Consider the following 122,092-nt stretch of genomic DNA (forward strand, 5'->3'; position numbering starts at 1 on the left):
TTGCCGGCTCGGCTCGGCTCCACGTGCGGTGGCCTGCTTCTCCCGCTCACCCTCTGGCCACCATTCCCGGCTCCCCTCCTCCCAGTTGGACTGCGAGTCGTCAAGTCTGCTGCTGCATCCCGATGCGCTGCGCTCCTCCGCCCGACTCGCCCAACACATCCTCCGGTCGCCGCGGCCTCCACCTCACCGTCGCCAGCTCCACGGTCCGACGGCCCAGGCCTGCTTCTCCCGCTTCCGGTCCAGCCTCTGGCCGCCATGCTCAGCTCCCCTCCTCCCGGTCGGAATCCCTTCCCACTGAGGAGCGGCCGGCCGACGTGCCCTAGCGGGTCGACGTGGCTGCTGCTGCTTGCCACGCTGTGCTGCCTCCACCCGACTCGCCGAACAGCTCGCTCCGGTTGTGGGAGCGAGCGGCGAGAGCGGGCCGCCCAAAGCTGGGAGAGCGCGCTAGCACTGGACCGTCTCGGGCGCCATCTTGACTGAGACAGTGGCCAATGAGGGTGTTGGAATTGGTGGCCAGTGTATGGAGTTTGTGGCAGGAGCTGAAGACGATGGCTTCAGCCTTTCCAATATTTAACTGAAGAAGATTACTGCTCATCAAAGACTAGGGGGGAAAAATTCGGTATCGCCCCGTTTGGGGCGCAATTATTGGCTGGGCGCAAAGTTTAGCGCCTGCCGCTAATTATCGCCTCCGACTGCAAACTTGGCTTCTATCGCCCCTGGAGGTGATTGGAGCGCTAAATCAGGCGCTACACACCTCTCTTAAGGCGCTAACGCCGAGGAGCGAGGCGCTACCTCAGAGCGCTGGCGAAGCTCATGTGATGTCAGTCAGCAATGGAACACAGACACACTGGTGCCAGCCAGTTCTTAAAGGGGAGGGTCGATCCTGCTCTCCATCCACATCCTGCTCATTGCAGCCTTGAATCTCAGCTTGGAGAGACCTGTACATCAAATCTGCTGGAAAGAACAATGGAGAGACCCAGGGAAAGAGCTCAGAGTGCAGCCCCCACAGTCTCTTCTAAATCGATGCAATGAAGGTCAAATCAAAATGAACCTGCAAAGTGCTGCTCAGTACCCAAAACTCCTTCACACAGCGTTGAATCTCTCCAGAAGTCTCTCTCTCTCTCTCAGAATGCGTGGTGCAAAAATGTCGCTGACAAAAAAAGGCAGGAAGCAGTCACCTTTAAATAGCGCCCCCCCAGTCCCTTCCCGACTGCAAAACGCTCCCCTCAACCTGTCGTTGCTAGCGGCAGGCGGTAAGGCAGGGGGCGCCATGCAATATCCGGTCCGGGGCGCTACCGGGGCGTTGCACTCTCGACTGACGTCACAATCTGCGGGCGCAGGAGATCGTGGTGGTAGTGTTTAGCGCTGCCGCAAAATGTCTGGTCAATTTCGCAAGCAGCGCAAACATCGCCGCACCCGGGCGTTAGTTGCTTTGCACCCCATTAGCGCCCTCTTAGGGCGCTAACAGGAGGCGCAACGCAACCAAATTTTTCCCCCTAGATATCAGACAGGGGCCTAGAAATTGGGTATAGCCCCGCCAGCTCGTTTGCGCCGAAAATTTTGCGCTGGCCGCGGAGCCAGTTGCGCCCGTCCCATATTCACTTTTAGCGCCCCAAGGCGGAACCGGGCGCTGTTCCAGGGTGTGCCCGCCCCCGCTTGGGGCGCTGAAAGTGAATTTCAGCGCTCCCGGTGCCGCTGCGCCACCCGATGCGGTGCGGCAGGCTGCTGTACTGCAGGCCTCCTCCTTCTCTTAAGGAGGAGGTGCCTGCAACGGCTGGAGCCCCGATCGCGAGTGCCGGCAAAAGAGCCCGGCACAACGGAGAAGTGCCGGGCTCCACGGAAACCAGCCGGCAATGCCGCGGGAGGGGGGGGGTGGAGGAGGCCGGGAAAGGAGGTGCGGGCAGGCGGCCGCCGAAAAAGCGGCCAGCCGCACCTCCACCTTAAAGCGTCCCGCTAAGGCTGCAGTTAGGACCCGGTCTCCCGATGTTGTTAGCGGCCGCCACGGAAGAGGCGGCCGCTACTGAAGATGGGGGTTGGGGCGGTAGCGGGGCGGAACCGGGGCACTGCGCACACAGATGACGTCATCGGTGCCGGCACAGCGCTACCGGCTACTGCCGCCATTACCGCGGCCCTCAAAATCAGCGCTACCACCCCTACTGGCGCAGAAGCCCTCTTTGGGCTGTAACTGGGCGCAAAGCCCACCGAATTTCTAGGCCAGGCAGCCTTATAGCACAGAGGCACAGGAGGGGTTGAGATAGGTGGTGCAGAGGTACAGCTGGACCCCATGTCTTTAGATGATATTGCCAAGGGCCAGCATATAGATGAAGAAAAGGAGATCGATGCTTGGGGGGCTCCAGAGGCAACAGTGCAGGGTGGGAAGAGAAGCTATTGCTTGTGATGCTCTGGCTACAATTGGATAGGTAAGAGTGGAATCAAGTGAAGGCAGTCCCACTGAGCTGAACAATGGAGGAGAGGCATGGAGGAAATTGATATGGTTGACCGTGTCAAAGGTTGAAGAGCGGCCACGGAGGACGGGGATAGAAAAAGCACCACAGACAGTCATAGAGGATGTCATTTTTAACTTTGATTAGGGCTATTTCAGTGCTGTGGCAGGGTCAGAAACCTAATTGGAGAGATTTAAACACGGAGCTGTGGGAAAGCTGGGCACGGACTTGGGAAGCGACAACGTGCCCAAGGACTTTGGACAGGAAAGGGAGGTTGGAGATGGGCTGGTAGCTTGCAAGGACACAGCTGTTGTTGGTGGGGGGGTTTTTGAAGCAGGGTGATGACAACAGTTTTCAAAGAGAGGGAGACAGTACCTGAGGAGAGGAAACCATTTACAAGATCAGCTGTCATGGAGGCCAGGAAGGGTAGTTGGGTGGAAATGGGGTCAAGGGAGCAGGGAGTGTGTCTCATGGGCAAAATGATCTCGGAGAGGGTGTGAGGGAAGAAAACAGAGAAACTAGAGAAAGACACAGAAACAGGGATAGGGCAGAAGGGAACCTGAGGGGAGATTTGACTTGGTGGGCAAGGGGAAGGGGTGGAAGTAGCAGAGGCCACTGAACAGATGATCTCAATCTTAGTGATAAAGTCCATGATCTCCTCGCACTTGCTGTTGGTGGAGAGGCCAGCGAAGAGGGGTTTAAGGAGACAGTTGATAGTTGAGCTGGGTGTTATCTTTGCCCTCCAGGATGAGCACACGTAACACACTGCACAACAGCCGCATGGCACACAATATACTGGCATGTCACCTCTGAAAGAATTCTTTACGGTGACTTGTTTTGCAAGGAATTTTACCAGATGAGACTTTCCCTTTAAAATCATTTTCCTTGTCTTTCTTCCTATGCCATATAATTTATTCATTAAATCAGTCTATGAATGGGATCTTTGTGGATGCAAATCAACAGTTTCATTCTGAAAGCATTTGTATTGCTGTTAAATTGTGTTTTTTCCATTCTGATTGTTGCAATTATGATGCATATTCTGTAGCAATCAAAGTTGCAGATCTGGGAATTGTAGCAGCAATCTAACATTTCCTATCAAATTTACAGGCTCCCTTGATGGCTCTGTGGGTAAATGTGCTTGATGTGCAATACTACAGACCAGAACAATATCAGATTGAATTCCAGCTTTGTGGTGAAAGAGCTAATCGCAGCCAGAATAGTACAATCATTGTCAGTGCCCTTGGGATAGGAAGCAGGAAGAAATCAGACAGGACACCTCAAATTTCTGATTGCTATCCAGTGATTCCATCTGATAAGTTCTTATCTGTGGACATTCGATGAGTACAAGATTTCTGATGCACTCACAAACGAACTGCCTGCTGACACTATAGGGCCAATACCATTCATTGTGCTTCCAGCAAAGAGCTGCACTCTCAGGGAGCACACTGGTGGTGCACAGCCCATGATTTTCCATCCATTCATTTTAATTGGCTGCATGTCCATGGTTTCCTATGATGCACTCCCTTCAAGAATGGATCCCGCTGACAGTGTGGGATTGCAGAAATAGCCCTTATGTCGAGGCTCACGCTTGAAACCTGGCCACCGAGTGAAGGTACCTAAAGAAGGCTGCCACCTGTGGAACTGGATTACAATATGTCACTACTTTCAGCTAAGGAGCAGAAAGGGGAGAAAGCTGGAACAAAATTAATTGAGCCTATTTGTTTCATTTTAATTTTACCTTTTTTTTACATATAATTGTTTAATGAATCTCACCACTGGGAACAATTTTTTATCCTCCAGCAAATAGAAGCTGTTCTTTGGAGAGCTCCATCGCCCCATTATCTTCCCGGAGGTTATAAAGCTTTTAAAATTTAATTTTTCTGAATAGGATAATGACAACTGAGGAATTGCAGAGATCATTGGCAGTTATGAATATACCTTGAAAAGATTAAGATGCATATTCCTTGGTAACTCTGGGACTGATCTTCATGCCCTCTCCACCCCTCTGCCCATCCCCTTCTCTTCCCTTTCAGACGATCGAAAGAAAGTGTCTAAATGAGATAGGCTCATAAACTGGCTTCATTTCTTAGGTTTAAATCTGCTTTGCATTTTCATCCAGTCTGAGGTTGCAGGAAACTTTTTTTTATCCGGCACGGACGGGACCGACGTGGTGCCGGTTCATCAAAAATTCCGGATAACCGAGAGCTATAGTAAAAGATACGGAGAGCTGACAGCTCCGTATAAAGCAACAAACCCTGTTGCTTAGCAACAAGTTCAGGACAGTGGCCACAAGTTGCAAGCATCTCTGTAGCTTAGCTACAGCTGCAGCCACACCCTTGCACAGCAACAGATGGAGGAACGCAAGTCAATATGAAGTAAAACCTACTCCTGAATTTTGCCGGTTAACCGAGATTTCCGGTTATTTAGGTGCCGGTAAATCGAAAGTTTCCTGTATTTCATTTTTGTCCATGGAAATGTTTTGAAGAGAATTTCCTTCAAATTCAAGCAAAATGCCAACCTGTCCAATGAATATGACTTACACAAGTTTTCCCATCATCTAGAAATGGAGCTAAAATGAAGCATTAAATTTCATTTTCCAAAATGGGCACTCCCTGATGGCTTAGTTGATGCATGCACTGCTTAGTATAGAACATAGTCAATCAAGTCTGGAAGGTCTCGGATTGATGTCTTCAGTCTGTGCTGAGTTAGCTGATCTCAGCCAGGACAGCTACAATTGGCCTCAGCACCTTTGAGCTTGGAAAAAATCAGCCCGGCCACCTGCTTTTGATTACCATCAAGTGGCCCTACTGAAAAGTGCCCGTGTGTGGGTCAGCATTGCACTTGGCCGTGATCGCCCCTCCACATTCAAAATAGCCGACTGACATTCACTGTCTTAAGCTTGCACATTGAGTTTGGCCACTTGGGTGAGATACTGTTAGTCGGCTGGCTCCTATGGGATTGCCTCAGCCAGAGGCAGCACCTTCCTGAGAAGAGTAGAGAAACCCAGGGGGGAGAAGCACAAAAGTTACAACTTTGTTTTTTCCTTTCTACTTCCAAAGTGGCATTGGGAAATGCGCCAAGGTGTGCTGATTGTGGTTTGAATAGACAAATAGGTTTTAGAATGTTTTATTAGACTGACATAAAATTTATAATAAACAACCTTTAGCGCCACAGAGATACCTTCACTAAGGGAATAGTGACAAGATAGAAAATTGTTATAATGTAAATCTCCCAGCTCAGCCCTTCTGAAGAGTTGTGTGCATTGTAAATCTTAATTTAATCCAATCAATCCGTCCTGATTCATAGGAAGCCAATACTTTTGTGAGCTAATTCCTAAAATAACTCATTATTAAACATCTCGATAGGAAATCTGGTTGTAAAATAGTGTGTTTCAATTTACCACTGTTAATGCTAACTTCCCAGAGGAGCTCATTTCTGCATTAATGTATGTCATTAAAAAGGGTTTGTTTTTGTGGTTATGCTAATGCCCTAAAATATCATTAATGCATAATGAACTGCAAATTCAGGGAACTGAACACGCTTATTGTACTAATCCCCTTTCTTTTAAAAACAGCTGACAGTGCTCTACACTTAATTTGAGGGCTCTAATATAGAGGTTATATTATAACCTTAATTTAGATTATAACCTTAATTTTTTCTTTGCTGAAGTATCCTCCACACCAAGTGCCATTCCTTATGTGAGTGGGTGGTCAGCCAATTCGTCGATGCCATTTTCTAATGAGCCAATATATGATGTATGAGGCTGGCCAGTGGTCTTTGTTCTGCCCCTTCACTGACCAGAGACTTGCTGTGTAGGGAATCCTCATCTGTATTTCAGCATTCCGCACCGTAATGCTTTGGAGCTGCTGTAGCATGCCTATGGTGCCTTCACAGTCAGCAGCCTTAATTAATGTATGGTATATCAGAGGTCAAGTTCTATCAGAATGGCATATTGATGTATTTCTTTTTTTTTTATCACAAAATAAATTTGAATGAAGGCAACCATTTGATCTCATTCTTCCAGACCACCTATTGCCTTTTTATTTGTTTTTAACATCCACCTGAACAGATGGGGACCTTGGTTTCACATATCATTGATCGAGCAGCCCCACCTATGGTACAGCACTCGTTCAGTACTGCACTGCAATGTCACACGGGATCATTTCTTCAAGTCCTGGTGTGGGGCTTAAATGAGAGGCGAGAGTACAACCGACTGAGCCAAACTGATGCGTGCTTAAATCAAGTTAAGCTCGCTGTGCTTAAATAGTTTGGTTACACTGTGATAATTCAGTCTTAACTTAGGAGCTTCAGTCAGGGTTCCAAGTCCATGGAAGCTTCATCGCAGTCATACTTCCATGAGCCCAAAGTAATTTTTTTACTGATGATTCAATGATGTTAAGCTTAGGTTTTAAGTACAATTGGTTTCTGACAGAGGTAGAAAGAAGGGCATCTGAGGAAGGATGTTCTTGCCATGGAGGGAGTTCAGCGAAGATTCACCAGGCTGATACCTGGGATGGCAGGTATGACGTATGAGGAGAGATTGGGTCGATTGGGCTTGTACTCGCTGGAGTTTAGAAGAATGAGAGGGGATCTCATTGAAACTTATAAAATTCTGACAGGACTGGACAGACTAGATGCAGGAAGGATGTTCTCGATGGTCGGGGAGTCCAGAACCAGGGGTCACAGTCTAAGGATAAAGGGTATGCCATTTAGGACAGAGATGAGGAGGAATTTCTTCACCCAGAGTGTGGTGAACCTGTGGAATTCTCTACTACAGAAGGCAGTAGAGGCCAATTCATTAAATATATTCAAGAAGGAGTTGGGTATATTTCTTAAGGCTAAAGTGATCAAGGGGTATGGGGAGAAAGCAGGGACCGGGTACTGAATTTGGATGATCAGCCATGATCTCCTTGAATGGCGGAGCAGGCTCGAGGGGCCGAATGGCCTACTCCTGCTCCTATCTTCTGTTTCTAAGGGTAGAAGACTAAGGGAGATAAGAGCCACAATGTTGAGGCTCTAGGAAAGAATGAATTAGAGTAGGAGGCGATGCACTGAGTCTTGGTTTTAACACAGTAAGGGAGGAGGAACAGCACAAAGGATGGCATATTTGATGATGAGGATAATTTTAGGAGACATGAAATACGACAGTGATAATTTTAGCATTTTTATTGGGCACATGAAAAGCTCACTTGTACTCAGCAAACACTTATTTTTGGAACTAGTGTGACAGACAAAAGCAGTTGGTTTCCCAAGCCTCTTCTCATTTAAATTCTGTCAGTCAGCTTCGGTACAAGTGGAAAGATTTCACAGCTCAGCATCAACCGTTGACAGCAGCAATTCTAAACTTCGTCGCGGGTTAGTCGTAAACAGAAGATATTATCAAGGGCCACAGCCTACATTTTTGTTGCTTGTGCCTAGAAAGAACATAGAGCCACTAGTCACGATCTACAGGCTCTGCACAGAGATATAATACTGTGAGCTTCTCGGTGCTAATGAACTGCTAGTCATGGTGGTTGCATTACATTCAAAACCAAATATTACAACATTTGTGGGAAAAGTCACCTCTTACATAAAAGGCCTGTAGGTAACAAGCATGCAGTCTATAGCAGGGTCTTTCAACTTCGAGTCTTACACTATTGCATTATGAACTTGATGCTAAGCTTATCCCAGTAATTAAACCACACTTGGTGAGATCCATCTAAATGTATAGTCTAGCAGTGTAGGAGGTCTATAAGATTTGACCAATATACTTATAGTACAAGTTCCCCTCCTCCATCATCTCAGGCTGGTAGATTCATGCCAATAAGTAGATATGTATGTGTGTGACTAACTGAGACAAAGCACATGATTTTCTAGTTTCTGCTGAAACTCAGAGCACCACCACAAATCCACAGCCTCATATATGTGATGACATCAAAGGCACAGGACCTGTACATACCCCGTGGCAATCTGAATTCCAAAAGAAATATCACCAGACAAGTATAACCCTGCCCGCATGAGTAAGATGGTAGTGGCCAATGCACCTCACTCACTACATATGTAAATCCATATTATCTAAAAAAAAGTCACAACTGAATACCCCAATGGACTTTAGATTTAAAAATATTCAAATGAGGGTCTCTGCTGCCATGAGTATATGTGAAATACAGCATCACTTAAGGACATGATTTCTTAGTTGAAACCTCTGGTCCATAAGGAAAAGAAAGAAAGAAAGAACAATCTCCGGATATCCCAAATTGCTTTACAGCCAATGAATTACTTTTGAAGTGTGGTCACTGTTATTTTGTAGGCTAACATGGTAGGCAATTTGTGTACAACAATGAGATAAATGAGCAGATAATGTTGTGGTAGTGCTGGTTGAGGAATAAATGTTGGGCAGAACGCGCCCTGGGATTTTTATGTCCGTCTGAGAAGGCCGTGGTTTAAGATCTCATCCAAAAGCCAGCACCTCTGACAATGCAGCCAATGAGAGTGCATCCATTTCATTTTACTGTGTTGTAATGTCTGTTCTCGAGATAAGTAGGGCTTGGTTGAATGTGAAACGAGAACTCTTGGATCCAAACTTCAGATGGTCAGTTTTTCCTCCGTTTTATCATTTTCAAGTACAGCTAACGGGTTTAGTTTGTGTCCCTTTACCTGTGTTCAAGACCTGAAGCTGCACTTATATGAATCAGCTGGTGCACGTTGTCCAAAACAATCCAAATTAGACAAATCACGACAAATTGGAATTTGCAGATCACTTCATCTCAATATTCCATGTAGGATATTTTCCCTATAAGTTTGTGGGGTAGGAATTCCACTGGAATTGTGGCAGGGCAGAATTTCACAGCCTTGTTTCTCGTATCTCTAGCCTCATCCGAAATTCTGGAGACGGGTCATTTAAATAATGGAAATGCCACCTGTGCCTGTAGCAGCACAGCAAGGGTACCCGTCCCACGGGGAGCAGACTCACAGTAGCACCCTGATATTTTTCTTTCAGCAATCTTTTACCCCTGTAGCAATAGCAATCGCTCCTTCTGGGATTGAATACAGTTCAACTTTTCAACATCAGGCCACACTTAACACCCACAATGGAACCTACACCTGCTCTCAGCAGACATAGGTACCATGGGATTACCTGGGGCACCTCTATTGAATACTGTCAGGATACTGCCAATGACATAACAGTGGTGGGCAGAAAAGCATCCATCCCCCCCTGGAGCACAATTTGTTGGGCACCTTGAGAAGTGTAGCAACCTGACACACTTGGGTTCTTCCTCAAAATCCCAACCTCGCCACACTGGGATTCTGTTCAAACTGCATGATTTGCATCACGCAGTTGTGCTTTACCCCTATAGCATGTCATATGTGGTACTGTGGAGACTTTAAAACATTAAAGCCAATAGTTAATTTTTCCCACCAGTAGCTAGGCAGGCCACTTAATTAAATTTGGTAACCAGCCAAAACTTTCTGCAGCTCCCAGTCAAGTCATTTAAGTCATGCAATTCAATCTTTTTCTTCCAGTGACATAACTAAAGTCACCAATGAGATTAAAAATAATATAGTTCAGTCACCATTAAATCACGTGGAGATCAAAATCTATTTACTGCAGCAGTAATGCTTCATATAAGGAAACTGGAATCCAGTACAGCATAACTGTAGCCTGTAGGTGCTGGGCAGATATTTGCTGTCTCAAGGGCACACTCGTCCACAGTCACCTAATTAGCCCCCACCGCCCCTGCATTCACAGCCCGTGCCCCAATTGGGCAGCCTTTTGGATTACTGTGGATTTTCCACTCTTAAAATTTGTTTCCTTTCATCACCAGAATTAAAATTAGATAAAACAATATGAGAAAGGATTTCTAATAAATTCAGAAAAACCCTGAAACCTTGGAAAACTGTGCAAGAATATCATGCATTAAAATTTTCTGTCAGATCTCAAGCATTTGTCTGGTTTAAATTGGCAGGTTTTAGAAATGGAATTTGGCACTAAAGGGCAGAAATTGCAAGCACAGGTTGGAGATCGGATGTGTGACTAGTGAGGATCTGATTGGCAGAAGACCCTCACAATACCTGCCTTGAATTTGCACTGACATCAGTAAGGAATGTGTTAACACATTTGTATGAAATTCCTTTGTCTGCCATTTCAACCGAGTGTTAACCTGTTTATTTTAAATGGGTTAATATCCTTGTTAAAATAGCAGAGTAACGACAGACATGACATTAATGCATTCATGCTAATCTTGCACCGTGAAATTTCAATACACAAAGGATGAAATTTCAATGCACAAAGGGTGAAATACCTTTGGTTGACGATTTTAGTGGAAAATCAGTGCAGATATAAAATGAGAATCTTGTACAAGTGACCTTTACACTAATGGTATATCTACACACAAAAAAACCCCACTTTGCACTGATGCTGCAGTTATAGTGTAAATACTGCCAGAATCTAGAGTGACGGCCTGACTGACATCACATGAAACTCCCTGAAAGAGGGATCTCACACTGCTTCACTTCAGAGAGTCAGTTCAGGCCTTCACACCTGAGTTACCCTCCAAGTTTAGCAGCGGTGCAAAGTGTTTTCAGCTTCACACCAAGGCTAAACCTGTGGAATGCCAATGTACCGTACAATATACCCCTGTCAACTCAGCCATTTTTGGCACTGGAAAAAAAATTGAAATATGCGATAATTAAATTAAGTAATGTAAATAACGCAGAAAAGTGAGGATATAGTACTCGTAAAAAAATTGAATTATCATCATTTGTAATAAGTGACTGCGTTATAAGGAATAGACTTCACAAATATGAACAAGGGGAATTTAACCCTCCCCGAAGATCAGACTTTGTTGAAAGATTAATGATAACATCGATTGGCTACTGTAAGTGAGGAGTGAAGAAATGGAATTTTGCCTTTGACTGGCCCATTATTAAATCAAGCCTGTGCACACCAACAGAAAGGACATGGCTCTCAAATTGAGCCACTTCCATTTGAGACCCATTTCATCTGATTTGGATTGGCAGTACCTGCAGACTAAGTTAAAGGGAAAGCTTTCAATGTGGACAAAACCTTTTAAGAGGACAGAAGTTCAGGCACTGTGTAGTTCTGCACAATTCTAACAATACTGGAGGAAAAATACTAGAGCTTTGAAAAGCATCTTGCTGGAGACCAAGAGAGTAATATGGTCTGACTCACGAGCAGCATCTGAGGCCAAGGTAACCTACATCACAAACAGGACAAGATGTGACTTTTGTGAGATTACTGTGATTTCAGGAAACTGATTTTTAAAAAACCCTCAAATTTAATAAAGGTATTTGTCATATTGGCCAGCTGCTGTTCATGAGGGTTTAGTTTCTGTAACCTATTTGCGGGTAGATTTCCACTGTCCGCTAGGTGTAGCGGAAACATAAGCTTGTTCTTTACGAATGGGTTGATGATTTTGCTACAGCTATCACACCGATCAGGGTTTTGCCCCATTGTGGCAAAACTCCACCATATTGGCCACCTGGGGGAGGGTCCATCCTGAGCAGCCATTCCACTCCAGTTTAAAATGGTCTTTGTTTGGCACAGGTTGCATAGGCAGGCATTATGCACAGGTATCCTCGTCTGCAAACTGTACTTACTGAAAGGGCTTGCAGTCGTGTTAGTTTATCTTCATTTACAATGCACTCCAATTTAACAGGGCAATTCTTTGGGAAAGTAGAACATGCCTACTTGTACAGTGCAAGTGCCAACAGGTGACTATTCCATAAGCTCATAATGAGCGATTACAATGGAATGCATGTGTTGCCATGCACCATGGGTAATCAGCATTGTGCTAAAGGGGATATTCAAGCACAGAAAGAATAATAAATACCTGGGAGTGGCTTTTGAATGTCATGAGAATCAAAGCTAGATTTACTGCATAAGCTAGGGAGGGGGTGGGGGGTGGAGGGGGAAGCCAGTCATGGTTCCCCCTCTTATTTTCTGTGCAGTGGCTACTGTTGGAAAGTGCAACTGTGTTGATGTTGGATGAAAACAGGGAACGGGTCCAACCGTGATGCCCCTCACATCCAGCTAGCCCGCCAACAATCACAGCCGAGGCTCACACGCGAAGAATGGGAATTTTGGATAAAGTGCTCAAGGGCTGGTGGTGCCCGTGGCACCATATCCCAGCCTAAGCCAGTACCATCAGAGACAAGAGGAGAAAAATGCCAAATCTAATAAGAAAAATGGTTTATAACTCACTTCCAGCTATTTGTTATAAAAACAGAAAATGCTGGAAATATTTGTTATTTTATTGAAGGTGTTTTCTGCAGTAAACAGTGAATCAACAGTTGTGAGGCTGAAAGTTTATTTCTGGCTCTAGGATATGACTGGACCTGAAGACACCTTCACATGACAGGATCGATTATAGTATTATGGGAATCCTTCATTTATTGTCTCTCTAGTTTAAAACCCAGATCATACGTGGTTTATAGAATAATGAGTTATTTATTGTAAAATGGAAAATATTGAACCAGTCCAAGATGGACTGAAACCATGCAGGCTGTTTCAGTCCAATACCAGACCACTTTCAGCACTGAAGGCTGCAGTCAGCTCTGCCTCACCACACGCCCTTGAGGACAATGACAAGGTGGTTCGATACTCAGCTCAAGTACATCATAAAATGATCGCACAATTTCATCCCAGTGGAACAAACCCAGAGACCACTGTCACAGGAAGCTTAGGTTACATGTAAGCTCACCTTTGATTTTCCCTTCATTTACAGTTGAACTACAGAAGTGCCCATAGGCGAATTATAAGAATGCAGCCGTTTTAACTAGGAATTGCCCATAGGCTACCGTTGACAAATGGTGCATTGGTCACTTGGAGGTTTGTCTACAAAAGGGCCATTCATAAATGGATAAATTCATGCTGATACAAATCCAACCTTACGCCCCAGAAGAGTGGAGAGTCTCTCTAAGTGGTGTACAAAGGGGGCAAAGTCATCAATCCACAGTGCTAAACTCAGTTAGTAGTGCAATGTATTCTGAGGTACTTCACTTGTCTGAATTGTGGTACTGAGCATGTACATATTATATTGAAAAAGAACAAGGTGCACACCAGAGATTATCTGTTCAGCTGATGTCAGCTTCCAGTCACCTTTATAATGGAAAGTTCAAACACTAACGTTTTTAGGGGGAGACACAGCTACAGAAAATCTCTCCTGCTCGCTGTACATTTGGAAGGAGAGCTAATTTTTTTTTTTAAAGCCTTTAGTACTTCAATTTTGTAAATGAGTACTTCTCAGTCTCACATCAGAAAACACAAGGAACTGGTCCCCAGCACATATTGTAATTTTTCTGTTGCTCAGTGTAGGCCGGTAACAGGATCAGCAACAAATCCTCGAATACTGCGTGATGAAGGCACAGTTTCACTAGAGGGAATTTTTAGATTTTTTTGTAACTTCTTTATAATGTTGAGGAATGCAAAGTCTCCTAATGGATTAGAATAGTAAATGTGCACAAAATTCCCTTTTGGAGTCTATGAAAGTTCAGTGCAAATAGTAGTGTAATGTTAAAATCCTGAAGATAATTAAAGAATAGGGATATTATATTTGGTGTGTATTTGTTAAGAGTCCTATAGAGTTTGTTTTAAAAGGCAATACCCAAAGTGACTGTCATACATTTTTACTTCACAACACAAAAACTATCACTGCCATCAATCGTTCCCACAGTCCCTGTAGAAATCCAGTTCTCAATACAAACAAACAGCCCACATCTCCCTTAGCAACACAGTTTCACAAACATTCAAACACTTGGTTAATCTTCCTCTTCATTAGTTCCTTTCCACAAGAAGCCAACACAGCAACAGTCAATCTGCAAGCCTCATAAATAAGCAACAGCTCTCTGGATTCAGAAATAGCCAGTTTTGAGGCCTAGGCTAAAGGAAAAGCCTTGGATACCGACCTTGGACTAGGCAACAATCCTGTTGCTTCTGTGCCAGTTACTGTACAAAATGCACAATAAATACAAATAATTATAAGTCTGTTCTTCACATTATTGAGCAACTTTTAGCACGGTCCTTTCTGATCTCCGAGTCATCCAGTAAGTCAGTCCTTCCAGGCATTTGCGATACCCTCTTTAATCCTCGCTTGGAATTGCTGCGTTTCAGATTTTTTTGCATCTTATTTACAGAAGCCAGGGTCGTAACGTGAAATACATCACGGACACTGTTCTCAGAAGCTTTAGATGAACATTCCACATAGGCCGTTGCTCCTATCTGCCGAGCCACTGTACTGCCCTGCAAAAAAACAAGGTGGGGGGGGGGAGGGGGGGAAAAAGCCATAATGTCAACCTTCACTGCATAAAGAAAGGCATGAAATGTGTGCTTCACATTTAATTAACCTTCATCCATTATGTTGTCCAATACAAGTAATTTGAGCACAGCATGAAATGGCATCCAAGCAGTGTTAATTCGAGAGCATGTCAAAATAGCTGAAGTAAAGCTTAGGTTCGCTGTGTTTTAAATGCTGCTTTTGGAACTGGATGACCTTTGCGTGTTTCTTTAAGAGAACAGAAGCTTACTTGTGAGAAACGTATTACTCTGAAGATCCAGATTACATCAAACTTGGTCTTTCCCTCCCATAGTCCTCTCGCTCTTGCATCTCCTTCCTCTCCCAGAAGCAACCCCCACACCCCCCAACCCACAAACAACATTGAGGAACCATTTGACTTTCATGCGCAAGTGTAATTCCATGCTCTGGGGAAGGGGGGGGCGGATGTGGGGGGAGGCCTTTCTGAGGGTAAACACCTAATTAAAGGCTCTAAATAGAATCATTGCCGTTTCCACACGATTGAGTAAACTTTTTAACGACTGCGTTTCAAACAGGATTCTCACAGAACAAATGAAAGGAATTAACATTTATACACGGGAATGACTTTAGTTTGTCAATAGATTGCCTTGATGTTTTATTTATTCGACAAATCTTACATAAATCGAAATTACTGCTCGAATCCTTTGAATAAAGTTCATGGCTGTTATGGGAACAGCTATTTCATTTCATACTAACGTAAAAAGACGGAATATACTTTAATCCAAGCAATGGGTTTGTGAAAGGCGAACTAGCGAGTAAATAAGGCCAAGCCCTTGTGCAAAGAGGTCTGGTGCAGTGTAACAATATTAGTATAATTAGTGACAAGCAACAGCCACCTGCGGACTATCGTGTACTGTTGCAGCTGCTGGAGTTAAGTAGCTGGAATGTAAAATAGCCGCATGTTTTGTTAATTGCATGATGCGACAGAACCAGTTCTTCAGTCACAGTATTTTTTTAAGGTTGTGTTGTTTTGTGAAGCTTCACAGAGAAACAAAGAGATGCGAAGCAGTAAAACAAACATACCAAATGAATTGTGAATAGAGACATCATTGCACAGTGTTTGAGGCTTTAAAAATGAGTTATTGATATGGAGTATATGCCTAAGGTGTTATTTTCCAGGAATCAGCTGCTGTTTAACACTCAGTAAACCTGCAGAATTGTTCATCTTTTATTGTCAGTGCTGATGCCCAAAATGACACTTTCCACTGGGACACAAAAAAGTATACTAAATATATCTAACTCCAAGGCCTGTACGGTACAGGGGAGTGGGACGAATTGGATAGCTTTTTCAAAGAGCTGGCACAAGCACGATGGGCTGAATGGTCTCCTTCTGTGCTGTAAGAGAGTCTATGATTTTGTTAAAACAAACTGACAGAAGTGATTACAAGTGCGTAATCTATTTTTGTGGTTGAGATGATAAAATCCATAGACATTTTACCCACAAGTTTAATGTGAAGAGGGTTGAAAGGAGGTAAGGGACTGAATTTTAGCTAAAGACAGGGAATGTCGCTCACAGCTGCGAGTGGTTCATTCTAAAAATCTGCTTGCTGGGCGGGTTGTGGGGGGGGGTGGCGGGTGGTGGGCGGGCATGGTTAAGGGCTTTTGTTCTCCAGCATGCAGGTCCATTGCATGGGGCTGGATCTACAGGGATTGTGAAGATGGTCATGGGATTGTGGTGTCTTGGATCATTGAATGCAGGGACATAGCCAGAATACATGTAGCAGTTCATTCTTCTGGCAGCATTTCAGCTCCAGAAACACATACACCGTTCCGTCAAAAAAAAAAGACTTCCATGACCAGGGAAATATAAGTACATTGTAAAAAAAATGTATACAATCACCAGCTGTGAAATGTCACCACATTATGGATTAGCCCTCTGAGTACTCAAGGTCCTTCACAGCTTTCTAAAGACACACGCATTTTCTGTCATCCGACAGCTGCAATGGGTGATTTACAATGCATTTCTAACAGTGGTGATGGGTACAGAACCAACAGGGGCTTCACTGGACTCAAGCGGCCAGTCAACATTCCCATTCACTTGCACAAATCGCCCATTACTCAGTGGTACATCTTACTGAAACGGGTCCCTGCATTTCTAACAAGATGCAGCCCATGCACACCCTCCATCTGGCGATTGCTGTTGTCTCTCCGGTTGCATTATTTAATGCGCTGGATTTTCTGAATAAAACTCATACTTAAGGTCAGGGGGAACAAATATTGCTGTACTCTTCGAAGTTCAGCCACTTCAAGTATAGTAAGAGAAATACTCTAGTACCTGTTCATGTGTAACTGGAATAAGCCTCTGCTTGGAAAGTTCCCTCAGTACATTCAGATCTGTCCGCATATCGATCTTACACCCAACCACCAGCACTTTAGCGTTGGGGCAGAACTCCTGGGTCTCACTTTGCCACTGGAAAGAAAAAAGCCACAAAATTTACACTGTACCATTTAATACTGTAATGAAATAAGCTAATCTTCAAATCATCTGCAAACACCTAGGCCTAGAAATTCATCTCAGGAGGCAGTGCAAAAACAGGCGGTATTGGATCGACCGCCTGTTATACGCCGCGCCTGATAGTACATAGAAACATAGAAGATAGGAGCAGGACTAGGCCATTCAGCCCCTCGAGCCTGCTCCGCCATTCAATGAGATCATGGCTGATCATCCAAATTCAGTACCCTGTCCTGGCTTTCTCCCCATATCCCTTGATCCCTTTAGCCTTAAGAAATATATCTAACTCCTTCTTGAATATATTTAATGAATTGGCCTCCACTGCCTTTTGTGGTAGAGAATTCCACAGGTTCACCGCTCTCTGGGTGAAGAATGTACGAAAGGCTGATATTTAAAGATATTTAGTAGATGAGAATCATATATGTATAACTTCAAGTGTAGCCACTGGCCAAATAATATTACCCATAATTACTCCTGGGTAACTAGAAAACTTGTTCAAAATGTAGCCGCACAGTCAAAAGCAGTTTTGACTAAGTTTTGATAACAGCCACAGTCTGCGAGTGAAGGTTAAATCATTAAGTAACATATTATAATGCTGTATGGAACTTAGAATTCGCTTAACAAAACTATAAACAAGGTTAACACTGAACATGGCAAAGTTGGTGGAAAAATACTGGGAAGGCGGGATGCTACCTTAGTCTGAGTGATAATGGTATTTTGACCATTAGAACCAATTAAAAAAGGTGATTTTGTTAAAGACCATATATGGACACTGGCCAAACCAACTTTTGATAAGAAAAGGGTTAAAACCTCGATACTCAAAGAACAACTTTACACAGACGTACTGCGAGGACAAAGGAACAGACTTACGACGACACCATCTGTGTCCGAGAGGTTCCAGAGACCATGGGCTGCGAGCTACTCGTTAAAACTATCGCCTAATATTAAGTATATTACGCTGTATGCTTAATAAATCTTGATCTATTGCTCAAACATACTGGCTGCTGCCTATTGGTGTCTTGTCCAAGAACTCAGATCATTAAGATCTTACAAGAAATTCCTCCTCATCTCAGTCCTAAATGGCTTACCCCTTATCCTTAGGCTGTGAATATTCAGATCCTTGGACTGCAGTGGAACTGAATGTCGGGCGCTGCGTATAACGGACCGCCGATCCGATACCGCCCGTTCTGCGCCACCACCCGAGATGAATTTCTAGCCGCAAAAATATTACAATAGTTATTTGGTGTTTTTTTAACCTTTTTGAAAATGACTGATCTTCGGAAAGGCAACAGAGGATCCATCTGGTGCATGTACAAGATGGATTGGAGTTTACTCTGTCGAAGGAATATTCGGGAACGCACCTTTCAAGTTTTAAAAACATTTGAGTAGCAGCCACATGTTTATGGTCAGCTCCTAAAGATCGGTCCCAACACAGCCAAATCCTCCCGACCATACCGGAAGGCACAGGTCAAGGTCACGGTGGAGACGGGAAAGAACCATCAGCTCATTACAATATCGGCCTGCGAATGGTGCTGGATCAACATATCTGACAAGGAGCTATCTCTGGACAGAACTACAACAATTGGTGAGAATGTGGAGTGCGCTACCACAAGAAGCAGTCGAGGCGAATAGCATAGATGCATATAAGGGCAAGCTAGATGGGAACAGAAGAAAGGAATAGAAGAATATGCTGCTAGGGTGAGATGAAGAGCGGTGGGAGGAGGCTCGCGTGAAGCACAAACACCAGTGTAGATGAAGCTAATTGGAGGTATAGATATTGAAGTATAATCAGCAACTTTAATTGCTGCTGGTATTTGTATGGCACCTCAAGACTAGATGGGAGTGAATTCATCTGAAGGCATTCCACTGTCTGGTCCAATTAAGATCTGCTGCACTTCTGCTTTCTTAAGGTGGACTTGTACACATTACCGCTGGTCAGACCTTTCTGGGCTAAACACGCCAGGCCAATTAACCCTTTAACTTTTCTAGTAATGCAGATATAAAAAAAATACACATGTTCTAAAGTGACCTTTTGTTAAACAATTACATGGTAATAAAGGAGTTGTGAAGAACTATGCTGCTGCAGCTAAAGGCAATTTATTATGTATAATATGCTAATGACCTCGTGTTGTTACATACCATAAAAAGTACAAACACAAGTGAAAGAGCAGAAGAACAGACACTTTAACGCCCGTTTTAACTCTAGGCCGGGAGTCATGCAGACGGGGACTGAGGCAAATGGCAAACGGTCTGACCCGCCGCAGTGTGAGGTGTGGGAGATTTGAACTCCTGGGGGCTCATTTGCTTGGATCAGTCAGTCTTCCGGCAGGAAGCAGCAGCTGCTCGGTGGGTGGGAGCAGGATTGTGTGAGGCAGGAGGCCGACGGTGGGGACTCGAAGGAACACTCTCTGACGCTCAGTGGAAGAAAGTTTATCTGTTTATACACTGTATGGATAGATCTGTATTTATGTGTTCAACCATGAATGTTTTTCGATGCTTTGGCAACATAAGATGTACCTTGTCATGCCAATAAAGCGATTTGAATTGAATTGAATTGAATTGAGTGGGGAGCCCGGGACATGGGAGCGCCAAGTTTACCTTGTGAGGGTTGCAATAGCTTCCCAGTGCAGGCCAACCATTAAACATTTCAGTTGGGCTTTGATGACAGAATTGGAGCCCAATTTGCATATTTATAGAGGCAGCCACTCAATGGACAATCACTCTGAGCCACTTTCTGGCAGGTATCCCTCATGCCTACTCAGAAGAGCAGGCCAATATCAGAACCCGCAGGAAGGCAGCGGGATCAGTGTGGGCAAGTCACACCAGTCATTTTAACAGTCCACCTGCATCCCTCCCCACCGCCCCCTCCCCTGGCTGCGAGCAGGGTTAAAATCAGCCCTTTTAACTCGAGGGACTTTGGACCTTTAGGTTTCTACAAACGATCATCACTGGATTAAAAAAAAAGTAGAACAATAGATTTGTACAAAACTGCACAGCAATCCTTGTGAAAAAGCCCTGCCGTCACCCTGACGAAGTTAATAAGTGACAAAGTAATTGCCTCTGCATCAGTTATCACGTCACGTTATTTCGCATGAATTGCTTTTGTTTTACATTATAAAGGTTCCAAATAAAGTGACTCCCCTCACTAGTTATGAAACTGCCTCTACATTCTTTTCTATAGCACTGCTTTCTCATAACACTAATTTTATGATTGTAAATTGCATTACACGCCCCCATAGGAGGCCCTGCACAATGAACCATGACCTGTATAATGACCCAAGGCCTCAATTTTCCTGCCGTTGGTTCCCATAAGTGTTGACAGTTCAGGAAGTTGGAAAAGGATTAGAGTTACTGTGACCCCCTAGCGAGGGGCATTCGAGTCAGGAATTTGGCAACGATGGGTCATGGATCACTTATAGAGGGTTGATTTGTGACTGGTGGGTGCCTGACCTCTTCTCCACACTCCTCATCATTTTCTTTTAGTCCCAAATACCTTGGGCTTCAAACAGTGACTGTCACTTCATTGACCCATTGTTGGATTAGCAGTTCACTGGACATTGTGCGGGAAAATGCATCAAGGCATGTCATAGCAAGCAGTCATGTGTAATGCCAAATAAAGAGACAGTTGAGGACAGCTGTGCCGGCGTCTTGCACCAACCAAGAGTCCAGTTTACACAGCTTCAGTCAGTTCCTGCTTACAGGAACATAACTGCTGACCTGTGTTCAAATGCCACTAAGCAAACAGTGGCAATCTAAATATTTTCCTGGTAATTGCAACAGAGGCACATCCAGAATAGCCAAATGGTAATTCAACCATTCAGCATTTGACTCAAATTTACTGAGTTTGATTCAAACGGCTACCTGTCAATCAAATACTCTTGTCATGGTTGGCTAACAGTTCCCAGCCAGGTTGCCAAGAAATAGAGTGGGGGGCGGGTTGGGGAGAGAGGAGAGGGGGGCAAGAGAAAAAAGGGCCGAGACCGATATCACCCAACTCATCTGGGTCATATATTAATTCTTGCCGGTCAATTATAAAGTGATACTGCCATTGCTTACAGTCATGGTGTGGTCTCCAGGCCAACCAGGTGCAGACGGCCATCATGGGATGCACTTTTAATGAAGCAGTAGAAAGACAATCAATTAAATCAACTGTAGCAAGCAGTCTCCCTTCAGCTCGGAGGGCAGCAAAAGAGTGTATTTATGGACCACTTAATTCATTCTGCAGTGGGGTGAGCGAACACTTTTTACATTCAAACCTCGAAATTCAGAATGATTGAATTCAAAGGGCAAAATATTAATCCCAAGGCGAAATTTATCCCAGTGTTTATTCTTATCACAATGCAGTCCGCCAGATCTGCCCGTCCCTGCAACTGCTGCTCCGCTGTAATCTAGGCCACTAACTATCCCGGAATCCCATGAGATAAAAACAGAATTTGATTTATTCCGTCACCATAAGTCATTAGCCCTGCCTAGAACCACTGATGGTAAGCAAATCATGTAAGGCTTGGAAACACTTGCCAGAGAAGGCCGGTGACAGCTCTTAATTCAGATGTTCACAAAGGATCTCCAACTGTCCCAGGAAAGTAGATAATGCAATGTTTTAATTATGGAAGCCCAATTTCCTTGCCAATTTTCTTCTCTGCTCACCTCTTCTGCAAGCATAAACTCCTTGTTGGGTGGGGGGGGGGGGGGGGCGTGGCGGACGTACAGTTTCATGGCACTGGTCACCTTCTTGTACTTCACACGTGGCCATTATTTGTATATGTATCTACAGTGAGCATCATCGGGCTATTTGACTGTAGGGGGCATCAGACCCAGCCTGATCCTGTGCTCATTTGACATCCATGCACTTCCAGCGGGGGTGGTGGTCAGGAGGAGGAATCCTGGCCAATTTCTCTCTTCCTAAGAAAGGGGATTGAGGGCAACTTGTGGCGCCCTCATCCTGGTCTTGGCCAAGATCAGTCAATTTAGCATAGACTGGGGATTACAACTTAGCACCTTCCTCACCTGCATGGATCAGCCACTCACTGGACAATCACACTGAGCCACCGGAGGACTGTTCACTCTTTTATATTGAGCAACCTAGGTCAAGGGTCAAAGGCCCATGGTGCAAGACACCTTTAAGGTTCAAAACTGTACAAGAGAAGACAAGGTAAATCAGGAAGCAGTTTTTAGGTGACACACAGCTTTAATTTTAAAAGTCTGAAATTGTAGGAGGAAAGAAAAACGGAAAAAGGGAAGAAATTCCACAGTCCTGAGGGCCTAGGAAAGAATGAGTTGGAACAGTGCCACGTCTTGACTACAACAAAGTGAGGGGGTAGGGAAGAGAAACAGCCTGTAGCACATTTGCAATTTAAGAAAGAAAGAAAGACTCGCATTTATATAGCGCCTTTCATGACCACCGGCCATCTCAAAGCGCTTTACAGCCAACGAAGTACTTCTGAAGCATAGTCGCTGTTGTAATGTGGGAAACGCGGCAGCCAATTTGCGCAAGAGGATCAAGAGAAGAGGTTAAGAGGATTGACCATAGCTGCATTGCCAAACTAGAACAAATGCTGCTGCCTTAATCTACAGAATCCTATAGATGCTAGCTGCTGTCAGATGGGACAAGGCCCATTTGCTTGCTACCAGAAGATTGAACTAAGGTGAGCTGTGGAACAGAAAAGAAGGATGTGGGAGAACAGATCCAGCCATTGTCCATTTCTGGTCTGCTTTATCACAGAGGAAAGCTGAGCAGCAGCCTCGTCGCAGAAAAACAGAGCTCGTGCAAAACCCAGAAAGTAACACCAGCTGTTAAAAGAGATTAACACAGAGGGACAGGTTATTGACAATTACTAACAGAGGCTAGGGGAAGTAAATGCACACCATCTCTTTCTCCACAGGGACTCTCTGCTCATTTTTCACCTGTTCCCCATGCCGAGGCCCATCATGTCTAAGCTTCTAATCTAACCAGGTCTCGGGAGACCTGAACAAACTAGCTCAGCCATGGGAAAAAAAACATCCACTGGCCACACACTGGATTGAACCACTGATGGGAACGAGCACTCACAGTTGCCAAAGCAACAATTTAAGCTTATGTTTATGTATTTCCTGTCGTGAGCCTTATTGGGGATATGCTAAGGCTTGGTAAGAGATACAGGAGATTTGAAATGAAGAATATTACTTTAAGTAAGCCGGCATTATGCTTCGAGTGTTAGGTTTTGGCAGCGCAGAGGTTCCAATTAAGAGAGATATAAAGGATACTTGGTGGAGATTTCTGGAATATTTCGATGAACTGAAGCCACTGAATAACCCGTAAGTGACAATGAAGTAGAGAAGTCTAGTCAACTTCACAAGTGAAAATCAAAAACAAAGTAGCTCAACGATCTGCAGGAAGTGTTCATTTTGTGACAGTTGGGCTGTGCATTTCCTTTAAAAAAGGAGAAAAGTTAATTTTATAAGGGGTGGGAATTAGTGAGTAAACCAAATTCTGATCTCACTGCTTCACTGTGAGACTGGAGGCTCCTAATGGAGTGCAATGGCTTTTTAGGTGCTCGGGCCCGTAATGCACTGAGTGCGGGACAATGCAGGCAGGAAGCATCTAGAGCACTAAGAACCTGGGCATTAACTTTGCACAAGGAGCATTAAGGCCCCATTTTCAAAGCAACTGAGTCCTGTCCCTCATGCGCTACTTACTCCGTGCCTATTGCAAACTGCTGCTGCAAGGGAGGGTTGCAGCAAAACTCTTAAGTATTTTCCCCAGTGTGGCCTGGCCTTCCATAAGAACCACACAACTTACCTGCAAGCTAGACTGTAGGGCTTCACGAGGCCAAGTAGCTCAGGGGAAATCATACGAACAATGACAGACAGGAAAACACCCTCTGGTCCATCCAGCCTGTCCCATACAACTGCGATGCCTTGCGCATCACAATATATACACTTCCCACTCCACCCGAAACCCAGTAATCTCCTGGCAGAAACCCATGGCCAATTAGGGGGGAAAAAATCGTGGAAAATTTCTCTCCGACTCCCTTAGACGATCAAAACTAGTGCAGGAGACCGCTCTGGCCCTGATTAATGTTATACAGGACCTACCTTTTCTAGTTTTAAAATCTGAACATTTTAATTAAATTAAATTTGAATCCAATGACTCACACGGGGGTTAACTGCAAATAAATACATTACAACAGTGAAAACACTTTAAAAAAAAGTACTTCATTGTCTGTAAAGCGCTTTGGGACATCCTGAGGTCGTGAAAGGTGCTATATAAATGCAAGTCTTGAAGTGCCGTAACCTACAAGGATACAGACCAAGTGTTGGAAAGTGGGATTAGGCTGGATAGCTCTTTGTCGGCCAGCACGGACAAGATGGGCAGAATGGCCTCCTTCTGTGCTGTAAATTTCTATGATTCTTTCTTTAAGTGTCGGCCGGTGCGATGGTGAGAAGGTTCGTCACATTTCACTCCTCTCTTCTACCTCTAACCTCCTCCCACTTTATCATGCAACAGAATTTCTTTAGGTTACAGTATGTTTTTATTTTCTAATCCATTGCAATACTGGTTATCATTTGGTTTCACTTTTGTCTGCCAGTTAGAGTTTCTCCCCTCCTTAAGAGAGGAACTCCTTGCGGCAGTACGGTTTCACAGGCCCGTTTGCCCTCCGATAGCTCGCCCAGAGGCTATCATTTAAGGTTCAAGCCATGTCGGCAAGCACCAGCAGGACGTTCGATCCTGGGGGGGGGGGGGGGGGGGGGGGGGGGAGCCTGATCCTATCCTCATCTGATGCGAACACAGGAACATTTGTATCTGGGATTCATGGATAACTGGCAGGAGCAGGAAGCCTGGCCGATTTCCCCCATCCCTAACCCAGATGGGTGATAAACACAAGAACAGCAGTGTGATATGATAAATATATCTCCTTTGGTGAGCCTAACTAGATAGTTGTAGTCAGCTCAAAGGCCAGAGTTGATGTGTGCACTGTATTATGCCACTGAACAGAATATATTCTATTTATGGCATTTGCAGTAAATTTTCAATTGAAAGAAATGAAATAGTTGTATAGTTTTGTAGCCAGAGGGAGAAACAGTGTAAGCAGCTTTATTAATGATATATTTGTACCAGTTATGCAAATAATATAATATATCAGTACAGTGCTGAAATTTTTAAATCAATAGACTTACTGCAGCACGAAATGGTGGCGTTCATCTTTAGTATGCTAGTGGTATCATCACAGTGATACATGCAAAAACTGCCAAGACTTCTTTTCTCAACCATTTCAATAGAAGCTGAAGTCCTTTCAGATTAAGGCCATCCTGACCATTATTGCAGCTGGCATTTACAATGGAAATTCTTACGAAACAGTGGCACCATTTTTAAGGGGGAGCTGGAGGCAGTGGGTTGGTTTAGTTGCTGCATAGACTACAGATTCCTTTGGTTTTCCACATGTCAAACCACCCCCGCCCATGCCACCCTCCCCCCCCCCACCCCAAAGAAAGTACAAGACTTCCAAACGTCTCAATAATATAACTCATCATTAGTGAAAACTGACAGCCACCGGAACTACAGTAACATCATGTCACCAGCATATTTTTAAAGATATGGTCATCTGCACATTGGCCGATTTGCACAGCGCACAGGAATTTCTAGGCTACAGGGATCGACAATCTGCAAGGTTTCTTTTTTAAAGTAACTCTTTCACTGAAAGAGGGTCCTATGGTATAGGCACATTTCATATTCATCTGTTAGATGTGACTGAATTGCAATATTTTTTCAAATGATTTGTTTGGAAGAGCTTCATGCCCAAAGTTTAGGAATTCTTGGCAGGAAACTTTCATTCTTTTCCAGTCTGCGCAAACCCTACTGCAAAATGCAGGTGGGAGAGGAAACAGAGCTTACTGGTCAAGTATCTGAATTACTTTGACATCAGTGGTTCTGAAGCCCTTGTTTGGAACTAAACAAATGTTCTTCTATTAACTGCAAGATGTTGCAATCTTACTGTTCTAAAAACTGCGATTAAAAAGTTCGTTTTAAAATATGATTTTTAAACACATTTTGAAATCCATTTTTCAGAATATTCACATATGCTCTCAGTGCTGTGTCAGTTACTGTATTCTCACATTAGATTTGTGCAGGTTGTAAGCGCATCAAACTCTAACATAACACATGATTTTACTGTGCTATCAAAATCTGATAACATTTTACTAAAGAGCAAGAAAATCTTCAGGGAAAAGTGGATCTCGTGAAAAGCAGAAAGATACGTTACAATGAGAAGATCTCCTAAGAAAAGTGTACTCAGATGTTCTTGCAAGTTGTCTGTGTCAGGGAGTCTAACACAGCTCAAACTATTAATCCTAAAATGCCTGTCAGGAGGGTGTTATAGACACTCATGTTTGAAACACTGTGGCATTGATCTGAACACCCTTTGTCCACTGTTCAGCTCTCTCAGCATCGCCCATTTCTTTGTAAAGCTCAGTACAGCGGGAATGATTGGGCAAGAAGGATTTTCTACAGACTTAGCAGTTGGCAGGACTTACTGGGTCAATAGGCCAGAGATTCTGCTGGCTGCATTACTGAAACGCACAGAGTTTGGTTTGCTTTGGCTCCCAGTATTTGCCATTTAAGGCAAGGTATTTCTTCATTTACAAGCAGATGCTTTTCAAAATGCTCTAAAATATAAAACTATAACAAGTTAAGGACTGTAAAGCTTTCTATCACAAAACGACACAGTATTTGGTTTAAGCCAAGCAACTGCAATCTTTTCCCTATTTAAAATTTGTTCTGTTACCCCTTCCCATACCACACACCATTCCCTGATCAAAAGGTCAAGTGACCTGCTCCAAGACAACCCAACTCTAAAATAGGGTCAAAGTGCCATAAATTTTTCTGACCATTAGATATTGCCCTCTTTTTTTTAAATTTTTTTTAATGGGATGTGGGCGTCGCTTTCAAGGCCAGCATTTATTGCCCATCCCTAATTGCCCTTGAGAAGGTGGTGGTGAGCCGCCTTCTTGAACCGCTGCAGTCCGTGTGGTGAAGGTACTCCCACAGTGCTGTTAGGTAGGGAGTTCCAGGATTTTGACCCAGCGACGATGAAGGATCGGCGATATATTTCTAAGTCAGGATGGTGTGTGACTTGGAGGGGAACTTGGAGCTGGTGGTGTTCCCATGCGCCTGCTGCCCTTGTCCTTCTAGGTGGAAGAGGTCGCGGGTTTGGGAGGTGCTGCCGAAGAAGCCTTGGCGAGTTCCTTCTCTATGGGGATGTGGCCATACTAGGCACTACACATTGATCAGCCTAGTTGAGTTCAGGAATTTGTGGTGCAAAGGAATCTAGAAGGGAAACTTACACCTTACCTGTCCAGTGTGCTGGTACACAGACACACTGTGCCAACAAATTGCCGAGTTCTAAGCATCTGAACATTATTTGTACTCTGTAGCCACTTGGAAGACACAGGATACTCACCCTCACAAAGTGGCTACCAATTCCCAGAGTAATGGAATCTCAAAATTTGAGTGAGAAAGGGTTAAACATTGGATTTCAAAAGCTAAGACATTGATGTAATATCTGGGAAGCAGGAGACCTGAGCCATTGACTTTTTTGCATGACTTCAGCACCAATTGCATTCTTTGAAAGAAGGGAAGACTTACAGGAAACTTTGGTTTATCCGGAGGTTATATGTCCGGAATACTCGATCTAATGGCAAAAATCAGGAGCCGTTTTCTATATGTTTTTTTAGTTCTCGTTGCTTTTTTTTTCCCCAGTCAAGCACTGCAAGGTCTGTAGCTATAGCAACAGCTTCAGCTACAGACGCTTGCAGCTGCAGCCGACTGTTTTGAAGCTGTTGCTAAGCAACAGGGTTTGTTGATTCACACGGAGCTTCTCAGTTCCCTGTGTTTAAACATTAACTCTGGTATGTCCGGCACTTTTGATGTTACAGCACCAGCTCGGTCCCGTCAGTGCTGGATATCAGAAAGTATCCTGTATATTTATTTAGCACCTTTCATGACCTCAGGACATCCAAAAGTGCTTTACAACCAATGAAGTACTTTTGAAGTGTAGTCACTGTTGTAATATAGGAAAATGTGACAGCCAATTTGCGCACAGCAAGCTCCCACAAACAGCAATGCTGACCAGATAATCTGTTTTAGGTGTTGGTTGAGGGATAAATATTGGTCAAGACACCGGGGAGAACTCACCTGCTCTTCTTCTAAATAGTGTCATGGGATCTTTTACAGCCACCTGAGGGGGCAGACAGGGCCTCATTTTAACATCTCATCCGAAAGACGGCACCTCCAACAGTGCAGCACTGCCTCAGTACCGACCTGAAGTGTCAGCCTAGATAAAGTGCTTCATTCTCTTGGAGCGGGACTTAAACCTACAACTTTCTGACTCAGACACAAGAGTAATACCACTGAGCCAAGGCTCATTCTCTTACCCCAGTCTCTTTATACCCCAAAATTACCTATTTGATTACTGCAGGATAGGGAAAAAGACACTGAGCAGCCTGGGGGACCAATGCTCCCGTTAAGCTGCGTGGCCGTGCAGCGGTCTGGAGATCCTGCACAGGCCGTTCACTGGGAAAAACCACGCATACGTGAAAATTTGAACGGGCCGCGCAGCCAGTTAAAGGGCCCGCGCACTGAAAAAAAATAAGGGGGAACATTGCTGGGGACCCCTAGCACAACTGTGACAAAGACAGAAAGTACAAGAAACACACAGAGAAGGTCGCATCTGTAAAAAGAGAAATGAATATTTCAGATCTGACCTTTCGTCAGAACTCCAACATATTCTGTTTTCCAGCACTTGCAGTTTTCACCCCCCATTACAACTGTGACTGACGCGTCTGAATGCCAGGAAACTATGGACTCGAATCAGTGAGCATTAAGAAAAATTTGGAACATGACACTATAAAAACATGCCACTGAGAAGTTATAGCTTCTAAATTTGCTTTCTAAAGATACTACACGGGAATATCGTGAGATCTAACCCTTTAACCATAAGAATGGGTCCCTTTCTCAGGTTATCCAAAAGGATGTTCTATTATTAACTGTCTTCTCTTGCGAATTACATTTCAAATGTTAATTTTAGAAAGCAGAAGAGAAAGGCACAGGACTTTATTTACAGCACTTTCTAAAATTAAAATGTGAACATCTGATTAAAGATATTAAAAATTAAACTGTGGGCCTCCATTACTTTTGAACTTTATTCTTGACAGGCTCTGGAACTATTTTTTAAATTTACTTTAAAAGTTTACACACACACACACACACACACACTCAGAAAAGAAAAGTGACTTTTAATTTTAGAAATGCTGTTTAAAAAACAAATTCAGTAAATTTTAACTGTAGAACTCTAGGGGGAAAAATTTGGTTGGTTAGCGCCTCCCGTTAACGCCTCCGAGGGGCGCTAAGGGGCGCTAGGAATTTAGCGTCCGAGCGTGGCGATTTTAGTGCCACTCGCAAAATTGACCCGTCGTTTTGCGATGGCGCTAAACACTACCGCCACGATCTCCTGTGCCCACAGATCGTGACGTCAGTCAAGCGAGCAATGCCCCGGTAATGCCCCGAACCGGATATTGAGTCGCGCCCCCTGCCTTAGCGCTTGCAACTAGGAACAACAGGTAGAGGGGAACGTTTTCAATTCGGGAAGGGGCTGCGGGAGCGCTATTTAAAGGCGGGCACTTCCTGCCTTTTCTTGTCGGCAAAATGTTTGGTTTTAACGCTGTCCTAAGGAGTTTTGGCCCTCAGCACCACGTTTGAGGTACCTAAGTGCCGAGCTCTTTCCCTGGGCCTATCCATTAGTGCTTCCAACATAATTGCTTTTGAGGTCTCTCCAGGCCGAGATTCAAGGCTGCAATGAACAGGGTGTGGCTGGCCAGCAAGATGGCCCCTCCCCTTTAAGAACTGGATGGCGCCAGTCTGTCTGGCTTCCATGGTAATTGGCATTGCCTGAGCTTCGGTAGCGCTCTGAGGTAGCGCCTCGCTCCCCGACGTTAGCGCCTTAAGAGAGGTGTGTTGCACCTGATTTAGTGCTCAAATCACCTCCAGGGGCGATAGAGGCGAATTTTGCAGTCGGAGGCGATAATAAGCATTGGGCGCTAAACTTTGCGCCCGGCCAATATTAGCGCCCCAAAATGGGCGCTACCAAATTTTTCTCCCTCAGAGTTTACAGCACAGAAGGAGGCCATTTGGCCCATTGTGTCTGTGTTGGCTCTTTGCTGGAGTAATCCAAAATTAATTCCACTGCCCTGCTCTCGCCCCATAGCCCTGTATCTACATCTGCTTCAAACTTCTTGAAAGGCGGCTCAAAAGTAATATATTAAAGATCACTACATAGAAGTTTTCTTCCAGTTCTGATGAAGAGTCTTCGACCTGAAACGTTAACTCTGTTTCTCTCTCCACGGATGTTGCCTGGCCTGCTGAGTTTTTCCAGCGTTTTCTGTTGTTATTTCGGATTTCTAGCATCCGCAGTATTTTGCTATCGTACTACATAGAAGTTAATTGGTTACTGCATTTGGATGAGGTTTCTGGGTTCACTATTTTAACAGAGTTGTGAACCCATTTATTACTCAGATTATCTGGCTAAAAATAGCACAGACAGAAATTTTGTCCCAATGTGCTAATCAATTTAGCTAAAGTCAAGGTCATTTCTGCCCTCCAGCTGTGTTAATTCTTTTCCTTTAACCTCCTTTAAAATACGCACACAACCCGACTTGTCTACTTCCTTAAGATGATCAGAGACAGACACCAACCTTCTTTAAAACACTGTCTAGCGTCTCCGGACGACTGATGTCAAAACAGATTAGCACAGCATCCGAGTCAGGGTAGGCCAGCGGGCGAACGTTGTCATAATATGCTGATCCTGGAGGGAGAAAAAGAAAGATGTCAAAATGGGATGTAAAAGGGGAGTTATTTTATGCACCTTGTGAGAACGCCTGCCATGACTAAGCAATCTGCGGTTTCTTTATAAAAAACAATTACACTAAATACAATTTTTGTACACTGGAATGTAGACATCATCAGAACAGAATAACATTGAACATATCTTTTGTCAAAATGCTTTATACTTGGATGAGTGCACTTGTAAAATAGAAAGTGAATGGCACATTGGAATATACATTTATGTGATCAACAATAGACTATTTAATAGATAATACTGCTTATAGTGGGGAAGGGAGTTTAATTTAGATACAGCATTATAAAAATGTGAAACAAAATCCACATTATATGATCATTTAAAAAACATTTTTTTTTTTTTTTTAAAAGGATAGTGGTCATCATCCTTTAATATAACAAAATTAAACACAGCCAAAGATCCAGTGCCCAACAAGACATTTTAAGAATTGTAGTTGCTCAATAATAACTTTTTGGGGCATTATAAAGGGGGGAAAATTCAGATGCTTTGTGCCTCCCGTTAGCGCCAACACCTCCCACGAAATTCAGCGGGAAGTTAGCAGCAGCGGTAACCGTTAGCGCCCCGCTGCGCCACCGGCGATGACGTCATCACCGTGCTTAGCGCTCCGCTCGCGCCCTGGCCACGATCTTCGGTAGCGCCCCCTGACTTACTGCCGGACGCTATGTCTGACGGGGTCAGGGGGGCCTATCTGTGGCCGGGGCGGCGCTAATTAAAGGCGAGGTGCCGGGCAGCCATTTTTGTTGCTGGCCGCCTGCCAGCACCTGCCCCTGTTGCCGTCCCTGGCCTCCTGACCCGCCACCCCACGGAGTGCCGACTGCGCTCTGTGAGCCCGGCACTTCTCTTGCGTGCCGGGCTCTTTTGCCGGCATTCCGATCCCTAGTGGCCCAGCTGGGCCCCGGGTCGCGCTGCGCTAGGTCCCTCCCCTTTAAGAAGGGGAGGAAGGCCTGCAGTACCGTGGCATGTAGCACCGTGATATTCCCTCGCAGCGCCCCAAGAGGGAGGCGGGGCGCTTCCAGTAGCGCCCCGCTTCCCTCTTTGGGCGCAACCGATGAATTTTGACTGCAGGGGTGCTAATTTTTTCGCTACAAGTAGCGCCCCGGCGAAGTTATCGTCCCAAAGGGGGCGCGACTCAATTTTTCCCCGGTATTTTCAGCTGCCTATAATTTGCTGTTCATCTGAATGGTGCAAAACACTTCTTAAATGTCAGAGGTGGTTAAAAGTCTGTCACAGGCAATCTCCAGCCAAGATAGATGAAGGGCAATGCTTTTCTAGATTTCCACCCATGTTACCAGGGATTAAGAACAAAATAAGGGAGACCTGTGCTGACTTCCCCACCAATTTGTACTCTATTGGGAAAACCAATGTTCAACTCCCACACTGATCCCGCTGAGATGGAACCTCGGCATCTGGAAAATCATAACCATGAACCCTTTGTGCTAACACTCAGTAATGAGTATGTTGGTAAATTAAACAGACATAAATTGTGCCATCCAGATTTCATACTGATAAATCAGTAGTTAGCTACAGATACTAAGGTATCTGCAAGGCTACTTATTTCTGACTGGGATTGTGTCTGTTTCTTTAAGTACCACAGCAAACAAATGATAGAGACGGCAATGACTTAGACAGCAGACTTCACCGCAGCAATCTGCCTCCACTACTGCCCTAGGCATGAACACAAACTTATCCGGTCTACATGAACCAGTTTCAATAAACGTTTAGACCACTCATTACAATGGTGAGGTGCTGGATTCAAAACCATAAGCAGTGTTTACATTAGGCATTTCCAACTAAGTCTACCTCTGTCAAGTGTACAAATGTTTTAGCGTGGAAGCTATGAATTAAACCTTATTGCTCCAATCTTACTGAAAGACTTTGTGAATTTCTGTCAAAACTTGTTGGCATCAGTTCACAGCTACAATGGTCATTTTCATTTAAATATATAGTTTTACAGTCCGCAATACACAATTAAGTACACAATGGTACAAAGTGCATTAACCTATCATTATCTTTTCAGATGCTGATGGACAGCCTTGTATTAACAACATTTTCAGCTTTTATTTCAATAGCCTTCATTTTCACTTTTACAAACGATTCACTACTAGATTCTGGCTAAAGTAAGTGATTACTGAAGGTTGTCAAACTGTAATCGAAACGTAGCATCAATCCATTCACATGAAGGTTTTCAGAGCGCCTGTCACACTCCAGATGTCACACTTTGTGTAAAACAGGAAATCACAGCAAACAACCTTAGAAAATGTACAAGAAACAAAAGAAAGCCAGTCATTTCCTGCAGGTTTTTTTCTGACCTTGAGATATCTCGTCTCTCCTCCAGGAGGGGAGCCAAAGCCATTGCTAATCTACAGAAACTTCTAACAATAATTAAGTTTTACTTGAGCTCAGGATCTGTTTAGACCACTTGCCCACTGGAATACCCGAGCAATGGCCTTCAAGGGATAAGCCAAGTTACCACCCAAACACCACAGCCAAACCATCCTTGAGCAATACCACATCAACGGGTATTCAGTTAGTCTGAAATAACAGAAAATGCTGGAAATACTCAGCAGGTCAGGCAGCATCTGTGGAGAGAGAAACAGAGTTAACGTTTCAGGTCGATGACCTTTTGTCATCGAGATTTTGCTTTTGTATTCAGTTAGTCTATTGTTCCTACAATGGACGGGTTATGTTTTGAAATGGACAACTGAATAAAACAATGTAGCCAGATTATCGCTCAAGGGGTGCAACGTCTAGTCACAGAACACTGACCCAGATAGAATTATGTTATTTTCTAATGCAGGTGAGAAGAACACTCATTTCTCCCCAATCAAAACAAAAACAGTAAAAAGAAGACAAGCCAGTTAGATTAGATGACATTTTCTACTCCACCCCTCGTCATGCTGAGTCCACTTCTGTGGTCCTCAACCCTCATCATTTCTGGGTCCCCTCCTGTTCACACCATTCATAAAGGAAGAGAATACTTCCATTAATACTAAAGAAGAAATGATGGCACCAAACGAGATGGACAGATAATGATTGTGAGAGATTAATAGCATTCAGTGGCATTGGAACCGATTAAGCAAATGGGCTAAGGAATGACAGATGGATTTAAATGTAAAGTTATACACATCGGAATAGGAAGTATATTGAAGAAAAGAACTTGCATTTATATAGTGCCTTTCATGACCTCAGGACATCCCAAAGCCATTCACATCAAATGAAGTACTTTTGAAGTGTATTCACCTTCTGGCTTAGAGGTAAGAGTGCTACCACTGAGCCAAGGCTGACATCAAAATACGCAAGGAAGAGGTATCTGAAGCCAATATTATCAAGGCTATCATGATGCCTTTCTTAATTCAGCATTGCATTCCCACTCTCCTATTAATACTCACCAATCCATCTGAAATAATATCGCCTCATCTAAAAATTGATACCAAAAATTCTAGATTCCTAACAAACAATTACATCAAATATTTGTCACGAGCTTTAAGTTTCCTTCCACTTACACCATTACTGCAAATCAGAAGGGAGAAATGTCTTTACCATGTATTATCTTAGACAAAGAATAAAATTCTACTTCAAACCATTAAAACTACTAGAATACATTTTCACTTGGAAATGAAGAACAAAGCTGTATTATTCTTTCAGGTTATTTCTGACAATCTCCAGGGAAGTCTGCAGCAGAAAGGCCAGTTCCAAATAACTTGCCATTTACCCAGAATTATTGGATATTGGAAGTCCTCTTCATGTTACAAATCTTATTCTGGAAAGAATCTATTACAGATTCAACTCTGACACACATCTTGCTGTGTAAACTAACACATGGGTCATCCTGGTACAAAGGTATATCCTATTTTCTGAGGTTCAAGTATGATGCTGGTGTTGAACAACTAAATAAACAGCACTGGAGAGAGACAAAGTCCATATTTGATGTGTGCTGCCTATCATTAGGCAACTTGAGATATCAATGTGGTGACATGTCATCAGCGCATTGCACGTCTGCCTGTGTTGCCTACCTACCCAGCTGGACTATAAAGTCCAAGGGCATTTTAGATCTAGCCATATGGCCAAGAGTTGAATGGATGGTGGGTTGCCCAATTAGGGAAAGGGTCCAAATAGCTCCAACAAATGGAGTAACTGGTCAACACAGAATGGGTGGAGAAGGTTGATATTGTATAGATGCTCTGCCTTTTGTATATTTAGTAAATCAGATAGCGTCATAAAGCATGCACAAGACAGTTAAGGCAGTATTGATTCATTAACTTTTTATGTACTTTGACTCCTGGGGTAGATTTTCGTCTTTATCACCCGAGTGTTAAGCATTGCTTGGGCGGAGCACAGAAAGAAAAATCTGGCAGCACGGATCACACACCATTGAAATTAACGGAAGGAAAATCCTACGGCTTCTGTAAGGAGCATGCAACCCTTCCCGTCAGACGTTCCTTTCTACACTGTCCCCAGGGTAGAGACAGAAATCTAGCCCCTCGAGTCCAAAATCGGACCGCTGGAAACTGTAGGGACTCTTTGGTACAGAATCCTAAATCCAGCATGTAAACATTGCAATCTTGAACTTTAACAGCGGCATCTAGAGCTAACCATGTTAAAGTTAAAGTTTAGAAGAATGAGAGGTGATCTCATTGAAACATACAAAATTCTTACAGGGCTTGACAGGGTAGATGCAGGGAGGATGTTTTCCCTTTCTAGAGCCAGGGGTCACAGTCTCAGAATAAGGGGTCAGCCATTTAGGACTGAGATGAGGAGAAATTTCTTCACTCAGAGGGTGGTGAATCTTTGGAATTCTCTACCCCAGAGGGCTGTGGAGGCTCAGTTGTTGAGTATATTTAAGACAGAGATCGATAGATTTTTGGATATTAAGGGAATCAAGGGATATGGGGATAGTGCAGGAAAGTGGAGATGAGATAGAAGATCAGCCATGATCTTATTGAATGGCGGAGCAGGCTCGACGGGCCGGATGGCCTGCTCCTGCTCCTATTTCTTATGTTCTTATCTATTAATTCAAATTCACTATAACTAAATACAGGAAACTTTTTTTTATCCGGCACGGACAGGACCAACGTGGTGCCGGTTCATCAAAAATTCCGGATAACCGAACGCTATAGTAAAAGATATGGAGCTGAGAGCTCCGTATAAAGCAACAAACCCTGTTGCTTAGCAACAGCTTCAGAACAATGGGCACAAGTTGCAAACGTATCTGTAGCTTAGCAACAGCTGCAGCCACACCCTTGCACAGCAACAAATGGAGTAAAAAAAGTAATAAAGTTACCTGAACCTACTCCTGAATTTTGCCGGTTAACCGAGATTTCCGGTTATTTAGGTGCTGGTAAATCGAAAGTTTCCTGTAAGACTACTCACTGGGATAGCAGGGCACTGGGATGCAGTCAAGTTCAGGTATGGGGAAGGACAAAGACTAATTTCATAGCAGCTGCTAAAATATTCAGACTGGATGCGGTAAATGCTATGGTTTCAAATTTGTTCTCTAGTAGAACTGGTTCCTGTAAAAAAACAAAAAATTGCTTTTTAAAGCAGAGATATTTTATGATTGCATCAAAGATCAATGTTGTATTTTATTTTTTAAAATTAAGTTTCATACAGGATATTTGGGTTTCACCACCACATATGATGTACTGTATTGGCTATTTGTAGAGATTTGAGTAGAATAAGAGCCTGGAAGCATGCTGCAAACTTAAAAACTAATGAGTTCTTAGATACATATGCATGGGAGCCATGCATAAATAAAGGAAATCATATTTGAGAGGCTGTGAACATTATGATAAATGTATGTATGGGACAATTAATTAGCTTCACCACCCACATGGTGGAAGGAATAACAATTTTGCAGGAAAATGTATTTCCATTTGTAATTTACAAAATAAAAGCCTTTAGCAAAATATTTAATTGGAATTAACCCTTTGATGAGTACTCTGGTATTTCTACACCAGTAAGAACATAACAAGAGCTAGAAAGATTTAATTAGCCTGACTGAACTAATTCAAAATGGCTGGATTTGCATGCCCAATAATATACTTACTGAAAAAAGATTGGAGATTCCTAAAACTGCTTGAGAGCAAAAAGATTAAGAAATGCTGTCCAGTTTTATGCATTTTTAAGTTTTATAAGCAACATCAGAATTTACAGAAGATAACATAGATCGGAGAAATGAAGAGCATGTTTAAAAACTTTTTTAAAATTAATCAAAAGTTTAAAAAGTTCCTAACAAAGCCATCCTAACAAAAGGTCAAGTTCAGAAATGTCTGATGGTTGAAATGACTGTTATCTACCAGTCTTAAATGTGCTCACATCAAATTCCTCTCTCCATTAGAAGTGTTAACGGATTTAAAATAAATAGGTTATTGCCTCCGTTAAAAGAGTGGAGAAAGGAAGGGATATGAACATGCCAAGCATTCATAGAGTAGCATTGCTGACAGTCATTCATATCCTATACAGTTTATGATTACACAAATACACAATGATGCCCAATAATATACTTACTGTAAATATAAAATGTAAGATTTCATTCGGTTATAAATTAATGTAGTCAAGATATGCTAATCAAGAAAGATGCCAGATTGCATTATGTGCCTCGGGGCTTTAACTCTATTGTTAATATTCTTACTAAAAGAATCACTGGTGAATTCCATTCATTCATAGTCAATGGACAGAAAGTGGATGATATAGCTTTAAAAAAAAATCAAATTACTCTTGTGGTCAGAATACAACCCTGATACACTCACTGCGGTTTAGTCAATAAGTAGGGCATAAACTCATTAAATCAGAGCAGATTACAAGACCCTTGCTAATGGGGTTAGACAGTGCTGTGTTCTGCCCCATTGTACTGTCTCCTCTTGGATCTGTGTTGGGACCTAGCCCTGATGGCCAGCAATCGAAATGTCCAGACATTCCAACTTTCAGAACCCCCGTTTAAGCCGCATTTCATCCATCATGTCAACACGATACGAAACACTCTCTTGTTCAAATCCTGTTTTCTCCATTGTTTTCAAGGAGGCCGCACTTGTATTAGGAACAAATCATTGTGGCTTTAAGGGGCAAACTGGACTTGTGCAGGATGAAGGACATTTAGGTGCATTCAGGAATAACGGGAACTTCTGCATTTTCTGAATAAAGGAGAGAAGGAATTGCAAAATAAACACCCCACAATATTTTTTTTATTGTTGGAAGATGTAGAAAGGTGGACAAGAGAGGAGAAAGGGGAGTATCAGACAAGTGAGCTGATCTACTGGGTCTAGAACATTTCACCATCATAGTAGGAGCCAATGCCCTAAAACTTGTCACCACTTCCAATCCAATTAATTCATTTACGTAAATGTTTTGAGAAAAGTATAATAAAGGCATATTTTTTTTCTGGCCTGGATTCAAAAAATTGCAAGCATCTAGTAATCTGCAAACTTGCTTCACCAAACAGCAATTAAACTCTGGTTAACCTCAGGATCTATTTATACAATTCAGCACAAGGGGTAGTGTCAGCTGTGGCTCAGTGGGTAGTACTCTTGCCTCTGAGTCAGAAGCTTGTGGATTCAAGGTCCACTCCAGAGACTTGAGCACATAAAGCTAGGCTGACACTCCAGTGCAGTGCTGAGGGAGTGCTGCACTGTCGGAGGTGTCGTCTTGCGGATGAGACGTTAAACCGAGGCCCCGTCTGCTCTCTCAGGTGGATGTAAAAGATCCCACGGCACTATTTCGAAGAAGAGCAGGCGGAGTTATTCCCGGTGTCCTGGCCAATATTTATCCCTCAACCAACATAACAAAAAGCAGATTATCTGGTCATTATCACATTGCTGTTTGTGGGACCTTGCTGTGCGCAAATTGACTGCCGTGTTTCCCACATTACAACAGTGACTCCGCTTCAAAAGTTCTTCATTGGCTGTAAAGCGCTTTGAGACGTCCGGTGATCGTGAAAGGCGCTATATAAATGCAAGTCTTTCTTTCTTTTACCTGTGAAGTGGTCTTAAAGGAACAGACCAGGTTTTCAGATAAACATCACCAAGCCCCACACTACCTGAAAGTAATGCCACAGGAGGTCAGATAGTGTTTCCTGAAAAGCTCATACACAAAAGTTCTGGCTTACTGGGGAGTTGTGCTTGAATTTGCTCTATCTGCAGTGTCAACTGCCCTGTACAGCAAAGCTGGCGGTCTTGGAAAGGTTTGATTGGAATGTTAATAGTCTTTTCATCCTTCAGTGGTCAATGCATTAAAGAGGGCCATTTCTCACTCATTGTATTATGAATTTACAATTTGTACCCTGGTAGGGAGAAAGACTGGCTACAGAAAAAGTCAGTCAGCACTCGGTAGGCCTTTCCTTGTGGTGTTTATTCTTGTGCGCAAAACAAAATAAATGTTGGTGGCTTTACCTCAATTACTGGAAAGCTGAAGGATGGGAAGAAATACTGCAGACGCCAGCAAAACACTCGTGGGTTGGCAGGTATATGACTGATGTATTGTTTATTTTTCATTTTCTAATGGTTTTGTTGAATGGCTCCTATTGTATGTGTTTTTCCTTCACAGATGAGAAGTTTTTATTGATAGTACACGCCTAAATATACATGATCTGCTTCTTCCTGCAGCCAGTCGTTGTAGGCCGAGTTGAGGTGTGAGAAAGGATAAACTAAAGTTCATGCCAAAGAGCTGACAATACAAAATATATGTAAAATAAAATTTAAAAGCTCCAATTACATAGACAATTAATCCATTTGGTACTTAATTTTCAAACATGGAAAATACCATTGCTTAGTCCACAAAACATGGGCAAAAATATGGTAGATGGAGTTTAATATGGGAAGTGTGTTGCCATCCACTTTGGATCAGAGAAAGACAAATCGGAATATTTTCTTAATTATGGGAGACTAGGAGCTGTAGAGGAGCAAAGCGAGTTAGGTATCCATGGAAACAAATCACTAAAAGATTGTGCACAAGTACAAAAAGTAATCAAAAAGGCTAATGGAATGTTGGTCTTTACCTCAAGGGGGTTGGAATATAAAAGTGATGAAGTGATACTTCAGCTGTATAGAACCATGATCAGACTCCTCTGGAGTACTGCGATGAGTTTTTGGGCACTGCTCCTCAGGAAAGATACACTGGCCTTGGAGGGGGTACAGCACAGATTCATCAGAATGATACTGAGGCATAAAGGATTAAATTAGGAGGACAGGTTACATAAACTTGGTTTGTATTCCCTTGAGGTTAGAGGATTGAGGGATGAGCTAATTGAAGTGTTTAAAATGATAAAGGGATTGAACAGGGCAGATAGAGAGCAACCATTTCCTCTGATGGGGGAATCCAGAACAAAAGGGTAAAATCTTAAAATAAGAGAGGCCATTTAGGAGTGAAATCAGGAAGCACAAAGGGTAGTGGAAATTGTCGTGTATTGATTGCGAGTTTGACACCAGTCAATACGGTAATGTAATGTGCGAGTTTGACACCAGTAAATACGGTAACGTAATGTGCATTGCATTATGGGAATTACCCAGGAAAGCAGCAGTCAGCCATTTTAGAGAATAAAGAGAACATCGTAGTTAGAAGCCCTGATTCTATGCTTTAAAGCGTTCATACAACATTGGCGACGAGGATAACGAACAAGAATTATTTTAAATAGGTAGTTGCCCAAGTTTTAGTTAGCTAGGATGGAGAAGACTGGCATTCAAAATTTTGCATGCTTCGCCGAGCCAGCCACGTTGGGTCCAAGATGGATGAGGTGGTTAACGTCTTTTGAGCTTTATGCCGATGGCACCTCTACAGCTGCCACAAAGGAGAGAAGAGCTCTACTTCTACACCTAGCAGGACCAGATGTCCAGGATATCTTTTCGACTCTACCGGACACAGGAGAGCCAGCAGACTACACGGCGGCGGTTAGTGCTTTGAATCACTACTTCGTGCCCCAGGTCAACGCAGCATTTGCTAGACAGACTTTTCGTAAGTTGTCCCAGAAGACAGGTGAGACTGTGCAACAATTTGCTACTCGCTTGCGGCAGGCTGCTAAAGACTGTGCTTTTGGGGGGGATGCGGATAATCAAATAAGAGACGCTATCCTGAGTAGGTGCACGTCAGCCTATGTGCGGAGGAAATTGCTAGAGGAAGGGCATGGTCTAACGCTCGCCCGCACATTACAATTGGCCTCACAATGTGAAAACGTCGAGGAGCAGATGTCAGCCATGTCATGTACAGAGAAGGCGGAGACAGAGCTGTTCGTCGTGTTACACAGAAAAGAGGGTATTATGCAAAAAGCTCGATAGGGAAACCAAAGGGAAATGGCGATAGGAACGAAAGGAAATGTTACAGATGTGGACACATAGACCACATGGGCAGAGATCCAAAATGCCCAGCACATGGACAAACGTGTCATAAGTGCAAGGGAAAGGATCATTTCTCCAAAGTATGCCGCACAAAGGGTACAAAGAAACACAGTGTGAACAATGTAGAGGAACAAAATAACTGTGCATTTGCTGTTACTGGAAATAACGTGACAGAGAGACTTACCTTTTGTGTGGGGGGAGTAAACCTGAGAATGTTAATTGATTCGGGTGCAACTAGTAATGTGATAGATGAGAATACATGGGAAGGATTAAAGTCAGAACACATTAAGTGTCAGTCACATGTCCCTAAGACAGAGAGAAAATTATTCTCTTATGCTTCTAGCCGACCACTGTCAGTTAAAGGTGTATTCACATGTGGGATTACAATAGGTAAGAGAACTGAGCAGGCGGAGTTCATTGTGGTTAAAGGCCATGGAGAGCCGTTGCTAGGGAGACAGCCATGAAACTGGGAGTTTTAAAAATGGGCGCAGATGTCTCAGCTGTGGTAGATGTAAGACAGCTACTAGAACAGCGGTATCCAAAGGTGTTCCAGGGAGTAGGAAGGCTGAACACAAAACAGATCAGTTTGTATATCGACCCACAAGTGAAGCCTGTGGCCCAGCCACTCAGGCGTATACCATTCAACTTAAGGGGGGCAGTAGAGGCCAAAATAAAACAATTGAGGGACGTGGACATTATCGAACCTGTAACTGGTCCCACCCCATGGGTAAATCCTGTGGTTATTGTACCAAAAGCGGATAAGGATGTAAGGTCTTCTTCTTATCGTGTCCCTTTGGGGAACAGTATGAAGTAGTGGAAGGATTTCTGACTGCGTTAAACGCTCCTTCCGTGACCGTAACCATCTTCATACCAGCCATTAGGGTGGTTAGTCCTATGGCAGGAGGGTTTTACGGGCTCCCACAACCCATACGAGGGGGGGGGGCCACCCACACCCACGGACGCAAGTATCCCGCTGGATGTCAACCCAGAATTTAGAGCTGGAGCTCCGACTTTACTTGCCGGGACTGTCTGGAGCGGGGTTTGAAACCCTACACCTTCTGGCCCAGCGGCGGGGATGCTTACCGCTACGCCAAAGGCCCACTCCTAAGGATGTAAGGTTATGCCTAGACATGAGACGAGCAAACCAGGCAATAGTGAGGGAACGATATCCAATCCCCACCGTTGATGAGATACTCCAAGGTATGAACGGCTCGACGGTGTTTAGTAAGCTAGACCTGAAATGGGGTTATCACCAGCTAGAATTGACCCGAGTCACGAGAAATCACAACGTTTGCAGTACATAACGGAGTATACAGGTACAAGAGGCTGATATTCGGTGTATCTTCAGCTAGTGAGCAATATCAGCACGAGATAGCTAATGCCTTAGCTGGAATAGAGGGTGTTGAAAACATCTCAGACGACATTATTGTGCATGCACACGACCAGGAAACGCACGACAGACGCCTGCACGCTGTCATGACCAGACTAATGGAAAGTGGACTGACACTAAACTCAGAGAAGTGCCAATTCAACATGGACCGAGTGAGTTTCATGGGAATCCTGTTGTCTGAAAAGGGCATTGGACCAACAGCAGAGAGAGTGCGAGCGGTGGCAGAAGCTCGGGAACCAGAGAATGCTACAGAGGTGAGGAGTTTCTTGGGACTCGTTGGGTATAGTAGCAGATTCATCCCGCAGTTTGCAACGCTATCAGAGCCACTGCGACGCCTGACGAGAAAAGACACACCATTTAAATTTGGATCACAACAGAGACAGTCATTCAGTGCACTCAAGGAAGAGTTGGCCAGAGCCGGCACTTTAGCATATTTTGATAAGGACGCACCAACCAAGGTGATAGCAGATGCCAGTCCTGTAGGTTTAGGCGCAGTACTAGTTCAGGACCAACAGGGACAAGAGGTGCCAATATGCTATGTAAGTCGTAGTTTAACAGACTGTGAGAGGAAATACTCTCAAACAGAGAGAGAGGCCTCAGCTCTTGTATGGGCTTGTGAGAGGCTGCATCCATATGTGTATGGCCGAAAATATAACTTGGTAACTGACCATAAGCCATTACAAGTGATATACGGCCCACACTCTAAACCCTGTGCCCGTATAGAGAGATGGGTACTTAGATTACAGCCGTATGATTTTAAGGTGATACACATTCCAGGCAAGCAAAACATTGCAGACCCACTATCACGATTGCTGGGGGAGATAGCAAAACAGGAGAGACATTCTCATGGCTCAGATGAATACGTGAGATTTGTAGCTGTGAGTGCGACACCAAAAGCACTCGCTACTAGAGAGGTGGAGGAAGCCTCTGCTACCGACCCAGAGCTGATTGAGGTACGGAAGGCAATCACAAACGGACATTTTGAGAAATGTAAAGCTTATGCAGCAATTGCAAATGAGCTGTGCGTAGTGGGGTACCTAGTTCTTCGGGGAACACGCATCGTGCTACCCACAGTGTTACACGCACGAGCCCTGGTGTTAGCACATGAAGGACACTTGGGAATAGTTGGAACAAAGCAACATCTCTCAGAACCAAGGTTTGGTGGCCTGGCATGGACAAGGCAGCTGAAAAACACTGTAAAGCGTGCCATGGCTGTCAGATAGTAGCCAGACCCGACCCACCTGAACCGTTGAGACCAACACCATTACCAGAGGGCCCCTGGCAGGATCCAACCACTCCATTCTTGTGGTAGTTGATTATTATAGTCGCTACTATGAATACGACATCATGACCTCCACAACAACAGAGAAGGTTATTGATAGTTTAGAGTCAATCTTCAGCCGTCATGGTTTGTCAATCACCTGCAAATCTGATAATGGTCCCCAATTCAGATCTGAATTATTCAAAGAATACTGTGAAAACAACGGGATCAAACACCTGAAGCCTGTCTGCCTGATTCTATGCTTGAATGCGCTCATACAACAGAAATTTGGAAATCTTTCTCCCAAAAGGCTGTGGGTGCTGGGTCAATTGAAATTTTCAAGACCGGAATCTATAGATTTTTGTTAGGTAAGGGCATCAAGGGGTATGGAGCAAAGACGGGTAAATGAAGTTGAGCTTTCGATCAGCCATGATCTAACTAAATGGCGGAACGGGTTCGAGGAGCTGAATGGCCTCCTCCTGTTCCTATTGCAGTTCTTAATGTATTCATTTCATAAAGAATATAAATGACCTTTTTTAAATTTTCCCCCTCGACCATTCTGTATTGAAGATGCTGGTTTGCGCTAGTTTTACAGGGACTGCCAGACCCTCAGTACCTCTCCAAATGGCCATTCTTCAGGTGTGAACCGAGACTGTCAATGTCAGCAGGCTACTCAACCATGGAGGGATCATCATAACGGGGTCCAATTCTCTCCTTAAACAACATGTACTTTCCTAAAGGGGGGGTCTATAAATAACAATCAGGAACAGGGATCCTGATGCAGTGTAACAGTGTACAGTGCAGCACCGTGCAGTACAGCACCATGCAGTGCAACACCATGCAGCATTGCAGCAAGCAGCATTGCACCATGCGGTATAACACCATGCAGCATTGCACATGCGGTATAACACCATACAGCATTGTACCATGCGGTATAACACCATGCAGCATTGCACCATGTGGTATAACGCCATGCAGCATTGCACCATGCAGTATAACACCATGCAGCATTGCACCATGCGGTATAACACCATGCAGCATTGCACCATGCAGTATAACACCATGCAGCATTGCACCATGCGGTATAACACCATGCAGCATTGCACCATGCAGTATAACACCATGCAGCATTGCACCATGCAGTATAACACCATGCAGCATTGCACCATGCGGTGAATTGACCGGCTGAGTCATCAATCATCAAATGTTTAAATCACTGAACAAATATTTCCAATGCTTTTTTTTTACGAAATCTGATGCAAAACTACTGTCCTCAAAGATGTTACAGGCCGATACCATGCTGGACAACCCTTGTAAAATTGTTTGACCCTCATGGGAAGTCTAAACCTTGTTTTAAATGTTTCCATTTACTGAGCATTATCTCACTGAAATTTATCTTCATCATAAAGAAACTGTTTTCTTTTCCCTCGGAGCTAGAGGAATGGCAATTGTTTCATGGTCACGCATGAGAAATTCCTGCAAGTATTACAACTGTCAGTATTATTTGGGAATGTGTAACACTTTGCAAAGAAAGTGGAGCCCTGCCAGTGACGCAGTGCAGGACCGGTCTCACAAAACAGTGATTGAGCGAGATCATTTTAATCTGCTGTACAGTTATAACTAAATGATTCATTAAGTGCTTAAGCAGAAGCGGCTTCAACGGCCTTAACGTGGAACAAAAGGTCAACACCCCAGCCGCAGTCCAAGGACACAAACCAATACGTTTTTTCCCCCCAGCAATTCCTTGCCAATCTTAAAGCTGAACTGTCCACAGGAACCACAGTAAATGAAGAGAGAGAAAAAAAATTTGGGGGGGGGGTGGAATTAATTTCTTCAACTAACAAATTATTTAACGTCTCTGCAAATTCATTAGTTTTCTAACCTCCAGTAATCGAATTAAGCGCATGTGACCCATCTTATTGTTAAGAGAGAGTTGAACTGCTTTGAGTTGCTGGATTTCTTCCAAAGCGTAGCATAGCAACACTCTTTCTCCCGGATAATAATGTATAAAATTGTTCCTTTGTGGGATGGTGGACATGAATAGTGCAAGAGAATCGGCAGACTGGAAAGTAAACCCACAATCGGTAAAGGCTCTCTGCAGAATAATCACAAAGCCTGTCACTTGGTGCATCACAGGTTCACTGCTCTGGATATGTCCCTGCAAGAAGTGTCTGCAGTTTCTCTGGAGAGTTTTGAAAAGCAGTGAAAACAATAATGGCGTAATTTACCTTATAGTCCGTTTGAGACTATTTTCCGAAACAACTGCAATTTCTTTTGGAGAAGAATATTGCAGGATACTGTCAATGATTATTGTATTAGATTACTATAGAAACAGCTCTTTAACTGTATGACGTCAATATGGTACTTTAATTCCCTATTTATTGCTTTGTGAATTTACTCCTGGTGTGGCAATGCTTCGATTTTAAAATTCTTATCCTTGTTTTCAAATCCCCCCTCCCTTTCTCTGCAACCTCCTCCAGCCCTACAACCCTCCGAGAACTCTGCGTTCCTCCAATTCAGGCCCCTTGCGCGTCCCTAATTTTCTTGGCGGCCGTGCCTTCAACTGCCTAAGCCCCAAGCTCTGGAATTGCCTCCCCAAACCTCTCTGCTCTCTACCTCTCTCACCTCCTTAAAGACGTTCCTTAAAACCTACCTCTTTGACCAAGCTTTTGGTCACCAGTCCTAATATCTCCTTATGTGGCTCAGTGTTCAAATTTTGCTTGATAATACTCCTGTGAAGCGCCTTGTATAAAATTGTTCCTTTGTGGGATGGTGGACATGAATAGTGCTAGGGAGCTAAATTCGGTGCTTTGCGCCTCCCGGGGCGTAAATCAACTAGCGCCTGGGCGCGGCTCAGAAAACGCCTCCCACGAAATTCAGCGGGAGGTTAGCAGTGGCGCTAACCGTTAGCACTGCGCACAGCGCCCCACTCACGCCCCCGCTGTAATATTGGGTAGCGCCCCCCGAATTACCGCCAGACGCTATATACGCCGGGGTCAGGGGGGCCTACCTGCGGCCAAGGCGGCGCTAGTTAAAGGGGAGGTGGCGGGCGGCCATTTTTGTTGCTGGCCGTCTGCCAGCACCTGCCCCCGTTGCTGTCCCCGGCCCCCGTGAGGCCCGCCCGCGGGGTGCCGGCTACTCTCCATGAGCCCGGCACTCCTCTTGATCCCTGGTGGCCCAGCTGGGCGCCGGGACGCGCTGCGCCAGGCCCATCCCCTTTAATAAGGGGAGGAAGGCCTGCACTATCGCGGCGATATTGGCTCGCAGCGCCCCAAGAGGGATGCAGGGCGCTTCCAGTAGCATCCCTCCTCCCTCTTGGGGCACTACCTGGGAAAATCAGCCGCGGGGGCACTAACTTTTTCGGGGGCGCTACTCAATTTTTACCCCCAAAGGAGGAAAACTTCAGTTGGATTGCGCCTCCCGTTAGCGCCCTAAGAGGGCGCAAAGCAACTAGCGCCCGTGCGCGGCGATGTTTGCGCCGCTCACAAAATTAACTAGACTTTTTGCAGCGGCACTAAACACTACCGCCACAATCTCCTGCACCGGCAGATCGTGACGTCAGTCGAGTGCGCAACGCCCCAGTAGCGCCCCGGACCGGATATTGAGTGGCGCCCCCTGCCTTACCGCCTGCCGCTAGCAGCGGCAGGTTGAGGGGAGCGTTTTGCAGTCAGGAAGGGACTGGGGGAGCGCTATTTACAGGCGACCGCTTCCTGCCTTTTTTTGTTGGTGACATTTTTGCACCACGCATTCTGAGAGAGAGAGAGAGAGAGAGAGAGACTTCTGGAGAGATTCAACGCTGTGTGAAGGAGTTTTGGGTACTGAGCAGCACTTTGCAGGTTCATTTTGATTTGCCCTTCCTTGTATCGATTTAGAAGAGACTGTGGGGGCTGCACTCTGAGCTCTTTCCCTGGGCCTCTCCATTGTTCTTTCCAGCAGATTTGATGGACAGGTCTCTCCAGGCCGAGATTCAAGGCTGCAATGAGCAGGATGTGGATGGAGAGCAAGATCGACCCTCCCCTTTAAGAACTGGCCGGCGCCAGTGTGTCTGTGTTCCATTGCTGACTGACATCACATGAGCTTCGCCAGTGCTCTGAGGTAGCACCTCGCTCCTCGGCCTTTGCGCCTTAAGAGAGGTGTGTAGCGCCTGAGTTAGCGCTCCAATCAACTCCAGGAGCGATAAAAGCCAAGTTTGCAGTTGGAGGCGATAATTAGCGCCAGGCGCTAAACTTTGCACACGGCCGATAATCGCGCCCCAAACGGGGCAATGCTGAATTTTTCCCCCCCAAGAGTTTTACTATGTTAAAGTCGCTATGTAAATGCAAGTTGTCATTGTGACCAAGCGCAGTTCCACTGTCAGTGACAAAATTAACAACTGGTGCCAGTTAGTACACATCACCAAGAGTAGTACCTCCAATGGCAATATAAACACTTGAAGGGCTGGATTTTCCTCCACTATACAGCCCAAAATTAGGCAGTTCGGTGTTGGAAAATGAATAGAAATGGAGTGGGGAGGCCGCATCTCCTCCTCAGCCAACGCTACAGGGAATTTTCCTCTCTAATCCCCAGCAGGAAACTTGGCCTCCTGCCTGTTGGCTGCCCTGCCACATTTAAATGACAGTGACGGGAGCAGGGCCTGGGAAAACAGGCAAATTTCCTTGTCTCGTGGCTCATCTGCCACCGGTCCCCAGGGACCGCCAGGAGATGGGTGGTCGTACAATCGGTAGCAGGAATCCTGCTATTGCCATTGTCGGAGGGACAGAAACCTAGCAATGGGCACCTCTATTTCTCTTCAGGCCCCTTACCTGGAGCTGGAAGGTCTGTGGCTCGGACAGCCTCTCCATTGGGGACACTTCTGTCTCTTTTAAATGTGACTCCTCCACCTGGAGGTGCTGCGGCACCACTGAATTTTGCTGGCCAGCAGCAGTAGGGTCCCGCTGTGTGGCGGGAGGCAAATCCAGGCCGTGCTGCCAGAGGTGAAGGGTTGTTTTTGAGTGGCGACAGGCTGAGCTTTGAACCACTCACACCTGCCCCCTATAGGCAGTTTACACACCTGCCTTTGTTTCGATGTTAGTCTCAACACTATAGAAACCATCCTGCATTATAAAGGGCTCCGCTTCTTACAGCACAGGGAGCTTCAGCCAACATTGCAGAACTGCTTCCTGGACCAGTCCTGTAGTTTAAATGCACCATAAAAGGTTTTCACGGCAAACACCTTTGACCACAAGGCCGTCAAGCAGTGGTCAGCACGTAACGTCCTCGAGACCCTACGGGAAAAGGAGATGGTGGATCCTCTCGGATGGTTCCCCGAGCAGACTGTCGAAGTCATTTGGCAGAATGCCTCATCACCAGAACTCACAAACAAGCACCAAGACGTAGCTTGGCTGGTGGTGAGAAGGGCCCTCCCCGTCAGATCCTTCATGCACTCCCGACGTCTCTGCTCCACCGCACGCTGTCCGCGAGGAGGCTGCGCTTGGGACGAGATCGTCATCCATCTCCTTCTGGAATGTGCCTTTGCAAAGAAGGTCTAGAAAGAGATGCAGTGGTCTTTGTCGAGGTTCATCCCGAGCAGCTCGGTAACACAGGACTCTGTGCTCGACGGACTGTTCCCAGGGACGCACACCGAGACAAACATCAACTGCTGCTGGAAGATCATCAACTCGGTGAAAGACACCCTTTGGTCTGCCCGAAACTTGCTGGTCCTCCAGAGCAAGGAGTTGTCCACGGCCGAGTGTTGCAGACTGGCACATTCCAAGGTCCAGGAGTACGTGCTGAGAGACGCACTAAAGGTTGGTGCCGCCGCCGCAAAGGCACGATGGGGAAGGGCCACAGTTTAAGGCCCTCCCGCCAGTGTACACCGAGGGGCTGAAACCAGTAGAGAACCCCCCTCGGGCCGTATGATGTACAAGTGTGTAAACTGTAAATGCACTTGTAATCTGTTGATATAAAGACAGTACCATGTACTGCATTCATGTGTATTATGCCATATGTAATACGATTGGTGGATTGTAATGTAATGTATTTCGACAAGTGTTGGAATGTATCTTGGCCCCCTCGGGCTATATAACTTATAAAATATGTAATGAAAATGTACCTGTTTGTGTAATGAGAGGACCATGTACTGCTTTCATCTGCAATATGATTTGTGGCGTGCACTGTAATGTATTGCAACAAGCCTTGATATATGTAATGATAAATGTAATGTAATTTGTAAATTGAGTGCCATGTACTGAAGTTAATTTGTATTGTACCAGATGTGGACTGTATTGTCATGTACGTGAACAAAGATTTTTATGAATAAAGTATATATTTTTGAAAAAAAATAAATAAAGTGCATGGTCAGGAGGATCCAAGACGATTGGAGACCAGGCTCTGCTACAATGGCCTAGCACACACACACAAACATAATGCTACTGTCCTCCTCCCTCCTTCTCGCAGGTCCTCTCTGCCTGGGTTTCGTAGGTTGCATTGTGGTCCTCCCGACCTCGCTGTTGGCCCATGCTGCACCTTCCCTGTCTCCTCTCTTCTGCGGTTTAAGTTCCCCTGGCTCTAATAGTGGGTGCATTTTATCCCTAACTGCAAGTTCAAACTGCAAGGTTAAAGTTACCTGAGCCCACTCCCAAAACAAGCGCTCTACTCGGAGCTCCGACACGGCAAGAGAGCACCAGGTGGGCAGAGGAAACGCTTCAAGGACACCCTCAAAGCCTCCTTGAAAAAGTGTAACATCCCCATCGAAACCTGGGAATCCCTGGCCCAAGACCGCACAAAGTGGAGGAGAAGCATCCGGGAAGGCGCCGAACACCTCGAGTCTCTTCGGCGGGAGCAAGCGGAAGCAGCGCACGTCAACCCAAGCACCCCACCCACCCGCCCCTTCAACCACCGTCTGCCCCACCTGTGACAGAGACTGTAGGTCCCACATTGGACTCATCAGTCACCTGAGAGCTCATTTTTAGTGTGGAAGCAAGTCATCCTCAGCTCTGAGGGACTGCCTAAGAGAGGTCAGGAGGGAAAAAAAACTTAAATTGTAAGCAAGTAACAGAAAGTTCCTAATCCCATTGTTCTATACCTGTGCACCTCCCCACCTTTTAGATACCCATGAAATGTAGCATTCCCAGTCAATGAGTGGATCATCAGCCCTTACTTCTCGCCCTGATTTTCCTTCCCGCCCTGATTTTCCTTCCCTTCAATAGGGAGGTTACCTCCTTTGCTTGAACTGCCAGTCAGCGACGGGCACTCTCTGCCTGGAGAATTCGAGGCACCACTGACACTCAGCCACTTTGTGGTGCCCGACTTTCATACATTGGACTTTACCAGTCCTACATTTGAAGGGTTTAAACTATGTGTGACTGAACAGATCACAGAAGCCTGCGAGTACTGCTGCGATCAGGTTGGAGGTTTAAATGGCTGCGGATTCCCTTGCACTGAATCTGCCAAGCGCTTACTTATTTATCAAACGTCTTTACCCACAGAGCGGTTAGAATGTGGAAATCGCTACCACAGGGCGTAGTTGAGGCGATTAGCATAGATGCCTTTAAGGGTAAGCTCGATAAGTACATGAGGGAGAAAGGACTAGAGGGACATGCTGATAGGGTTAGATGAAGTAGAGTGGGAGGAGGCTCGTGTGGACACCAGCATGGACCAGTTGGGCGGAATGTCCTGTTTCTCTGCTGTAAATTCCATGTAATTCTACGTAAAGCCCAAAGTACAGCATTTCTCCTTTCCCGAATGAATGAATCCCTTCCTGTGGAGCAGTTCCATGATTGTTGGACACTCGTCACTACCTCCAGTAAATGACCATTATCCATAGGTGGAGACTGACAGTGAGTATTGACAGGCTATTCGTCCACATGGGGCAGCGCAGCTGAGAACGATCCTGTCCTCACTCAATACCCACCCTCATACACTGTCCAGCAGCAATCACGGATGCCGATCAGTAGGAGTCGCTGAACTCCAATATTCCTTCCCTAATCTAGATGGGAAACTAGATAATGTTGAAACCAATTGCAGTGCCTCTTACTGCCACCCTGACTAAGACCAACTACCTCAGCACCAGCCAGCTGATTGACCCTGGCACCTGCATAGTCAACATGGCTCAGTTAATCCTAAAACACCTCCTTAAAATCACTCATTAAAACAAAGAGCTTGTTCCAGTGTGGCAATTTTCTTCAAATGAGGAAGTCACAGCTGAGAGAAAGACCTGATTTTATGTGCCATCAACAAAAGCATTGCTTGAAAGAAATACATATTACAAAAAAAAGGATTTCAGGGCTGGGAAATAAATTAACTGCAAACTACAGAAGTCACTTCCTGTTTTTTCAATGATTTCACACCTGATGGAAAGTAAATCCCTACAGAATCTTTACTGTTAAAGCCAAACTCTCTCTCCGACCAAGCAAATGCAAAAGAAATAAAGAGTATTTTATGCTGAACAAATTCGACGGTCACGTGACTTGGCAAGGAAGACCGAGTCGAGAGTTACAGAGTGCACCGACTGACAGGCCAGTCAACAGCTGAGACCAGCTGGCATGCTACCAGATAGATGCCAAATCAAAGTCTGAAGAAATCTATGTTTGGTCACTAGATGATTGAATAGGGCCAAACCAGAGCTAGTCTTGGTACAGGTTGTGTGTGTGTGTGTGTGTGTGTGTAAGAAAAATATAAAATAATCTCAACCCACCCAGCAAACCTTTTAATTGCACATTTGGCCGTTGTTCAAGAACCAGGATTTAATTTGGCTCTCATTACCAGTGCCTAATGGGACTGGAGGCTGCCGGGTGTGTGAGACGGTTACAAATACCACCTGAACATTATGAGAAAGCACAGTCTTAATGAAGAATATGACACTAAAGAGCTAGTGGAGATGAAAGACCCTTAATTGACAAAGCCATTCCAAACAGCAGGATATTATCCTTATTGGTAGCACCTTTGAAGTTTGTTTTTTTAACCAATTCAGCCTAGTTGGTAAAAGGAAATATTAAATGTAGAATGAGGCATCTTGTAGTGGATTACTTTTGAGCATAAGCATTCGATAAATTGCAAACTGCAGTGTCTCCCGAGTGCATTAGCTAACAGCAGTTGATTGTGTTAATTCTGTAACACTGGGAAGTTTTCCAAAGCGCAAGATCTGTTTTAAGAAATTCAGGCAGTAAAACCTCCCATGCATTATTGATTGGTTTCTAGGTTCAATACTTGGAGGAAAAGGTGCAGAAACAAAAAGAGGTGGTTGGGGATTTGAGTTACATTCAATAACAACTAAAACTTGCTGGAAAAAAAACAATACTCTGACTCCAATCTTGGGGCATTTTCCAAATCGTTATTAGTTATTACATAGATACAAAAGATTTTTTTATGAAATACACATCTGAGGCAGGAACTGATGTGGCTGCTTTTGCAATGCAGTGGTGTACACTGATGTGGTCTCACCTCATGCAATTGTACGACTGATTCAGTCTTTTTGATTGACTGAAGTTTACCACAGAAGACAGGTGCCAGTTTAATCTTGGTTCTGTTACAAAGCTTTGGTCTTTAGAGTGGGGAAAGTTGCTCTCGAAAGCAGCTGGCAGTCAAATCTCATTAAAGCTGATTTTCATAACTCAAATGCATATCTGTCTGAGAAGTAGTTATTTTTTTCTTCCATTCAATGTACTTCTAAAGAACAGCTGTCACCATTCATGCTAACCTCTCATTAAGAGTCAGATTTACAGATGATACCCTAATTATTACATTGCGTGCTGGCCAAAGTATATTTGCTACCTCAAATCCCTCAAAACTAACACAACTGCACATATGTAACCATTCCTCTCTCTACCCCACAATTAGTGGCAGAGTCTTCAGTCGCCTTGGTCCAATTCTCTGAAACTCCTTCCTAAACCCTTCCACCTCTCCGAACCTCTCTCTTCAACAAAGCTTTCCGCCTAATCTCTCGCTTCATAGCCTCCCATCTATTTCTTTCCACCCGTCCATTAGGACGTTTCTTTAAATGAAAGGTGTTATATCAATGGAAGTTGTTGTTGATGCAACATGTACTTGCATGATGGTGCGCTGCCACGTCAGCCATGGCTCAGTGGGCAGCACTCTCGCCTCAGAGTCAGAAGGTTGTGGGTTCAAGTCCCACTCCAGAAACTTGAGCACCAAAATCCAGGCAGACACTCCAGTGCAGTACTGAGGGAGTGCTGCACTGTCGGAGGTGCCGTCTTTCAAATGAGATGTTCACCCGAGAGGGCAGACAGGGCCTCAGTTTGACGTAAAAGATCCTGTGGCACTATTTCGAAGAAGAGCAGAGGAGTTATCCCCAGTGTCCTGGCCAATATTTATCCCTCAATCAACAACACTAAAGCAGATTACCTGGTCATTATCATATTGCTGTTTGTGGGAGCTTGCTGTGTACAAATTGGCTGCCGCGTTTCCTACATTACAACAGTGACTACACTTCAAAAAAAGTACTTCATTGGCTGTAAACTGCTTTGGAGTGTCCTGAGGTTGTGAAAGGCACTATATAAATGCAAGTCTTTCTTTCTTTCTCTGAGTATCAGAGAAGACTAGAACATTAATACGATAGCAAAATACTGCGGATGCTGGAAATCTGAAATAACAACAGAAGACGCTGGAAAAACTCAGCAGGCCAGGCAACATCCGTGGAGAGAGAACATTATTGTATATGGCCAATATAAGATGGCTGCCAACACAATTGAGACACATTGAATAATATTGCTGGATGGAGTTGGGTTTTGTAAGTGTACATTGGTTCTTACTTTGTTCCTGTGTTTTAATTTTTTATTTAAAGTCAAGAGCTGGCGCAGACTCGATGGGCCAAAAGGTCTCCTTCTGTGCTGTACTATTCTATGATTCTATGACTAAAGTTTCTAACACCAATGGTGGGACAAAGGGGGAAGCTACAGTGGTGTTGTGAGTTTCGAGGAGCTTGGAGCAGCCAGTATATTTTGGCTGGCACACATTCTAATAACTAGGGCATTCTCTGCAAGTCTGGGGAATCTGACTCACAATGGAAGGTTAGTATAAATGCGCCATTGATTAGTGTCCTACCATGCAATGGAGATTTTATGTAGACTTGCCTTCTCAGTGACATCATGCATTCAGAATGCAAAACATAGTCTATTGTCCCCACTGTGTTTCCTGGATGATCGGAAAAAGCAACCTACAGAAAGCCTTTTTTGCTCCCTTTTATCTCCTCCTTTTCTGAAGGCACTGATTGTTCTGGTGGTGCATTCTGGCAGTGCATTCCCGGAGCACTGGCATTCCCCCAGCAGCTCGTCTAAGTGGCCAATGAGCTTCAGCAGGCTGTTTGACTGTGGGAAGCATCACAGTTTAGCCCAATCCCGCCTCGTGTAATGCCCACACATATGCACTTTCCATCGGGGGGGGCATTCATTGGCTGGAAACTCTGCTCGATTTCTCCGCTCAGCAGCCCAGGACCTTGTGCGAGATTGTAGCAAACCAACTATTGTCCTAGTAACCTGGGTAACCAGCAGGAACACGGGAGTGACTGAGAGACACCAGTACATTTACAGATATCACCCTCTATAATATTTATGATTAAGTGGCAATTCACACAATTACCACTAGCATCCTGCTATTAAAAGATTAAAATTTGATATAATGCCAAGAATATATCTCAACACGAATTGAGGACCCACCTTGTATTCAGTTACTGTAATTGCAGGTGGTGCTTTGCTCAGCATACTCTTGTTGGGCTGGGTCTTTGTGGTGTGCGGATATTGAAACTGTGGAATAACACGGCCTACAGCTTAGGGCGGTAGTTTAGGTGTTTCAACTGTGTCAGTGCCAGTCACATCTAGCATCACCCAAGTGCTTGGTGTAATCAGGAATTCAATACTGGGAATTACAAGAAGTGATTTGAGTATGGCAGAGGAAAGTATCATTTCTCACATTGGAGTCTTTTTTCTATAAAATGTCCCCATATTTGTCTTTCAGTAACATATTGGGATTGTTGTGATTACCTTAATTGGTGTCTCTTTTTTCCCTTAAACTGAAATTTGCCTCTGGAGAACAGTGATTTGCAGCATTGTGAAACCTGATCGCAAAGCAGAGTTCGCAACGTGAAAGAAAATCTTACTGCTCGCGAGGCTACGGCCATTATACAAATCATTCTTTTGATGGCACTGCCGAAGTTATAGCGGGACATTCCTGCTGCCCTCTTCCTTGATTCTCAAGCTCATCGCTGGGAATTTCCTCGACGGTTCACCTGACCGGCTGCATTCACTTTGATGGAACGATCTCACTCTCGCCTCTCAATCCAAAAGGTTCTGGGTTCAAACCCCACTCCATGGGACTTGAGATCTTCATCCCGGCTGGCACTTCAGTGCAGTGCTGTGTTAAGGGGCCGCTGCGCGGTCGGAGGTGACATGTTTTGGATGAGACGTTAAGCCGAGAACCTGTCTGCCTTCCTATGTAGCCGTAAAAGTTCCCACAGCCCTATTTTGAAGAAGCGCAGGAAAGTTGCCTCCGGTGCCCTGGCCAACATTTATTCCTCAACCAACACCTAAAACAAACTATCTGGTCATTTATCTCATTGCTGTTTGTGGGACCTTGCTGTGCACAAATTGGCTGCCACGTTTCCTGCATTACAACAACAACAACTTGCATTTACATAGCACCTTTAACATAGTAAAACGTCCCAAGACGCTTCACAGGAGCAATTATCAAACTAAATTTGACACCAAGCCACATAAGGAGATATTGGGGCAGACAACCAAAATTTTGGTCAAAAAGATAGGTTTTAAGGAGTAGCTTAAAAGGAGGAAAGAGAGGCAGAGAGGCGGAGAGGTTTAGAGAGAGAATTCCAGAGCTTCGGGCCGAGGCTGTTGAAGGCACGGGTGCCAATAGTGGAGCGATTAAAATTACTACAGTGACTACACTTCAAAAGTACTTCATTGGCTACAAACACTTTGGGACATCCTGAGGTCATGAAGGGCGCTAAATAAAGGCAAGTTCTTCCTTTCTTTCCTTCCTTCTGTGTCGGTGGAAACACGTAAATTCTGCCGATCTTCCATCAAAACTCGAGGAACAGCACCTCATCTTCCGATTAGGCACTTTACAGCCTTCCGGACTCAATATCGAGTTCAACAACTTCAGATCATAACCTCGGCCCCTATTACATTTTTTATCCACACTTTTGGTTTGTGCCTTTTCCCTTTTTTCTCTCTCCCACATGGCAGCTGTCTCTCACTCTGCTGGCGCATTTCACACTTCATCTAGAGCCACTGTCTGTTTCTTTACCTGTCCTATGACTATCTCTCGTCTCACTCTGAATATCTCTTAATGTCTCTACTTTCATCCCCTCCCCCATTTCCCAGCCCCCAAACTGCCTTTTGTTTCATTTCCTGCCTTTTCTCTCAGTTCTGTGGAAGGGTTTCGACCCGAAACGTTGACTCTGTGTTGCCTGGCCTGCTGAGTTTTTCCAGCATTTTCTGTTGTTATTCCATCAAAGTTACCGCGACTGATCAGGAAATCCCCCCAAGGAAATTATTCAGCGATGTACTTTGTGCCACGTGTTCTGTAAAGCTCTGGAAGGACTCGTGCTTCAGACTCACCTGGAACATCTACCTGGTCATGACCAGACCGTAGGCCAATAGATTTTCACCCTTTACTGCTGCCAGTGCGGAACTTCACATCATGGGGGCACAAATCAGGATCTCGGGCAGGGAGAGCAGTGCAGCCCACCTCACACGATTGTCCATCCTAATAAACGGAAAGTCGTGTGAGGCACCTTGACCTCTGCACATGAATTCCTAGCGCGTGCTCCTGTTACCTGAAGCTCTGTGATGGGACTGCTATTCATAAAATCTACCCTGTGGTGTCAGCTCATTGGAAATATTCAATTCAATTCAATTCAAATGCTTTATTGGCATGAAAGTTTACAGGGAACCATATTGCCAAAGCTTACATAACAAAAAGTACAGTTTTCCAACATTCTGTAGGTGTCAAACAATGAACTACTCCTAGGTAACTCCCAATGTTTTCCTTTCCTTGTACAATCTACAGGCTTTTTAAAACCACACTTGATGTCACCTGAACCGCCACTTCCTTTTCTACTCTCACCATGGGCCTTAGTCCTTCACTCGAGTTTCTCAAATCGAAAAAAACCCCCATAAAAGTAACAAGCTTAAAATATACATTAGTGCAGACGAATGTGACATTTCTACACAGCAGAGAGAACAGGAGGGGCTGACTATTCTTTATAAAGCATCTCTTGGTGAACCTGGCCATTTCGCTCTCTCCGATTCCAGTTATTGCTTTTTCACCACAAAAGCGGTGTTTTTTTTAACAAAGGTGTGCACATGAATAACACCTAATGCGGCCGTATCATCTGAATCTCAGAAAAGAGAGGGCTGCTGTTCACTCTTGGGTCACAGACAGATGGATTAAAATACCTGGCAGCCGTCCCAACATCCCCACTAACAATAACAGCCATCCGCTGTTCCTCTTCAGTGTCAGGATAAATACTCCAGTTGAATCGGAGCCCCGAGTTGAGTTTTAACTCAGATTTCCTTTCACAATCATCTCCATCTTTCTGGCTGCCAACGTCAACACAGATCTTATTACTTTAGATCCGTGCGTGTAGCTTTAGATCTGACAACTGAAAGCAGCACTTAGCTCCTGAGAAAAACATGTCCTGGGCTACCAGGCAGTTTCTTAGAAAGACGTGGTCAAAGATTATGCAGGACAGGAAGAACAAAAGGCAGAGAACAAGGCTGTGGATGCACAAGAACAAGATTTCAAAATCAGGTAATGAGAGGAAAGAGAAGAGATTTGAGTTATCAATCTTGGCAAAAATATGTAATGCTAGCTGGTGTACTGTTTTGACACCCCATCGACACCTGGGAATCCCTGGCCCAAGACCGCACAAAGTGGAGGAGAAGCATCCAGGAAGGCGCCGAACACCTCGAGCCTCTTCACCGGGAGCAAGCGGAAACCAAGCGCAGGCAGTGCAAGGAGCGCACATCAGCCCAAGCACCCCACCCGCCCCTTCAACCACCGTCTGCCCCACCTGTGACCGAGACTGTAGGTCCCGCATTGGACTCATCAGTCACCTGTGAACTCATTTTTAATGTGGAAGCAAGTCATCCTCGGCTCCGAGGGATGCCTAAGAAGAAGAAGAACTGTTTTGGTGGAGTGAGGGCTGTCTCGATGACTTGGTGCAGCTTCCACTGATGCACTGCAGCATTTTTCTTTAAAGAATCACAAAGACCGGTCAATTTTTTGGCGAGTAAGATTCAGAAGCCTATGCATACAAGCACAGGTTTGCAATTATTGCTTGAAAACCGAGACTTGACAGATAAACAGATAAGAGTTTTCCGAACCATAAAGTGAATCGATGATGCAGCCTCCATGTACTGCACTACCCTCAGAGCAGCAGAATAATGCCGTAGTCAGGGACTCTCAGTAATACAGGAGGCCTGTCAGGGACTCTCAGTAATACAGGAGGCCTGTCAGGGACTCTCAGTAATACAGGAGGCCTGTCAGGGACACTCAGTAATACAGGAGGCCTGTCAGGGACTCTCAGTAATACAGGAGGCCTGTCAGGGACTCTCAGTAATACAGGAGGCCTGTCAGGGACTCTCAGTAATACAGGAGGCCTGTCAGGGACTCTCAGTAATACAGGAGGCCTGTCAGGAATACTGTTGAGTTTTCTTGAACTAGGATTTTGTGAATATTTTTCTCCTCCACTTTTTCCACTCACCCAGAGGTAACATACACCTTCTGGTTCCCTGTTTGTGATCCAGAGTTCTGGAACTAGGGTCTACATTTTCCTCTGTCTGTTCAATAATTTTAGTGATAAAGTAGATGGAGTAAAAAGTGGTGTTATGTCAGTAGAAAGCACTAGTGGACCATTCGACACGTTTAACACTTCTCCTCCCCTTCAAGGATAGATTCAAGATCAACAGCAAAAAGAGAGGAAGGAAATGTGATTTTTGCTCCACAATATCATTAATGTTAGAAACATAGAATTATACAGCACAGAAGGAGGCCATTCGGCCCATCGTGCCTGTGTCGACTCTTTGAAAGAACTATCAATTAATTCCCCATGGTATCCAATCAATTCCCCATAGCCCTGCAATTTTTTCACATTCAAGTATTTATCCAATTCCCTTTTGAAAGTTACTATTTAGTCTGCTTAACTTTAACGAAGCAAAGGATTTCAAAGTATTATCCCAATAGTTTAAAAAACAAAGAACACAGAGGATTTTTCTTCCCAAATGCATGGGTGTAGTGGCCATTGAGGGGTATATCTCAGTAGTGGAAGAACAGAAGGAAAAACCCAGACCTTGAGTGTACCGTGACAGAGCTACTACCTGGGTACGGCCAAGGAACAGTATATAAGGCAGCTCAGGCTCACAAGGAAGGTTATAACTGAGGTGTGCCACCTGCTGCATAAACACCTGCATTCACAATGAATCATCTGCAATGCAGTTTTATGCCACCGGGACATTGGAGAGGCTTTTGGATTGAATTCAAAGTTTCATAAAGGTGAATTAATTTGATTAAGTTTTATAAAGCCGTGGTGAACCTGTTTAATATGATTTGCTTATTCCTTGGGTAATAGTTGTGGGCCATTATATTCACCTTGCTAATGGGACAATATCCATTTGGGTATTTTATTGTCATTACAGGTACTATTATGCACTTGTACATAGTATCTGCGGACATGTTGATGTAGCATATTGTGCAATTCACAGAATATACAATTAACACAGTAGATATCGCAGTTCTATGTGCCCATCCAATCTCTGCGGTCCCAATCTTTTTGGACTCTCCCATACCAAATAACGCCTCACAGCGCCAGGGACCCGGGTTCGAATCCGGCCTCGGGCGACTGTCTGTGTGGAGTTTGCACATTCTCCCCGTGTTTGCGTGGGTTTCCTCCGGGTGCTCCGGTTTCCTCCCACAGTCCAAAGATGTGCGGGTTAGGTTGATTGGCTATGATAAATTGACCCTTAGTGTTGGGGGGATTAAAATGTGTGGGGTTACGGGGATAGGGTGGGATATGTGTTGGTGTAGGGGTTACGGGGATCGGGTGGGATATGTGTCGGTGCAGGCTCGATGGGCCGAAATGGCCTCTATCTGCACTGTGGGGTTTCTGTGATTCTGTGAACTCCCAGATATTATTTGCTCCTATGGAGTGAGCTGTTCTAGCTGGATAGTCACCACCCTGTACGACATTATTCTGTGGCAGTACTTTCTTTAAATATAAATGTGGTAGGTATGGAGGCCTGGTAACTTCCTGCAGTACATTCTTGTCCCATCATGGTATGTGCAACTTCATTTGCATAATACTTTCAGTCACACTATTATATTTGCTACCATTTCCCAGCATCAGTACAGCAATTTTTCCATATACCTTTAAAAACAAGTACTTCCCTTCATAACCAGATATGTCCTGTACTGCTATTTAATAACAGTAATATTTAACAGTAATATTCATATATTCATATCTTACCTTTGTGCTATTCGTTACATCATCCAACATCTCCTGGAAATGTTGCCAGGTCTTCTGAATAGACCTTTCCCACCCTAGGCAAGGCCCAGGAATCCCAGGGCAATGTAAAAGGAGCGGATATCCCATAACTGACTTCCTGCCTTGTTTTCCTGACACTTGTGCTTGGACATTCCCCGGGGCAAAGGTCAGAAAAATCATCCCTGTCTAGTGGCAGATTAGCAGCACTGCATGATCTTTCTGTAGACTTCAGATAAAATGTCTATTAGGCATTAGGGCCTGAAGTTTCCTCTAGGTTGAGCTGTTTTTGCCTGAAATTGGCCAAACCAGCGCAAAGGATCGAGGAATTTCAAGTGCAAATATCGTCCGGCGCAAATGGAGTTTCCGCAATCTTTTGCACTAGTTTAAAAAACATTGCGTTAGAAGCCAGCTCCACTTACATTGAAACTTATAAAATTCTAACAGGACCAGACAGACTAGATGCAGGAAGGATGTTCCCGATGGCGGGGGAGTCCAGAACCAGGGGTCACAGTCTAAGGATAAGGGGTAAGCCATTTAGGACAGAGATGAGGAGGAATTTCTTCACCCAGAGAGTGGTGAACCTGTGGAATTCTCTGCCACACAGGGCAGTTGAGGCCAATTCATTAAATATATTTAAGAAGGAGTTGGATATATTTCTTGAGGCTAAAGGGATCAAGAGATATGGGGAGAAAGCAGGGACAGGGTACTGAATTTGGATGCTCAGCCATGATCTCATTAAATGGCGGCGCGGGCTCGAGGGGCCGAATGGCCTACTCCTGCTCCTATCTTCTCTGTTTCTATGTTTACCAAACTGGCCACGCCCCAAGATCAAATTAATCACCATGGCGAGTTTCCGCTAATTGCGCCCGTTTGCGGGCCTTTGAGGAGGCTCTTAAATTTAAGCCTTTTTTTTAGGATCCAGGACACTAATAGGCACATTTTAAAAGCTTTCCAAGGTATATATTTTTTTAATTTACTAAGAAACTGACTATTGTACATCAATATAACTAATAAATCATTCTGTATAGTTTTTTTAAAGTTATTTTCAGTTATTTAAAATCGGATTACTCACAGGTGGTGAACTCGACACTCTGATTAAAAATGCTTAGTTTTGGGGATAAACCCATTTTCAGCTCTGTTAATAAAGCTGCACCAGGTTACCACACTTAGATATAGCAAGGAATATTTTTTAAAGCAAAATTTTTTTAAATTATGTTCTAAAACGCTGCCCGATTTCGCTGGTTCATGGCAGATTTTATGTTCAGCGATATGCAAATATGTTTCAGCAGAAACTTGAAAAAAAAACTCCTTAAAACTAGTGCAATTTTTGGCACAAATTGCACCCAGATCACTGACTGTGTCCAAAGTGCAAACTCTTGGCGCTAGATATTCAAACACATGGCTTTTTGTAACACTTCTCTGACCTGTAGATTTGAACATTATTGTCAACAACAACAACAACAACTTGTATTTATATAGCGCCTTTAATGTAGTAAAACGTCCCACATAAGGAGAAATTAGGGCAGGTGACCAAAAGCTTGGTCAAAGAGGTAGGTTTTAAGGAGCATCTTAAAGAAGGAAAGAGAGGTAGCGAGGTGGAGAGGTTTAGGCAGGGAATTCCAGAGCTTAGGGCCTAGGCAACAGAAGGCACGGCCACCAATGGTTGAGTGATTATAATCAGGGATGCTCAAGAGGGCAGAATTAGAGGAGCGCAGATATCTCAGGGGGTTGTGGGGCTGAAGGAGGTTACAGAGATAGGAAGGGGCGAGGCCATGGAGGGATTTGAAAACAAGGATGAGAATTTTGAAATCGAGGCGTTGCTTAACCGGGAGCCAATGTAGATCAGCGAGCACAGGGGAGATGGGTGAACGGGACTTGGTGCGAGTTACTGTAACAGAACTATGCACCTTAAATATCAAAGATCTTTCATGTGACTTAGACCAGTGATTTTAGGGAAAAAAAAGGGTAGATGGAATTTAACTTCAAATGGGATGGTCATCATAGCAGAACAGGTTATTAAACAAATTCTGTCCACTTTCCCCCATCCAATATATACACACACAATTAGATTCTCTCCCCTTGACTAAAAGCATAATTCCTGAGTTGAAAAATTGGGCAAGCATTAAAGGCTACACTGCATCCATTTATTGTAAAGATATTTTTTTAAATGGCAGGTGTGAACATTTACATTCTGACTGGACACTTGAGTAAAGATTTTTTTTAAATCATAGCCACCATTTTAATAAATTCTGAATGATCTGTTCCCTTTAAAGCCAAGTACAGACCTACGCCCCTTCAGAAAGTTAATATTTAATAAATCACCTTGTCAGCATAAAGAAAACCACAGACTACCATTTATCATCGCCCTTCCTGGGAACGGTTCTCCGACATTAGCTAACCGTGAAACCATTGCCAAGTGGCAGTGGGACAGAAATACTCGCCCAGCATTTGCCAAGATAAACAGAAAGAGAAGCAAAAACGTACCAATCTGATTCATACCATATTGTTATCATCTGTATCTTTTTGCAAAGGAAAAATGAGTTCAGTTAGCCATTGCCTAATGATGATGAACATTTATTCGCCCACTAATGTTTTGTTTAGTATTGAGAATTGGTGCTATAATCCAGGCTCAGCATTTGAACCTGCGAGTGTGCAGAATGAGAAAAGCTCCTTTGCATTGCTTGCTCTCAGGAGCGGAGTGAATAGGGACATTGTTTATTTTGCACCTACAGGTTTGCAAAATATCTGTCCTTCAGATGTTACATGGTCAAATATAAAACTCGTTCAAAGCAAGCAGCAGACAGAATAGGCCAGGTGGGAGCCGCAGGCACAATGGTTGAGGGAGAGTGAAGGGAAGAAGGGAAGGGAGGTTAATACTGGCATGTGTCCAAATCAGCACCAGCATAACATGTACTCCTTCAAGTAAAGGCTTGGTTAAATTGGTATCACGTCACGTTAGCCACCCAATTCTGCAACGGGAGGTTGGATTTCAGGTGGGACATCGTTTCTGAATGTCTATTTTTTATTGAATGTATTCACATTAAACCAATAACCAAATATGTTACAACATAGAAATGTCCTAGTTGTCTTGTTTTCTTACTTGGAAACAATTTGAGGTGATGACCTTGCTGCCACTGAGTGCAAGAGACGGCCAGTCATATCGTACGTGTAGTAAGTAAGTCATAGAGCAGGCCAAAATAATAAGTCTCTCTGGATATTATGCATGCTAGTCTAATATCTGGAACAGAGGTGCATAATGACATTCTGGTGAGGTCGACAGGCTGAGAGAGTCAAAGTTTCACTCCACTGCACATTACAATATCATTGTAGCATCTGTTAATGAGTTCATTAAATACAATGTTCAGTCCAGCAATTTAAATATTTTTTTGGAACAATTGGCACAGAGGTAATTTCTGTTACAGCTAATGCACGTGCTAAGTGTTAGGCCTGCTGGGTTCTTCCACCCATCTGTGCTCTGTGCCTTCTGTACAGATAAAAATGCACTGAACAAGCAAATATTTTCCACTATGCAAGTTAGACAGCAGAATCGTTATATGGACTACTAGCTGGGGGGCCCGGCGTTGCCAAGGCTTTTTTGTAAAACGGCAGTTTGAAGGATTAGGCCCCGCCCACCCCGTAGGATTGGTCAACCATCAAGTCAATCAACGCTAATGAGCGGATTCCCCCGTAGAATTGGTCAACGTTTTTTGTATACTGTCGGAACAATTTTTGTCTGACCAAAAAGTAAATACACCTATGACACTCCCCTAATCATAAGCTTTCTTTTGATAGTATATAACATATGTGTAGGTATGCTCTATGGCCTAGAAATTGGGTATAGCCCCGCTTGAGGCGTTAGAACTGGCGCTGTGCAAAGTTTATAGCCAGACGAAACTTATCACCGCCTGGCGCGATATTGGGTTGCATCGCCCCTAAAGGGGATTGAGGCGCGAATTCAGGCATTGCACGGGACTCCTAAGGCGCTAAATTTCCGGCGCAACCCAATATCGAAGCGGACGGGTGCAGCGCAGGTGCTCTCAATTACTGATGACCACGAGACTTCCAGGCACCGGCCAGCTCTTAAAGGGGTGGGTCAGTCAGCTTCAGCATCCACACTCTTCGCCTTGCAGGCCTCAGAATTGGCGCAGGCCCTTCTCTGGCGCTAAAAACTTGGACCAGATGGAGAAGGTGAGACAGAGAGCAGAGCGCTTCACCAATGAGGCTCTGGAGCAATCGGTGGCCGCAGTGGAGTGCCGGCGAGATGTTCTCTACCCAAACAATGGCACAAGGCCGAATCATAAGGACTACCGACGAGCTTGGAGGGATGTATGCCAGAGGGTCAACTCCAGCAGCATGGTGACCAGGAGCCCTGTCCAACGCAGAAAGAAATTCAACGACCTCACTCGGGTCGTGAGGGTGAGTGTTGTTTCTGCAAATTCCTGCATCCCTTCATTTGCACCTGACTTTATGGCTACAGGGTGAGCTGTGCCCCATTGGCCATCTGCCAGCAAGCACCCATGGCCCTTTCTGGGCACACACATGCACATTTGACTCAAGGCATCATGTAAGGGCTCTTGCACCATGGGGGGCATGAGATGATCACTCAGGGCATCATGTAACATAACTTCCCCTCCTTTCCCCTGCAGTCCAAGCTGGCGAGGATTGGCAAAGACCAGCTTCGCACCGGTGGAGGACCTCCACAAGTGGTCACTCTCACGGATCTCGAGGAGAGAGTCCACCAGATTCTTGGAGGACGTCTGAGTGGTCCTGTAACCACTGCAGCTGCCGACCCCATTGTCGACAGCGATGGTAAGGTTCTCACCTTTTACAACTGTCTCCTTCCACTTGTTTCCCCCGCCAGCATGCTTTCTCACTGTGGACCCATGTCATAGCCTTGCCACAATCTGGCATCCCTTGCTGCCAAGCTGTCCTTTTGCTAAAGCCACTCTTCCACCTCCCTGCTTTCAGATGCTGCATCACCAGCTCGGGAGCCGGGCCCTCCAGCTGCCAGTGCCAGTGCCTCCGAAGGCTCAATGAGAAAATTACTGTCCAACAGAAGGTCAGCAACTCTCTCCAGCAACGATCAGAATGGCCAGCCCAAATGGCTGCAGCTTTTATACTAGTGCTGTCCCCTTTAAATAGCGCCCCCCGAGTCTGAGAAGGGCCTGGGAACGCTCCATCCAACTGTCACTAATAGTGCCAGGCGAAAAGGTTGCGGGCGCCGCCGAATATCCGGTCCGGGGCGCCAAAAAGGCGTTGCACACTGAAATGACGTCATGATCTGCCTGCGCTCGCGGGCGAGCAAAAAGAGTTAGCGCCGGCGCTAAAAGGATACTCAATATGGGAGGTGGCGCTATATTCACTGCGCCCGCCCGAAAATTGGGTAACGCCCCAATTCTCAGGCTCTTTAGGCGCTAATCGCTGGCGCTACCAACCGAATTTCTAGGCCTATAACTTTTGAGTGTATAGCGGACATACACACAGACAGACAGACACGCAGACAGACAGATGGACAGATCCTTTAGATGTTCAGACCATACCTTGAATACTGTGGACAATTCTGGTTGCTGAGTAACAAGGGAGACATGCAAAGAAGAGATACAAGGCTGATCCCTAGTATCAAGAATTGGAGTGATGAGGAAAGACTGGAAAAACTTGGGCTTTTTAGCCTGGAAACGAGATGTCGGCGAGGCGATCTTAGAGGTACATAAAATAGTCAACAGAACGGAAGAGCTAAATCTGGAATATTACTTTAAGTTAAACTTAGCTTCAAACTAGAAAAAGATCAATTTAGGACCGCTGTTAGAGCTCGAACAGGCCAGCAACAGGCCAAGTTTTTGGAGGAGCACTCCTATTTCTCCTGGCCTCGGCAAAACAAAAAATTAAAAGTCTGCTGGCCCATTTTATGACCAGCCTCCAGCAGGCCGCACAATGCCTGATAAAAAAGGGCACAGCCAGCAATGTGTACACTCTGTCTATTTGTACCTTAAAATTGCAATCTGGGTCCCACAACCGGCATAAGACCCCAATTTGCACACTTAAGCAGACTCCCGCCTTGCCCAGTTAAAGGCCCGCTCAAAAATTGCATCAGGTGAGCCATGGACATTAATGGGGTGGCCGAGGAGACCACTTGATTTTCAATTGGTGGTTGCTCGTTTTCCAGTTGAAACCTGCCCCCAAAGGGTAATCAACGTAAGGAATAAACTTCCAAGAATAGTAGTGGAGCTGAAAATCCTCGAATCATTTAGAAAACAACTGGATGCTGAAATGAGCGAACTTTAGGATCTTTCCAGATGGATGAATCAAATGACCTTCCTCTTTCCATAACTATTTTGTTATCTTGAGGTAAGTTACACACAAAGCCCATAGAAAGTTAATGAGAACATTTGAGAATTGGCTGAATACATGTAATTGTCAGCTGTACGTGAAAATAAAATAGGCTTCAATTGTTCTCAGCTCTGACATTCTAGGCTCTCCGTTTTTTGATGCTGTGCCATATTCATTACTTCCCTTTGTGCTGCATTTGCAGAAGGTGACTGATCAATTTGAGTTAAGTATACTAACGTATTCAAGCAACCACGTCTGTTATCTGCAATTATCTTTGATTGTAAATCACAGTAACTACTTAACATATGGGAATCTTCATAAATGGCAGGCTACTTTCATTCATGCTCATTCCTATTTCTCATTTATCTTCAAGCCTGGCACCTTTTTCCAGATAGCCCTCCAAACTCTCCTGGTGCGTGCCCATGTGCTGCCGTCCTCTGGTGATGGCCTCCCACTAACTGGGCATTGGTGAATTGTCCCTCCGCTCTGCAGACTGCGCTGCGCCCTCATGCCCTCTATCGCAATTTGCAGAGGCCGGTCCATAAATCTTGCTTCACGCCCTCTGCACGCTTCCCCCGCAGAAATTGCCTACTCCACGGTGCAGTATTTATACCATTTAATTAGCTAGTTAGACCGCATTCTAGTAGATGCTTTCTGAATAGGCCAATCAGTTGTCCTACACTTCTAGCTCACCCTAACACGCCTGAGCTTCAGAAGATGCACAAGAGTAAAAGTTTGCATTCCTGTAAGTGCATATGAAGGGACCACAATTTCCATTTTATTCAATGCCTGCGAGCCAAGAGTCATTGCACCTACACAATTTCTTAGCACTCTTTAAACAAACGCAAGTGGGAAATTAAGCACATCAAAGAATACAGCAATCCTTACTGAAACCAACAGGGGTTCGGCCTGAGAAAAAGACTCGCGCTCCAGAATTAGGCCCACATTTGAGCCCTTCCGATTTAGAGGAACTGTGAGCATACAGTGCACAAATCATAAAGTCACTGAACGTGTTACCATCATCTTCACATTTATACATAATTAAAAAATAACAAACGAGATCTCCAGAAAAAACGCATCTGGCTGTGCTTCATTACGATTTCTTTATTGATTTTTAATGTCTGTGAGCTTGGGAAATGGGGAGTCAATCATTTGGTGAACAGATTGCTTTCAACGTGAGGAAGCACAGTTTTTAATGCAAGTCCCGTGACTGCATGAATTCACTAATGTTCTAAACGCCCTAAATACAACCTGAAGGGTGGCACAAAGATTTTAAGGGTTAAATCGTCTTCCAGCTTGTATCAGAAACACTGTGCAGCCAGTGGATACATTTTCTAATGTTAGTCCAGTGAAGGAAAGCGAAAGACCACGTCAGCATTATTAAATCGTGGATGACTTCAGTAAAGTACCGTACTGAGCTTCCCACTTTTCCCAGCCGACATATATATATATAGCGAACTGTTTGCAGCACTGCCGATTTCATTCTCATGGTATTCTGGAACACGCAAGCATTCTAAACTTCCAGTGTAGCATTTTTTTAACGAGTATGTACGGCTGACAGTGATTGATCAGGAAAACAAACCATTGAACAATGCTAAGCTATATAACTTAAGAGCACCACTGGCACAAGGAGGTTAAGTTGCTTCCACTAAGAGGGGTTTATTTTTCTTTCTCCGTTGTTGCTCAGTTGCATATTTCATAGCTACGATGCAGCTCTTTACTTTTTGTACAAGTTGTTCTAAAACCCAATAGTCCTGGCTGTGGCGTGTGTGCCCATAAACACAAAGATAGTCCCTCTCAAGTTCACAATCAAAAAAAACAATTTTGCCCTGAAAAGGGAGTGAGCAGATTGTCGAGGTCGGTTATGCCGTGCAACCTTGGGCTAGTAATCCCGGTCCCAACGCGTGAGTACGGACGGGGTACTCACTCGTGGGCCCGTTGGAAGTGCCGGATTTCAGCATGCACGGGAAACCGGCATTTCCTCCAAGGGGTTCAGAGGTCCAACGCGTGCGCGCAGGACTCTGCGCGCACGCGTTGAACTTCCTTCTTTTTGACAGGTTTGCCCGTGTGCAAGGGCCTGAACTTTTTACACATATAAAAAGGAGGCGTAAGGAGTGGATTCTTGAAGGTAAGTGGTCTATTATTTAAAATTATTACATTTTTTCCACAGCTTCATTGTTTTTAAGGACTTTACAGTAAGGTAAGTTTATTTTTAGACCCGATTTCTTAAAAAATTATTTTTTCAAAAATTTTATTAATTGTTTAAAATAGTTTTTTAATGTTATTTATAGTTTATTTAATTATTGGGATTTTTTTTTAATTTTATTTAAAGTTAAACTAGTCTTTGGGCGCCCGTACTTTTCATGAGTTTGACAGTTCTTACTATCAAACTCATGAATGAAGTTTCCCCTCCCCTGATTGGCTGCAGAGTGCTCACCTGATCCCAGCTGGCACATCGCACTAACTACGCCGCTGGATCAGGCAAGCACATCGCGCCGACATCTGAACCGGATCCAGTGACAGGAATTCCAAGCAGGCCCAGGCTTCAGATGTCGGCGCGCCGGGTGAGTGCACATCGGGGGCTTGCACGCGCGGCAAGCCCCCGATCCTAATTTCTGGCCCCTTGTTAGTTTAACTTTTTGCCCCCGCCAAAATCTCAGTGGAAACTATTATAATTAATACAGGATCGCAAAGCTCAATAAGATCTCACTAGTTTGTTGTTTTAGTAATGAGATTTTACCCCTCAAGAGGTCTTCATGCCAATGGTTGCAGATTCAAGAGTCAATGATGGGCATTGTAGCAATATATGCAATTAGCTGTATATGGTTTCTAAAGCCTCTGAGTTAAATAAAATCATATCATATCACTATGTGAATTCCACTTCCCTTATAGAGCTTCAAATGGCCTGTCCGTTTTCATGTAGTACACTCGAGAATCTGCCTGGCATCAAAGCACTTGGAGCAGAGGAGAGGCAGTACTTTAGCCAGATACATTTTACAAAAGCTCATCAAGTATATTTATAATTTTAATTCTTTTTTTTTTAATTCCTTCTCAGGATGTGGGTGTTGCTGGAAGTTATTGCCCATCTCCAATTGACCTTCTCCTTGACTTGCAGTCGTGGTTTGATACAACTAGGTCACCACAGGGGGGCAGTTAAGAGTCAAGCACATTGGTGTGAGACTGAAGTCACATAAAGGCCAAATAACAACAGAAAATGCTGGAAATACTCAGCAGGCCAGGCAGCATCCGTGGAGAGAGAAACAGAGTTAACGTTTCAGGTCTGGGACCCTTCATCAGAACTGGAACGTTAACTCTGTTTCCCTCTCCACGGATGCTGCCTGGCCTGCTGAGTATTTCCAGCATTTTCTGTTGTTATTTCAGATTTCCAGCATCCGCAGTATTTTGCTATCACATAAAGGCCAGACTGGGAAAGGACAGCAGGTTTCATTCCCTAAACAAGTTGGCTTTTTACAACAATCTGACAGCTACATCACTTTTACTGGAACCAGCGTTTTAATTCCCGAGTTTTTAAACTGAATTCAGATTCTCAAACTGGCGGAATTCTCTGGATTATTAGTCCAGGCCTCCAGATTACTAGTCCAGTAACATAACCACTACATTACTGGGCCCAATGATATTTGTCATAATATTTGACACCGTCTTCTCCTCAGAGTCAGTTCTCCTGCTGGAAGGTACTAAGTTGGCAGCGGCACTTGGCGTTTTACTTTGAACTGAGAATTACAGATTCACCTTGACCCATTGATACCAGCCTGAAGCAAGCAGCAGCCACAAATTGGAATAGTCACTCCACATTTACAAACTCTACACTACTTGAATGAGGACTCTTGCTGCACATTTTCAGTTAATGCTAATTAGGATCCAACAGTGTAAACAGACAGACAGCCTGTTTACAGAAGGTTGTTGTTGCCAGAATTAATTCAATATTAGATTCACTCAGAAGTAAGATTGAAAGACAGAAAGGCTTGCATTTATATAGCGCCTTTCACGACCACCGGACGTCTCAAAGCGCTTTACAGCCAATTAAGTACTTTTTGAAGTGGAGTCACTGTCGTAATGTGGGAAACGCGGAATTTGCGCACAGCAAGGTCCCACAAACAGCAATGTGATAATGACCAGATAATCTGTTTTTGTTATGTTGGTTGAGGGATAAATATTGGCCAGGACACCGGAGAGTTGGGTGGGGATGGGGTTGAGAATAAGGAGAAGGGGGTTGTGACAACAATATGATTGACATTCTGCCCAGTTCACCAATAGCAATGTATCTTCTGGCGACCATGGAGGATCATAAATATCAGACATTATGGTGATGTGCACAGTTTCTTCTACTGTTTGGAAGATGACAGTGAGAAGACAAAGAGGGAGGGATCTAACTGATGCAAAAGGCAAATGAAGTACTCCAGAAATATTTCAGTGTGTCAGCTGTGGCTCAGTTGGTAGCACACTTGCCTCTGAGTCAGAAGGTTGTGGGTTCAAGTCCCACTCCAGAAACATAAAGTTAGGCTGACACTCCAGTGCAGGTGCTGAAGGAGTGCTGCACTGTCGGAGGTGCTGTCTTTTGGATGAGACGTTAAACCGAGGCCCCGTCTGCTCTCTCAAGTGGATGTAAAAGATCCCATGACACTATTTAGAAGAGGAGCAGGGGGGAGTTATCCCCGGTGTCCTGGCCAATATTTATCCCTCAACATAACAAAAAAAATGATTATCTGGTCATTATCACATTGCTGTTTGTGGGACCTTGCTGTGCGTAAATTGGCTGCCGCGTTTCCCACATTACAACAGTGACTCCACTTCAAAAAGTACTTCATTGGCTGTAAAGCGCTTTGAGATGTCCGGTGGTTGTGAAAGGTGCTATAGAAATGCAAGTCTTTCTTTCAGTCACTTCAGTGATGATTCATTAAAAGATGTCCCAGCTGTTGTTCTTTCAGGAACTCTACCTAATTTTACGGTAGATCTCCCTGTTCTTCTAATAAATAAACCGATTTTGCTCGGCACTTTCAAAATAACAGCAGAAAATTTTATTTGTGGCCTTGAATGGGATTATGGATCAATGATAAAATGGTTCAGAGAAACGATATATGCACTGTGAACGTTACAATTTATCCCATCACTTTCAGTCTCCCTGCATCGCACATTGTCAATGATGAAAAGCTCCTGATTTTAAACGGAGGACAATATTTTAAAACAAAACGCAATTGAAATACTCTGGGGTTTTTTTGCAGTGTGAGAGGGGGCGGGCAATTTTCTAATTTTTGCTCGTTTTACTTAAGGGAACTTTAGGCCTTAATTTGACTTGGTTCGTGATAGAATCCTTTTAAATTAACTTGCAGTGGAGTCGCGCTTGATGATCCACTAGGGCTGGCACATTAAATGGAGCCAAGCTGAGCACACTTCACTGCAGCTGTGCCTTCCAGCCCACCTGCGGTTCACACCCCAGATCCCAGGCAGCACATTACAGAGCGACAGACGCAATAGGCTTCTTAGTGCATCTATCACTCCAGCTGATCCAGACACAGGGTGGAGAGAATTGGAGCTGCCTGGATTAGGGGAATGAATTCCCTCGTTATGTTTAAATTTTTAATTAATTTTTTTGTTTTAAAAACAGTCTAATACTCCCAGGAATGAAGGTACGTTCAAAAGCCCAAAGCAAAACATGCAATTTGTTTGAATCATTTGCATTTAGTTTTAATGCTCAAGTGCCTTTTGATTGTAAGTCGTATCCACAGCAAGCTTCCTTTAAATAAATAAACTGGTATATTCAACATCACACCGGGGATAGCTTTGCTCCCCTTTTGCACAAGCAGCCAGTATAGCAAAACAATGAAATGTGGCGAGGAACAGTGAGAAAATGGCAACGTTTAGAACTGAGTGCATTTAAATTCAATTAAAACACAAAGGAGGAAAAATTGAGTCGCGCTCCCTTTGGGGCACGAACTTCACCAGGGCATTACTTTTAGCGCCCCGAAAAAATTAGCACCCCCACAGCTGGAATTCACTGGTAGCGCCCCAAGAGGGAAGCGGGGTGCTACTGGAAGCGCCCTGCCTCCCTCTTGGGGCGTTGCGGGGGAATATTGCGGCGCTACGTGTCTGCAGCACATTGCGCCGCGGTACTGCAGGCCTTCCTCCCCTTCTTAAAGGAGAGGGGCCTAGCGCAGCATGTCCCGAGGCCCAGCTGGGCCACCAGGGATCAGAGTGCCGGCAAAAGAGCCCAGCACTCAAGTGAAGTACCGTGTTCACGGAGCGCAGCCGGCACTCCACAGGGGGGCTGCAGAGGAGGCCGGGGATGGCAGAGGCGGCAGGTTATGGCAGGCGGCCAGCAACCAAAATGGCCACCCGGCACCTCCCCTTTAATTAGCGCTGCCCCGGTCGCAGGTAGGCCCCCCTGACCCCGGTGGAAATAGCGTCCGGCGGTAAGTCAGGGGGTGCTACTGAAGATCGCCGCCGGGGCGCAAGCGGGGCACTGCGCACAGTGATGACGTCATCGCCGGCGGCACAGCGTCGTGGGGTGCTAACGGTTACCGTCGCTGCTAACCTCCCGCCGAATTTCGCGGGAGGCGTTGGCGGCGCCGCGCCTGGGCGCTAGTTGCTTTGCGCCCATTAGCGCCCTCTTAGAGCGCTAACGGGAGGCGCAAGATAACCGAATTTTTAGGCCAAAGTGCTATAAATGCACAGCGGGTCAGTCAGCAAGCAGCATCTGAAAGACAAAGCAGATCCCATTCCAAACGTTAACCTACAATTTCCTCTTCACTTTCAGATGCTGACTAACCTGTGATGCATTTACAGCATTTTCTCTTTTTATTACTGATTTCTAGCATTTGGTGTTTCCTTTTTACCTCTGACTTTTATGTTAATTGGTTTTTTTTCAGATTACAGTGTAAAAGAAAGGTAAAACTTTGCAAGTCCCCTCATCACCAGTCAATAGCTATGATTATAATGCACAGAAAATTGCAGTAGCACGTCCGCAATTTTCTGACATGCGCGTCCTCACTCGATTTAGCCTTGTATATTGGGATAGTAATCCCCTGATTGCTGTGTATAGCAACTCTAAATATATTTGTGAAGGTTTCCTCTGCTTGGCATTTTTAGCAAAATAATTTACATCTCCACAAATGCCTTTACGATTTTGCTACACATGAGGTTGGAAATGATTGTTGGCCACACTAGCAGGGCAGACACTTAATATGTTCATGTTCATCAATCTGTTTATTTTATATGAGTTAATACTTCACTAAAATACGGTACAGAGGAATGGTATACAAATATGTTAAGCACCCATCCGCTAATATTGCCAACAGTCATTTCTAGACTACAGTTAACCACAGGAATTCTTGGCCCAATGTTTTCTATCTGACAGGGCAAGCTTTAACACTATAGAACTTGTGAGCTACACTGAATGCCTAGAGGAATTCCAACTCCGTTTGAAAATAATGAGGCCTGTGGAAACCTCATTGGTCCGACCAAAACTATAATAGAGGTTGTATTGTCCTAATGACATTTCCTGTTTGGGTCAGGGTTTGGAGAGGAGCATTGCTGTTAAATTGACATTAGTGTCATTATGCTCTGCCATAGGCCAATGATTTATTAAAACACAATACAATCCTTGTGCAGTAAATGAAGTATTGATTGTGTGTGGGGTAAAATGGCTTACACTTCTTCCTGTGCAGTAATAATCCAGCTATTGTTCTCAGATTTGGTACCTCTTTATTAATCTGCATTCCTATCCATTGATCAATTAATAGGCTTTGCTAATCAAGAGGGCAAAGTCGTGGTCTGTCATCTGACCTCAGAAAGAGGCAGGCCACATGGAGGGATCAAGGGGTCACGACCTTTGTACGTTCTCAAGCTGACAAGACATATAAGCAGCTTGTGCCCCAAATCCAGAATAAATCTGTTCTGAGAACGAGCTGTTCACACTCAGTTTTGGGGCCCTGGCTGTCTGTAAGTGACAATTCCAATCAAATGTATGAAATACTTGTTCAAATAATTGGCAACAAGGTTATAATAGGTAATGGAATTCAATCTTTACAGGCCTGCAATGTTCTGCTTAGACAGCCAGCTCGGAACGGAACTGTGCTGGAATCATGTGGGAGTTAGTTTCGTTTATTAAGGGATGTCCTGGTAGGATTGGGTCGTGGAGCAGAACCTCAGCATAAATTGAATAACTGCCTGTGCTCCAGAGATAACAGAGAAGCTCATTTACACAAATGCATCAATGGGGCACTGCAGCACCTTCACATCAGGACAAAGTCTTGTCCTTGCCCTCACAAGGGTGTTTATTTAGTGCAGGGGATCCCTATCTGGTCTTACTAGTGTAAGTACCTGAATGCTGCCCAACTGACCCCCCAGTGTAATTCATAACAGAACCAAGGTCAGGCTTGTCACTAAAGGTTTAAAAAGGCAGTAAAAAAAATTGTAAATGCGTTTATGTCCCTGCATAAATATCAGCATTTCCTTGTATTTTAAGAAATTGTTCGGATACATTAGCAGCCTGTGATAATCACCGTGATATATTTGCACAGAGTGAAGGGATTCAGAAACAATTTCCCCCTCTCCAGCGAGTTCCCAATCTCAGCTATGGGGAGACCCAGGCACGGCCCCACAGGGGAGAATGGGGGGAAGGAATGGAAGAGTAACAGTATTTCCATGGTGTGTCCCTTAATAGCTAGCTGATAAGCAATATTGGCAGAAACATGGAAGCTTGTCACCTATCCATTCTCTGGGCCGTATTGCCTGGTGAGTCCCACATAGGATGAAAAGGAAAAAACAAAAAGCTTGGTGACTGAAGCATTCGAATGACAACACGATTATTTACCACAAGCTCTTTAATTAGTTTGTGTAAAATGTTGTCGCTCTGAAGAGAGGTTGTGTTAAGTGTCAATCCAATAATTATTTTAAAATACAGCAGGGTGTATAATTGTAAAAAGAAAAGAAAGACTTGCATTTATATAGCACCTTTCATGATCACCGGACGTCTCAAAGCGCTTTACAGCCAATTAAGTACTTTTTGAAGTGGAGTCACTGTTGTAATGTGGGAAATGCGGCAGACAATTTGCGCACAGCAAGGTCCCAAAAACAGCAATGTGATAATGACCAGATAATGGTTTTTTTGTTATGTTGGTTGAGGGATAAATATTGGCCAGGACACCGGCGATAACTCCCCTGCTCTTCTTCAAAATAATGCCATGGGATCTTTTACGTCCACCTGAGATCCGAAAGACGGCACCTCCGACAGTGCAGCACTCCCTCAGCACTGCACTGGGAGTGTCAGCCTAGCTTTATGTGTTCAAGTCCCTGGAGTGGGACACACAACCTTCTGACTCCGAGGCAAGTGTCTTACGACTGAGCCACAGTTGACAAGCAGGAGGGAGCGAGTCATTTCTTCCGACTAATTCATTTTTGCTAAATTGCTGTGTACAGCACTCCATCCAGCATACAGCAATCTTTATGGTGAAATTTCATTGTCAGATAATTGTAAAAGAAATCAGTGACACGTTCAGAAAAGCACAGGTATACACTTTGAGTGGGATTTTTGTCCAACCAAGAAAAGGAACCTCCCATCCATGCGTCATTCAATTGTAGCTGTCGGATTACCCGAGTTCTGATTGGTTTTGGATCAGCCAGTCACTCGCTAGCGGTCAGTATGTTTACAGATTTTGCGTGAAAAATATAAGCTCGCTGGATCCCCAGTCTCTGCTTTGTTAGCTAATCTCAACCGGACGACAGTCAGGGCCACTATAATTGTAGGGCTATGGGGAAAGAGCAGGGGAGCGGAACTAATTGAATAGCTTTTTCAGAGAACCGACAAAGGCACAGTGTGCCCAATGGCCTCTTTCTGCGCTGTATAATTCTAAATTGGCCTCACTAACCCCAGGCTGAAGGGTTATATTTGTTTTAAATCAGCCATGGTTGCCACTCCTGATCAGTATCCAGTGATTCCTTCTGGAAATGTGTGTCTGTGTGTGTGCGCGCGCGTCAGGTGATGACAGGATTCGCCTCAGGATAATGTCCCCCTTCCCCATCATCAAATAGCCAGCTGGCAATCACTATCTATGCTAGCACATGAAGAATGGTCAGTTTGAGTGAGGTACTGCAGGCTAACGAAACCCCAAGGAGATGTTCCCCGGCATGAGCAAATGCCCTCAGGGAGAGGAAGGAGAAAATTAGAGAGAGAAAAAAATAAGACTTTGCACATTAAGCAGAGAGGAATGAATGACATCAAATCATCCTCCATGCTATTTCCTAATTTTTTTAAAATTAGTTCATGGGATGTGGGCGTCGCTGGCAAGACCAGCATTTATTGCCCGTCCCTAATTGCCCTTGAGAAGGTGGTGGTGAGCCGCCTTCTTGAACCGCTGCAGTCCGTGTGGTGAAGATACTCCCACAGTGCTGGTAGGGAGGGAGTTCCAGGATTTTGACCCAGCGATGATGAAAGAACGGGGGTCCGGAGTCAATGTTGAGGACTCCCAGGGCCACTCCTTCCCGACTGTATACCACTGTGTCGCCACCCCTGGTGGGTCTGTCCTGCCGGTGGGACAGGACATACCTAGGGATGGTGATGAAGGAGTCTGGGACATTGGCTGAAAGGTATGATTCTGTGAGAATGACTATGTCAGGCTGTTGCTTGACTAGTCTGTGGGACAGCTCTCCCAAATGTTTCCTACATTACAACAGTGACTACACTTCAAAAAGTACTTCATTGGCTGTAAGCGCTTTGAGAGGTCCTGTGGTCGTGAAAGGCGTTATATAAATGAATGTCTTTCTTATTTCTTTCTTTCTATTTACAAATAAGAGCTTTTTCAAAGAAGCAGTCTATACATTACATCTTGAGCCATATTGTTTTTCTCCAGAGCAAATCAACAACCAATGCTGGAGTCCATCATTAAGGATGAAATAGCGGAGCACTTAGCAAATGGGGACAGGATAGGACAGAGTCAACATGGATTTACAAAGGGTAAATCGTGCTTGACTAATCTATTGGAATTTTTTGAGGGAGTAACTGGTAGAATAGATGGGGGAGAGCCAGTAGATGTGGTGTACCTGGACTTCCAAAAGGCCTTCGATAAGGTCCCACATAAAAGATTAGCATGGAAAATTGAGGCTCATGGGATAAAGGGGAAAGTTTTGGCGTGGATAGGGAACTGGCTGTCAGATAGAAAACAGAGAGTTGGAATAAACGGCTCATTTTCTGAATGGCAGGCAGTAACAAGTGGGGTACCACAGGGATCTGTCCTGGGCCCCCAGCTGTTCACAATTTACATTAATGACCTGGATCAGGGAGTCGGATGCAGCATTTCCAAATTTGCAGACGACACTAAACTAGGAGGGGGGGGTGGGCTCAGAGGAAGAGACCAGGAAGCTCCAGAGCGATTTGGACAGACTGGGCGATTGGGCGGATAAATGGCAGATGCACTATAATGTGGACAAGTGCGAAGTTATCCACCTTGGGTGCAGGAACGGGAGGGCAAATTATTATTTAAATGGCAATAGATTGGGAGAGGGGGAAGTACAGAGAGACCTGGGTGTTCTTGTACACCAGTCACTGAAGGCGAGCATGCAGGTGCAACAGGCGGTCAAGAAGGCAAACGGTATGCTGGCCTTCATAGCAAAAGGGTTAGAATACAGGAACAGGGATACCTTGCTGCAGCTGTACAGGGCACTGGTGAGACCACACCTCGAGTACTGTGTACAGTTTTGGTCGCCTCATCTGAGGAAGGATGTTCTTGCCATGGAGGGGGTGCAGCGGCGATTCACCAGGCTGATACCAGGAATGGCGGGAATGACCTATGAGGAGAGACTATGTAGTTTAGGGATGTACACACTGGAGTTTAGAAGATTGAGAGGGGACCTCATAGAAGTGTATAAAATTCTGACAGGTCTAGACAGACTGGATGCAGAAGGAATGTTTCCCTTGGCGGGTGAGAACAGAACTAGAGGACATAATTTAAGGATAAGGGCTAAACCATTTAGGACAGAGATGAGGGGGAATTTCTTCACTCAGAGAGTGGTGAACCTGTGGAACTCATTGCCACAGAGGGCAGTGTACGCCAGCTCATTAAATATATTTAAGAGGGAATTAGATATATTTCTACGGGCAAAAGGGGTTAAGGGTTACGGAGAGAAGGCGGGGACGGGATACTGAATTAAAGGATCAGCCATGATCTCATCGAATGGCGGAGCAGGCACGAAGGGCCGAATGGCCTACTCCTGCTCCTATCTTCTATGTATCTATGTATGTAATCCCTGGAGCACCTCAGACTAGCACTGGAGTGATGATATCTGCCTAGTCTTCTCGCCCCCACCAGCTCAGTTTAGAGTGGGTTGCTCAAATAATGCACTGAACTAGAACCATGAGGTCAGTAAGGCACACTTTGAGTGGGAGAGGAAACAGGGATAGAGGGGATAGGGGCGAGGGAAGGAGGGAGAAGTGGTTTAAAGAAGTCGGGGGGGAAAGCAGCAAGGTTAGAAATGAACTATTCTAAAAAGTCTGAATACTGAAGTCATTTTGTTTGATATTTTGGGGCAGCATTTGCTTCCTCCTTTTTCTCCTCTTCTGTAAGCGATGCGTTATGCTGCGATGTAGATCCATAGGAACTAATAGCTCGCCAGGACTTTGTTCAAGTACAATAGCAAAATACTGCGGATGCTGGAAATCCGAAATAACAACAGAAAACGGTGGAAAAACTCAGCAGGCCAGGCAACATCCGTGGAGAGAGAAACAGAGTTAACGTTTCATGCTGACGAAAGGTCATCGACCTGAAACGTTAACTCTGTTTCTCTCTCCACAGATGCTGCCCTGGCCTGCTGGGTTTTTCCAGCGTTTTCTGTTCTTTGTTCAAGTATATTCTTCATGCGTAAGCCTTCAGTGTAAGCATTTGCAGGCGATTCAACTCTATGACATCACAGCAAAGTCCGATCTTGTCCTCACCTATCATCCATACATTCCCCGGTGGGATTACTGCATCGTGATTAGGAGAAAGAGCCCTGAATCCCCTCTAACTCAGGGATGCTAAGGCCAACTGTACAGCTCCTAGTGTGATTCTGGCTAACACCAGCTAACTGCACAGACCGGGAATCAAACACACGGCTGTCTGGTCTTGTTTACTTCTCTTAAACACAAACAGATTGAACCATAGAATCATAGAAATTTACGGCACAGAAGGAGGCCATTCAGCCAATCGTGGCTGTGCCGGCTGAAAACATAGAAACATAGAAACATAGAAGATAGGAGCAGGAGTAGGCCATTCGGCCCTTCGAGCCTGCTCCGCCATTCAATGAGATCATGGCTGATCATCCAAATTCAGTACCCTGTCCCTGCCTTCTCCCCATATCCCTTGATCCCTTTAGCCTCAAGAAATATATCCAACTCTTTCTTGAATATATTTAATGAACTGGCCTCCACCGCCCTATGTGGCAGAGAATTCCACAGGTTCACCACTCTCTGGGTGAAGAAATTCCTCCTCATTTCAGTCCTAAATGGCCTACCCCTTATCCTTAGACTATGACCCCTGGTTCTGGACTCCCCGGCCATCAGAAACATCCTTTCTGCATCTAGTCTGTCCAGACCTGACAGAATTTTATAGGTTTCGATGAGATCTCCTCTCAATCTTCTAAACTCCAGTGAGTATAAGCCCAATTGACACAATCTCTCCTCGTACGTCATTCCTGCCATCCCAGGTATCAGCCTGGTGAATCTTCGCTGCTATCCAGCCTAATCCCACTTTCCAGCTCTTGGTTCGTAGCTCTGTAGGTTACGGCACTTCAAGTGCATATCCAAGTACTTTTTAAATGCGATGAGAGTTTCTGCCTCCACCACCCTTTCAGGTAGTGAGTTCCAGACCCCTGCCACCCTCTGGGTGAAAAAGGTTCTCCTCAACTCCCCTCTAATCCTTCTACCAATTACTATAAACCTATGCCCCCTGGTTATTGACCTCTCTGCGAGGGGAAATAGGTCCTTCCTATCCACTCTATCTAGGCCCTGCATAATTTTATGCACCTCAATTAAGTCTCCCCTCAGCCAAAGAAAACAAGCTCATCCTATGTTTGATCAACATAGCTCTTTGACAAACCAAGACCACATTTCAGCATTATACTAAAAAAACCACAGGGTTGCAGTTTATTTAAAGTTTGCTGCATTTTGAATTCTAACTTAACATTAGAAACTTAACAAAAAATTGCATTGGTTTTATGACGAGAAACAGGAATTAGTAAAATTGATAAAGCTGGTCCAATGCCCAGCTAAGTCACTGCAGCTCAAAAGGCATTGTCCTCTTGCAAAACTGTGTCAAGTTTAACACTAACAATTTCAAATTAGTTACAATTATGATTTGGGATTTTTTAAAAACATTTGTTTTAAATTAAATGTTAGGAGAAATGCAACTAAAATGGAAGTTGTGTTGGCATCCTCGGTCAATGCATTTTCTATCAACACTGGGTGCCTATGGCTCTGGGAACCAGCAAGAGGTCAGAATTAAGCCCTAGTCTATTCATGTACCAAATCTCATCAACATTCCTCAAGAACTCCTGCTGAAGCGGGGAGGAAATTTGTTATCAGAAACCACAGGTTCCCACACTATAGACTTCTGTGAGGGGCAAGGGCCTATCCTGAAATAATCTGCTCATTTACAGAAACATGAAATTATTTGCCCATTTTATTTTTTTAAATGGGCACTTTCAACCAAATTCCCTTGTGAAACTTTCAACTTACGGTACCACATTTTTTAGTTGAACTTGTTTTGCTCGGCTTTTTAAAAAAGTTATTACTGAATTGTAAAGATGGGTTTAATTCACCGCGATGTATAGAGAATCAAAAAGTCATCTTGTAAGATTACGTTACACAAAAAGCCATTGAACAGAACAGGCACACTACTTATAACAATAAATGTATTTAAATAATTTTGAATGGTATGTGGTGAAGCGCATAATAGCTAATTCGCACAGAATTCGTTGTATTTAATATGATTAATATGAAGCCACTGTCTTAGGTTTTAAAAAGGGTTTAGTTGAAATCTACCGCAAAGTCAAAGTGCAATAAAATAGAGAATTCACAGCAGCTCCATCAGCTTCTGAAATGAGAAAAGACAGCTCAGGATATAAGGTACAGATCCTCGGCCAGAACTGACCCTCCTTTCCGACGTCCACCGACCAGCTGTGTATTTCCAGCATTTTCGGCTTTTAGTTCAGATTTATTTTTAAACTCTAGGAAATAAAACTATATTCTACCCTAAAAAGTGAACAGCTAGAATGACTTGATTCTGATTATTTCCCTTTAAAAAGTTAATCGCATTATTATTTCAGTGGTTTAACTTTTTAAATGGGAAGCTCTGAAACTGAATGATACGACTGGTAAGTGGTACCAAAAACTGACTGTGGCGGGAACAGGTACAACGCCTAGTTGTAATTGGTTTAACTGAAGGCTCCTATTGAAAAAAAAAAGGATGTGGAGTCCTTTAATAAATCTATTAAATTTAATTAGAACCTTGTTTTATAAATCAATTACAACTGCCCTAACTCACCCTATTAAACATGCCTGGGTAACATAGTATTTCCCCTCTTACGGTCTAACAGATTTTATGGTCATTGAATCCGAGTAAATCAATACAAATCCTTGTAGTTCATATTTCCTGAAAAAAAAAATCCCCAGAGACAGAGAAGCAAAAACATGGAAAGTGCAGCCTTCGCTTTCAGGGCAACACTTTAAATGTGAAAGATGATCCTCAAGGGCGAAAGCAGTGGTTTCAAGCTCTCTTCAGGCTATTGATGCAGGAATTTGGCTTTGGAAAGGCTCATTGTAGCTTCAGACAATACTCCTCCTGGGAAAGAGGACTGAAAGGGACAGCAGGGAGCTGCTAGACTGGAAGAGACCTCCGCTGGGTCCTCATTCCTGTTGCACCACACGGATTGCAGGTTCTTTTATAAAGAGATGCTCTAAAAAGCAGCCACTAGAGGTGAGAAGCACTTATTAGATCACGCTGAATAAAAATAGCTATTACCCTTAATGTAAACATAGAATACAATTATCATTTAAAAAAAGAATCTACCGTAATCTGTAAGAAATGAGGTTTTCACTGTAGGAACCTGCCAATATACTGATTCTACCACCAACATACAAAATTCAATGCTTCTTTCTCCCCTAAACTTCACCTGACGAAGGAGCAGCGCTCCGAAAGCTTGTGATTTCAAATAAAGCTGTTGGACTATAACCTGGTGTTGTGTGACTTCTTATATTTAGAAAGACTTGCCTTTTTAAATCATTTGTTGAGAATCCAAGGTGAAGGACCAGTGCCCACAATGCAAGGCATCCTCAGGGTTGAAAACATTAGGAGAAAAGACGAGTTAAATGAATAAATAATAGTGTTTGGGTGGAGCCAAGCTTCAGAATTCACAGAGGGAGGATTTTGTTTCCCAGATGGGAATGGAGGCACTCCAGCTATTCTGCCAGTGCCACCTTTTTCATCCCACTCTAGTGTGGGAATCTGCAGCTGTAGGTTCTCACCCCACTGCAGCCTGCTCCTATTTCCATAACACTGTGCAATCCAGTGACTGACAAGATTTGGCTCACTAATGTATTGGTCACTGAGACAAGCACCAAGAGGACCAAGTGAATAGCAGCAGCATAATAATAAATATGCACCTTTTATCTCTTGCATTTTACCATCATACTTAAAAAAAAAACACCTGTGAAGTTAAATATAAACAGTGTGGCCTGTTTAATAATAGCTGTGAATATATGACCAATGTATCAGATTGCCTCCGCTTATTCAATTTAAGATAAGGTGATCTGGTTGGACATTTGAATCAACATCCAGATGGACACTAATCAAATCAAACTCATGGTCCACCTCAGCATGGGGTAGAGGGAAATAGAGTTAGTGTAAGAAAAACGTCCAGATTGGGCCTTGAAATAGCTGCAGAACAACAGGGCAAGCTGGGCAACCTGAATGGTCTTTCCTGAGGCCCGAGTTATTATCAGAGCACAAATACATTCAAACAAATTCTTTCTGTGATTTAAAAGATAAATACTACCAACAAAGCTCCTGCACAGCACTGATTTATGGGGTGTAAGAAAAAACAGTCTCCCACCTCCGTAACATCTCCCGACTCTGCCCCTGCCTCAGCTCATCTGCTGCTGAAACCCTCATCCATGTCTTTGTTACCTCTAGACTTGACTATTCTAACGCACTCCTGGCCGGCCTCCCATCTTCCACCCTCCATAAACTTGATTTCATCTAAAACTGCTGCCCATCTCTCAGCTCGCACCAAGTCCCGTTCACCCATTTCCCCTGTGCTCGCTGACCTACATTGGCTCCCGGTCCGGCAGCGCCTCAATTTCAAAATTCTCATCCTTGTTTTCAAATCCCTCCATGGCCTCGCCCCTCCCTATCTCTGTAATCTCCTTCAACCCCACAATCCTCCGAGATCTCTGCGCTTCTGGCCTCTTGCGAATCCCCGATTTCAGTCGCTCCACCACTGGCGGCCGTGCCTTCAGCTGCCAAGGCCCTAAGCTCTGGAATTCCCTCCCTAAACCTCTCCGACTCTCTACCTCTCTCTCCTCCTTTAAGATGCTCCTTAAAACCTACCTCTTTGACTAAGCTTTTGGTCATCTGTTCTAATATCTCCTTCTGTGGCTTGGCGTCAAATTTTGTTTGATAGGTTCCTGTGATGTGCCTTGGGACGTTTTACTATGTTAAAGGCGCTATATAAATGCAAGTTATTGTTGTTGTAGAATATAACTGAAGTAACAATAGGAAGCGATATAATAGTTTGGCAATAAAATGGTTCCACTATCCAAATCATGCTGGCCAATCAGATTTATTCAAAGTTCTATTAAATGCCCACCACCACTTTCTCAGGACTACTAGCCTTGCTAGTGTGGTCCACAAACCCAGAAGATATTTTTTTTTAATCCCACAGGTACTGGTCTGAAATGGCTCCACAAAGTTGCGGGCAAAATTAACTTTCAAAGGGAAAGCACGGAGTGTACTCGCCAGAGACAGTGCTGATCCCCTGCTGCCATGGGGAGGAGGCAGAGAACAAGTGAGTTCCTCACAGTCACTCGCACGCCTCATCGTGGCCAGTTTGAGAGCTGCATTAGAAAAGGCTTGGGGAGGTCGCCCGATAGTTAAAATATACAACGGAAACCTTCATAGTGCCCCGGGAGCTTAATGTTTTGTCGCTAGAAAAAAAGTATTTTAATTTTTCTGTAAATTTTTCACGAAAAGGGTTTGGCAAGCCTTTTGTTTGGGGAGGCAAAAGAGACTTTGTGACAATGACAGCACATAATGAACTTGTTACTGTATCACCCAAGAAAGGTTTGCTGAATAGGTTTTTACAAAGGTTGCCTGCTCCCCTCTTTAAATAAGTTTCTTGAAGGATGTGTCAAAAGGTCTTTACCTCCTACCACCTCCACCCACCCCCCCCCCATCCCCCATGCGGCTGAATAAAAATGACGAGTCCATTTGAGTGCCAGTGTGTTTCTTCCAAGTCCCATTCTGGCAAAGACCAGCGGCTGATGGCACTGAACACACCTAAAGAGCCACAAACACTGCACGGGTCTGTGCAACTGCAGCAACCTGTAGGTCACAAGGACCGCTTTCCTTGTGGTTTGGTGTTACTTTCCACTTGGTCGCCTCTTTCCAAAATCCCAACTCCAAAGTTTCTTTTTGTTGTCTAAATTAATTAAATAATGTTCAATCTGGCTGTCATTGACACTTTAATCTCAACCTGCCTAACAGTCGGAAGCAGCTCAGTGTAAATCACAATAAAGCGTCGGGACAAATTCCCCTCCAAAGAGCGCCCAGGTTGCACGCTTCTTCGGTGGCTGCGACAGGAGGATTAACTCCTCCTTATTTATCATCAGAAACAAAGAATGCACGGATTTGGTTTGCAAATGATGCTGCATTTTACTGAGCCGAACCAGTTAGGGTGGTCGAAGAGTGTGCAGATTTGCGGCGGCAGGTACCGTGCTAACAAACGGGATGGCATCCAGGACTTGGCACTGATATTGCGCAGTGGCGCACAGATCGGCGCTTGTGTCCCAGTTCAGTGAACGCAGTGGGGTGTTTTTTTCGGACAGCACAGGGACACCAGTCACTCAGAAGCCGGGTATCAGCAGCACTGGGGCTCCGGCGACACGGCTCGTTTTAACCAAAGGGTCATTGAAAGAAAACAGCTCCTTTCACTGACCTGAAGTGTCCCACATGTTCAGTTCGATTCTCTGCTTGTCGATTTCGAAACTCGCTGTGTAGTTCTCAAACACAGTGGGGACATAATTCTAGAATTAAAGACACATATTAAAGATCGGGATTAAAGAATATAAAAAAAGAGGTAACATTTAATAATTAGACGGCAGTGGCAAATTAATTTAATCTGAAACTATGACATTTAATTCGACAACTTGCTCGTGTAGTTTAAAAACTTGCTCCTAAACAACTGGAAACACACACACGGAAATATTTCAATCTAAAAACAATGTAAACTTCCATATTTTTTATACTTTCGCAACCCAAACAGTATTGGTTTTCTAAGTTATTAACTTAGCGATTTAAAATAGAAAAAAATCTTTTATTTAGAATTAAATGTTGCAGTATATGACATTTCGTATTAATTTAGTTAAGTAACTAATGATTTGGGACAAAACTTCGTACAAGAGTTCCTATTTTCTTTTATAATGTGAACACGAGTTCTTAGTAAAATTGCGCTACTCAATAAACCAGTTTGTGTTCAAATTTTAGATTACTCTGCGTGAAGAATTATACAAATATTTACCTCTGGATAGCAATCCTTCGCAAAAACGTGTAATAAAGTAGTTTTTCCACACTGTGCATCCCCTACTACAACAATCTTACAACGGGCGATTTGACTGTCCATGGCTTGATTCTTCTGGTCCTGATGGCTATTCCCTTCTTTCATTTACCATTACCTTTCAACCAGTAATCCAGACTGCGGCACAACAGCTCGTTCCCTTTTGCTGTACGTTCCTCCTTTAATCCGACTGCCTGGCTTTCTCAGGGCTGTGAGACTCCGCCTCCTTGAGGCTAGAGTCACCAATCAGTGCAACGCTCCCAGAGATATGCAAATATGGGGCGGGACAGGGCGTGGCCATCAGTGGGGGGAAAAAATAATTAAATTAAAATGAGTGGATTAAGTCAAATTGGATCAAGTTTCCAACTTTGCACAGAAGTGTGAACGACACTCTGTAAAGTAGTCATTTTGATGAGAGTTGCTTTAGAGACCGTGATTATAAAGAAAACGTGGGTTGGAATGTATACGAATGGAATGGAACAGATTGGCCGTCATTTTTTCTGTGAGATTTAAACGATCAGTTTTTTGAAGAAAACGCACATATAAAGCACGTAGCATATGCGAAATAAAAATAGATGACATCATTTGACCCCCCCCCCCCCCCCCTACTGTGTATACACATGCAAAGGATGTGTCAGGATACAAGTGGTTCAGCACCAACATGTAGCGCCACAGACTGGCGGAATGTGGGTTTGCGGCTCCGGTTCCCCCTCAGCACTGATCGCCCAAACCCGGTGCCAGCATTGTGAGAACATGGTTGAGTTGAGACCAGGCGGTTTTTGCTCAGAAAGAGGAAATTGAAGGTGGGGCTGTAATTCATCTCATTCAAACACAATGAAAATCTAGTCTGACACTCCAGTGCCGCACCGAGGGAGTGCTGCACGGTCGGAGGTGCCACCTTTCGGATGAGACGTTAAACCGAGGCCCCGTCTGCCCTCTCAGGTGGATGTAAAAGATCCCACTGCACTATTTCGAAGAGGAGCAGGGGAGTTATCCCCGGTGTCCTGGCCAATATTTATCTCTCAATCAATATCACGAAAACAGATTATCTGGTCATTTATCACATTGCTTTTTGTGGGAGCTTGCTGTGCGCAAATTGTCTGCCGCGTTTCCTACATTACAACAGTGACTACACTTCAAAAAGTACTTTGTAAAGAGCTTTGGGACGTCCGGTGGTCAAGAAAGGCGCTATATAAATGCAAGTCTTTCTTTTACCCCTACTCTAGCCAAGATTGTACATCAGAGGAAACCTTGGGACGATGTGATGTACCTATGATGACTGTTGAGTATTGAGATAACACCTGTAATCATATTAATGAGCGTCAACAAATGTCTTGGAGTGTGCTTTTGAGAAAAGGGGAAAATATAGCATCAACATCAGCTTCATAAAATGCTGCCATAACTATTTGCATTTATATAGCACTTTTAATTAGGAAGAAAGAAAAGGAAGAAAGAGGCACTTGATACTCTGTCACTAGGCAGAGTGCTAACAATCTTATACAGAGTTTGGAGCCAGTCCTTGTGTACTTTACATTATTTATCAGAATAAAACTGTTCTTATTTGTATCCCTTCTTGCCTGCATGATTTAATTAGATCAAGAACAGGGTGGAAGGGAACAATGTTTCATAGCACCATTAATGTAATAAAATAATAAAACTTATAAAATTCTGACAGGACTGGACAGACTAGATGCAGGAAGGATGTTCCCGATGGTCGGGGAGTCCAGAACCAGGGGTCACAGTCTAAGGATAAGGGGTAAGCCATTTAGGACAGAAATGAGGAGGAATTTCTTCACCCAGAGAGTGGTGAACCTGTGGAATTCTCTACCACAGAAGGCAGTAGAGGCCAATTCATTGAATATATTCAAGAAGGAGTTGGATATATTTCTTAAGGCTAAAGGGATCAAGGGATATGGGGAGAAAGCAGGGACCGGGTACTGAATTTGGATGATCAGCCATGATCGCATTGAATGGCGGAGCAGGCTCGAGGGGCTGAATGGCCGACTCCTGCTCCTATCTTCTATGTTTCTATGTAAAATGTTCCAAAGCACTTCACAGAGGTGACAACAACTGGGCACTGAGCAATGGTGGGAGAAGGGTTAGGGGCTGTGACCAAAGGCAAGATCAAAGAGGCAGGGTTTGAAGGAGGAGAGAGAGGTAGCCATGAAGAGAGGTTTAGGGAGAGAGTTCCAAAGTGTAGGGCCAAGACAGCTGAAGGCTCTGTGGCTGAAGGTAGAGTCGAGGGAGGGGAGGATGCGAAGGAGGTCAGAGTCAGAAGAGTGACGGGTGATGGCAAGGAGGACACTGAACTAATCGAGCCTGGAGGTGACAAAGGCGTGAATAAGGTTTTCATCAGCAGTTGGATGAGGTAAAGGGGGAGGGCAGTAATGTTGCGGAGGTGGTAATAGGTGGTCTTGGTGATGGCTAGTAGGTGGGATTTGATGCTGAGCTCAGCTTCAAGCAGGACAACGAGACTGTGCACCATTGGGATCAGTCTGAGCGAGCAGCCAGGGAGAGGAATGGAGTCAGGGGCTAAGGTGCAGAGTGTTTGGGAAGGCAGAAATGAAGAGAAAGATAAGCGAAATGACCTAAAGGGGACAATAGACAGTCGAGAATTCAAGGGGATTGTAAAGTGAGATAAGAAAGGGAAAGAAGACTAACAAGAACAGAAACTAGCAGAAAAAGGATGCTGAATCCTAGAGCAGAAGCAACGTAAGAAAAAAACCAAGAAGGCAGGACATCCCTCGGGTAGGCATTGTTAATCAGGAACTGGAAAACAAGAAGAATGAGAGAGGGCTGCTGTTTCTTCTATGTTGCATCAGCAGTGGTGAAGATAAACAGGATGGTGTAAAAAAAGTTACGATAATGCTGACAAAAGAACTATAAATGAAACTGAAAACTGTAAATGGAAATGCCAAAAAATGAAATGCTGCAAAAGATGGTGTTTGCAATGAAGATCATTTCAAATGCAAAGTTGTAAATTAAATCAGTGAACTGAATGTAATATCTGTCATATCTCTGGTATGAAAAACCAAAAATGGAAATAAAAGATGTGAAAAAAAAGTTTGAGTCCAGGTGGTGTAACATCCATATGTCAGTTTTGTAAAGTGTAGTACATTATACACTATGGGGTAAAAATTCAGTTGCTTTGCGCCTCCCATTAGTGCCCAGAGGGCACTAATGGGGTGTAAAGCAACTAGCGCCCGGGCATGGCGCCACCAACGCCTCCTGCGAAATTCAGCGGGAGGTTAATGGCGGCGCTGTGCCGCCGGTGATGACGTGCCGCCGGCGATGACGCGCCACCGGTGATGACGTCATCGCCGTGCGCAGCGCCCCGACCGCAATCTTCGGGAGCGCCCCCTGACTTACCGCCGGACGCTATGTCCAACGGGGTCAGGGGGGTCTACCTGTGGCCGGGGAGGCGCTATTTAAAGGCGAGGTGCGGGGCGGTCATTTTTGTTGCTGGCCGCCTGCCAGCGCTCCCGTCCCTGGCCTCCTGAACCGCCCCCCCTCCCCCCGGAGTGCTGGCTGTGCTCCAAGAGCCCGGTACTTCTCTTGAGTGCCGGGCTCTTTTGCCGGCACTCACGATCCCCGGGGGCCCAGCTGGGCCCCGGATTGTGCTGTACAAGGCCCCTTCCCTTTAAGAAGGGGAGGAAGGCCTGCAATACTACGGCACATAGCACCGCGATATTCCCTCGCAGCGCCTCACGAGGGATGCGGGGCGCTTCCAGTAGCACCCCGCTTCCCTCTTGGGGCGCTACCACTCAATTTCCGTCACTACTCAATTTTTAGCCCTATATACTTTAGTTCTACAAGAACCTCCAGAGTTCAGCTCTGATTAATAATTTATTTTGTTCTTGAAAGCCACTTTATTTTACAGTTTTCTCCCCACCTCTCCTGAAGGAAGTGGTTTCCTGCTTTAAGACGCTCCTTAAAACCTACCTCTTTGACTAAGCATTTGGTCATCTGCCCTCATTTCTCCTTAAATGCTGATGAAAGGTCAGTGAGCTGAAACGTTAACTCTGTTTCTCTCTCCACAGATGCTGCCTGACCTGCTGAGCATTTCCAGCATTTTCTGTTTTTATTTCAGATTTCCAGCATCCGCAGTGTTTTGCTTTTGTACTAATGGCCCAGAAATTCGGGTCGGAGGCTTCCCGCGGGTGCAAGCCTCCGACCTGCACTTACCTAGCGTGCCAGCCATTGAGCTGTGGGCCCGCGTGGGATTGCGATCCTGGGCCTCCTCCAGCTGCCGGCACGCAGTGCTTGCATACCCCAGGGGCGCAGTTAGTTCGATGTGTCCCCTGGGATCACGTGGGCCATGGAGAGCCAATGGTAGCAGGGAATGCTTCATTCATAAGTTTGATAGGAAGAGCTGTCAAACCTATAAATACTATAAGCCCCAAAACATCACTAAAACCTCAAATAATTTTTTTTTAAAACATCACATTTTTAAAATAAACTATAAATTACATGAAATAACTATTTTAAACAATAATTTAAATTTTTGAAAAAATTAATTACATTTTCTAACGGGGCTAAAAATAAACTTACCTTTCTTTAAAGTATTTAAAAATAATAAACCTGTGCAAAAAATGTTTTAATTTTAATTAAAACACCACTTACCTTGTTAAAAGCAGGCCTTGCGCCTGTTATTTAAAAGTGTAACTGCTGGAGACTTACCCTCCCAGAGAAACCTGCAAAAAAAACTTAAGTTCAATGCGCACACGCTGCCTCTCCGGCGCACGCGTTCGACCACTGAACCCCTTCTTTCAGGGGAACGGAAGTGCCGGTTTCCCGCGCATGCGCAGTGCATGCACGAAACCGGCACTTTTCGCTGGGCCTACGCATGAGTACCCCGTGCGTACTCACGCGTTGGGACTCGAATTTCTGGGCCATTATCTACTGATGCGGCTCAGTGTCAAATCGTGTTTGATAACGCTCCTGTGAAGCTTGTAGAAATGCAAGTTGCTGTTGAATCACGCTGGGATGTTCTTCCAGTGGTGGCAGATGCCTTCTGGTACCTTATCCAAATGGTCACCGTTCATGTGTGAGTCTCGGCAGTGAGTGTTGGCAGCCTAAGAATTTTCACTTTAGGTCTATGACCTTTCATCAGAACTGACTGTTCATCATTGCACCACTACCCTGATTGCGATCAGCTACATCAGTACGCACTAGGATTTGTGCTGTTCAGTAATATATGGTACATTTACCCAGTGAGCCATCAGAAGAACTAGTAAGCTGATTTCTTGAGCTCTCTACTTGATCTGAATATAGTTTGTTTGTAACGTTTGTAGTTAGATGATGTCCTTTACAGGTCCACTTGGGATGCGTAGCAGGCAACTCACAATCTGTTCTTTAATTCTATGTGCAAAAGTTGGAGACATGTAATGTATTTCTCTGGCATAACAATTCAGTAAAGAATATTTTCTTGAAATCAGTTCCTAGCTGAAAATAAATAACAAAAGAAAGAAAAGTGTTGTATTTGTAAAGCAATTATCACATCCTTAAGATGCCCCAAAGCACTTTGCAGCCAATTATTTAATTTTGAAGTGCAGTCAATGTGATTGTGTACAACAGGTTTTCACAAAAACGGGCTGAGTTAAGTACAAAAGCAAAATACTGCGGATGCTGGAAATCTGAAATAAAAACAGAAAATGCTGGAAACACTCAGCAGGCCAGGCAGCATCTGTGGAAAGAGAAACAGAGTTAATGTTTCAGGTCGATGACCCTTCGTCAGAACTGGACATGTTCCATCTCCAGCTTTTTCCAGTTCTGACGAAGGGTCATCGACCTGAAACACTGGGCTGGATTTTCCAAGCCCCGAGGAGGCGGGCATGGAGGCGGGACTGCCGGTAAATTAACAGAAAGCGGGGGCGGATGGCAAAGCCGCCCCCATCCCTCCGTGCCCCTTTGCCAGGAGGCGGGAAGAAGCGTTGCTTCGGGTCCTGTCTCCTGGAGGCAGGAAAGGCATTAAATACTTTTAACTGCCTGTTAACAGGTAGTTAACAGGCAGAAAAAAGGATTAGTGCTATTTTACCTTCACAGGTGAAGGCTTCCTGACCTCGGAGAACCCCGCCGGGTTGGAGGAGGCGTGAAGGAGGTCTGCAGTGGTCGGAGACACCTGGAAGTAAGATGTAGAGGTAAGTGGTGGGTGCAAATGTGGAGTGGTAAGTATGTAAGGTGAGTGATAAGTGTAAAAAAATGTTCACTTACCTTGTTTTCTTTCTACAGCCTTCATCTTCTCTGGATCGGGAGACCCGACATCCTCGTTGTCAATTTCACAGACTGGCTGTTGGATCCTCCGATCCAACAGCCATCTGAAATTTACAAAGTTGAAAGGTTTGATGAGTCCTGAACACAAGGACTCATCAAGCTAAAGAGAATGTCAGTGTTTGACAGCTTCACAGAGCTGTCAAACGCTGACATTTCTTCTTTCAAGAAGTCTTGACATTGACTTCTTCCCTAATCGGCCTGTTAAGCCCGCAAGGTGGGCTTAACAAGGTCAATCGGGGGAAAATCCCTTTGGTTGGTCAGACGAGGATGGAGTCGGGACACTGGCACGACAAGCAGCAGTCCCGCCTCCAACTCGCCTCCATTCAGAAAATCCAGCCCAATAACACGGTTCCTCTCTCCACAGATGCTGCCTGACCTGCTGAGAATTTCCAGCATTTTCTGTTTTTATTGCTGAGATAAGTAACTAGGTAACAGGGCTGATCTTCCTTGGTCTCCTCTGCCCAGATGCTAAATAGGAGCAGTGCACCTGGAGTGAGCTGCACCTATCTAGCCCTGGGAACATCTGGATTCCCTGTTTGGGGCCATTTAAGTAGCCTGCCCTCTGGCGGGGCTTAGCACGGGTGGTAGAGGCTGGAAATTCAAGAGCAGTTTCAGGCCCCTCGGACCTACAGGTCCCTCGCTGGCCTTGGTGATCGGGACCTTCTGGCTGCCAATTGCAGATCAGTAGCCAGAGGGTCGAGATTGAAGTCCAAACCTCTGGTGGAGGCATAAGACAATTAGAGAGGCCCCATCTGTAGTACTTCACCCTGCCCCAGGACCCCCGTGGACCTTCCAGTCAGTGGCGTTCAGGGTAGGCCACTGCACCAGATCTTTTTGGCCATTGCTATGCTTGGGCACCCAGAAAGCTTTAGTGGACGGAAATAAAAGCAGCAGACCAGGAACGCTCCCTCCTGCCTCATTTACATGGCCTCCATCTCCACAGGAAAGCCTTAGAAACCCTGAAGCATTAGTAAATGAATTCAGACGCTACAATCATGATCTCTCCCTTTTTCCTGCCCCTTACACCTGCAGAACACTCAATTCCCAAGTGCATGGACCAGGAAAATTGGCCTAATCTGTTTTTGGTGATGTTAGTTGAGGAATGAATGTTGGCCGAGACACAATGAGAACTTTCTGTCCTTCTTCAAGTAGTGCCGTGGCTTCCTTTACATTGATTTAACGTCTCACCAGAAAGACGACACCTCGGACATTGCAGCACTCCCTCAGTACTGCACTGAAGTGTTAGCCTAGAGTTATGTGCTCAAGTCCTGGGGCAGAGCTAGAACCAACAATCTTCTGACTCAGAACTGAGAGTAATATCACTGAGACAAGCCGACACTAATAAATATTCCTTCCTGAGTTATAATTTTTTGGGGAGGGACTTAATTTGAGAATACTAGGGTAGAAATTGGTATGCATCGCACTTGTTTTTCGCTTGTAAAATGGGCGCAAAGCATACCAATTTAGCAGTGGCACCATCTGCACGCACTTAGGTAAACTGTTATGTTGTTGTCAACACAAATTAAAAATTTGAGAAGAAGCCCAAATCAGAACGTTGTTAACTTATTTATTTTAAACTCATTAGTTATTAGGGTAAAGCTAGTTATCAATTCTTGGCTTTAATTCATGCAAAGATATGAAATGTATTCAAATAGAAAAAGTACATTTCAGTCCTTCCATCAAAAATTATGTTTTCACTGTAACACTCTTCCTGTGATCAGTGCAGTTCCCAGAAAAATTACTCATCCAAAATGCAGTGAAACAGTACTTGAAATTTTCAATGTACAATCTCTTGGTGCTTTTAATTATAATGGAAGATTTTCTACAGTGTAAACAGTTCATCGAATGATACAGAAATTCCCTATTGGTTTCCTTTTACTCTGTGTATTTGGTGTAATTTGACAACTTGTTGAATTAATTTGAATTGCACAGCACATGAACCAGAAGTTCACTTGTGTAGTTTGATCTGTAACATGGTCAACTGCGAACTCTGGCCTACAACAAAGTACTCAATTAACAAGTGATAATGGATAAAATGGTTAATACAATGGGTGGAGATAAAATTATTTCAGATTGTTAATGTCAATTTACTTAATACAATTCTTCACTTATTTACATAATAAAGGCAGCTGAATTCTATAATCGAAGGTTAATCTAGTCTAGGTATTGACTGAATGAAGGAAAACAGAGTCTTCTTACAAAATTATAGATTGCTAATATAATTGATTGAAAGGAGGCTATAATATGGGCCATTTTCACAAAAATACAATTCACATAATTTAAATTACAAATTGCAACCTTAATTATTTGTCAGATAAATACGTGCACTAGAGCTATAGTCTTCATTTCCTAAAGGTGATATTGGAAAGCTATTGTCTATTATGTAGCAATAACTGTGGTACAGAAGACAAATGGAAGGTTCTTAGAAACATACTTTTGGGCAAAGAATCCATGTGTGTCCCTCAGAGTAAAAGGATGGTGATGGTAAAATTAAATCAAAATGGTTTAATGGTGATATTCGGAGACAAATTAAACTACAACAAATATTTTATCAGATTCAAGGAAAATATTTATCAAACTAATAGGGTTAGATATAAAGGTTAGTTGAGAGTAACAAAACCTACTCTTGTAGAAATCGACAGATCCCTAACTGAAGCACTGAGGTCGAGTCTGTCTGATAATAAAACGAAGTTTAATAGAAACTAGAGAACAAACAATTGCATGCAGGAGAAATAATCAACAGGTCTTTTCTGGTGCTGGTTTCACGAGGTCTGAGTTGGGAACCTCCCACTCTCTGACGTCATGACGTCATCACGTTTCCCGCCGTTCGGGGCATCACATGACCAACGTGATGACGTCATCACGCTGATTCTGGGGCTTATCCAGAATGACTATTTACATACAGTAAACAAACATAGGTGCTGTAGCACTCTGTTAAAGGCAGTTATACATTTATACAAGAGTCCGTTGGTGGCTTTGCCACACTCTCAGGTTGGCTAAAAGAGTGATGGGAAAAGGGATTGTGCATTGGTATGGCAGTAAATGTATGGCCTTTTTTAGTTATGTCAGGATTCAGAAAGAAATCAAAGACCACAGAGGGGCTTTGAGACACACTACAGGAAATACTTGGAAGGAGTCCCAACATCTGGTAGAGCTGCAGAGTGGTTATTTTACATTTGTCTTCACTACTGAGTTGCTGGAGCTGATAGATATATGTGATTTCAAAATGGGGTCTGTTGAAGTTGACACAAAATTACTCCTTGCTAAAACTGGGCCTCTTAAGGCAGACTGAGTTGTTGTCCCAGGTAGTAGTCATCCTCGAGTCCTTAAGGGAATGGGGTCTGTATTATGACAGCCACTGTCTCACATATTTACCAGTTCTCTGTGGTCCGGGAATGTTCCATAGGTTGAAGGGAGACCCATGTAACGCATATAAAACGATGCCCCCAACCCACCCTGGCTCCCCCCGCCCACCGCCGCCCCCCCCACCCCCCCCGCCCCCGGCTCCCTCCCCACCTCCCCATAAATATTGGGGCCAATGGGCCTGGGGGTGGCAGATGTCGTTCAATGTCAATAAATGTAGCAATGATACATTTGGGTCACAGTAGTTCCAGGCTTGTGTGTACCATGCAGAGTTACTTACTAAAGATGTAAATACAAGTTGTTGTTGTTGTTGTGGTGGAGCAGGAGAGAGACCTGGGGACTGTTGTTCATGAAATGTTGAAATTTCATAACCAATGTCATGAGGCTATAGAGTAAGGTTAGGGTGATTGAGGTGTTAGGATGCATACCTAGGACAATGAAATACAAAAGCAAAAATGCAATACTTACACTTTATGATACACTAGTATGCCCCCATCTTAACTATTGTGCCTGTAATGTCCGTGTGTAATTGAGACACGGACTGCAGAAGTTGGTTATAACAGGTGTTTACTGAATGGAGACAAAACTGGAACTACTATACAAAGTTACTACACAGGCTTATATACAGGGGTGGTCACTACTGGTACTGCAGTATACAGGGGCTGCAGAATATAGTTCCTTCTTCAAAGTACATACACTACAATTCCTCCCCTTTTAGCTAAACAGTACATAACATTCGATTAATAACTAAATAACATATTTACAATTACAGTTGCTATATACATTAGCTGAAGTTAATCAATTATAAATTCAGTCTTTGAGGAGGCTTCCTGATTCTGTCCGGATAACGCCTCTTTGGGGTATCAGGTTCTTCTGGCAAAGTTGATTCGGGATCAACGTTGTTGTTTGGTTCGTCTGTTTCCAATATCACCGATTCTGAGGTAGGTGCAATTGGTACTTCGGTTTCATCACCAGGTGTATAGGATCGTGGTGTAGATTTGACGTTTTCCAGTGACTCTAGAATCTGGTCAGCATGGCGTCTTACAATGCTCTCTCCAACGTCCACGGTATACATTAGAGGTCCTTGCCGTGTGCAGATCGTTCCTGGCTGCCATTTCTCTGTGCGGTAGTCCCGGGCCAAAACTGGTTGACCTATCTTAAAACTCCTGGTCGGCCTTTCATTCATATTCTGAAACGGCCTGTTCTCCACATCTCTTCTGATGTTTGGCTTAACCAAATCCAAGCGGCATCTTAGTCTTCGATTGAAGAACATCATGGCTGGAGTTTGGTTGGTAACCGCATGTGTCGCATTCCGGTAGGCAAACAAGAAGTTATCCACCTTGTGTTGTAGGGGTATGTCTTCATTACACATTGCCTTGATAGCCTTCTTGAATGTTTGAACGAACCTCTCAGCCAATCCATTGGTGGCTGGATGATATGGGGCGGATGTGTAATGCTTAACACCATTGTTCTTTAAGAACCTCCGGAACTCTTCAGACACAAACTGTGGTCCATTGTCGGAGCAAATCTGTTCAGGCAGCCCATTTCTGGCGTATATGGTTCGTAAGACTGTGATAGTTTTTTCTGTGGTGGTTGAGGACATTTTTATTACCTCTGGCCACTTTGAATGTGCATCCACCGCAATTAAAAACATCGAGTCCATAAATGGACCAGCAAAATCAATGTGTACCCTTTGCCATGGAGATGAGGGCCACTCCCATGGATGTAGAGGGGCTTGTGGTGGAGCGTTTTGGACCTTCTGGCATCCTGTACAGCTCTTGGTCATCTCTTCGATTTCTCTATCGATTCCCGGCCACCACACAAACGCTCTGGCTAAGTTCTTCATTTTTACCCCTCCCAGATAACCCTCATGAAGCTCATTGAGCACTCTATCCTTCAATTTGGGTGGAATTACTACTCTGGATCCACACATCAAGGTTCCTCGGCACACTGACAGCTGTTCTCTTCTCGGCGAGAATGCTGGCAACAGTGATTCGCCATGTGCTGGCCATCCCTTCACCGTTAAATCATAGACCCTGGAGAGTGTCGGGTCATTTCGTGTTTCCTTTTCTATGTTTGCATTCGTCACAGGTAGACATTCGACTATGGTCGAGTGGAATATCTCCACAGGATCCACTGCAGGTGCTTCTTCCACCGTCGGCAACGGTAGGCGCGACAATCCATCAGCATTCCCATGCTGTTTAGTTCCTTTGTACTCTATGTCATATTGGTGTGCCCCTAGGAAAAGGGACCACCTCTGTAGCCGTTGTGCTGTCATTATCGGGACGCCCTTCTTAGGGTTGAAAATGGAGACAAGAGGTTGATGATCAGTTAGTAAATTTCTGTCCGTGCAGGTAGTGATTGAACTTCTTCACCCCCCACACCAGGCTGAGGGCCTCTCTGTCAATCTGGGCGTAGTTACGCTCGGCTGAAGTTAACGAGCGTGACGCAAAAGCTATCGGCCTCTCTGAACCATCAAGGAATTTATGTGACAGTACCGCTCCAACGCCGTAGGGAGACGCATCACACGCCAGTCTTATCGGTAGTGATGGGTTGTAGTGAGCCAATACTTCTCTTGAAGTGATCAGGCCTTTACACTTCTGAAAGGCCCGCTTACATTCATCGCTCCATTTCCATGCTACTCCAGTTTGTAGCAGGGCATTCAGTGGGTGCAGAATTGTGGACAAATTCAGCAAAAACTTATGGTAGTAATTCACCAATCCGAGGAATGACCTCAGTTGTGACACATTTTCAGGCGCTGGAGCCTTAACTACCGCTTCAATTTTGTCAGGGGACTTATGTAACCCCTCTTCATCAATCACGTGGCCACAATACGATATTTGTTTCTTAAAAAACTCGCACTTGGGGCGATTGGCTCGTAGCCCATGTTTTCTTAGTCTGGTGAGCACCTGCTCTAGGTTGGCAAGGTGTTCACTGTCATTTTCACCTGTCACTAGGATGTCGTCCAAGTAACACTGAGTCCCCGGAATCCCTTGCAGGACTTGTTCCATCGCTCTTTGCCATATAGCCGGAGCTGATGCTATTCCGAATACCAGTCGATTATACTGGTAAAGACCTTTGTGAGTGTTTATCGTGAGATATTTCCTAGAGGATTCTTCAACATCCATCTGCAAATATGCTTGTGCTAGGTCAATTTTTGTAAAACGTTTCCCTCCAGATAGTGAGGCGAAAATATCTTCTATCCTCGGAAGAGGATACTGTACTGTGTGAAGGACTGGGTTCACAGTCACCTTGAAGTCCCCACAGATGCGAACCTTCCTTGGCACCTCAGACTTATTGTTTAACGTTTTCTTCATGATAGAAACGATGGGTGTCGCCCACCCACTCCAGTCTACCTTAGATAACACGCCTGCATTCTCCAGATTCTCCAGCTCTGCCTCGACGGCTGGGCAAATTGCATACGGTACCAGTCTTGCTTTGAAAAACTTGGGAATTGCATTCTCTTCTATTTTTATCGAGGCGGTTACGCCTTTAAGAGTTCCCAGTCCTTGTTGAAATACCTCTTTAGCGTTAGCTAAGATTTTTGACAATCGTCCAGGTGTGACGTCGTCATCCTTTTTACCAGCCACAGTCAGTGCCTGAATGGAGTGCCAGTCTAAACTTATCTTTCTGATCCATTCACGTCCCAATAACGGTGGTCCACCATCTTGCAGTATGTACAGATACAATTTCTGTATTTCCTTGCCGTTGTATTCGACAGGCACCCTTATTTTCCCTCTGGGGTATACTTTCTGCCCCGTATATGTCTTCAAGACAATGGATGTGTCTTTCAAGGGTATGTGTGAGAATAGCCGCTCGTAGTCTCGTCGATTCATGACGGTCAGGGCTGATCCTGTATCCAATTCCATTTTGACTTGGGACCCTGCTATCGTGAGGGTGACCCAAATGGTTTGGTGATCCTCTTTTGTGATTACGTTGTGTAGTTTGAGACAGCTTAGTCTCTTGTTCCCGGATTCACTATCGCTCTTCTGGTCTTCGGAACTACTGTCCGTCATCTTTTGTACTTTCCTGTACTTTTCCTTAGTAGTCTTTTTGTTGCCGTTAGTCTTCTTCCCGGACCTGCAAACTCGTGCAATGTGTCCCATCTTTCCGCATTGCCTGCATGTTTTGTCCTTGAACCAGCAGTCCTTCTGGTCATGGGTTGTTCTGCCGCAGCGATAACATTTTTCAAATCCCCATGTCATTTCATGGGTGCCGTATTCCTGTGGCTTTTGCTGTATTTCCGCGGCTCCCCTTGCTGCTGCTTCGTACGATACTGTCACGCTGAAAGCCTTATCTAGCATCAGCTCTTTCTCTGAGAGTAACCTCTTCTGGGTTCCTTCACTCAGGAGTCCACAGACAAATTTGTCCCGTAGGGTATCTGCCAGTCCTGCTCCGAACTGGCGGTGCTTTGATAGCTTGCGTAGTTCCGTAAGGTAATCAGCATTGCTCTCATCTTTATGCTGATTTCTCTTGTGGAATTTAAATCTTTCTGCTATCAGCAGCGGTGTAGGATTTAGGTGTTCCTGTAGGATATCAACAATTTCGTTAAAACTCTTCTCCATCGGTTTGACTGGAGTGATCAGGTTCCGCAATAGGCCGTACGTTCTTGCGCCCATTAAGTTTAGTAGTACCGATGCCTTTTTCTCATCGGCTACTTCATTTGTCTTGCAATATACTTCGACTCTTTCCACATACGTGGTCCAGTCTTCTATTTCATTATCGAAGGCAGTGATATTGCCAGTCTTCGGCATCTTGGAGATCTAAGATGGCGCCTCCCGAGCTTTGCCTTCTTCCCCGATTGAACAAAATGGCGCCTCCCGCGCTTTGCCTTCTTCCCCGATTGAACAAAACGGCGCCTCCCGCGCTTTTCCTTCTTCCCCGCTGGATTAAGATGGCGCCTCCCGCGCTTTCTGTCTTTTCCGCTGCTACCAACGCTGTTGCTGGCGTTTTTATGCCTTGATGGCGATGCCCTATGGTCTTCGCGCGCTTCCCCCCGCGCTGCTGCCAACGCCGCTCTCCGCGGTCCCCGTGGCAAACTGCAGCTCCTCGCGGCTTTCTGCGCTTCTAATTTCTTTTTCTTTTATTTTAATTACTGTTCCCGTCGTCAGAGCAGACCCTATGGGACACTTTCCTCCCTTTTCTCGGGTCTGTACGCTGCCCGGCTTTGTAGCACCGGCCGCGCCCTGTGTGCTCCACCCTCTCTCTCTCTCTCCTCTTCCCGACAACGCTGCTCGGCCCCGTCGAAAAGCCACCCGATCGAGCTCTAGCCCGCCGCAGCCCAGGAAGGATCAGTGTACTACCTGCCACCAGCCCGATTAGCTGGAACACCATAGACTGGAGAACCAAGCCCAGCTCTCGACAGCCTCTCCTGCAAATCTTCGAATTCGATGAATCAGAGGGCGGTTGCCCACGGTCGATGCCCGTTTCTTCTGTTTGTTTTTTTTTCTCTTTTTGGATTTCTTCCTTCTGGCTTCGACCTCTAATAACTTCGCTTCAGGGATGAATCCCCGTGAGGTGGTGCAGAACTGTAGGTAAGTTCGGATCTGTTCGTCACTAATATAATGTCCGTGTATAATTGAGACACGGACTGCAGAAGTTGGTTATAAGGTGTTTACTGAATGGAGACAAAACTGGAACTACTATACAAAGTTACTACACAGGCTTATATACAGGGGTGGTCACTACTGGTACTGCAGTATACGGGGGCTGCAGAATATAGTTCCTTCTTCAAAGTACATACACTACAGTGCCCAGGTTTGGTCACTTCAAATTGTGAAGGATATCAAGGCCCTGGAGAAGGTCAAGAGGAGGACCATCAGATTTATAGGACGGTAAGCCAACTGACCCCATTTTGAGGTCGTTGCTGCCCTCTTAACACTAATTTGGCCTGGTGAAAATTGGCCCCACTGAGGTAGGTTTAACATCAGAAAGTGCTTCTTTCACAGAGTGTCGCTGAGATTTGGAACAGGTAGAGTCATAGAATCATAGAAATTTACGACACAGAAGGAGACCATTCGGCTCATCGTGTCTGCTCCAGCCGAGAAAGAGCTACCCAGCCTAATCCCACTTTCCAGATCTTGGTCCGAGGCCTTGTAGGTTACCGCACTTCAAGTGCATATCCAAGTACTTTTTAAATGCGATGAGGGTCTCTGCCTCTACCAGCCTTTCAGGCAGTGAGTTCCAGACCCCCACCACCCTCTGGGTGAAAACTCCCCTCGCAGATTGTCAAACTGTGTAGTGAGTATGGATTCAGTACAGTCCTGAAGGGAGGCAGACAAGTTCCTGAAAGTGGAAGGCATCTTGAGTTATAGAAGGTAAGTGGGGCCAGCTGCGATTAGTATATCAACTAATGCAGCCTCCAGGAGCTCGCTTGATTACCTTCAGGGGTCGGAGAGGAATTTCCCAGTGTTTTTTTCTAAATTGGCCTATGTTTTTCCCCTTGTTTTTGCCTCTCCCAGGAGATTTGCGTGACTGGAGGGACGGAACACAGACTGGTTGGGCCAAATTACCCATTTCTGTATTGTAACTTCTATGTATTAAAGTAATGGAAAGAAAGAATTTGCATTTGTATACACCTTTTGCAAATTAGGACATCCCAAATGTGTTACTTTTGAAGTGCAGGCAGTGTTGTTTTGTAGGTAAACATGGCAACCAATTTGCAACACAGCAAAATCCCACATACAACAAATGAGATAAATGACCAGATAGTCTGATTTTTGGAGGTGTTGGTTGAGGGAGGAGTGTTGGCCCACAGTTACTGGTAGAATCCTTGTTCTCCCTCAAATCGTGCGATGGGATCCTTTATATCCACCTGAACAGACATACAAGCCCTTGTTTTAACACCTCTTCCAAAATATGGCACCTCTGACAATGCAGCACTCCCTTAACACTGCACTGAAATGTCAGTCTAAATGATGTGCTCAAGTCCTGGAGTGAGGTTTAAACTTGCAATCTTTTGACTCAGAAACAAGGGCAGCCACGGAGTGAAAGCTAAAAGCAACAAGTTACTCTGCCATAACAACAGAAAATGCTGGGAAAACTCCGCAGGTCAGGCAGCATTCGTGGAGAGAAACAGAGTTAACGTTTCAGGTCGAAGACCTTTCGTCAGAACTGGACGAAGTTCTGACGAAAGGTCTTCGACCTGAAACGTAAACTCTGTTTCTCTCTCCACGGATGCTGCCTGGCCTGCTGAGTTTTTCCAGCATTTTCTGTTGTTATTTCGGATTTCCAGCATCCGCAATATTTTGCTATTATATTAAGTTACTCTGCCAGTTCTGCCCCATTCTGTACTCAACCGAGGCAGATTGCCATACACCTCTGTTGTGATGCCAGTGAATTTTTGAATGCCTTGTTGGCTCTTTACTAACATTAAAAATAGAAAGTGAATTTCTTGGATTTTTTTTCAACTTTAAAAATAAAGATTTAAAAGATTTCACGCTTGGTGCAACTATGCTTCAGCCAGTATGAAGCTTGAGTGGGAGGGGAAACCTTCAGCTTCTTGAGGTCATCTCACACTTGCCAACATTCAAATTGGCCTGATATTTTGAGCCACAGTTATACTGTATTTTTTGCATTGAAAATTGTTGTAACTTTGCAAAAACTGCAACAGAATTGACTTCTTCAATGAAATCTCCCATTAGCGAGCCAAACAACTTTAATTAAAGTTCTTTACATTACAGAAGTCTGTGTCTAACATAGGAATTAAGCAATATGTGAGTGTCAGCCTTTCACATTTAGGATTTTAATTTTAATCTATCCTAATTAAACAGGATAATCTTCCCTAATAATTGTTAATGACTCAAATACTAGTCTTAGTAATTTTAACATTTTCTTATCAATGCAATTCCACACTGCTCATAGTTTGACACAACTTGGGCAGGAACGACTGGTTTCAGCAATGTCACACTTGTGCAGCAGAGGGTGCTATTCTGGTGCTGGCGCAATGCATCTCGGACTCAACAGGGAGTGAACATTATGGGGAAGGGTTTCCACTGGTTCCCTCTAGTAATATCTGTCAAAATCTGGGCGGAATCGGCCGAACCAGCGCAGAACATCAGGGAATTTTACACTTGAGCGAGTTACGCCCCAAACTACTTACGTTCGTGTTTTGGGTGATCTTTTACGCTGGTTCAAGGGTCTATTCACCCAGTTCAGGCCGCGCCCACAAAACTGACCACATCCCCCCGCCCCAGGTCGAAATTGTGAATTCCGACGATTGCGCTGGTTTGGGAAGGCTCTTCAAATTGCGCTCATTTTCTTAGGTGCACAGGCACTAGTCGGCACGTTTTAAAAGGTTTTTCATATTAAAAAATATTTAATTTCCTAAGAAACCAACGAGTGTAAACCAATGAAACTATTAAATGGTTCAGTACAATTTTTTTAAATTCATTTAATCCAGTGATTTTAAATATCGCTACTCACAGGTGTAGGACAGGACCCTCTTATTAAAAATGCTTATTTTCATTGATAAACCCACTTTCAGCTGTCTTAATAAAACTGCATCAGTTTACCACTCGTTAATGGAAAGCGAAAAAGACAAATTACGTTCTATTACACTGCCCAATTGTGCTGGTTCATGGAAGATTTAACGCTTGTGATTATGCAAATGAATTTTAGCAGAAACTTGAACTGAAAGAAGGCGTTTATACAATCCGTAAGGGTGACCCCGAGCTTCCGGTCGCCTGTCATTTTAATTCACCGCCCCATTCCCACTCAGACCTCACCGTCCTTGGGCTCTTGCATTGTTCCACGGAAGCTCAACGTAAGCTCGAGGAACAGCACCTCATCTTCCAATTAGGCACTTTACAGCCTTCCGGACTCAATATCGAGTTCAACAATTTCAGATCATAACCTCGGCCCCTATTACATTTTTACTTATATTTTTTATCCACACATTTGTTTTGGCCCCCCCCCTTTCCTTTTTTTCTCTCTCCCCCACATGGCAGCTGTCTCCCATTCTGCCAGCGCATTTCACACCTAATCTAGAGCCGTCTTTTGTCTCCACTAGTCCTATCACCATCTCGCCTCGTTTTGAATACCTCTTAATGTCTCTTCACTTCTCTTTTGTTCTCTCCCAGCCTGGCCTCTTAATCCATTTCATTCCCTGCGCCTCTTTAGTCTTGATAAAGGGTTTTGACCTGAAACGTTGATTCTAATTTCTCTCCACGGATGTTGCCTGGCCTGCTGAGTTTTTCCAGCATTTTCTGTTGTTATTTCGGATTTCCAGCATCTGCAGTATTTTGCTATCGTACTAGCGTTTATACAGTGCCTGTCACAACCTCAGGACATCTGAAAGTGCTTTACAGCCAATTAAATACTTTAGAAGTGGAGTCACTGTTATAATGCAGGAAACACGGCAGCCAATTTGCGCACAGCACAGAAGGAGGAGGTAGAGGAGATAATGGATGGGATAAAAATTGATAAGGAGGAGGTAATAGAAAGGCTAGCTGTATTTAAAGTAATAAGTCACCAGGACCAGGTGGGATGCATCCTAGGATGCTGAGGGAAGTGAAGGAGGAAATCGCGGCTGTACTGGCCATAATCTTCCAATCCTCCTTAGAAACAGGGGTAGTGTCAAAGGACTGGAGAATTGAAAATGTTACACCCTTGTTCAAAAATGGGTGTAAAGATAATCCCAGCAACTACAGGCCAGTCGGTTTAACCTCGGTAGTGGGGAAGCTTTTAGAAACAATAATCAGGGACAAAAGTAACAGTCACTTGGACAAGTGTGGATTGATTAAGGAAAGCCAGCACGGATTCGTTAAAGGCAAAAAGAAAATTTCTATTATATTTCTTAAGGCTAAAGGGATCAAGGGATATAGGGCGAAGGCAGGGACAGGGTACTGAGTTTGGATGATCAGCCATGATCTCATTGAATGGCGGAGTAGGCTCGAGGGGCCGAATGGCCTACTCCTGCTCCGATCTTCTATGTTTCTAAAATACTGCAGATGCTGGAAATCTGAAACGTTAACTCGGTTTCTCACTTCACAGATGCTGCCTCACCTGCGGAGTGCCTTAAGCATTTTCTGTTTTTGTTGAAGGCAAATTGTGTTTAACCAAAAGCAAAATACTGCGGATGCTGGAAATCTGAAGCAACAACAGAAAATGCTGGAAACACTCAGCAGGTCAGGCAGCATCGTGGAGAGAGAAACAGAATTAACGTTTCAGGTCGATGTCCTGAATAATAAGCTTGCCAGCATAGTTGAACCCAATGGAATAAAAGGGAGAGTGGCAGCATGGATACAAAATTGGCTAAGTGACAGGAAACAGAGAGTAGTGGTGAACTGTTGTTTTTCAGACTGGAGGAAGGTATACTGTGGTGTTCCCCAGGGGTCGGTACTAGGACCACTGCTTTTCTTGATATATATTAATGACTTGGATGTGGGTGTACAGGGCACAATTTCAAAATTTGCAGATGACACAAAACTTGGAAGTATAGTGAACAGTGAGGAGGATAGTGATAGACTTCAAGAAGACATAGACAGGCTGGTGAAGTGGGCGGACACATGGCAGATGAAATTTAATGCAGAAAAGGGCGAAGTGATACATTTTGGTAGGAAGAACGAGGAGAGGAAATATAAACTAAAGGGTATAATCCTAAAGGGGGTGCATGAACAGAGAGACCTGGGGGTATATGTGCACAAATCGTTGAAGGTAGCAGGGCAGGTTGAGAAAGCAGTTAAAAAAGCTTACGGGATCCTGGGCTTCATAAATAGAGGTATAGAGTACAAAAGCGTGGAAATTATGACGAACCTGTAAAAAATACTGGTTCGGCCTCAACTGGAGTATTGTGTCCAATTCTAGGAAGCATGTGAAGGCCTTAGAGAGGGTGCAGGAAAGATTTATGAGAATGATTCCAGGGATGAAGGACTTCAGTTTCATGGATAGACTGGACAAGCTAGGGTTGTTCTCCTTAGAGCAGGGAAGATTGATAGGAGATTTGATAGCGGTGTTCAAAATCATGAGGGGTCTAGACAGAGTAGATAGAGAGAAACTGTTCCCATTGGTGGAAGGGCCGAGAACCAGAGGACACAGATTTTAGGTGATTGGCAGAAGAACCAAAGGCGACATGAGGAAAAACTTTTTTACTCAACGAGTGGTTAGGATCTGGAATACACTGCCTGAAAGGGTGGTGGAGGCAGATTCAATCATGGCTTTCAAAAGGGAGTTGGATAAGTACCTGAAGGAAAGAAATTTGCAGGGCTACGGGGAAAGGGCGGGGGAGTGGGACGAGCTGAAGTGCTCTTGCAGAGAGCCGGCACGGGCTCGACGGGCCGAATGGCCTCCTTCTGTGCTGTAACCATTCTATGATTCTATGATCCCCACAAACAGCAATGTGATAATGACCAAATAATCTGTTTTAGTGATGTTAATTGAGGGATAAATATTGGCCAGGACACCGGGGATAACACCTCTGCTCTTCTGCGAAATAGTGACGTCTTTTACATCCACCTGCGAGAGCCTCAGTTCAACATCTCATCCGAAAGACGGCGGCTCCGACAGCGCAGCACTCCCTCAGCACTGCACTGGAGTGTCAGCCTAGATTTTTGTGCTCAAATCTCTGGAGTGGAACTTGAACCCACAACCTTCTGACTCAGAAGTGAGAGTGCTACCAACTGAACCACAGCTGACAATTAAACCTAACCAAAAGCAATTTTGAGTGGTAACTCTACTATGTTTATACCAGGCGCATAAAAATGCAAATATCCTATTCCCCACTGACATCGCTCAACATAATAATTAGCACAAAGTTCACAGTTTTTCTTTCATTTTGTTGTTTTAAACATTAATAGGCTTGAACACTCTATATTCATTTGATCAAAAACATCATAAAAAAACAAATCAATTAGACGAATCATATTTGCATAAAATAAAGCTGCCCTCTGTGTTGGTCTTCAAAGCTCAGATTCAAGACTCCTGAAAATCTATGGGTAGCGGACATATACCTAATGTTAGCTATTGTACGTATCGAGGGCATACAGTCAAGAGCAGCAGGAGTGCATTGGTCCATTTACACAATAGGCCAGCTTAAAGAATCCAACACTTCATTTATTATTCCAAAAAGACAGTCAGATTCATATGCTAATTTGCTGAATCAAACATCCTTTTGAATGCTAAACAATCTGATCTTAACCACCGTGCCCCAGCTCAATCATTGTTCTCCGTTCCATTTATGTTGTGGTTAGGTCACTCAAATGGAGATCCTGACCTATGACTGTCGTTCTCCTGTTTTTGTTCACATTGTGTAGCCATTCCCATTGCAGGGCCAGTACGCACGATGGCCTGATGGCAGATCCCAGCACCCATGAAAATTCATGTCCTGGACTGTCTCACAGGCCTCGAGTTCACTTGTCTGATGCCAGCTGCAGTGGGAGTACCATGTGAGTGCTGATAACGGCAAATAAGGTCAATATTAAATAAATTGATACCAAAATCATCAGAGTCACCTGGAGTTTGGGAGTTCATTGCCTGCTTAAAAGGGGCCGAGACTGCACTGCCAAATCCCATGCCCCTGGAGACATGGCTGCTGCCGTCTTAACTCATTCATTTGTTCTTGCAGCTGCTTCATAACCTTACATTGCCTTTTTATTCTTTTCCTTCACTTAGTTCTGCAGGGACCAGAGCAAGAACACTATGGTTAAACTAAAAAGGTATCATGTACGGTCCCATTGTGCATAAACACACAACACACAAGCACACCCACATACGAGACACACAGAGACAAATACACACACAAAGATACACTGGCACGTGCACACACCTACGCTCACATATACAAAGGCACACACAGACAAACCCACACAAAGACACACACTTTGGAAGCCACTCTCACCACAATACTAGTCATTATCAGAACACTGAGTGATTGGATCTCTAATCTCCACTTTGCCTGCCAGCTATTGCATCAGCATGGGCGCCGTTTATGCTGTCTCGCCTTGTACAGGTATCTCAGAATCGGATCAAGATAAGCCCCAGCACCAACAACACCAGCAGCAACCACAACAGCAGCCTTCTTCTCAATGACCTGATGCTCCACAGGAGAGAGGGTGTCAGCATAGGGCTGCACCGCGCCAGAGGCAATACCCCCAACACAGGGTATACAGGCAGAGGATGAGCTTCCTGGACATGACTGAGCAGCAGTGCTTTAGGAGGCTCAGGCTATCGCACCAGGTCATCGCAGACATTTGTAGCTTGCTGGAACAAGACCTGCTGCCAACCTGGTGGACATGCCTTACCAGTGGCTGGCAAAGTTACCACAGCCCTCAACTTCTTCACCTCAGGCTCCTTCCAGGGATCTACAGCAGACATTTGTAGGACCTCGCAGTCGGCTGCCCACAGATGCATTACCCGGGTGACCAATGCCATGTTTGACAAGTCAGCCAATTATGTCAACTTTGCCACTGATGAAGCCAGTGTTACTGAGTGGGCGCTCGGCCTTGCAGCTCTGGCTGGCTTCCCAAGGGTGGAGGGCATCATCGACTGTACACATGTGGCCATCAGGGCACTCCATCATAACCCAGGAGTGCTTGTGAACCACAAGGGCTTCCACTCCCTCAATGTGCAGCTCGTCTCCGACCATAAAAAGATCATCATGCATGTGTGCGCCAGATTCCCTGGCAGCTGTCATGACTCTTCCGTGCTGCGCCAGTCCACCTCAGTCTACCTCAGCTTTTCGCACCTCCAAACAGACTTACCGGCTGGCTGCTTGGAGACAAGGGCTATCCACTGAAAACATGGCTCATGACATCCTTGAGAAGGCCAAGTACTGAGGCCGAGGAATGTTATAATGAGAGCCACATGTCCACCAGATGTGTCATGGAGCAAGCAATAGGCATGCTGAAGATGCGCTTCAGATGCCTTGACAGATCTGGAGGAGTCCTTCAGTATGCACAAGCCAGGGTCTCCAGGGTTATCGTCATTTGCTGCGCGCTGCACAACGTAGTACAGCAGCGAGGATTGGAGCTGCAGGAGGAGCAAGGCACACAGTGCACAGCCTCTTCAGAGGAGGGAGAGGAGCAGGTGGAAGACGAGGAGGAGGAGGAGGAACCTGAGGTGGAGATGGCACCAGCAGCAGCACACATTGCTGCCTGGAAGGCCAGGCCATGCTGTATTAAGTTCCCCCTCCCCACCCCGACCTCAAACAACACCATAAAGCATCCCTACACTGACCAAGCCATTCTTGTCACCCAAACCCCCATTGCTCGAGGTTAAGTAATGTCTCACCATTCACTCCAAGTGACAAAGCCACTTCCAAGGAAGCAGGCAAAAATGGACAAGACCGGGAGTGTTGCAAAGAAATACATTTATCTGTGTCATAAAAGTAACGGAAACTTCCAACAACATTTGTCATTCACCCATGTGCATTCCCTTGTGCATTTAGGTTTGTGTCTTTTTTCTTTTCTGAGTGCTTCTACGAGGTGCAATCCCTGTGGCTTCAGCAGAGGTAGAGGCAGGCTGCTCACTTCTCTGCTGAGACTGGTTAGACACTTTTGGCAGCCGTCCTCTGGGTTTTGGAGCCTGTGAAGGTCCCGTCTAAGACTGATCCTCCTGCAACTGTGCAGGGGCAGACTCGGCCATTGGGATCCGAGGAAGCACGTGGGGCTCTGACTGAGGGGGAGGCAATGGGGGAGAAGTGTGAGCGCTTTGAGAAGAGCCCCCACTTCCATGTCCCGTCTCACCATCATCCCTCTCATGGGCCACCGGCACTTCCCTGCTAGTAAGGAGCTGGAGAGCACCTTGCTGCACAGCAGTGGGGTGATGAACGCCCAAGTCTATGTTTATATCCCTCTTCGAGATGAAGTCTATGAGCATCTGCCATCTGTTGTCCACAGGCTCATGTGACTGGTGCATTTGCTGCTCCATGCTCGTGGCCATCCTTTCCATGGAACAGTACATCGTCGCCATCGTCTGCGACATGGTGGTGGTCATGTTGGAGATGGACTCCTCCATTTTCTGTATATTTGCAGACATCGCTGCTGCAAAAGCTGCCAGTGCCTCGTGCAATTGTTGCTGCTCCTCCAGGATCGCCCTCTTTCTCAATGGCCTCCGAGGCTCAGCGTCTGCATGCAGCTCAGCAGAGCTTGGAGCATCCTGCACCCTCCGGCGAGGAGTCTCCACTGCTGTCCCTGTCAACACCATCTGCTCTTGCTCACTTGTGCAGTGTGAGACACCAGGTGACATCCCGCACAGGACCCACCGAGGTGTGTGTATCTGTGCTGGTGCTGGCTGCGCTTGGGTCTGCTGACGGTGCGCCCTCAGAGAATGGAGCTTCCTCTGAGGAGTCGTCTTCCTCCTCCAGCTGGATAGTGCTGGGGGTGCACTTTGATGGACCTGTAGGAGAGTAAAAAGATGATTTAGAAGTGTTATATTAAGAATGGGTACCGTTACCATTATGCACATGATGACACTTCACTGGCTGCTGACATCAGTCACCATATGAGTGACTGCTGTATGCCATGTGGCTCTATGAGATGTAATTCTGTCACCAGGTTGCTGGGAGGTCCCCCTCTCTCCATCTCCCACCGCCAGCAGCTCTACAGCTCCAGAGATCTCCAGGGCCTCCTCTGCTGGAGTCAATTGAATGAAGACTGGAGAGCCACCTCCGGTTCTCTGCCTCTCCCTATTGTTGTGGGCTCTCCTCTCCTGCAAGGAGGGAAAGAAGAGAACTTTGAGAGTGAGGGAATGAGTGTAAGGAATGGAAGGGTGAACATGAGGGAGTGGCGTGACATTGTCAAAGGGCCTCCTTCTGTGGTGTTACTTGCTATGATTGCTTTAGGGTGAGGGTGAGTGTCAGTGGTGGTTAGTCAGATGGGGATGTGAGTAGGTACATAGACAGAGAGGGATGGGTGGACCTGCAAGATAGTTTGGTGTGAGGAGTGATGTGCAGGAGTAGGTTTGGGAAGGCAGAGTGATGGGGATGTGATGACAGGCACATCAGGATGAGGGTGAATGTGGCATTGCACTCACCTTTCCTGACCTCATGAGATCGTTGAATCTTTTCCGGCACTGGATCCACGTCCTCCTGACCACATCCCTGCTGCTGACCTCCTCTGCGATCTGGTTTCTTTGGGTGGTCTTTTGCGCCTATGGCCAGGGAAGAGGACCTCCCTGCGTGCTTTCACTGCCTGCTCCAGAACATCAAGGGATGCATCACTAAACCTTGGTGCAGCCCTCTGCCTTTGTGTATCCACGACCGAACCTTTTATCAGCTTTGTAACAGTAGTCAGACCTCTGAAAATCACCTTGAACATTCCTTCATCAACTTTCAAATGAGATGTGTGCAAGGCTACTTTAAATATTGGCGCTGGAACTGAGTCATCGATGACGTCATCAGACCCACTCCATTTAATTGGGTCGGGAAACACACATGACTGGTTTAATTGGGGCCGTTAAGTAAAACTCGCCGTGCAGAACGTGCTGTTCACATCTTCGGGTTCCCGACCCGCTATGCGGTCCGCACGCAGGCAACGCGACTCTAAGGTAAAGATTTCGGTCTTTACGTCGGCCCAAAATCTAACGCTTCTAAAAACCACCTGACTTCGAAAACCTTCTAGCCTTCCTGAAAGGCGCCTGAATTGGGTAATCAATGTGTCACCTTAAATATCTTAAAATATCACAAAGAAATTATAACTGAGGGACATGACCAATAGTGACCAATCAAGATGTTCAATTCCAACATATGGCTCCCTTTCCAAGGAATCACTCAACTAAACAGATACATGTCAGAAACTATAATTGCCAGATTTTAATTAGTCTTGACAAACAGCAGATTCCCAATTAGGCATTTCGTTCCTTCTCCTTTCTAAGTGCTTAATTCACGATAAGGAGACATACTTTCTGATATCAGTTCTGTTCCAACGTCTCGTTATCTTGCTCAAAGACTACGTTAATCAGTCTTTTATTCTACAATGTTGGCAGCCCAGCTCAGACTGGTACAAGTGTGTTAATTAGGAGCACCTGGCTATACCAGAATGTGTGAACGCCTTTTCTGTTTTACTAAGATTTCCCAGAATACAAAGATTAACCATTTTAACTGAGGGTCTCCCAGAATGCACGCAGAATGTCTTGCAAGAGGCAGCAGCTACCGGCGAGCTGGCAGGAGTGGGAGAGGCAGCACCAGCACCAGCAGGAGAGCTGGCAATAGTGGGAGAGGCAGCACCAGCACCAGCAGGAGAGCTGGCAGGAGTGGGAGAGACAACATCAGCACCAGCAGGAGAGCTGGCAATAGTGGGAGAGACAGCACCAGCACCAGCAGGAGAGCTGGCAATAGTGGGAGAGGCAGCACCAGCACCAGCAGGAGAGCTGGCAGGAGTGGGAGAGGCAGCACCAGCACCAGCAGGAGAGCTGGCAGGAGTGGAGGGGGCAACAGCAGAATCTGCAGCTTGACATCAACAGGAGCGGGAGAGCCCGCAGACCAGGAGTGAGAGAGGCAGCACCAGCACAGGATGTAGGGGCAGGTGACCATACAGCTATAGAACTGCCAGCAGGAGGAGCGATATGAGAATTAGAGACGTAAAAGGTGCGTTACCATACAGTTTACAGAACAAGCCCACTGGGCCTCACTCACCTCCTGTGCTACAGATTTTGGGATCTCTCACACTGCAGCTAGCTCTCTGCTGCACTGTCATCCTATCACTATTTTTCTTCTGCAGCTGGGGAAGAATTCAGTTGGGTAGGTGACTCAGGCAAGCTTCTGCTGGTATTTACGGCTGCCAAAAACTGAGCAGATGCTTGACACCAAAATTATAACAACAACAACTTGTATTTATATAGCGCCTTTAATGTAGTAAAACGTCCCAAGGCGCTGCACAGGAGTATTTTAAGACAAAAAGTTTGACACTGATCCAGATAAGTATAAATTAGGGCAGGTGACCAAAAGCTCGGTCAAGGAGGTAGGTTTTAAGGAGCGTCTTAAAGGTGGAAAGAGAGGTAGCGAGGCGGACAGGTTTAGGCATGGAATTCCAGAGCTTAGGACCTAGGCAACAGGTTGAGCGATTATAATCAGGGATCCTCAAGAGGGCAGAATTAGAGGAGCACAGATATCTTGGGGGGGCTGTGGGGCTTGTTGAATCCGTGATTCTTAAAGTATGATGTTTTCCAATAACTAGACGGAGGCTGTAAATTAACAATCAACAGCTGTTTACTGGAGGAGGGTAGTCTAAAGACTAACAGTACAGAGGCATGCTCAAGGCTTATATACAGGTGTGGTCACTGCCGGTACCACAGTATACAGGAGCTGTAAAAGTAGTTCTCTCTTAAAGGTACATACACGACAATTCCTCCCCTTTTAGATTAACAGTACCCATAACATTCAAATAACAGTTAACACTTTAACATGCACTTTAAACTGAAATAGTCCATTTATAGATTCAGTCTTTGGGGCGGCTTCCTGATCCTTTCTGGATAGCGCCTTTCCTGAGGTTCTTGTTCTTGGTGCGGAGGCGATTCTGGCCCCCTTTCGTCGCTTAGTTTCCGCTGCTACTGTTTCTGAGGTAGATGCTACCGGTATGTCGGGTTCATTCCCAGGTACGCGAGACATGGGGTTGACTCGTTCCTGTGACGTTAGGATCTGGTCGACGTGGCGTCTCACAATGTTCTCCCCGACATCCACTGTGTACATTAATGGCCCCTGCCGTGTGCATATCGTTCCAGGTTGCCATTTCTCTGTTCGGTAGTCGCGGGCCAAGACTGGTTGTCCTACATTGAAGCTCCTTGTCGGCTTCTCATTGATGTGCTGGAAATGCTTATCCTCAACATTTCTTCGCACATTTGGTCTGAGCAAATCCAGACGAGATCTCAACCTTCGGTTAAAGAACATCATGGCCGGGGTCTGGTTGGTAACGGCATGTGTCGCATTTCTGTAGGCTAACAGGAAATTGTCCACCTTATGCTGTAGTGGAATTTCATCATCGCACATGGCCCTTATCGCCTTTTTGAAGGTTTGTACGAACCTCTCAGCCAATCCATTTGTGGCTGGATGATACGGGGCGGATGTGTAATGCCTTACCCCATTCCGTCTCATAAATTTCCGAAACTCTTCGGACACAAACTGTGGTCCGTTATCAGAGCAAATCTGCTCTGGCAAGCCGTTCCTGGCAAATATGGTCCGTAGGACTGCAATCGTTTTCTCTGTAGTGGTTGAGGACATTTTGATCACCTCAGGCCATTTCGGTGCGCATCCACTGCTATTAAGAACATTGAGTCCATGAATAGACCAGCAAAATCAATATGCACCCATTGCCATGGAGAGGAGGGCCACTCCCATGGGTGTAGAGGGGCATGTGGTGGTGCATTTTGGACCTTCTGGCATCCTGAGCAGCTCTTTGTTAGGTCCTCGATTTGTTGATCGATCCCCGGCCACCACACATAAGCCCTAGCAAGGCTTTTCATTTTCACCCCTCCCAGATGGCCTTCGTGAAGCTCATTGAGCACTCTCTCCCTTAACTTGGGTGGAATTACCACTCGGGATCCACACATTACTGTCCTCTGGCATACTGACAGCTGTTCTCTTCTGGATGAGAATGCTGGCAACAGTGAGTCACCATGTGTTGGCCATCCCTTCACCGTCAAATCATATACCCGAGACAGTGTCGGATCATTGCGGGTCTCCTTCTCTATATCCGCGTTAGTTACTGGCAATCGTTCAATTATCGACGAATAAAATATTTCAATAGGGTCCACTGCTGGTGCTTCCTCCACAGTAGGCAGTGGCAGGCGTGATAGCCCATCAGCATTTCCATGCTGTTTCGTGCCCTTATGCTCTATTTCATATTGGTTCGTCCCTAGAAAAAGGGACCATCTTTGTAGCCATTGCGCAGTCATCACCGGAACGCCCTTCTTTGGATTAAAGATGGAGACAAGTGTTTGGTGGTCAGTCAGCAAGGTGAACTTCTGCCCATGCAGATAGTGGTTGAATTTTTTTACTCCCCACACTAAGCTGTGGGCCTCCCTGTCGATCTGGGCGTAGTTGCGCTCGGCTGAGGTTAGTGACCGAGACGCAAAGGCTACTGGCCTCTCCAACCCGTCTGGGAATTTGTGCGACAGCACCGCTCCAATACCATAGGGTGATGCATCACATGCCAACCAAATTGGTAGTGCTGGGTTGAAATGGGCCAACACCTCTTTTGATGTGATCAATTCTTTGCACTTCTGGAAAGCTCGTTTACATTCGTCATTCCACTTCCATGGTACCCCCGTTTGCAGTAGGGTGTTCAGTGGGTGTAATACTGTAGACAAATTTGGTAAGAACTTATGGTAGTAGTTCACCAGCCCGAGGAACGACCTCAGTTGTGACACATTTTCCGGTGCTGGAGCCTTGACTACTGCCTCAATCTTTTCAGGGGACTTATGTAACCCCTCTTCATCAATAACGTGGCCACAATACGAGATCTGCTTCTGGAAAAACTCGCACTTGTGGCGATTAGCTCGTAGCCCATATTCCTTTAATCTAGTGAGCACCTTCTCCAGGTTGGCGAGGTGATCACTGTAATTTTCGCCCGTGACCAGGATGTCGTCCAAATAACACTGGGTCCCTGGAATCCCTTGCAGGACTTGATCCATTGCCCTTTGTCAAATAGCTGGAGCCGATGCTACCCCGAACACCAGCTGGTTGTATTGGTAGAGACCTTTATGAGTGTTGATCGTGAGGTATTGTTTCGAGGCTTCTTCTACCTCCATTTGCAGGTACGCCTGGGCCAGATCAATTTTGGTGAAGCGTTTACCTCCAGATAGCGAGGCGAAAATATCCTCAATCCGTGGAAGTGGATATTGTACCGTGTGAAGGACTGGGTTCACTGTCACCTTAAAATCCCCACAGATGCAGACCTTCTTTGGTTCCCCAGGCGTATTACTCAACGACCTCTTCATTACAGGAACGATGGGTGTAGCCCACTCGCTCCAGTCTACTTTGGACAGTACTCCTGAACGTTCCAACCCTTCCAGCTCTGCTTCGACGGCTGGTCGGATTGCATAAGGCACCGGTCTGGCCTTAAAAAACTTTGGGCTTGCATTTTCCTCTATTTTAATTGTCGCTGTTATGCCTTTTAGTGTTCCGAGTCCCTCCTGGAACACTTCTTGTGCGTCAGTTAGCATTTTTGACAGTCGTCCAGGTGTGACATCGTCATCCTTTTTGGCCTCAACCTTCAGTGCCTGTATGGAATGCCAATCTAATTGTATCTTCCGGATCCATTCACGTCCTAATGGTGGTGGTCCTCCATCTGGCAATACATATAGGTCCATTTTGGGTATTTCCTGGCCTTTGTATATCACTTTCACCCTTATTTTTCCTTTGGGGTAGACTTTTTGCCCCGTGTACGTCTTCAAGACAATCTCTGTAGCTTTCAAGGGTATATGTGAAAATAGCCGCTTGTAGTCCCTTTGGTTTATGACTGTTAGGGCTGATCCTGTGTCCAATTCCATTTTCACTTGGACTCCGTCTATCTTGAGCGTGACCCAGATAGTCTGGTGATCCTCCATTTTGATTACCTTATGTAGTTTCAGACAACCCAGCTCCTTGCTTCCGGAGTCTGTATCACTTTTCTGTTCGTCTGAACTACTGTCCATCACCTTATGTACCTTTTTGTACTTCTCCTGTGGAGATTTCTTGCTGCTGGTTTTCTTCCCTGACCTGCAGACTCTTGCTATGTGTCCTGCTTTTCCACACTGTCTGCACACTTGGTCCTTGAACCAACAATCCTTTTGGTCGTGTGTGTTTCTGCCGCAGCGATAACACTTCCCTGCTCCATATGACATTTCATTTGTGCCATATTCTTGCGGTCTCCGTTGTATCTCTGCAGCGCCCCGTGCGGCTGCTTCGTGTGATACTGCCATGCTGAAAGCCTTGTCCAGCGTAAGATCCTTTTCTGATAGAAGCCGTTTCTGGGTTCCTTCACTTTGAAGCCCACACACAAACTTGTCCCTTAACGTATCTGCTAGTCCCAATCCAAACTGGCAGTGTTTCGATAGCTTGCGCAGTTCCGTTAAGTACTCAGCATTACTTTCGTCTTTATGCTGGTTCCTTTTGTGGAACTTAAATCTTTCTGCTATCAGCAGCGGTGTGGGGTTTAAGTGGTCCTGTAGGATTTCCACTATGGTTTCGAAATTCTTATCCACTGGCTTCTCTGGGGTTATTAGGTTTTGCAGTAAGCCATAAGTTTTTGCACCCATGGAACTCAACAAAACCAGTGCTTTCCTAGCATCTGGCACTTAATTCGCCTTGCAGTACACCTCAATGCGTTCCACATATGTCGCCCAATCTTCGACTTCATTGTCGAATGCAGTGATACTGCCACTCTTCGGCATCCCTGGGTGTGATTAAACTGTCTAAAATGGCGTCTCCCGCGCTCTCCCTTCTTCTCCGCTGGCACAAAATGGCGTCTCCCGCGCTTTCCTTTCTTCCCGCGCTCGCCCTTCTTCTCCGCTGTGGCTCTAAAATGGCGTCTCCCACGCTCTCCCTTCTTCTCCGCGGCTCAATGGCATCTCCCGCGCTTCCTTTCTTTCCCCCGGCTGCATCCTGTGCGCTTCACCGTCTCTCTTACCCCATCGACGCTGCTCGGCCTTTTCTGTGCCGTCGGTCGGCTCCAGCCACCGCTGTCCGGGAAGGGTCTGCGCTGTACCTGTTGCCAGTCTGTTGCTGGATCGTCGTGGCTGGAGAACCAAACCCAGCTCTCAACAGCCTCCCCTGCGATGTTCACTCTCTGCCGGATGACTGGGCGGTTGCTCGTGGTCGACGCCCGTGCTTCGGGCCTCGATTTTCTTCCACCGTCCTCCCGGAGCGAATCCTTGAAAGGAAATGCAGAGTTGCAGGTAGATTCGAATCGACTTCGTCGCCACTGTTGAATCCGTGATTCTTAAAGTATGATGTTTTCCAATAACTAGACGGAGGCTGTAAATTAACAATCAACAGGTGTTTACTGGAGGAGGGTAGTCTAAAGACTAACAGTACAGAGGCATGCTCAAGGCTTATATACAGGTGTGATCACTGCCGGTACTACAGTACACAGGAGCTGTAAAAGTAGTTCTCTCTTAAAGGTGCATACACTACAGGGCTGAAGGAGATTACAGAGATTGGGAGGGGCGAGGCCATGGAGGGATTTGAAAACAAGGATGAGAATTTTGAAATCGAGGCGCTGCTTAACCGGGAGCCAATGTAGGTCAGCGAGCACAGGAGTGATGGGTGAACGGGACTTGGTGCGAGTTAGGACACGGGCAGCAGAGTTTTGCATGACCTCAAGTTTACATAGAGAGCATTTATACTATAACTGTAGCATCGGTGCAAAGCAAAACCACTTTGCATGAACGCTATAGTGCAAATGCAACCTGTATCCAGAATCAGAGTCCAGTCTGACATGTAACATGTAAATTTATGAAAATATGAGGCACTGGAGAAGATACTAAATTGATAGCTGGGCTTAGGCACCTGAATTATGAGCAGAGACTGCAGAAATTGGGAATATTTACAATGGAGACTAGAAGACATAGTCGAGATCTTAGAACATAAGAACATAAGAAATAGGAGCAGGAGTAGGCCATTCGGCCCCTTGAGCCTGCTCCGCCATTCAATAAGATCATGGCTGGTCTGATCTAGGCCTCAACACCACTTTCTTGCCCGCTCCCCATAACCCTCGATTCCCCAGTTTTTCAAAAATCTGCCTATCTCCGCCTTGAATATATTCAACGACTCTTGATAGACATCAAAAGGTTTAGCATCGTTACATGAACAAAATCTGATTCCACTTCATTTTGAAGTCAGTTCGGGCCTTAACACCTGATTTACGCTACACAAGTTTGACCAAAACTACATCGCACCGATGCTAATCTTATCGTTCAAGTATTCTTCTTCTCTTCTTAGGCAGTCCCTCGGAACCGAGGATGACTTGCTTCCACATTAAAAATGAGTTCTCAGGTGACCGATGAGTCCAATGCGGGACCTACAGTCTCTGTCACAGGTGGGGCAGACGGTGGTTGAAGGGGCGTGTGAGTGGGGTGCTTGGGTTGACGTGCGCTGCCTGTGCTTGGCTTCCGCTTGCTCCCGGCGAAGAGACTCGAGGTGTTCGGCGCCTTCCAGGATGCTTCTCCTCCACTTTGTGCAGTCTTGGGCCGGGGATTCCCAGGTGTCGGTGAGGATGTTACACTTTTTCAAGGAGGCTTTGAGGGTGTCCTTCAAGCGTTTCCTCTGCCCACCTGGGGCTCTCTTGCCGTGCCGGAGCTCCGAGTAGAGTGATTTTTTTGGGAGTCTCGTATCGGGTATGCGTCGTCTGCATACTGTAATTCAACGACAGAGGATGGGACAACCTTGGATCTGGACTGGAGGCGACGGTTCAAGTATATTCTGGAAGTGGGTAAATGCAGCATCCCTGCGTACACCCTTGAATACACTCCTGGAATGTCAATGCTTTCTCCTACCTCCCAGCTCCAGAAACTACCCATAGCATAGACGGGTATTCTTGGAGATGACCAATACAAGCCCAGACGATACCCACCTATTACTGACTATTTACTGCAAATCAAAGAGAAAAGCAGCAATAGCGGAAATCTGTGCTTTACATTATAAACTTCACAGTGCTGCATATCTATTGTTTTCAGCGCGTACATTTCGAGCAATGAGAAAGAAAGTGAAATCTTATCCAGGAATGAAGTAAAACTATAATTTTGCAAACTCATTAATAAATAAGCAAAATATCAAAATGAGATCAATGTCATTGTTGCTCCCCTCTATCTTGGGTTTCATTTGGTGGGTCGATGT

General features: G+C 44.9%; 1 protein-coding gene across 1 annotated transcript; it reads right to left on the reverse strand.

The window, feature by feature from the left end:
* Positions 1–7,595: 7,595 nt before the first annotated feature.
* rnd2 (Rho family GTPase 2) lies at positions 7,596–87,891 on the reverse strand. The gene is made up of 5 exons (XM_085966399.1): positions 87,676–87,891; positions 87,094–87,181; positions 30,936–31,045; positions 17,034–17,168; positions 7,596–14,685 (listed from the first exon to the last, which is right to left on the reverse strand). The coding sequence occupies exons 1-5, from the start codon at positions 87,817–87,819 to the stop codon at positions 14,437–14,439; spliced, it is 726 nt and encodes a 241-aa protein (XP_085822525.1). The 5' UTR covers positions 87,820–87,891; the 3' UTR covers positions 7,596–14,436.
* Between the last annotated feature and the right edge of the window lie 34,201 nt (positions 87,892–122,092).

This window comes from Somniosus microcephalus, chromosome 24 (assembly GCF_052327205.1).
Source record: "Somniosus microcephalus isolate GS21.2 chromosome 24, FLI_Smic_1.0, whole genome shotgun sequence".
Taxonomy (NCBI): Eukaryota; Metazoa; Chordata; class Chondrichthyes; order Squaliformes; family Somniosidae; genus Somniosus; species Somniosus microcephalus.

Coding starts and splice junctions, on each gene's coding strand:
- rnd2 (XM_085966399.1), bottom strand. CDS start 87,819: ATGAAAGAAGGGAATAGCCATCAGGACCAGAAGAATCAAGCCATGGAC. Junction 17,169..30,935: donor TAGACAGTGTTTTAAAGAAG/GTTGGTGTCTGT, acceptor TTTTCTTTCCAG/TGGCAAAGTGAGACCCAGGA. Junction 14,686..17,033: donor TTCCAGTTACACATGAACAG/GTACTAGAGTAT, acceptor GTTTTTTTGCAG/GGCAGTACAGTGGCTCGGCA.